The 125,920-nt window shown below is 40.3% G+C and overlaps 2 protein-coding genes across 4 annotated transcripts; both read right to left on the bottom strand.

Moving 5' to 3' along the window:
- Positions 1 to 47,170: 47,170 nt before the first annotated feature.
- Positions 47,171 to 64,085, bottom strand: TMED3 (transmembrane p24 trafficking protein 3). The gene is made up of 3 exons (XM_004480365.5): positions 63,585 to 64,085; positions 60,900 to 61,148; positions 47,171 to 51,471 (listed from the first exon to the last, which is right to left on the bottom strand). Exons 1-3 carry the CDS (start codon positions 63,744 to 63,746, stop codon positions 51,235 to 51,237), a joined length of 648 nt encoding a protein of 215 aa, XP_004480422.1. The 5' UTR covers positions 63,747 to 64,085; the 3' UTR covers positions 47,171 to 51,234.
- Positions 64,086 to 83,513: 19,428 nt separating this feature from the next.
- ANKRD34C (ankyrin repeat domain 34C) lies at positions 83,514 to 99,266 on the bottom strand. Of its 3 annotated transcripts, none has more exons than XM_058294612.1 (3): positions 98,630 to 99,266; positions 96,397 to 96,533; positions 83,514 to 88,996 (listed from the first exon to the last, which is right to left on the bottom strand). In XM_058294612.1, exon 3 carries the CDS (start codon positions 88,951 to 88,953, stop codon positions 87,355 to 87,357), a length of 1,599 nt encoding a protein of 532 aa, XP_058150595.1. In that variant the 5' UTR covers positions 88,954 to 88,996; positions 96,397 to 96,533; positions 98,630 to 99,266; the 3' UTR covers positions 83,514 to 87,354. The 3 variants fall into 3 exon arrangements, with proteins under 3 accessions (XP_058150595.1, XP_058150594.1, XP_058150593.1); XM_058294611.1 differs by having other exon boundaries at positions 97,729 to 99,059; XM_058294610.1 differs by lacking the exon at positions 96,397 to 96,533 and having other exon boundaries at positions 98,630 to 99,217.
- Positions 99,267 to 125,920: the final 26,654 nt, after the last annotated feature.

Raw genomic sequence — 125,920 nt, 5'->3', positions numbered from 1 at the left:
AATCAAACTGCTACACCATGCAAGCTCAATTTAACATAAGCCTAAGGTTTTAAGGTACCAACAGATCTTAGACTCTATCTTAAAGTTGACAATTTATACAAAACTCAAGTACTGTTGAAATCAAAATTTGATTCCCTTTTGTTAGGTTAAAATTTATTTTTTTCTATCATAAACATCTAAGAGCACGTTATAAGGAATCTTTTAAAGATGCTATTTTTGAATCACTAGGCCTTTTAGAACTTCTGACTATCAATCAAATATGCACTCCCTAATTTGTTAAAGACCAGGAGTTTCTTTTTCAAGTGCACATCTCAAATGGTTGTCCTTGGTTAATTAAAACATTCCCCAAGTAGCCACTGCAAACTCAAATCATCCTTGGTGAGATTCACCCATGTATTCAGAAAAAAATATGAACTGGTACCACAGTGAGAAAAGAGATATTAGAGAATTTTTCAGGAAAGAAGAAAAGAGATTTAGATTATGAAGTCCCCATGCTTAAGTAAAGGTTCCAAAAATGAAAATTGTATAGGCCTGTATTAGTCAGGGAAACGAAACCGACAGATGATATCTGTAAATAGTTTGAGGTTTATAAAATTGCCTCATGCAACCATGGCAAAGCATAAGTCCAAATTCTTCAGGGCAGGCAGCAAACCAGGGGTTCCAGTGAAGGTCTTTGATGAGTTCCCAGGAGATGTTAAAATAGAGATAGGACATGCCTTAAACCAGTAACACTTCCTTATTATATTTTCTAAAGATTTTTTTTCAACATTATAGTTTCAACCACATACCCGACAATCTCCTGTGTTCACCTGCTACCCCTTAATCCTTCCCCCAATTCCATGGACCATCTGACCCATCCTCCCAACCCTAGCCCCCCTTAAGCCTGCAAAGCCCAACCCAATAGTATCCCTATGCCCCTGTCTTATTCCTTCATTGCACAACTACTTACCTCCACTTTATCATAGATGTTGCCTGTGTGGACATTGGCTCACAACCTTTCTCTCTCCCCATATTTTCTGTAAGCCTATCTTCCAGTCTCTAGCTATCTGAGACAGCTTGGTTTGCTTAATTCTTATCAGGGAGGTCATGTAGTATTTGTCCTTCAGTGCCTGGCTTGCTTCACTTAACATAAGGTCCTCAGGATTCATCCATGTTATCCCATGTGTTAGTACTGTATTCCTCCTTACAGCTGAGTAGTATTCCATTGTATGTATATGCCACATTTTGTTTATCCATTCATCTGTTGATGGGCATTTGGGTTGATTCCTACTTTTGGCAGTAGTGAATAATGCCACTATGAACACTGGTGTGCATGCATCAGTTCGTGTCTTTGTTTTCAGTTCTAGGTATATACTCAGCAGTGGAATTACTGGGTCATATGGCAAATCTGTAGCTAGTTTTTTGAGTAACTACCAAACTGTCCTCCAAAATGACTGGCTTCTTCTACATTCCCACCAGTAGTGGATGAGGGTTTCCATTCCTCCACATTCTCTCCAGCACTTATAGTCTTCTGTTTTTTTAATAGCTGCCAGTCTAATGAGTGCAAGATGGTATCTCATTGTACTTTTGATTTGCATTTCCCTAACAGCTAGTGATGGTGAGCATCTTTTCATGTGCTTTTTAGCCATTTGTATTTCTTCTTTGTTGAAATGTCTGTTCAAATCTCTTGCCCATTTTTAAAATGGGTTGTCTTTTAACTTTCAAGAGACAGGATTTCTTTATATATGCTTGATAGGGGCAACCGGCACAGGGTTCACCTGGGGCAGGTTTCTAGGGAGTATGCGAGTGCTTATTTTGCCATACTGTTATATCAGTGGGTGGAGACCAGTAGAATGAATGGAAAGGTGTTATACCCCCATCCTGTTGTAGGCCTGATATTCTCAAAGAGAGGGGAGGTTGTCTCTTGAGAGCATGGGTGGCTCCCAATGGGGGAGGACAGACTAGTGTGTCAAGCCCTCAGCATTGGTGCAAGTATCTATGAATCTTGTCTTTCAAGCAGTGAAGATTGGTTGTCACTGTGGGCCCCAATGGAAAGGGAGAGAGGAAGAGAATGGATGGAAGAGGGGGTAACTGGTGGCAATGGAAGTATTCTGCATGACCCTGCAATAATGGCTACAGGCCATGTTAAATTTCACCAAAAATTTATAAAAGTGTATAGTCTAAAACGTAAACCATAATGAAACCATGGTTAGTAGCTATGTATCAATATTTGTACATCAGTTGCAGCAAATGTGACATCCAAGTGTAAAAAGGTCATTGCTAGGGAAGGGGTGAAAGGGTTTGATCTTGTGTATATGGGAGTCCTATATATTCTAAATGTGACTTTACTGTGATCTAAAACTTTTTTGAAAACATAATTTTAAAAAAGAATGCAGACACAGGAATAAATGGAAAAGATTGCCTTGCCACTGTACATACAGGGCAACACCTAAAACAGTGATGAAAGGCAAAAAGTAAAAAAAAAGTTTTGAATCACAGAGGGGTTCAACTATGGCAGAGGAGGAGCACTGATGTAGGATGTCATTTAAGGAGGATGCATGGGTGGGAGGGAGTTTTCCAGGGCATGCATATAAGTTATAAACATATGTTTGGATGTTTATTGGGTATTGACATAGTGAGTAGAGTTTCACGTGATAACAGAGGGAGTGCTGCCCATTTTAATTGTTCTAAAGTGACCCTGCTGCTACATACTACTGGTATACAAGATATCAAGAAGTACAAGAATGAAATGAAACCACTGTTTATGATGTGAGCTTCCTGACACTCTGAAGTAGGTCCATATAATTTTCTTGTTTATTTCCGTTGGTTAAAATAATATATTTTGCATGATTTCAATCACTTATAATTTTTGAAATTTGTCTTATGACTCAGAATATACTCTCTTTTCAAATGTTTCATACACACATGCAGACATTTTATTCTGCAGTTCTTTGGTAGAGTGTTTTATAAGTATCTTTTGGTTATGCTGTTGATTAGATAGGTCAAGTCTTCTCTATATTTTTAATGACTTTCTGCTTACATTCTATTATTTTTTAGGGTGGGTTTTGAAATAGCCAAATAAAATTGTTGATTTTTCTGTTTTTCCATTCAATAGTAGCAACATTTTTTCATGTAGTTTGAATTAAACAATATATAGTCTTGGTGAATTGAGCTCTTTATTATATTGAAATGTTGCTCTTTATCCCTTGTAATTTTCTTTGCTCCAAAATATGATTTTTCTAATGTTAACACAGTCGTTCCAAATTTCTGTTTGTAGATTTTTACATGATAACCTGTGTTTATAAATATAAAGTGGGTTTCTTATGGAAATAATATAATTGGTTCTGCTCTTTAAAATAAAATCAACCTCTTCCTTTACCTGAATTGTTTAGACAATTTTTGTTTAATACAAAAATTGGTATGGTAGGGTTTAAATCTATCTTCTGGTGTTCTAGTTTTCCTACCTCTTCTTTGTTCTTTTTTCCTATCATTTTATTTGTAGAATAACCATTTTTTTCTTTATTAGAGAAGTTATGGGTACAGAGAACAATCCTGCATAAAATGCAGGATTATCATATACACCCCACCAACCACCTTGAAATGGCATGCAACATCAGTTACAATTCATGATAGCATACTTTTACAATTGTACTATTAATTAAAGACCATGTTTTAACTTAGGGTCCACTGTACAGTGTAGTTCCTTAGATTTTTTTTTAAGATTTAAAAAAAGATTTATTTCTCTCCCTTTCCCCCTCCCCCCCACCCTGGTTGTCTGTTCTCTGTGTGTATTTGCTGCATCTTCTTCTTTGTCTGCTTCTGTTGTTGTCAGTGGCATGGGAATCTGTGTTTCTTTTTGTTGCATCATCTTGTGTGTCAGCTCTCCCTGTGTGCAACACCATTCCTGGGCAGGCTGAACTTTCTTTCACACTGGGTGGCTCTCCTTACAGGGCACACTCCTTGTGTGTGGGGTTCCCCTATGTGGGGGACACCCCTGCATGGCAGGGCACTCCTTGTGTGCATCAGCACTGAGTGTGGACCAGCTCCACATGGGTCAAGGAAGCCTGGGGTTTGATCCTTGGACCTCCCGTGTGGTAGACGGATGTCCTATCTACTGGGCCAAGTCTGCTTCCCTCCTTAGATTTTTAAAATAAATTTTCTTCTGTTACCATAGATACAATCTAACAGTTCCCCTTTTAATCATATTCATATACATGTATGAGTGCTGTTAATTGCATTCACATCATTGTGCTACCATCTCCACTATGCATTACCAAAACATTTCCATCATTCCAAATAGGAACCCTGTACAGTTTAAGCCTTAACCTCCCATTCCCTATTACATTCCATCCCCTGGTAAACTATATTCTAGATTCTGACTCTAGGAGCTTTCTTATTCTAGTGATTTCAAATCAGATAGCTCATATAATATTTTGGCCTTTAAGTCTGACTTACTTCATTCAATGTGAGGTCTTCAAGGCTAACCCATGTCGACACATGTATCAAGACTTCATTCTTCTTAGCAGCTGAATTATATTCCATTGTATGTATATACCACATTTTATTTATCCATTCATCAGTTAATGGTAACTTGGGTAGCTTCAGTCTTTTGGCAATTGTGAATAATACCTCTAAGAACATATGTTTGCAAATATCTGTCCAAGTCCCAGTTTTCAATTCTTTCAAAAATATATCTAGTAGTGGGATTGCCAGTTCCTGTGGTAGTTCTATATTTAGTTTTATGAGGAACTGCCAAATTGTGTTCCACAGCGGCTGCACCATTTTACATTGCTACCAATCATGAATGCCTGTTCCTGTTCCTCTGCATCCTCTTCAATACTTATTCCCATTTTTAAAAAATGTAGTCATTTTTTTAAAAAGTAGTCATTCCAATGTTGCTGAAATAGTATCTTATGGGTTTGATTTGCATTTCTCTGAGGGTTAATGATGTTGAGCATCTTGTCATATGCTTTCTGATCATTTTTATATCTTCTTTAGAGAGTATTTAGCTCATTTTTAAATTGGGTTGTTAATCTTTTTGTTGTTAAGTTGAAGGATTTCTTTATACATACTATATATGAATCCTTTATATATGTGGTTTCAAATATTTTCTACCATTGTGTAGCTTGTCTTCTTTTATGATAAAATTCTTTGAGGACAAAAGGTTTTCATTTTAATGAGTCCCATATATCAATATTTTTTCTTTTTGTTGCTTGTGTATGCTTTGGGTACAAAGTCTAAGAAAACATTGCCTAACACAAGATCCTAAAGATGCTACCTTACCTTTTCTTCTAGGAGTTTCATAGCTGTAGCTTTTATATTTAGGTCTTTAATCTATTTTAATTTGATTTTTGTATATGGTGTGAGGTAGGGGTTCTCCTCCTCCTTTTTAATTTTTTTTCATTTTTGAAGAGAGTGTTCTTTCCCAATTGAGTGGTTTTACCCCTATCTCAAAAATAAGTTAGCCATAAATATGAGAGTTGATTTCTGAACTCTCAATTCTATTCCATTGGTTTATATGCCTATCCTTATGCCAGTACCAGGATATTTTGATTACTGTGGTTTTGTGATATATTTTAGGTCAGGAAATGGGACTCCTCCAAGATCATTCTTCTTTTTCAAGATGGCATTATCTATTTAGGACACTTATCCTTCCATATAAATTTGATGATTGGCTTTTCCATCTCTGCAAATAAAGTTATAGGAAGTTTATTGGGATTTCATGGAATCCACAAGTTGCTATGGGTAGTCTTGGCAACATAACTTATTCAGTCTTCAAATCCATGAACAGGAAATACACTTCCATTTATTTAGGTTTTCTTTCATTTCTTTTAGCCTTTATAGTTTTCTGCATGCAAGTCCTTTACATGTTTAAGATTAATTCCTAGATATTTAATTCCTTTAATTGCTATTAGGAATGGGGTTTTCTCTTTATTTCTTCTGAATTTTCATTGCTAGTGTATAGAAACACTACTGATTTTGAGTGTTGTACCCCACCACTTTGTTGAATTCATTTATTTGCACTAGGAGCTTTACTGTGGATGTTTTCAGGAATTTCTGCATATAAGATCACAGCGTTTGCATATAGGGAGAGTTTACTCCTTCCTTTCCAGTCTGGATGATTTTTGTTGCTTTTTCTTGCCTAATTGCTCTGACAAGAACTTCCAGTACAATATTAAGTAACAACGGTAACAGTGATCATCCTTGTTTTGTTCCTCATCTTAGAGGGAAAGCTATCAGTCTTTTAAACCATTAAGCAGGATGTCGGTTGTCAGCTTTTCATATATGCCCTATATCATGCTGGGGAAGTTTCCTTCTATTCTTATTGTCTTAAATAGTTTTATCAAGAAAAGGTACTGGATTTTGGTCAAATGCCTTTTCTGCATCAACTGAGATAATCATGTGTTTTCCCCTTCATTTTTTAATGTGGTATATTACATTATTTGAATTTCTTATGTTAAACCAACCTTGCATATCAGGCATAAATCCTACTTGATCGTGGTGTATAATTCTTTGTAATATGCGGTTGGACTCAGTTTGCTAGTATATTCTTGAGGATTTTTGCATCTATATTCATAAGACATATTCTTTAGTTTCCTTTTCTTGTGGTATCTTTATCTGGCTTCAGTATGAGGGTGAGGTTTGCCTTGTAGAATGAGTTAAGAACTGTTCTCTCTTCAATTTCTTGAAAGAACTTGTGCATAATGGGTATTAAATCTTCTTGGAATCTTTGGTAGAATTCCCCTGTGAAGCCATCTGGTCCTGGGCTTCTCTTTGTTGAGAGGTTTACTGTTTCAGTCACTTTACTAATTACTGATTTGTTGAGATCTTCTATTTCTTCTTAAGTCAATGTAGGTAATTTACGTGTTTCTAAGAATTTTCCATTTCATCTATTGTATTTAATTTACTGGCATAAAGTTATTTATAGTATCCACTTACAGTCCTTTTTTTATTTCAATGGGGTCGGAAGTGCTGTTCCCCTTTTCATTTCTGACTTCCATTATTTGTATCCTCTTCCTTTTTTTCTTTTATTGATATTTTCAAATAACCAACTTTTTTTTGTTGTTAGTAAAAAGAATTCATTGAGAAATGGGAGAAAAGAACAGAGCTTCCTGAGAAATGGAAAAGAAGGATGAAATACCCATCAAGATTTGATGCAGGGCCTTCTAGGCAGGGAGTGAGTTTTGACATGTGTAGTCACCTTTTAAGCTATTAATTATTCCTCCCTTGCTAATGCTAAGGGGAGGGGCCTCTGATGTTTTTTGACTACCTCACCAATGGTGGGGGTCAATGGTGTGGCCTGTTTGGAATATCCAGGACCCCTCTCAATTTTCAGACCATAAGGTCAAGGTCAAGGTCTTGGCAGGTTCTCACTGCCATGTTGTCTGTCAGCCAGGTTGTCTGCTTGGCCTGCTGCCTTTGCCCTTTCATTATACTAACTTGCCTCAACTCCTTCCTCAGAGAGTTCATGCCCTATTCCTAAGGGAACTCTGAGGAGCATTGGTTATTCTTCTGTAGCTACTTCCTGTTGAAGAACCAACTTTTGATTTTGTTGATTCTATCTCTTACTGTTTTCTGTTTCCTTTATCTCTGTTCTCATATTTAGTTCCTTTCTTCTGCTTACTTTGGGTTTAGTTTGCTTTTTTCCCCCTACTTCTTCTAGTTTTGAGGTTAGATCATGGATTTGAAGTATTTTTTTCTTTTTCAATGTAAGCATTTAGATTTAGAGTGTGAGGTTTATGTCACTAAAATTTCTTGAGTCTGATAACTGCACTTAAGGTGATTAAATAAGTGAATATCCTTCCTAAGAGATAGAAAAGGAAGCATTGTGTTTGAGGATTACATGTACAACCTGCTTTCAAATGTTCAGATGGTAGATAGATAGATAGATAGATAGATAGATAGATAGATAGATGAATAGACAGATAATATAAGGATATGACCAAAATTGAAAAAATGTTAAAATTTTTGGATCTGGGTATCTGGGTACTTTGAGTGTGGGATTATGTTGGATTTCTCTGTATGAGGTTTATATTATTTCTGCAACCATCCTGTAGATTTGAAATTATTTCAAAATAAAAAGTTAAAGAAAATAGTATGTTGCTAAAGAGTCAGATGCCAGCTAGCAATCTTTGTGATCAATGCAGCCCTTGTGTGAACAGTCAAGAGAAAGATGAGAATGAATCCAAAGATCACACAGACAGAATGTACATCTTGAAATCTAAAGACTTTAATATTCCAATATTTCTAAGTTAGTTTTTAAAGATGAAATTAGTAAAGTGAGTTGAATCTCTGTGCAGGGCCTGTCATAACCCCTCTCATACTCATAACACACATTCAAGTCCAGGAAGACACAAATTAAGGAGGCCACAGACAGCTGGAGTCTGATCTGATCACCATGGGCTGGCTTAGGCATCACGCAAAATGAAAAGTTTAATGTGGCCAGCATTGGGGGTCTGCAAGTCCTCTACCATGAAACTTCCCAACAAATAATACAAGTATGGGAAGACCCTTACCTCTTTCATTCCTAAGGCAGTCGGGAAAAATCTAGGGTTGCCATCCCTGCCAGCCTCCAGAGCTTAGTCCATATCCCCTGGGTCATGAGATATGATTACTGATTTGTGGGTCAAGGTGTGGGAAAGATGGAGACATTGTTTTTCTATACCCCATCCCCTACCTCCACTAAGGTCTGCCTTGGTTTCCAGGCAGTTGGAGGTTCTGGGCAGGATGCTTACCATGGGGTTCTATCTTTTGTTGTGGGAACAGGTTCCTGGCAACCTAAGGTGACTCAGCAGAGGCCTTGGGAGCATTGTATGGTCTGCTGATAGTCATGATGCTCTGTGCAATCCTGATCTTGGTGACCTTGTGCCTGGTGTTGGCAGCTCTGCCAGAGGACTTTATACAAAGCCTAGATGTCCAGGGAATGCTGGGGAAATTGGTGGCTTGGATAGTTATAGTGGGGATTTTTATTATTAAATCTTATTATGATGGGAGTAGAGACAAAAAACTGGCCACTGACATTTCTGCTCTTCTAGAGGGAACACAACAAATTGTTGATAGGTTTCACCACATTGAAAAATAATTTGGAGACCTTAACTCAGCTATAACAGAAGACAAACTCAAGAATGAAGTATCAGAAATTGTATATGTGAAACCCATGAATAAAGAACTGGAAATCTACAACTCTTTACTTGGACTTAAAGTAGACGAGTCTAGAAAATCATGGAAAGGAGAGACATCTAAATGTTTATAAGAAGTTTACCTGATGGTTGACACTACAAGCAAAACTCTGACCTTAGAAGACTCAACAAGGCAAATCCAACATCAAGTAGTTCCAACCAAATCATCCTTCAAAATCTCTCAGGCAAATATAGAACAGCTTCCCACATCCATGACAGGAGCTTTGGAGGAAAATTCCAGGTTTGAAAGAAGCATAAAATTCTCTTCACAGGAATCTCAAAAACCGAAGTGAAAGCTGGGCACATTTACTAAAGAGAGAAAAACCTCAGGAAACTCTAAACTACCTATGGAACCAGTTCTCAGTAATAAAGTGGGTGAAATCAAACCTCCAGATGAGCATTTGCTTGAAATTTGTGATTCAGCTGCTGTTCTTGGGAACATGGAATTGGATATACTGAAGACATCAGAAAATGGAGACCTCATAGTGGGAGAATCCAAGGAATGTTGATTGATGCTGTGGAATTAAATACTTACTTACGAAGTCTTAAGGAAAAAGAAAAGAAATGCATGCAAAATTAGAAGAAGAAATTAAAATAATCAGCGAACTTGAAAATCATGTTGGAAGATTCCAAACTGAAAAAGCTTTGTTCCAGTTAGAACTCTCCTAACTGGAAAGGGAGAGGCAAAAGCTCCAGCAGAAACTTCAAGTCCATCCGCATCAAGAAAAGGAGACAAGTTTTAATGGAATTGTCAAGTTAAAGAGAATTTACCCCATAAAGATGGAGGAATATTTTTCCAAAGTGAATAAAGACATCAGCAACGGATGTGAAAAGCTGAAAGCTTATAAAATTCAAGCAGAAATCATTACAGAAAAAGTTGATAGAATCACTGAGTATTATGAAAGCCTTATTTCCCAGAGGCATAAAGCTCATGATATGGAAATAAGAGCTGTGATACCTGGGAGAAACCTATTTCAACTGAGAAAAGAAAACACATCCATGGCACAAAAACTAATCAAGGAAGAACATAAAGTTTCTGAAAATTATCATTCCACCCCTCATGTTTCAAATGGGGCATTTGGCAGAGTCCTGGAACCACAACCAGGAACCCTCTGGATCAACAGCTTCCCAAGGAAGGAGGAACATCAGGCTGAAATGGTAAAGCCATGCCCTGTGTCAACCAGTTACCACACCCTGGGGTCCCTGAAGTTGGGTCAACCCCATCCAGTCAGCAGGTGCCACAGGAGGTCAAGACAGATCTTGTCTTGTAGCTCCTCTCACAAGCAGAAGCAGCTCAATAGAATCTTCTTCAACCCTCTCACATGATAGGGGAGCAGCCCACCCAGGCTCTGTTCTTCCACATTGCCCTCCTGTCAAATGTCAGAGGTTAAGAAGGAGTCCCAGGAGGAATGTTCTGAGAAGATGATATGCTGTGCTTCCCCCTATTCTGGAAAGTGAGGAGAAAACTCCCCAAGAGTCCATTTACTAAGAGAATTCCTTGGCTCAACACTAATCTCCACTGGTAACAACAATGTATCAACACCAACCTCTTGAATCCAGCTTCTGTTTATATAACCTGGAAACAAATGTAGCACCTGTTCTGTGGATCCTGATTCCAATGAGTCTACTTTGAAGACCCACAACAGCAAGAACTTTTTGTCTCAACTGATACATTTTATTTTTTCTCATTTAGTCTTATTCTGATAAGAGAGTATAAAAATGGCATAATTGGATATTTGATATGTTATAGCTGTTAGTATATTTCATAACTGTATTATATAATATGAATCTATAAATTTATCCTATTCTATTTAAATATTGTTTATACTTTTTATTCTATCTAATTTTATTTCTAGGTAAGTTTAGCTTGTCATTTGTAACATCAGCTGTAGTAGAGTTTTGTAAGAGAATGTTTATTTCTGTATATCATGGAGTCAATACCCTCTGGTTATAACATTAATGAAATTTACCATTATGAAATTTGTATAATTGATAAAACAAAGTTTATATAGCTTCTGTGTGCTGTTTTGATTAAACATCAGAACATGGGATGTGTTTATCAATAATATACAACTTAAACCATTTTATTTACTAGAAAGGCCTACGTTTCCTGAACAGTAATTCATCATGTGGTGACCTTTATTTATTTGTCATATTTCTGTATCTTTGCATTTCTTAAAAGGTATTCTGGAAGAAGTCTATCAGGCACATGAAATATGCTTCCACATGGACCAAATATTTGTCCTGTATATAGGTCCCATGATTCAGGGAAGCACCAGCCTTATTTATCCATTTACCACACGGGATTTTTGGCCTGCTCCCTGTGTGCTCTTATCTACAGTCAAACTGATCTCACTCTTCCTGCTAGGTGCCCAAGGCTCACGCAAGTCCTGGGACAATATTAGCTTGCTCTTTATTCCTAGGTGTATGATGGTGACACATATACTTTACTTCTGCAAAGTAAGCAAGTTGTGCAGAGATTTCCCTGCTATCTGTTTCATTCACTTTCAGTGCCGGCTTGGCCTATCCCTAAAACTAAGCCTATCTCTATTCCCCAGTTTGACCTGGACAGTAGCAGCTTTCTCTTTAAACCTAGTTGAATGACCATGGCACATGTGCTTTATTTCCGTGAACTAAGCAAGGTGTGCAGAGATTTTCTTGCTATATGCTTTCATTCACTTTTAGTGCTGACTTGGCCTATCCCTGAAACTAACCCTTTCTCTATACCCAAGTATGACCGTGGCTGTAGCAGCTTATTCTTTAAACCTAGTTGAATGACCATGGCACCTGTGCTTTACTTCCGTGAACTAAGCAGGGTGTGCAGAGATTTTCGTGCTATCTGCTTTCCTTCCATTTTAGGGCCAACTTTGCCTATCCCTTAAACTAACCCTGTCTCTATATGCAAGAATGACCTGGGGCTGTAGCAGCTTACTCTGTAAACCTACTTGAATGACCATGGCACATGTGTTTTACTTCTGTGAACTAAGCAGGGTGTGCAGAGATTTTCCTGCTATCTGCTTTCCTTCCATTTTTGTGCCAGCTTTGCCTATCCTTAAAATTAATCCTGTCTCTAACCCCAAGTATAGCCTTATCCAAGTCCCTGCTGCTCTACCCTATCTACACCTAGCATAACACGAACCTCCAATTCAATTTTAGCCCACTGTTTAAACTTAGTTCTATGCTCGAGTGCCTTGTGGTTTACTTTTAAGAACTATTGATGAAACACACCTCTTTGCTGTCTATAGGCTTTTCCTCTCTGTCACAATGTCTGCATATATGGCTGAGATACCTGAATGAGATGTAAGAATTAAACTTATTTTCCATAGGAAATGCAGTCCTCCTTGACAGCAATGCGTTTTCTCCTCCAAGCAATCCAGCACTCTGCTGGATCCTCCTTGCCATTGCAATTTAATGTGTTTTACCATTCTCCTTTTGTACCACATGGGATTTTTGGCCTGCTCCCTCTGGGCTCTTATCTGCAGTCACATTCATCTCACTCTTCCCACTTAGTGCTAGGGCTGAATCGCTAGTGCATTAGGTACACATTTGGGAACCAGCTAAGGCTTTTCCACCACTTACACTGCTCCTTAAACAGAATGCTGTTTTCACCCAGAGGCAAAACCATTTCTAGAGCCAAAGGCTCACGCAAGTCCTGGGACAATATTAGCTTGTTCTTTATTCCTAGGTGTATGATGGTGGCACATATGGTTTACTTCTGCAAAGTAAGCAAGGTGTGAAGAGATTTCCCTGCTATCTGCTTTCATTCACTTTCAGTGCCACATTGGCCAATCCCTAAAACTAAGCCTATCTCTATTCCCCAGTACGACCTGGACAGTAGCAGCTTACTCTTTAAACCTAGTTGAATGACCATGGCACGTGTGCTTTATTTCTGTGAAATAAGCAAGGCGTGCAGAGATTTTCTTGCTATCTGCTTTCATTCACTTTTAGTCCTGGCTTGGCCTATCCCTGAAACTAACACTTTCTCTGTACCCAAGTATGACCTGGGGCTGTAGCAGCTTACTCTATAAACCTAGTTGAATGACTATGGCACATGTGCTTTACTTCTGTGAACTAAGCAAGGTGTGCAAAGGTTTTCCTGCTATCTGCTTTCCTTCCATTTTAGTGCCAACTTTGCCTATGTGTAAAACTAACCCTTTCTCTATATGCAAGAATGACCTGGGGCTGTAGCAGCTTACTCTTCAAACCTACTTGAATGATCATGGCACATGTGGTCTACTTGTGTGAACTATGCAGGGTGTGCAGAGATTTACCTGCTATGTGCTTTCCTTCACTTTTAGTGACAGCTATGCCTATCCCTAAAATTAACCCTCTCTCTATCCCCGAGTATTGCCTTACCCATATCCTTGCCTCTGTAGCGTACCTAACTCCTAGCATTACACAAACTGCAAAGTCAACCTTCCTGACCCAGGGAGACAATAGTAAGCACACCCCAACACCACCCAGGACAAGGGGCAGTATTAGCTAACTTTAAACTTAGGTGAGTGACCGTGACACATGTGCTTTGCTCCTGTGAACTAAGCAGCATAGGCAGAGATTTCCCTGCTGTGTACTTTCATGCACTTTTATTGCCAGCTAGGGCTATCCCTGAAACTAAGCCTCTCTTTTACCAGTTTATCCACACCCACATTCCTGCCGGTAACCCATATCCAATGCATTACTTTCGGGAACTAAGCAAGTTACACATTTGGTGAACTGCTAAGGGTTTTCCCTCACTTACACTGATACCTAAACAGAAGCCTATTCTACACACAGAGATGTAACCGTATTGGAGCTGAAGCCTCACCGTAGCCCTGGGCCTATATTATCTTGGTCTTTAATGTTAATTGTAAGAATGTAGCACATAAGCTTTACTTGTGTGAACTGAGCAGCATGTGCAGAGAATTCCCTGCTGTGTGCTTTCATTCACTTTTCCTGCCAGCTAGGGCTAGGCCTGAAATTAAGCCTCTCATTCCCCAATGTATCCTCATCCATATCCCTGCCAGGAAGCCATGTCTATGGCATTGCTTTCAGGAACTATGCAAAGGCACAGATTGGGTAAATCTCTACGGGTTCTCCGTTACTTACATTGACACCTAAACTGAAGTGTATTCTTCAATCAGTGAGACAGACCTATCTGCACCCTGGGCCTCACCATAGTCCTGGGGCTATAGTAGCTTGGTGTGTAATGGTAGTTGGACGAATGTTGCACATCGGCTTTACTTCTGTGAACTGAGCAGCTGTGCAGAGATTTCCCAGCTATGTGCTTTCATTCACTTTTAGTGCCAGCTATGCCTATCCATATCACTAACCCTATCTGTATCCCCAAGTATAGCCTTATCCATATCCCTGCCACTATACCCTGTCTAAACCTAGCATAACACTCACTAGAAAGTCAAGCTTCCTCACCCAGGGAGACAGTTAACTGCAGCCCAACCCCCCCAGGACCTGGGGCACTTTTAACTTACTCTTGAAACTTAGTTGAATGACCATTGCACCTGTGCTTTACTTCTGTGAACTAAGCGGCCTAGGCAGAACTGTCCCTGCGGTGTGCTTTCTTTCACTCTTAGTGACATCTAAGCCTATCTTTAAAAGGAACCCAGTCTCTATCACCAAGCATATCCATATCCATTTCCCACCTCCCAGCCTCTATCTAAGCCTAGCATAACCCGCGCTCCAAAGTCCACCTTAGCCCACTCTTGAAACTTAGTTCTGTGCAAGGGTTACTTGTGTTTTACTGTTAATAACTATGAAGAAAACACCCTTCTTTGCTGTCTATGGGCTTTTCCTCACTGTCACAAGCTCTGTCTATATACCTGAGATAGCAGAATGAGATGGAAGAAGTTAACTGACGTTCCATAGGAAGGCAGTCCTCCTTGACAGCAATGCGTTTTCCCCTCAAAGCCATCCAGCAGTCTACTGGATCCTTATCCCCTTTGAAATACAATGTGTTTTAACCCTGTCATTTCGTAACACACAGGATTTTTTGACTGCTCCCTTGGGCTCTTTACTGCAGGCACAATCATCTCACTCTTCCCACTTAGGGCTAGAACTGAATCACTAGTGCACTAGTTTTGGGACCTAAGCAAGGTACACTTTTTGTAAACTGCTAAGGTTTTTCCACTGTTTCCACTGACACCTAAACAGAAGCTTATTCTTCCCTGAGAGAGACAAACATTTCTAGACCTAGCTTCACCCAAGACCTGGGACAATATTAGCTTGCTCTTTAATGCTAATTGTATGACCATGGCACATCTGCTTTATTTCTGCAAACTAAGCAAGGTGTGCCAAGATTTCCCTGCTATGTGCTTTCCTTCACTTTTAGTGACAGCTATGCCTATCCCTAAAAGTAACCCTCTCTCTATCCCTAAGTATAGCCTTACCATATCCCTGCCTCTGTAACGTACCTAACTGCTAGCATTACATGAACTGCAAAGTCAATCTTCCTGACCCAGGGAGACAATAGTAAGTGCACCCCAACCCCACCCAGGACCTGGGGCAGTATTAGCTTACTCTTTAAATTTAGTTGAATGACTGTAACACGTGTGCTTTTCTTCTGTGAACTAAGCAACATAGGCAGAGTTTTCCCTGCTATGTGCTTTCATTCACTTTTACTGCCAGCTAGGGCTATCCCTGAAACTAAGCCTCTCTTTCACCAGGTCATCCACATCCACATTCCTGCCAGTAACCCATATCCAATGCATTACTTTTGGGAACTAAGCAAGATACACAGTTGGTAAACTGCTAAGGGTTTTCCCTCACTTACACTGACACCTAAACAGAAGCCTATTCTACACACAGCAATGCAAGGGTATCTGGATCCTAAGCCTCACCATAGTCCTGGGGCTATATTATCTTGGTCTTTAATATTAGTTGTAAGAACATAGCACATATGCTTTACTTCTGTGAACTGAGCAGCATGTGCAGAGAATTCCCTGCTGTGTGCTTTCATGCACTTTTACTGCCAGCTGGGGCTATCCCTGAAAATAAGCCTCTCTTTCCTCAATGAATCCTCATCCATATCCCTGCCAGTAAGCCATTTCCATTGCATTACTTTTAGGAACTAAGCAAGGTGTACATTTGGTAAACCACTATGGGTTTTCCATCACTGACATTGACACTTAAACTGAAGTGTATTCTTCAAGTGGGTAGACAACCCTTTCTGGACCCTAAGCCTCACCATAGGCCTGGGTCTATTGTAGCTTGGTCTTTTATCTTAATTGTATGAACGATGCACATCTTCTTTAGTTCTGTGAACTGTGCAGCATGTGCAGAGATTTCCCTGCTGTGTGCTTTCATTCACTTTTACTGCCAACTAGAGCTATCCCTATAAGTAACCCTATCTCTATCCACATCCTTATCCCTGCCACTCTACCATATCTAAGCCTATCATAACATGAACTAGAAAGTCAATCTTCCTCACCCAGGGAGACAATATTAAGTGCACCCAAACCCCACCCAGGACCTGGGTCTGTATTAACATACTCTTGTACCTTAGTTGAATGACCGTTGCTTTACTTCCGTGCTTTACTTCCGTGAGCTAAGCATCATTGGCAGAGATTTCCCTCCTATGTGCTTTCATTCACTTTTCCTGCCATCTTGGCCTATCCCTGAATCTAATCCTCTCTGTCCCAGTTGTTTGCTTATTAATATGCCTGCCCATAACCCATATCTAAGCATAGCATAATACAAACTCCAAAGTCAGTCTTTGCTCACAATTTAAACTTTGTTCTATGCTCAAGTAACTTGTCTTTCTTTTTTATAACTATGAAGCACCCACACTTCTTTGTTGTCTATTGGATTTTACTCACTTTCACAACTTCAGTGTATGTGGCTGAGATACCAGAATCAGATGTGTGTAATTAACTTACTTTCGATAGCAATGCACTGATCCTGTCTCTTTGACAGCAATGCATTTTCTCTATAAACCAATCATTCACAATACAGGACTCTGGTCCACTTTGAAACGTAATGTGCTTTAACATTGTCCTTTCGAAGCAAACGGGATTTTTTAGCCTGCAATGTATACCTCTTTACTATAATCATATCAAGCTCACTCTTCAAACTTACTGCAAGTAGTGAATCCCTGTGGCACTAGTTTCAGGAACTAAGCAAGGTACACATTTTGTAAGCTGCTAAGGGTTTTCCATCACTTATACTGACACAGAAACAGAAGGTTGTTATTGATTTCTTTAGCAATTTCCTACTTGACCCCCTGATTGTCTAACAGTGTGTTGTTTATCGTCCATATTTGTGCCTAATCTGGTTTTCTACCTCTTACTGATTTCCAGTTTCATTTCACTGTGGTCAGAGAAATTACTTTGTACAATTTCAATCTTTCTGAATTTACTGAAAGTTGTTCTGATGCCTCACATGTGGTCTATCCTGGAGAATGATCTAAATGTTCTTGAGAATATTCCCTTGTATTTGTGTCTAATATTCTGTATATGTCTATTAGATCTATATACTCTAATATATTACTCAAGTTCTCGGTTTCTCTATCGACTCAAGGTCAAGATGTTCTGTCTAGTGGTGATAGTATCCCAGTATAACAGTAGAGACATCCATTTCTCCACTTAGTTTTTCCAAAAGTTTGCCTCATGTATTTTGAGGTGTCCTGGGTAGGTGCATAAATGTTTATGATTGCTCTTTCTTGATGATAGATTATTCCTTTTATTAATACATAGTGTCCTAGGGCACCCAGGGATGAGCCTCCCTGGCACTGAGGGATTATTACCTAGCAACAGCTGATGATGTAATTATAAAAAGACCATGAACAAAGAGGTCAATTCAGACCAGCAGAATATCTCAGCCTACATGTAATATCAGGTGTTAAAAACTGCATCTTGACTTTGGATAAAAAGGGGGAAATGGAAAGGACAAGTGAGTTTATATGGCTAAGAGTCTCCAAAAAAGAGTCGGAACATCATCAGGGGGTGATGCTTATGCATGCCTCAGCAGAGTACCAGAGACAGACAAGGTAGATGCAAACCCAGGTGCTGGTTCTCCTGAGGGCTGCAGCGACCCACAGGTTCTATGGTCAAGGCAGATGGCTCTGGAGTTCAGGGCCATGTCAGTTGGCCCTACTTTGGAGTTTGTGTTCCTGAGTGTGATGGAGTTGGACTCGGATATAACCTTTCTACACACACCTCTTCTGTCACTTTTACCAGACCTTTGGTTGGCGTTTGGGTTGGTGTATACTCAGAAGACCTGAATCTCTGACCCGACCATGTGACAGCCATGCCCTAGGCCTCAGCAGACTTGTATCTCCTATCCTCTGATTTCTAGAACTTACCCTGGCCAGCTGACAGGGAGGTGAAGAGGGTCAACCGCCACACCAGGGAGCCAAGAGTGCCTACAGCTGCAAGCAGAATTGCATCCATCATCCATGTGCAATCTAAACCCCCTCTTGATGAAGAGGGGAACTGGACAGAGCCATCCCAGGTCCACAAGATGGAGGAATAGAGTATGGATTAGAGTGGACTTACTGGTGTTCTGCTGGGGAACTATTGTGATTAGTAAGGGAAGAAATTGTAGTAGTGATGTGGAAAGGGTGGCTGTGGTGGCTGATAATGATTGGGAGAAGGAACAAGAGATATGGTGTGGGGGCATTTTCAGGATTTGGAGTTGTCCTAGGTGGTGCTACAGGAATGGATGCTGGACATCGTGGCCCACTGGGTGGACTGGGGGAGAGTGTGGACTACAATGTGGACCACTGTCCATGTGTTGCAGTGGTTCTCCAGAATGTATTCGCCGGGTGCAATGTATGTGCCACAATGATGGAAGAGTTTGTTGATGTGGGAGGGGTGGCAGGGATGGGGTGGAGGGTATATGGGTACCTCATTTTTTTTATTGTAACATTTAAAATAAAATAAAGAAGAAAAAATAATAAATCAATTTGGGAGCTGGGAGAAAAAAATATATATAGTGTCCTTTTTGGCTGTAAATAGTTTTGTATTTAAAGTCTATTGTCCAATATTAGTGTAGCTACTCCCACCTTTTTGGTTATTGTTTGCATGTAAAGTCATTTTCTTAGCATTCTCTTGCAAACTACTGGCACCCCTGGGTCTAATGTGAGGTTCCTGTAGACAGTATATAGATGGATCATATTTCCTTATCCATTCTGCCAGTCTGTGCATCTTGATTGGAGAGATTAACACATTAACATTCAATGTTTTACTGTCAAGACCTTACTTACCTTAGCTATGTTTTTCTTTAGGTTTACATATGTCACCTGTTTTCATTTCTCTTTTTATCTTTTCAGTTATTCTTACCAACAATTTCTTTCCTACACTCTCTTCCCTCTCTCACCTGTTTTTTTCTTTCAATCTGCAGAACTACCTTTAGTATTTTTTGAAGGGCATGTTTCTTATTGACAAATTCTCTTAATTTCTGTTTATCTGTGAATATTTTTAACTCTCCCTCATTTTTGAATGCCAGCTTTGCTGGATAGAGAATTCTTGGCTCACAGTTTTTTTCTTCTTTTAGCACCTTAACTATGTCATATCACTGCCTTCTTGCCTCCATGGTTTCAAATGAGAAATCAGCACTTAATCTTATTGAGCTTCCCTTGTATGTGATGAATCTCTTTTCTCTTCCTGCTTCAGTATTCTCTCTTTGTCTTAAGCACTTCACAATTTGTTAAGTATAGGTCTTGTGATGAGCCTGTTAGGGTTTATACTTTTGGGAGCCTGCTGCACTGCCTGGACATGTATATCCATGCCCCCAAGAGTTGGGAGAGTGCAAATGTGGCTCAAGTAGTTGAGCCCCAGCCTCCCACATGGAAGGCCCCAGGTTTAGTTCCCAGTGACTACTGAAAAAAACAAATAAACAACAAGCAAAACAAATGAAAAAACCATCTCAGGGAAGCCGTTGTGGCTCAGTGATTGAGTGCCAGCTTCCCACATATGAGGTCCTGGGTTCATTTTTCAGTCCCCAGTACCTAAAAAAAGAAAAAGAAAGATTTGGGAAATTTTCAGCTGTTATTTCCTTCAACACTCCTTCTGTCCCATTTCCCTCCTCTCCCTCTGGGATGCCTATAATGCATATATATGTGCATTTAGTGTAGTCATTCAGATCATTGAGTCCCTGCTGGATTTTTTTCTTTTTATCTCTCTGTTCTATGATCTATCTGATTGCAGCTCTACTGTCTTCTTGTCTTCTGCATCACTGATTCTTTCCTCTGCCTCTTCAAATCTGTTGTTATGTGCTTCCAGCATATTTTTTAGTTCTTGCATTGTGTCATTCATCACCATCAGGTCTATTATCTTTTTATGTATGTTTACAGTTTCTTCAGTATGTTCCCACAGTGTCTTCTTAATATCCTATATCTCTTCCCTCAACTTCATTAAATTGATTCATGATATTTGTTTGGAAATCCTCTGATTAGTTTTTCCATGTTACGCATAACCTCCTGTTTTTTAGTTGGTTCACTAGACTGGGCTATAACTTCCTGTTTCTTTGTATGGCAGTAATTTTTTGTTGGTCTCTAGGCATCTATTTACTTTGATGGACCAATTCAGTTGGTTAGCTTTTCTTTCTACTTTAGGGTTTTATTTTGTTGTGTTTTTTTTCTGGTAAGTTTCCTTTTTGACATTTGGTTTCCCTTATTCTATATCCTTGAAAAAATATTAGGACCAGAGAAGAGGAAAGAACTAAGAAGATAAAATAAATAATAGTAATAGTAATAAAAAAGGTAGAAGATCCACACAAGAGCTAGGAAAATAAATGTGTAATATGATTAAAAACTCAAAAAATACAAAGGAATAAGAATTTTTTAAAGGTAGAATAGAAAAAAAATGAATCAAAAAACAAAATAGGGGAAAAAAGTAGAATTAATTAAAAGGCCAGAAGATGAAAAGAGAAGAAAAAAAGAGAGAAAGAAAAAATGAAGACCAGTTTTAAAAACAGATATTGGATTGTGTTTGTAAACTGGTTTGCTCTTCTGGGCATATTAGATTGTATTAGATTCAGAGGTTTCACTTTCACCTTATTAAATCAAGATTAAGGCTTTTATATAACCACATCATTAGGGCATGCAGAGTCTCGACCCCCTTGGTGAGATAAAACAGACTCTCACATGGAATAAAACACATGGAGAAGGAGAACACAGAGATTTGAGATTTGTTTTTAAAAAATTTTATCTCTTTTTTAAAGATTCATAGTTCACACAAAATGTTACATTAAAAAATATAAGGGGTTCCCATAGACCCCACTCCCCACACCCCCCACTCCTCCCACATCAACAACTTCTTTCATTAGTGTGGTAATGCATGTGCATGTGTTTAATGAATACATTTTGGAACACTGCTACACAGCATGGATTATAGTTTACATGCTCATTCCATTCAGTAGGTTATGACAGCATATATAATGTCCTGCATCTATCTGTCCCTGCAATATCATTCAGGACAACCCCAAGTCCCCAAATACCCCTATATCACACCTCTTTTTCACTCTCCCTACCTTCATACTGGTATTCTATTATAGAATTATTGCAACTCTAGCAATGGAATAAGTTACGTCCTTGATGTGGAGACAGTGGCCATCATGGGAGTTGCTGAAGAAGATTTGAGTTTTTGACTTTGTATTCAAACTTTTTGCCTGATAGTTCACAGCTGGCCTCATGGAGAGAGTACAGCAACTGAGCCTGGAAAGAGATGAACCCTGGAAAGAGAGAAAGCCTTATGCTTTACAGGTGACATAAGCTGGGACCATGGAGCCTTAAGAGGAAGAGGAAGGCTAAATTCTCACAGAGACCAGCAGCCATCTTGTCCCAGTACCTGGCAACAGACTTTGGTGAGGGAAGTAACTTACACTTTAAGACTGTAAGCTTCTACCCCAAATAAATACCCTTTCTAATGCCAGCAGACTTCTTGTACTTTACATTGGCACTCCTTTGTCTGACTAATACAAGGTGGAATGAAAGAAAAGCAACAGAAGACAGAAGATGTAAAAATGAAGGAAAGAAAAGAAATAAAGTAGGTAGAAAAAATAAGTTAAAGAAAAAACAGAACAAAGATAGGGAAAAGATAACCAACAAGAAACAAAACAATAACAACAACAATAAAGAAAAAAAAACAAAACAGGAAAATCAGCCTTCCCTCTTAGGCTTCTAGAGCTTCTCAGGCTGCCAGTGCTTATCACTCACACTGCAGTCTGACCTCTGCAGGTCAGGTGTCCAGTTTTAGCAAATTAAAATAAAGAAAAAAATAACCAATAAAAAAAAAAAAGATAAAAAAGCTAAAACAAACAAAAAATCTCAGTCTATATGTTCCCTGTCATAAGGGGCCAGCTGAGTATCTGATAACTGTCTGGATCCTTTTTCTTAGGAGGTACTGGGAATCAAAGCAGGGGCCTCTTATATGCAAGGCAGGAATTTCTCCACTTAACTACACCCACTGCACAGATTAAATAGGCTTCTGAAAGCTTATCTGGCTCTTCTCACCATTTTCCTTCAGGTGAGTTGGGCTTCTAACAGTTCACCAAAGCCAGGCTGGTTAGGTACCTCTCTCCACACCCTCACTGACCTAGTTCCTCTCTCTCCAAGGGCTGATGGATGTGACAGCCTGCCTGATCAGATCCCCCTTCCCTCCTCCTGGGGCTCCTTCAGTACTGGTTGGGGTCTTTTTTGATATTCAGAGGGCACTGACCTGACCAAACTCACTGAAAAAGAACCACTCTCCATCCTCTTCCAGACTCCTCTTCCTCCCAGGGATTATTCTTCCCATTCAATTGGCTGCAGTGAGCCAGGTGTTTTACTGAGGTTATTCAGCTAGAGGGTGGGGTATATTGTGCTGTTCAGGCCACAGGGGTAAGTCATTATTTTCCTTTGGCTTCTTTGTCTCTCTGTCCCACTCCCTCCTGGCTGATGTGCAGCACTTTCCTGTTCTGGAGATCCCATAAGCAGCTCAGGTAGGTTTTTGCAGTTTCTCCATTGTTTTTTGTGAGAGAGTTGAGTTTTCTGCCTACCTACTTTGACATTTTCCCAGAAGTTCTCTTGCAGTGGTTTTAAAGAAAGGGAGAACATGTGCCTCAGCAATCAATCTGGAGTCTTCTTGAGCAAAAGCAGTTGAGCCAGAACATTTCCCCTCCACTACTGAAAGCTGAAAACAGCCAGCAAATGATGTAAACAGTCTTACAGTGCTTTTGGAAGACTTCTCCACAAGGAGTTACAAAATGTACTAGTCTAGTATTTAATGGTGAAGAAGCCACATATGAAGCCCATTTGCTCCTATGGTCAAACATCGGTCTGAGAAACAAAACCTGAAGAAGGAAATCAGCATACAACCATCTTGGAATCTCCAGGTTTATAATGGGTCAGTAGCTTTGAGGGTAGAAAAAGGCTTCAGGCTGCTTATATCTAGCATTACATTAATGAAAGAGTGATTGCTTCCCACATAATCCAAAAGGTCCAATTTGCAGGTCTGTGATTAGCAAGGAGTAACTCTGTATGGCCTTGTCTGTTACTGATGCCCAAGCTGGAAAAACAGGTTCTCCCCAAATGTCCTCCATAAATCAGTTAGATTTTGCTCACACAAGAGTTTGGCTAAGGAGGTTTTACCTATGTTCTTAAATTTTCCCCTTAAAAAAATGTCACAGGGATCATCTTTCTAGTAGATCTTCTCTAGGTAAAGTCTTAGCATCTATGCCCCCTGGCTTTTGACTTTCCAGAGATGATGCTCATAGAATATATAGAATTTAAGACTGTCCAATTGCTAACCATGAAGTTGGAAAAGAGAGTGCAAACACTCACAGAAGTTACACAAATATTAAAGGACAGCAGGAACAAATCATGACAAGATAGAACCCTGGTAGCCAGTTAGAGTGCCAGTACTGACTGGAAATAAAGAGGTCTGTGAACTTTAGATCTTCCATGTTTTTCCCTATGGCCAAAAGCTGAAGCTGAAGTTTTAGAAACGAGGCAACTAAATTTCTAGAATCCATGCCCCACATGCTACAGTATTAAAAAGCCCAGAATAAAACATCATAAAATCTAGATAGGACTGCTTTTGTTCAGAACCTCACCTAACTATTTCAAGAGAGGGATTTTAACCTTTGGGAGAGTGCAGCCTGGTCCTTGGGCCTGAAAGAAGGCAACCATTAGGCACTTGTAGCTCAGTGCTGAGAAAGGCACTTGCTGGTTTTGACTAATCCAGAAAATTGCCTGTCTCACCTCAGCATACCAGTCAAGTCTCAGATAATGCAATGTGTTCCTGACCATAATAAATGATGGCTGCCCATATCTGGCCATAATAATAGAGGGTTGTCCTTAAGAGAAAAATCAACTTTTTAAATAAAGTCTTAGAGGAAGGGTAATTCTGGGGACATAACAGCTTGAATGTGCCCTACCTCCCCTCCACTCCCAATTCTAATGCAGCACCTTGCTTAAGCTGAAAAACTTTTGCATTGGCCAGTCTGGAGTGTGAGTGAGGTCTCACACTGTCTTGAAGACTCTGATGGGAATGATGGCAAGATTTTCTTCCCCCATGGCCTGAGGAGTCCTCACAATTTTGCCCATTTCTTTAAGCATTTTGAGGTTGTAGCCTTTTTTTAACAGCAACAATTGATGGTGATTCTATCTTCCTGCTCTACTATTCCTTTCATTAATCCCTTTAGCATTAGTAGGGAATGTTAGTCTTTATTAAGCTGATTTGCCTTGAATTCTATTTTTCCAAAAGCTATAATTATTACCTCATTTTTCATTTGGTTGATATTTGCCTGGCAAGTCTTTTGCCTTTTGCTTTCAGCATTTATGTGTCTTCTGAAGCATGTCTCTTAAAGAAAGCATATTGGTGGTGGACTTGGCCCAGTGGTTAGGGCATCCACCTACCACATAGGAGTTCCATAGTTCAAACCCTGGGCCTCCTTGACACATGTGGAGCTGGCCCATGTGCAGTGCTGATGCACGCAAGGAGTGCCATGCCATGCAGGGGTGTCCCCCGTGTAGGGGAGCCCCATGCACAAGGAGTGCACCCCATAAGGAAAGCTGCCCAGTGTGAAAGAAAGTGCAGCCTGCCCAGGAATGGTGCTGCACACACGGAGAACTGACACAAAAAGATGACGCAACAAAAAGAAACACAGATTCCCGTGCCACTGACAACAACAGAAGCAGACAAAGAAGACACAGCAAACAGACACAGAACAGACAACGGGGGGGGGGGGGGGGGGGAGAGAAATAAATAAATAAAAACTTTTAAAAAAAGAAAGTATATTATTTGATCTTCTATTTTATCTAATTTGAGCCTTTGCCTTTTAATTGGTTACATTTATTGTAATTGTTCTTTTATTAGAAAGACATAGACTATATATATATATTTCACCATTTTATTTCCTAAGTTCATTTAATATATTCTTTTTTGCTTCTTTATCTTCTTTTCAGTTTTTCATTGGCTAGATCAAGTTGTTTTCATTGGTTTGAAAATTATTTGTTCTAATCTTGTTCTTATGGCAGTTGCTCTTACCTGAAGGCTCAAACTCATTTATTTACCCCTGTTGATTTTGTATTGTCTTTTTTAAAGATACATAGATCACAAATAATGTTACATTAAAAAATATAAGAGGTTCCCACATACCCCACTCCCCATCCTCCCACACTCCTCCCACATCAACAACCTCTTTCGCCATTGTGGCATATTCATTGCATTTGGTGAATACATTTTGGAGCAATGCTGCACTGCAGGGATTATAGTCTACATTGTAGTTTACACTTTTCCCCAGTACATTCAGTGGGTTATGGCAGGATACATAATGATCTCTTAAGCTTATCAATATAATTGTCTTTCCCAAAAGAGGCAAGAACTTTAGCACAACCTCATGCCGTTTGCTTTCCCACTCCTACCAGTTCACTTTGCTGACCATGTTAAAATGTTAGCTCATGGTGGCCATATTATTTTTTCTTCCTTTCTTTGGTCCTAGATTTTTTAGACAACAGTAAATATACTAAGCTATTATATCTGCTGTTATATCTGTTAGTTCTCCTAGGTATATTTCTTTTCTCACCTATGTTGACCCTGTGTACCTTAGAATTATAGTTATTTTTACATTTACCCCTTGGCTGTACATAAATTTCTAAATTCATAGTTTATTGTCTTTTCTAATTTAAATATATAACTCCATTTTCATCTTGTATGCAATGTTGCTATTGAGAAATCTGGTGTCGGTCTGATTTGCAGGGAATTTGTTCTCTCTCTGAAAGCATCTGAAAACTTCTTTTTGCCTTTGGTATTCTTACATGCCATTGTGAGTCCATGTGGGGCTTTTACCTTGTCAGTTCTTTATCCTGTTTTTCACTCTGTGAGGTCTTTAAATCTAAGATCTTTCATCTTTAATCCTAAGGAATTTGTTTTCATTGTCTCTTTAAATGTGATAGTTTCTTTAAATGTTTCCCTCCTCTTCCTCCTCCTAATTCTCCTATTATCCATATCCTCTCACTTCTACTTCCATCTTCCATATTCTTAGCTTTTCTTTTTTATATTTTCTCCTTCCATTCTTGCTGCCTTTGGGGGAGGGGGGAGTTCTACAAACAGATTTTTTAACAGATCAATTTTGTTAATACATATTATTAATAAAGCATAAATACATCCAAAGCATACAATCAATGATATGTGGTATAATCACATACTTTTGCATTCATCACTCCAATCATTATTATAGCATCTTCATTATTCCAATAATAATGATAAACAAAAAACAAACAGCAGAAATCTCATCACCACTCAATCTCTCCATGCTTCCCCTGGCATATATAACTGCTGTTCTGTTTCTCTCTCTCTAGTTTATTTGTATTTATGTTTTGTAATAACATTTTGATATATGCAATATTATCTGTATTTGTATTTCACATGAGGTTTCACTATGTTATACAGTCCCATGTTAAATTATTTAGCTTTCCAACTAGTAATATATATGTCCTTAGACTTTCCCTTTTTATTTTTCTCTCCCCTTCCCTTGACCCCCCCACCCTGGTTGTCTGTTCTCTGTGTCTATTTGCTGCATCTTCTTTGTCTGCTTCTGTTGTCAGTGGCACAGGAATCTGTGTTTCTTTTTGTTGTGTCATCTTGTTGTGTCAGTTCTCCGTGTGGGCGGCACCATTCTTAGGCAGGCTGTACTTTCTTTCGCACTGGGCAGCTCTCCTTACAGGGCACACTCCTTGCACATGGCGCTCCTCTACACAGGGGACACCCCTGTGTGGTATGGCACTCCTTGCACGCATCAGCACTGCGCATGGGCCAGCTCCGCATGGGTCAAGGAGGCCTGGGGTTTGAACCGTGGACCTCCCATGTGGTAGATGGATGCCCTAACCACTGGGCCAAGTCTGCTTCCCATAGACTTTCCCTTTCAACCACTGGCATAGCAATGCTGTAGCTCTGCTAGTTACAAACACTATGACATGCTTTCACCATTTCTAAAGGTTTACAAACAAGTTCTTACAATTCTGCACAGATTAAACCTCAGCTTTCCATTCTCTACCATCATTCTATTTTCTCATGTCCTATATTCTGATTATTAACTCCATAAGTTTACCCAATATATTTAGTTCATAATAGTGCAATCATACAGTATTTGTCCTTCTGTGTTTGGGTTGCTTCATTCACCATAATGTCCTCCAGGTTCATCCATGTTGTCATATGCTTCACAGCTTCATTTCTTCTTACAGCTGCATAATATCCCATCACGTGTATACTCCACAATTTGGTTCATGGACACCTAGGTTGTTTCCATCTTTTGGCAATTGTGAATAACACTGCTATGAGCATCAGCGTGCAGATGTCTGTTCATTTTATTGCTTTTCAGTTCTTCTGGGTATATACATAGTAGTGGTATTCCAGGCCTCATGGAAAGTCTATTTTCAACTTCCTTAGGAACTGCCAAACAGTTTCCCACAGTGGTTATACCATTCTACAGTCCCACCAACAGTGAATAAGCATTCCTATCTCTCCACATCCCCTCATTGTAGTTTTCTGACTTTTTAATAGTGACCATTCTAAGAGGTGTGAAATGATATCTCATCATAGTTTTGATTTGCATTTCTCTAATTGTTAATGTTGGTGGGCATTTTTCCTGTGGTTGTTTTTTTCACCATTTGTATTTCTTCTTTAGACAAATGTCTATTCAACTCTTTTGCCCATTTTTTAAATTGGGTAGTTTGTCTTTATTTTTGAGTTTCAGTATCTCTTATTGGATATTAAACCCTTATTGGATATATGATTTCCAAATATTTTCTTCAAACAGATCTTAAGCTATATTTCATCCTGCCTTTTATTTCCTCTGGGATATTTTTCCTTTCTACAATACATTTTTCACACATAACATTCTCCTTTTTATGACTTCATGTTATAGTAAATTTTATTAAAATCTTCCCCTCTCTTTCAGAGCATATTTATCATGCTTATTTAAAAATTTTATTCCACATGTTCCAGTTCTGTTTCAAATGATATTTGGTATTCAGTTTGTTATATCTCCTTTATGATAACCTCTGGGTCTAGTTATTTTGCCTCATGAGTACTTGCTTGCAGGGAATCTGGTAACGTGCATTGAGAAGAACTAGAGGACAGACCCTCCTTGACATTTTTTTCTGGGATGGATGTTTAGGGATGGGGGATGGGGGATGAGTCCCAGGACAGAAAATCACAATGGATAATCCCCATTTGCTAATACTTGACAAATTTGTCCAAACTTCATTTTAAACTCTTAGAAAGAAGCCACATTTGAATGAGTGGGTGGCCTCAGTTTTAAATCAACTATCCCTGGTGTTTTAGTTGCTAAAAAACTGCCAAAAGCAATATACCAGAAATGGGTTGATTTTACAAAGGGATTTATTGGCTTGCAAGCTTACAGTTCTGAGGCTGAGAAAAAAATCCAACTCAAAGCACCAGGATATGTTCTCTCCCCAGAAGACCAGCTGCCGGCTATCTGTCAAGTGGGAAGGCATATGGCAGCATCTGCCTTCTCCTCTGTGTCTCATTGCTTTCAACTTCCTGGTTTCCATGGCTTTCTCTCCTAGCTTCCTCCCTCAACTTCCATGGGTTTCTCTCTGACCTTCTGTGTCTTTCTCCATATTCAAACCATTTATAAAGGATTCCAGTAGGAGAATTAATACCACCCTAAGCAATGCCTTACTGAAGTAATCTAATCAAAATACTTTAAAAAGGTCCTACCCACAAAAGGTTCTACCTACAATAGGTTCACACCCACAGGAATGGATTAGCTCTAAGGGTATGAGTTTTTGGGGCCCATCCAGAATCAAACCATCACTTCACAGTGCTATCTGGGGCCACTGCATCAGGCCCCAGGACCCTCCCTCTCCTCCCCACACATCCTGCTTCTCACAGATGTGTCTATGCAAGAGTTCTTTAGATGCAGAGTTTCCCCTTGGTTCATATGAAGGATGTTACCCAGCCTCCCTTCCAGGTCACCACATTGAAGGTCCCCCATTTCCTATATTTCACTCCTACCCCAGTCAATCTTTCTGCAAACTTTAGCTACTAGGCTTTACTGTCTGTCCACATGGTGCAATAAAAATTCAGTTCATCCTTGAGTGCTTGCTGTGAGGATGGATAAACTACAGGCCATTTCTTGGCTGGAGACCACCCAAGCCTCAGGACTGAGGACCAGTCCTTTTAAGATGGGTTTCTTTGCATGGGGTGAGGGAATGGATGGATTTTGGTTAATATTTTAGTTGCCTGAAATATGACTTTACAAATTAAAATGAGAAAGCTGTTTTTCATTTCGCCATTAAAAATATAACTTGAGTCTATTTTCCTTTTGTAGGCAAACTCTGTGAGAAGCTAGATTACAATCAGTTTGCTTGATGATCCCAGAAACAAAGCCATGACTTTTTCTTCCTCCTGTATCACACATACCACCCAGCCCACTTGTAACTCTTTCCATTTGTAATAAATGCTATTGCCAGGAAAAGTGACTTTTGAAAACTAAATTTGAATCAAATTCCACAAGAAAGTAACATATTTTGATTGGCATTCACTGGGGAGTTTGAGCAATATCAGCTTTATTTTCTATGAGGAGTAGAACTCCCCATTTGAGAGTTCATGACTTTTTTTCTATAGCACTAAGAATTCTTACAAAGCCCCCAAATACACAGAATCTTCTTAGAAAATATATGGTCCTTGCTGCCACCCTAACTAACCCCAAGGAAACAATGATTTTCTATTTTTATTTTGAAAGACTTGTGATAAGGTAAAATGAACCACCCTTCAGATAAGTCATAATGCATGAGCTCTAAAACTCTGGTTGGAGTCAAATAAAAGCTGTTGACTGCCAGCCCTACAAGGAATAGCACAAACGCCTGACTGTAAATTATCATGGATGGATTTAGAGGCTCAAAACTTCTCCAGTCCCATTATCTCTGGTTTATTGATTCATGTCATATTTAGTAACTGTGTAGAGAGCAGGAAGTCAACATTTGTTTCCAAACAGTATTGTGCTAGGTATGTTCACATATGAAATCAAACAACATGGGTGGAAGAAATATAATGACTGCACATTCCTAGACTCTCCAAGGCCCCACTTATACAAGAAGAATGAAGTCCAATACAATTGTAGGAATGATCTTTTGGCAAATTTGGCAGGGGAGAGTCACTGATGTGCTGTGTCAGTGGTGGGGAGATGTGTGGGAAAGGGTGCACCTGGGGCACACTTCCATGGAATATGAATGTGTTCATCTTGTCATAGCATGTTATCTCAGTGGTTGGAGATCCACACAACAAAAAAAATTAAACTCCTATCCTGGAGAGTCCAGCTATGTTCTCAAATAAAGGGACAAGAATCTCTCAAGTACATAGGCAGTACCTAATAAAAGAAAACAGACCAATATGTCAAACCCTCAATATTAATGCAAGTATCTATAAACTTTATTCTTGAAAAACTGAAGTTTAGTGGGTACTATAGGTTCCAAAGGGGGTGGGAGGGAAGAACAGGTGGAACATAGGGCTTTTTTAGGGCATTGGAATGACAGATTTTGCAATGACAGATACAGGTCATTATACATTTTGTCAAAGTACAGTGCAAAGCGTAAACCATAATGGAAACTGTTGACCATGGTTAGTAGCCATGCTTCAGTATCAATTGTTAACAAATACACCATATTCATGTAAGATGTTATTAATGGGAAAATGTGAGAGGGGAAAGGGGTGGGGTATATGGGAATCCCCTATAATTTGAATGTGACTTTTCTATAACGTAAATCTTCTTTGAAAATAAAGGGGAAAAAAGAGGACACCCGGGAAACATACAAAGAAATTATAAGCTTACACAAAAGATAACAACTTACAGTGATGAAAGGCACAATACAAGAAAAAATTTTTAGCTTTGTTTTAGGGGAGGTTTTGGATTACAGAAAATTTATAACTATGGCAAGGGAGGATCACTGGTGCAGGGTGTTGGTAGTGGTGGGATATGTGGGAAAAGATGCACCCAAGACATGTGTCTATGGAATATGAATGTGTTGATGTGGTCATGGGATGTTTATCTCAGTGGGTGGAGACCCAGCAATAACCAACAAATATTAAATCCCCATCCTGGGGAGTCCTGCTACATTCTTTAATAGAGTGGCAATAATCACTACATAGGCAGTCCCTAGGGAAAGAAGAGAGACCACTATGCCAGGCCCATGATATTATTGCTTGTATTTATGAACCTTATTCTTGTAAAATTGAAACTTAGCCTAGTAATACACAGTGCCTGTGAGTTACTTCCTGGAAACCTCCTTGTTATTCAAATATGGCCTCTCCCTAAGCCAAACTCAGTATATAAGCTCACTGCCTTCCCCCCAGTCTGGGACATGACTCCCAGGTATGAGCCTCCCTGGCACTGAGGGAATAATACCAAGTGCCAACTAGCAATGCATTTGGAAAAAGACCTTGACCAAAAGGGGGAAATATTAAATAGAAATGAGTTTTTATGGCTAAGAGATTTCAAAGTGAGTTGGGAGGTCATTTCAGAGGTTAAACTTACATCTCAGGCAGATTTCACTAACTGCCAGAGTAAACAGTGCCTCAAGTAGGGGTGCTCCTGAGGGTTCTGGAGACATCTAGACACTATAGGCAGACCACAAAACTCCAGGAAATCAGCACCTTATTGGTGGACCTTACTTTGGAATATGTTAACCTATTTCCCCAATGTAACAAAGTTAGACTCATTTATAATTTCCCTATACATGGTTCTTCTGCTCCTTTTATCTGAACCTATACTTAGCCCTATACTCATTAAATATATGTCCCAGAGACTTAAATCTTCAGTCTGTTCATATAACAGTTGAGCCCTGAATCTCAGCTGAGTTGCAGCCAACACCTACTCTCCATTAGATTTGCCCAGTAATAACTAACAAAACGATGATGGACAATGCCCATCCCCCCAAAACAGAGAGTATCTACAACTGCAAGCAAGATAGTTCCATCCATCTGCTCCATGGGATCTAAGCCCCTTCTCAGTCAGAAGCAGAGTGAAAACACCACCCCCAAATTCTTAAGATTGAGGAATGAAAAAATATAATGGGGAATGCTACTATGGACCAAAGTAGACTTATTCTAGCAATGGCAGAACATTCAACATTCATATAAAGATAGTGGTCACAAGAGGTTCTGAGAGGAGGGAAAGGGAAGAAGAGGTGTAACATGGAACATTTTGGGGACATTGGATATTGCAATGATGGATACAGGCCATTATACGTTTTGTCAAAACCTGTAAAATTGTACGGTGCAAAGTGTAAACTATAATGTAAACTATGGTTCACAATTAGTAGCAATGCTTCAATATTTCTCCATCAATTCAAAAAAATGTACCACACTAATGAAAGATGATAATAGGGAAAAATGTGAGGATGGGGTAGGGTATATGGGAATCCTCTATATTTTCAATGTAACTTTTCTGTAATCTAAAATTCCTTTAAAACTAAGGTAAAAAAATAAAGGAAGTCCAGCCTTTGCCCAGACTACTCCTCACCCCGGTGGGATAATTCATATTTTCTTTACAGTTTTTTCCTAATCAATCTCATTTCTTGGAACCATTGTTCCTTTCTTTCTCTTTCCCTTTCTCACTCCTTCCCTCCTCCTTTGTTCCTATTTTTAGGTTGCGGAGAGTTTACTCAAGCCACTGTTTACAGAAGTTGAGCAGGGCTAAGGGAAAGAAAAAGGGATGTGAAGCCCCAAGACTAGCAATAGCTGAAAGCTATTCCTGCTCCAGGTGTGAAAGGGCCGGGGATGAACATTTATGGAAACAGAGCTAGGATGCAACAGCTGGTCTTTATTTTTATTTTTTAAAGATTTTACTTTATCCCCTCTCTCCCCTCCTCCCCCCCTCCCCCCGTTGTCTGCTTTCTGTGTCCATTCACTGTGTGTTCTTCTGTGTCTGCTTGTATTCTCATTAAGCAGCTCCAGGAACCAATCTTGGCAACTTCTGAAGTGGGAGAGAGATCATTTTCTTATGCCACCTCAGCTTCCTGATCTGCTGTGTAAGAGTCTCTTATTGTCTCTCCCCTGTGTCTCTTTTTGTTGTATCATCTTGCTGTGCCAGCTGTCTGTGTGGACCAGCTCACCGCATGGCCCAACTTGCCTTCACCAGGAAGCCCTGGGCATTGAACCCTGGACCTCCTATATGGTAGATGGGAGCCCAATTACTTGAACCACATCTGCCTCCCCGGCTGGTCTTAATTAAACTGGAATTCACTGCCACTCCCCAGGCAGTGTGACAGTTCAGTAACCCCTTTTGAAGTTTTAGGGGGGAAAATGCGTTTTAAGAGAACACCATCATGGTCTACTGGGCATTTCTCCAGGCCATCTGATTCTAGCCTTTCACTGTCTCTGAGTCACTTTATAACTGTGCATTTTCTCCTTATAGCACCCTTCTGGGTTATCTGATTCTAACCCTGTTTACTGTCTGTGAGCTGTTTTACAAGTCTTTGTAAACAGTTGTTTACATTGTTCTTTAGATTGTTTTAAACTGTTATAACATTTGCCTAGTTCCTGCATTGATTAATGACAAAAAAAAAATCAGCATGAAACTTATTTTACCTATTTTGGAAAAATATTTTTTGATAAAATAAATGCCATCCTTAACCCCCTATGTTGGAGTTATCCCCTTTTAAGGGATGTTCTGCAGGAAAGTTGCCTGGTCCCCCAAGTATTAAAACTCTTTTATACCATACACAGCTATTTTAATGCCAGAACGGCTGGTTTAGAATGAGCTCAGAATCAGCTCTTTGCTGTGTCCAAAATCAGCACATTTACCAACTCCTGGCTTTGGAGCCAAGCCCAGCTTACCTGTCCAGATTCATTACTTTATGGAGAATTTCCTCCCAGAAGCCCCACTTTCTTGAAATCTGGTCCTAGTCTAACAAATAATACTCTATCAGACTGATTGATTTCTCTGGAGGATTCCCAAAATCCTATGCAAATTAGTTGATGTGCCTCCAAACTCCACCTACCAGTGCTCAAAGTCAAATGGATTTTCCTGGGGACAGGATGAATTTTAATTCTGCTCATCAGCAATGCATGAGACCCAAGTCCCTATCCAGGAAAAATATTCCCTTACACCCATTTTACAGATGAAGGAAAGTTCAGGGAAGTTCAGTATCTTGCCCAAAATAACACAATTAGCACATGGCAGATCCAGATTCAAAACCAGAAGGGTCAGACCCAACCCAGGTCTCTTCCCACTCAAGCACCAATTATGAAGACCATGTTCCACAAAGGTGTCCCAGATGTCAAGAGGAGAGTCTCCCAATGGAATCAGGCTGCAAAGTAGAGCAGCACCTTTGATTTCTTTTTATCATCTCTAAGAGAACTTGAGAAACAATGAGCATTTTCATACAATTAAATTTTGTATGACATTTAAAATTTTCCATCATGAATTTAAAGAGCTACAAAGGAGATGGCTTCTTGCTTATTTTAAAGATTGTTGTGGTTTTTTTAGAAAAGTTAAATCACTATTTTAAATGTATCTCATGGATTCATGTCCTATAGTTGTAAAGCTGTTAAAAGTATTTCTTCTGAGTTGGGGAATCATCACAATTGTCATTATTAGTACATAACTGATTGTATTAGTCTGCCAAAGGGGTGCTGATGCAAAGTACCAGAAATCTGTTGGTAATATAAATTCTCATCTTCTGTGTTCTTTTCAATATTTTTAGATATTTGTATTAGTCTACCAAAAGGGTGCCAAAGCAAAGTACCAGAAATCTGTTGGCTTTTATGAAGGATATTTGTTTGAGGTAAAACCTTAGTTATAATGTCCTAAAGAGTCCAACTCAATGTTGCTTTCTCAACAGTTACCATGTGTTGAGCCAAAATGGTTGCTGATCTCTCCAAGGGAGAGATCTTCCCCACTGGGCTTTTTCTCTCAGCTGGAAGTTGGCATAGGGCTGTCTCTCAGGGCTCTCTCTCTTCTGGCATAGGGATCATTTCTTTCCAGGACTTCTCTATCAGTCTCAGCTGTTTTGTTATCTTCCCAAGGTCAGCTGCAAACTATCATGCAAATTGCTCATCTCTCCCTGGGGCCCCAGGATCAAAAATGACAGAGCTCTCTCTTTTCCTGTGTCTATCTCAGTTGAGTTTCTGTTTTATATCAGACCCCCCAAAGGGGTGGGGACTCAACCTAAACCCCACCCTACTGACATAAGAAAGTCCTTTTAACAGGAAATCAATCAAGGGCTACTCAACTGAATCCACTATAATCAAAGGGTACCACATCTAGAGGAATAGATTAGTTTACAAACATAATCTTTCTCTTTTTGGGAATCATACATAATTTCAAACTGTCACATTAATCAAGACATAAATATAAATCTTTGATAAATATTCAACATAAAAAGTAAATTTTATTGCTAACCTCATCTCCTAATACAGTGAATGGGGCAGGGCTTTTTCCCTAATCAGTCCATATATTTATGGATGATTTCAAGGTTCTATAAATAGAACAGGGGTCACCAGCAACTCTAATTCTTACTTTTTGGCTTTTAAGGTTGTAAACTCTGAAGAGCCTTGTACCCATTAAAAAGGGTGGAAGGTGATGGGAGATTTAGTAGAGCAACATTCCTCAATCCTTGGTGCTCCTCAGTGCTTAAATCCAGGTTGCTAGTTGCCTCAGAGGCTGAGAAGGGGTGGGACTGGAGAAGGGCAGTCAGGGAGCTTCCAAGAAGCAATTCCACTGCTTAATCTAGACAGTGGGAATATAGGGTTTGTTGTACTTTCACCATATCCTAGACATATTTCACAAATATTTCACAAATTTTCTATGTCAGTACTTAATTTTACATGAGTGGAAAGAAATACCATGAAAATACATATAAGTAGATAAGCAGTATCAATCTTTTAATCAAGCTAAGTAAAAAAAGCTTATGGAGTTTCTTTATAAAGGCAGTGAATTATTTACAGATGCCAGATGGGCTCAGATTTCATATTTCTTCTTTCTTTTCTGGTAGAGTTCATTTAGGATAGACATCATATGTTCCCTCAATACCTATTAAAAACATTTTTTAAAAATTTACAAATCTGTTTTTTTAACTTTTATTCTGCAACATATATGCAAACTTAAAATTTCAATAGTACCGCTTGAAATATACAATTAAGTGTTGATAATATTAACAATACTGTGCTACCATCACCACCATCCATCCCCCAAATTTTTCCATCACCCCAGAAATTCTGTACCAATTAAGCATCAACTCCCTATTCCCAACACCAACCCAGTATCATGTCTACCTGTAGTCTAGTTTCTGACTCTATAGATTTACATAGTCTAATTATTTCATGACAGTAAGACCATACAATATTTGTCCTGTTAGGTCTAATTTATTTCACTCAATATGATGTATTCAAGTACATGCATGCTGTAGCAAGTGTTAGAACTTCATCTTTTATGGCTGAATAATATTCCATTGCACAAATATACATTTATCCATTCATCTGAAGATGGACTTTTTGGGTTGCTTCCATCTTCTGATAATTGTATATAATACCACCATAAATACTGGAGTGAAAGTATCTGTATTAGCTCAAAATTTAATTTGATAGGGTAAATGTGTCAAAATGGTAATGTTGGGTAATATGGTAATTTTATTTTTAAAAAACATTTTAATTTTTTAAAAGATAGAGTACATAAACGTTACATAAAAAATATAGGGGATCCCCATATGCCCTGTTCCACATTTTCCCACATTAACAACATCCATCATCAGTGTGACACATTTGCCATAATTGATGAACACATCTTGGAGCACTGCCACTTTGCATGGATTTTAAGTTTACATTGTATTTTACACTCTCTCCCACCCAATTCTGTAGGTCATGGCAAGATATAGAATGTCCTGTATCTGTCATTACAATGTCATTCAGGACAATTCCCAAGTCCCAAAAATGTCCCTGTATTACACCTGTTTTTCCTTCTCCCTGTCCTCAGAAGTTCCAGTGGCCACTGCCTCCACCTCAGTGAGAAAACTTCCTCCACTGCTAAAATCATGATAAATCTATAATAGAACACAATAAATCTACTCTAGTCCATTGTTCAATCCCCAGTCCTGAGGCCCCTGGGATGGTGAGGCCAGCTTCATCTCTAATTGAGAGGGGACTTAGCTCCCATGGGGCAGATGGATGGGACCATCCTGCTCATAGCTGCACTCTCTGTTCCTTGATTGGCCAGTCAATCATCATCTCCTTGTTAGTTCTCCTGCATGAGTCCAACAAACTAGAAAGTAGGTGCTGCAACTCTGTTGACACCCAGGGTCTACTTGGCACAAGGAGAGCCCAAAGATTCAAGTCTCTTGGACATACACCTATCAACTCTAGCACTAACTATTGGGTCAAATAGAAGGGGCAGAAGAGCCTGTGTAGAGAAACCACAACTGAGTCCAACTCTGTCACACTAGGTAACATAAATTCCAAAGTAGGGTCCACTGGCAGGGCACCAAACTCTTGAACTGTCTGCCCTGCATTTAGTGTCTTGATGTCCCCAGAGCCCTCAGGAGCTCCATTACATGAAGCAATATTTACTTAGGCAGTCAATGAGATCCTGCTGAGATGCATAAATGTAACCTCTGAAATGATATTCCAACTCACTTTGAAGTCTCTTAGCCATATAAATTTATTTTTCTTCATCTTTTCCCCCTTCTGTTGAATGTCTTTTTCCAGTTGCATTTGCTAGTTGGTGCTTGGTAGTAATCCATCAGTCCCAGGGAGGGTCATTCCTGCGAGTCATGTCCCATGTTGGGCATTTATGCTGATTATGGCTGAGAGGTCACTTTTGAGTAACAAGGAGGCTCCAAGGATACCTCCTAGGCACTCTATATAATACTCAGCTCTTTCAATTTCAAAAGTAAAGGTTTGTAAGTACAGTCATCAATATCAAGGGTCTGGAAATGGTTCATCCTCCTTCACTAGTCACTGTCCCTGTACTAGGGGGATTCTTGCTGTTCCATTACAGAATGTGGCAGAGCTCCCCAGGATGTGAACCTGACATTCTTTTGGTTATCATGTGACTCTCCACCCACTTGACAATGCCTCATGAACAGAAACACATTTACAAGCCTTAAAGATATGCCCCAGGTGAACCTCCTTACATGCATTCCCATCAATGACATCCCACACCAATGATGCTTCCCTGTCACAGCTGTAACCCTTCTGTCATCCAAAACTTCTTCAAAAATGAAGCCAACAAAATAATGAAATAAAATAAGAAAACACTACAAACACAGGTGATAACATGGGTGAATCTTGAGAACCTTATGTTGAGTGAAGCAACCCAGGTATTGAAGGACAAATACTACATGACCTCAATGATATGAAATAAGCAACCTGCCTCAGAGAGCTAGAGACTGGAAAATAGGCTTACAGGAAATCGGGGGGTGGAGGAAGGATGTGAGCCGACGTCTGCAGGGGTGGAATCTATGATGAGCTAGCGGTAAGTATGAGCACAAAGAAGAGATAAAATGGAGGGAAGGGGTTGCCTTTGGGTGGGGCTTTGTGGGTTTGAGGGGGGCTGGGGATGGGTAATATTGTCCACAACATTGGGGGGAGGAAGGGGCAACATACGAACATAGGAGAGTGTCAGGTGTTGGTTGAGAGTAAAATGCTGAGAAAATCGTATCAAAATATAATTAGGAGGGTTACCTGTTTAGGCTGCTCGGAGGGGATGGTCTGATGTGAGACGGACTCCTGGGGAATGTCTGAAGGCTCATTTTGCCAGGGTGGGTTGTACCATTGGGTAGAGACCCAAGAAGTGAGAGTTGGGGTGGACCCACATCCTGGGGAGGACTAATGCCATCAAATAGAGAGAACTGTATCTCTCGAAAGAAAGGGTGGCTCCCAGGGCATTAGGGCAGTTGAGCAAGTCAGGCCCTGAACACTGTTGCAAGTATCTCTGGATGTGGCTCCTCGGGAAATGGAGATTGGCTGTCACTGTGGGCCCCAAGGGGAGGGGAAAATGGATGTTGAATGGATGGAACCAAGGTAAATGTGGGGGCAAGAGAGGAGTTTCACGAGAGTACATGAGGATGAATATAAAACATGTAATATTACACCAAAAACATATAGGGGATGACAGACTAATAATGTAAACCATAATATAAAACATAGGATAACTAAAAAATTTAGAAAACTGTATATCCTAAAGTATGGACCACATTGTAAGCACAGACGTCACCTTGTTTGAAAGCTATTGTCTTGGAGTCTGTACATCAGTCTCAGTAAATATGATATGAATAAGTTAAAAGATTATCGCTGTGGAAGGGAAAAGGTTTTATGGTGGATGTGTGGGAGTACTGTATATTGTATATATGAATTACTGTGATCTAAGACTCTTGTGAAGAGAAGCTCAATAATTAGGAAAAAAGAAAAGAAAAAGATAGGATGTAGAAATTTTTCCAAATCAATATGTACTCTAGATCTAACCTTTAAACTCATCGCTATATTCCATTTTACTAGTAAGGGAACCTGACATTATATTGGGATTCACTTTACAGGAAGTTTTGGATCACAGAGTGGTTCAACAATGGTGGCAGAGGAATACTGGTATGGGATGCTATTGACAGGCTATATATGGTTGACAGGGAGTTATACAGGGCATATGTCCAGGGTGCATGGTAATGTTTAGATATACTCATAGTGGAAACAATTAAAAACAACAGCTGGGGGGGGTACTGGGTTCCTGGCTGGGGGGGCTCTGTTGTGGTCCCTAGGGGAGCAGCAGCAGTCCCCCAGGTGTAACGGTAAGAACCAGGAAGGAATGAGGATCCAACAGTGGGCTCCTGATACTAATGACTATGCTTGTGAGCCTATACGCCTGCAATAAGAACAAGGCCTAGAGCAGCATTGTGCCTGGGAGTTTCCTCCTGACAGCCTTCATGTTACTCAAATGTGGCCAGTCTCGAAGCCAAACTCAGCATGTAGATGCAGAGCAATCCCCCCAGTGTGGGACATGACACCCAGGGATGAGCCTCCCTGGCACTGAGGGATCACTACCAAATACCAGCTGAAGATGCAACTAGAAAATGACCTTGAATTAAGGTTCAATGTGGATCAGCAGAATATCCCTGTCTACATATAATAACATGACTTTAAAATGCTGTTTGACCTAATGTAAGGGGGAAATGGAAAGGAGAAATGAGTTTATATGGCTACAAGTCTCTAAAAAAGAGTCTGGAGATTGTCAGAAGGATTGCCCTTATGCACAACTGAGCAGAGTCTAAGAAACAGATAAAGTAGATACAACCCCAGGTATTGGTTCTTTTGAGGGATAAAGAGACCCACAGGTCCTATGGTCATGGCAGATGGTGTTCACTGCCATGTCAGATGGCCCTTCTTTGGAGCTGGTGTTTCTGCATGATGGAACTGGACTCAGATGGGATCTCTTTTCACAAGACTTTCATGCTACTTTACTGGAACTGTAGTTGGTGTTGGTGTTTAAGATATATTTAGGGGATTTGAATCTCTGGACTGACAATATGATAGCCAGGCCCTGAGCCTCAACAGACTTCAGCTCCTACACTCTGATTTATTGGACTTACCCCACTCAGCTAACATGGAGTTGAAGGTCAACCACCACACCATGGGGCCTAGAGTGCCTACAACTGAAAGCAGGAGGATTGCATCCAGTATCCATGTGGAATCTAAGCCCCCACTTGACATAGATGTGCAATGGACACAACCAATCCAATGTCCACAGAGAAAACGTGGCATTGGTGTGGGAAGGGTGGCCATGGTGGCTGCTGGGTATGGGGAATGGGAGGAAGAGATGAGATGGGGAAGCATTTTCGGGACTTGGAGTTGTCCTGGGTGGTGCTTCACGGACAACTACGGGACACTGTAGATCCCCCCAGGGCCCACTGGATGGAACGTGGGAGAGTGTGGGCTATGATGTGGACCATTGACTATGGGGTGCAGTGATGCCCAGAGATGTACTTACCAGGTGCAATGGATGTGTCATGATGATGGGAGAGAGTGTTGCTGTGGGGGGAGTGGGGGTTGGGGGTGGTGGGGTTGAATGGGACCTCATATTTTTTTAATGTAATATTTTTTTAAAAAATGAATTTAAAAAAAAAAAGAAACCAAAAGAAAAAAAATAAGAAAACAAAATGATAGTATTGAAAATAAATATAAATTTTTCAAAATTTACAATAAAAATACATAAAATTTTAAAAAGTTTTTCACATTGTCTTTAATCACAGTAAGATCTGTCATCTTGTATGTACAGTGACATATTCCTCTATTTCCCCAGTGTCTCATTTTTTCCATTTTGTCTTCAAAGCTTTAGGGTACAGAAAAGTGACATACAGAATATGAGGGTTTCCCATATACCCCAAATCCTCCCCCCTTTTCCCTTTCACCAATAACATTTTACATGTGGATGGTACATTTGTTACAATTGATGTACAAATATTGAAACACTGATACTAACCAAGGTCAATGATTTACATTATGGTTTATGTTTTAAATTTAACATGACCTGTATCCATCATTGCAAGATCATGTAGTACAATTCTATCACTCCCAAAATGTTCCACGTCCCATCTATTCTATTCCTCCCTTCAGCTTCCCCTCAGGACCCATGGCAACCAGCAAGCTTCACTCCTTGAAGAACAAGATTCATAGTTACTTGCAACAACATTGAGAGCTTGCCATACTAGCCTGTCCTTCCTTATTAAGTACTGCTTATGTTCTCAAGAGACTCATGTCCCTCTATCTGAGAACACAGCAGGTCTCTCCAGGATGTCAGTCCAACACCATCCCACTCATTATGTGGATCTCCACCCACCAATACAACCCACTATGACTAGATGAACACTCACACTCTCTACAGGACTGTCCCAGGTGCACCATCATGCATGTCACTCACACCCAATATCCTAAACCAGTAACCCTCCCCTGGCATATTTGCAAAAAGAACATTCCCGATGTTGTATTTCAACCACATACCCACAAATCCAGAGTTCACCTGCTTCCTCCTCCAACCCTCTCCCCAGGCCCATGGACAGCCCAACTCATCCTACCCTCCTCACAAACCAGCACCACCCAAGCCAATAGCACAGCACCACTGTAATGTCCATCCACTGCACAACTACACCCTTCCATTGTATCATAGATTTTGCCCACATGGGCATTAGCTCAAAACCTTCTCCCTGTCTCCTGCAAACCTATCTTTCAGACTCTAGCTCTGAGTCTGCTCAATTTGCTTAATTCATTTCATGAGGTCATATAGTATTTGTTCTTCAGTGTCTGGCTTGCTTCACTCCACATAAGGTCTTCAAGATTCATCCACGTAATCCCATGTGCTAATACTGCATTCCTTCTTACAGCTGAGTAATAGTCCATCATATGTATATACCACATTTTGCTTATCCATTCATCTGTTGAGGGACATTTGGTTTGTTTCCAACTTTTGGCAAAAGTGAATAATGCCACTATGAATACTGGTGTGCATATATCTGTTCATGTCCCTGCTTTCAATTCTTCTGGGTATATACCCAGCTGTGGGTTTGCTGGATCATATGGCAGTTCTACAGTTAGCTTTCCGAGGAACCACCAAACTGTCCTCCACATGCCTGCAACATTCTACATTCCCACCAGCCGTGGATAAGAGTTCCCATGCCTCCAGATCCTCTCAACACTTGTAGTCCTCATTTTTGTAATAGCTCCCAGTCTAATTGGTGTAAGATGATATCTCATTGTAGTTTTGATTTACATTTCCCTATTAGCAAGTGATGTTGAGCATCTTTTCATGTGTTTTTTAGCCATTTGTATTTCTTCTTTGGAGAACTGCCTATCCCAGTCACTTGCCTATTTCTTAACTAGGTTGTCTTTTCATTTTTGAGGTGTAGTGTTTCTTTATACATGATGGATATTAAGCCACTATCAGATCTGGTAACCAAATATTTTCTCCCATAGAGTATGATACCTTTTCACTTTCTTGACAAACTCCTTTGAAGTGAAAAGTTTTTAATTTTGAGGTCCCATTTATTTTTTCTTTCATTGCTCATGCTTTGGGTGTGAAGTTCATTAAGCCATTGCTTAATGCAAGATCCTGTAGATGCTTCCCTACACTATCTTCTAAGATCCTTATGGTCTTATCTCTTAAATTTAGATCTTTGATCCATCTTGAGTTAATTTTTGTGTAAGGTATGAGACAGTGTTCTTCTCTCATTCTTTTGCATATGGATATCCATTTCTCAAAGCACCATTTGCTGAGGAGGCCATTTTCTCCCAGTTGAATGGGCTCAGTGGCTTTGTTGAATATTGTTGAATGTTGACTGTATATGTATCTATATCAGAAACTCTCATTTCCAATGGTATGTCTTTGTGCCAATACATGCAGTTTTGACCACTGTAGCTTTGTAGTACATTTTAAAGTCAGGTAGTGTGATACCTTCAGTTTCACTTTTCAATATGTCTTTTGCTATTTAGGGCATCTTGACATTCCAAATAAATTTCATAGTTAGCTTTTCCAACTCAGTAAGAAATGCTATGGTGATTTTTATTGGGATTGTGTTAAATCTGTACATCAGTTTGGGTTGGATTGACATTAATGTTTAGTGTTCCTATCCAAGAACAGGGAATATTCTTCCATTTACTTAAGTCTTTGTTGGTTTCCTTTAACAGTGTTGTGTTTTCTGCATGCAAGTCATTTACATCTTTAAACTATTCCTAAATATCTGATTCTTTTAGATGCCATTGTAAATGGGACTGGGATTGTTTTTCTTGATTTCCTCCTCAGATTACTTATTATTGGTGTACAGAAATGCTACTGATTTTTGCACATTGATCTTATAAACTGCCACTTAACTCATTTATAAGCTCTAGAAGCTTTGGTGTACATTTCTCAGGGCTTTCTATGTATAGGATCATGTCATCTGCAAATAATAAAATGTTTACTTCTTCCTTTCAAATTAGATTATCTTTTATATCTTTTTCTTGCCTAAGTGCACGAGCAAGAACTTCTAACACCATGTTAAACAGAAGCAGTGAAAGTGGGCATCATTGTCTTGTTCCAGATCTTAGAGGGAAAGCATTTAGGATTTCACCATTGAACATGAAGTTAGATATGGGTTTTTCATATATACCCTTTATCATGTTCAGGAAGTTTCCTTCTATTCCTATCTTTTGAAGTGTTTTTTTATCAGGAAAGGGTGCTGTATTTTGTTAAATGCTTTTTCTGCATCTATAGAAATGATCATGTGATTTTTTTTCATCTGATTTGTTTATGTGGTTTATTACACTGACTGATTTTCTTATGTTGAGCCGTCCTTGCATACCAGGGATGAAACTCATGTGGTCATGGTGTATAATTCATTTGATGTGTTTTTTAATATAAATGGCAAGTATTCTGTTCAGGATTTTAGCATCTAGGTTCATTAGAGAGATTGGTCTATAGTTTCCCTTTCTTGTAGTGTCTTTAGGTGGCTTTGGTATTAGGGTGATATTGGCCTCACAGAATGAGTTAGGAAATGTTCCCTCCACTTGTTTCTTGGAAGAGTTCAAGCAGGATTGGTGTTAGTTCTTTCCAGAATATTTCATAGAATTCACCTGTGAAGACATCTGGTCCTGGGCTCTTCTTTGTTGGGAGGTTTGATGACTAATTCTATCTCTTTCCTTGTGATTGACCTGCTGAGTAAATCAGTTCCTTTTTTTGTCAATGTAGGCTGCTTGTTTCTAGAAATCTGTCCATTTCATCTAAATTATCCACTTGTTGGCACACAATTTTTCAAAGTATCCTCTTATGTTAGTCTTTATTTCTGGGGGTCAATGGTGATATCCCCTTCCTTTTTATGAATCTGCATCTTCTTTTTGTTAGTCTAGCTAAGGGTTTATCAATTTTATTACTCTTCTCAAAGAACCAGCCTTTGGTTTTATTTTTTCTAGGTCTTTCCTATTTTAATTTTCATTTAGCTCTGCTCTAATCTTTATAAGTTACTTCTTTCAACTTGCTTTGGGGTTAGTTTGTTGTTCATTTTCTAATTCCTCCAGCTGTGCAGTTAGGTCTTTGATTTTAGCTTTCTTCTTAAGGTAGGCTTTCATGCTATGAATTTCCCCCTTAGCACTGCTATTGCTGCATCCCATAGGTTTTGATATGTTTTGTTGTCATTTTCTTTTGTTTCAAAATAGTTATTGATTTCTTTTGCAATTTCCTCCTTGACCAACTGATTGTCTTAGGATTAGGTGGTTTAACTTCCATATCATTGTGCCCAATCTGCTTCTCTGTCCCTTTCCAGTTTCATTCCATTAGGGTCAGAGAAAATACTGTGTATGATATCCATTTCTGAATTTACTGAAAGTTGTTCTGATGCCTAGCATGTGGCCTATCCTGGAGAATGATCCACATGCACTCAAGAAGACTGTATTATATGTCTATTAGGCCCAGATCTCCTAATGTATTATTCCAGGTCTCTGTTTCTTGATTGAGCCTCTGTTGAGATGTTCTAATGGTGCTAATGGTGAATTAAAGTCCCCCACTATAATTGTAGAGGCATCTATTTCTCTGCTTGGTTTTTCCAGTGTTTGCATCATGTATTTTGAGTCGCCCTGGTTAGATGCATAAATGTTTATGGTTGTTCTTCCTTCTTGCTAGATTACCCCTTTTATTAATATATATTAGCCTTGTCTCTTAAAATGGTTTTTGCATTTAAAGTCTATTTTGTCTGATATTAGTATAGCTACTCCTGTCCTTTTCTGATTGTTTGCATGAAAAATTGTTTTTCAACCACTCACTTTCCATCTCCTTGCATCCCTGGGTCTCAGGTGAGTTTCTTAAAGACAGTATATAGATGGGTTATATTTCCTTAACCACTCTGGCAATCCGTGCTCATTTGGAGCATTTGGAGCATTTAATCCATTGATATTCAATGTTATTACTGTCAAAGAATTTCTTACATTAGTCACATTTTATGTTTGTGTATGCCATATATTTTTTTTTCTTTTTATTCTTACACGCTCCTCCTGTTTTTTCCTTTCAACCTGCAGAACTTCCTCTAGTATGTCTTGAAGGGCATGTTTCTTATTGACAAACTCTCTTAATTTCTGTTTATCTGTGAATATTTTGAACTCTCCCTCATTTTTGAATGCCAGCTTTGCTGGATAGAGAATTCTTGGCTGCATGTTTTTTTTTTTCTTTCTTTTAGCACCTTGATTATGTCATACCACTGCCTTCTTGCCTCCATGGTTTCAGATAAGAAACCAGCACTTAATCTTAACAAGCTTCCCTCATATGCGATGGATCTTTCTCTTGCTGTTTTCAGTATTCTCTGTCTTGAGCAAAGGATAATATGACAAGTATATGTCTTGGTGTAGGCCTGTTAGGATTTATACTGTTTGGAGTGCACTGTGCTTCCATGTATGTCCATGTCCCTCAACAGTTGGGAAAATTTCAGCCATTATTTCCTCCAATACCCCTTCTTTTCCCCTGTTCCTTCTCGTCTCCCTCTAGATGCCTATAACACACATGTTTGTTCATTTCTTTTTGTCATTCAAGTCCTTAATTCGCTGCTGGATTTTTCTATCTTTTTTCTATCTGATGCACTATCTGATTTCAGCTGTACTGTCTTCTGCATCACTGATTCTTTCCTCTGCCTGTTCAAATCTTTTATGAGCTACCAGCATATTTCTGATTTCTTGCATTGTGCCATTCATCACCATCAGGTTTGTTATCTTCTTAGGTATATTTACAATTTCTTCAGTATGTTCCCACAGGGTCTTAATATCCTTTATCTCTTCCTTCACTTAATTGATTCATGATATCCTTGATTGGTTGTCCACATTCTGCACTTCATTTTTTTTTTTTTTTTTTTTTTTTGTCCGTTAGCTGGGCCATGGCTTCCTGTTTCTTACTAAGGCTTGTAATTTTTTGTTGCTGTCTAGGCATCTGTTTATATTGATGGGCTTATTTGGTTTGTTAGATTCTCTCTCTACTCTAAGGTTTTATTTTGCTTTCTCTTTATGTGTGGTAAGGTTAATTTTTGATATTTGGTTCCTCTTATTCTATATCCTTGCAGTTATCTGTGTTCTCTTGAAAAAATACATGAGAAACAGAGAAAAGGAAAGAGATAAGAAGAGAAAAAGAATAGTAGTAATGATACAAAAAGGTAGAAGAACAACCATGCAAGAGCTAGGAAACTAAATAGTACAAGTAAAAAATCATACAAAGTACAAAGGAATAAGAATAAAATTTTGGAATAGAAAAAAATAAAATAAGAAACAAAATAGGAAAAATTTAGAATAAATAAAAGGCTGGACACATGAGTAGCAAAAAATAAAACAAGAAACAAAATAGAAAAATAGAATAAATTAAAAGGCTAGACAGGTGAGAATAGAAGGAAAGAGAAAAAAGGAGGAAAAGAAAAAATGAAAACAAAACAAGAAGTGGTGGAATGGAAGAAAAACAATAAAAGTCAGAAGAAAGAAAAATGAAGGAAAGAAGAGAAATAAGGTAGGTGAAAAAATAAGTAAAAGAAAGAAAAGAAACAAAAAAGGGGAAAACCAGAAACAAGAAACAAAACAGCGACCAGGAACTGAGGTGGTGCAATTGACAGGGAAACTGTCTCCCCATCAGAGGTCTCCAGGATCAAATCCCAGTGAATCCTAGAGGAGAGAAAATGAGAAGAGAAAACAACATAGACTACAAAAACAGCAGGGCAGGAGGAGAGGGGGGAAGGGAAAAGTAAATAAATAAATCTTTAAAAAAAAAAAAAAGAAACAAAACAGCAAAAAAGAAGCAACCTGGGAAAAACAGTCTTTCCTCTTAGGCTGACAGGGACCTTTTCAGGCTGTTGGTGCTCATCAACCCTGCAGGCTGCTCTCTGCAGATGATGTTTCCAGTTTTAGCAAATAAAGGAAAAAGAGGAAAAAATACAAAAAAAAAAAAAAAGCCACATAAAACAGTAGAAACTTAATCTGTAAGTTTGCTCTCATAGGTGCTGGCTACATGCCTTATCTCTCCCTGGATCCCTTCTCTTAGGAGGTACTGGGATTTGAACCATTGACCTTCTACATGCAAAAAGGCAGAAATTCCCCCCTCACACACACTGCACTACAGCAGGGCTATAGACTAAATAGGCTTTTCAAGGCTTATTGGGCTCTTCCTGCCCCGCTTCCCTTGGGAAAATTGGACTTCTAGTTTTCAGTGGTCAGGCTAGTGAGGTGCCTGTCTGTGCCCCCTCCCTGACCAAGTTCCTCTCTCCCAGGGTGGCTGAGTTTGACAGCCTGCCTAAGAAGACTTCCCCCTCCCCTTTCCCCAGTGCCACCCCATATTGGCTGTATTCTTCCTGAATTTCAAAGGGGGCTCAGGTGTCCAAACCCATGGAAAGGAAACCACTCTCCACCCTTCACCAGATCCCTCTTCCTCCCAGGGAATGCTCCCTCCCATTCAGCTGGCTGGTGAGAGCCAGGGGGGTCCAAGCAGGCTATTTGCCTTGAGGGTGGGGTTTAGCTGCCCACCATTTCCAGTCACAGGGGTGAACAACTCATGGTTTTTCCTTGGGCTCTTTATTTCTTTGTCCAGTTCCCTCCAGCAGATGCCCTGAAGCTTGCTGCTCTGTAGATTCCCAAAGCAGCTCACGTAGGATTTTGCCCCTTCTCTGTTTTTTGTGAAAGAGTTTAGCAGTGCCTACCTACATCAACATCATTTCCTCCTACAAACTCTTGATCAGTATGAATTTTTTTCTAATGGAAAGAATATATTTTATTTTTATTTATTTCTCTCTCCTTCCCCCTGGGCCCCTTTCCGCCAGTTGTCTGCTCTCTTTGTCCATTTGCTGTGTGTTCCTCTGTGACCGCGTCTATCCTTATCAGTGGCACTGGGAATCTGTGTTTCTTTTTGTTGCATCATTCTGTTGTGTCAGCTCTCCGTGTGTGTGGCACCATTCCTGGGCAGGCTACACTTTCTTTTGCGCTGGGCGGTTCTCCTTATTGGGTGCACTCCTTGTGCGTGGGGCTCCCCTACGCGGGGGACATCCCTGTGTGGCAGGGCACTCCTTGCATGCATCAGCACTGCACATGGGCCAGCTCCATATGGGTCAAGGAGGCCCAGGGTTTGAACCACAGACCTCCCATGTGGTAGGCGGATGCCCCATTCATTGGGCCAAGTCTGCTTCCCGTAATGGAAAAGAATATTGATTTAACACTAATAATGATGAAACATTTAGTATGTATCAGATATTGTTCTGACATTAGAGATTCAGCAGTAAACAAAGTCCCTGCCCTTCAAGGAGTTAACTGTGGGAAGACAATAAACATGCAAGTAAATATATATGTCAACAGTTAGTGCCCTGGAGAGCATTAAGGTAGGGAAATAAGGCCAGGGAGGATGCCATCCTGAATAGAATGGTTAGGGGCAGTCTCACCAACCACATGACATTTGGTGGAAGTAATTGGGAAGGCCATGCAACTACCAGGGGGAGGATTTCTAGTAGAAGAAACAGCAATTGCAAAGGTCCTGGGGCAGGAGCACAGCCTGATATGTGATGGGAACAGTGAGAAGAGTAGGACCTGGCAGAGTGAGTGAGGGGAAGTGGGGAAGGAGATGATTCACAAGGGCAAGAGGTTGGTACATCTGATTATGTAGGACTTTACAGTCTATAGTGAGTTCATGTGAACTCTGAATGACATGTGGGGTCATGGGCAGATTATAACCAGAAGTGATATGGTCTGACTTAAGCTGCTTAGGAGAGTCACTCATTACTTCTTAGCCCTCATATTTGGATTGAATGATAACTCAGTTGTTCAGAGTGATTTCTGATGCCAGAGATTACAAAAAAACACAACTATTTCACTCTTTCTATTCAACTGGGAGAATAATTTACCCCCTTCTATACTTCTCAGCATCCTATACACATCTCTAAGGCATCATTTGTTCTATTTACTCTCAATATCTAAACACACATCCATGCTCCCCATTAAGCTATAAGCTCCTTTAGAGGCAAAGAAATAATGTCACCAATCTTCATCTCACACTTACTTTTTATTAACCAGAGTTCCACCTCCTAGGAGAAACACAGCTAGCCAAGGGCAACCCATTACCATTTTTTTCTGCTTGCATGGCTGGCACCATTGCTCACCTGGGGTAGGAGGCTCTGCAAAGCTGCTTCAGGGCTTGGTTTATTTAGGTACAAAGAGCTCCATGGGAGGAAAGGCTAGAAGTGAGGGACCTCTTCTTTTTTACATTGTGTAGAACATATAAGCCAAATGACCCAGTGAGCTGCAACAGCCCATGGCATCATGGAGAAAACAGAGAATCCTAAGCTGACCTGGAGACCTAGGAAGCACATGGGGTTCCTCCTATCTACCAGATCACTGCATTGCTCCCTGCCTGCCTGCCCACAGCAGCCAATACCAAGTCTAATTATAAACTTTTATTCAAACACTTTTATATAACAAATTGTAATCTGGTGTTTCCAATTACTGAGCTCCAGGGTGGGAGGGACTTGCTACTGCAGACAGTAGACTAAGCATCTGAACAGAAGCCAAGGGGCTGCCTCCACCTGTGTCAGACCTTCAGTTCACCTAGGCACCTGGGAACCCTCAAGTTTGTGGCCTTGGAGAGCTGCCCCACCCTGGGGTGTGAAGGGCCTGGGAGCAGGAAGCCTCAGTTAGGAGAGGGCACCCCTGCTGACAGGTCGTTTTTCTGTAAAGAAGCTCTTCAGCAGCAGCACCTGGCTGAAACTGACCACGAACAGGGCGATCGTCTCACCAACAGACCAATAGGAGACTCGGTTATTCAGGTCATCAGCCCGGGCCCGGTCCTGGGCCTCTCGAAGCCGGTAATGTGTCTGGGAGTCAATCACAGTCTTCAGAGCTTCATGAATTGTCACACAGGCAGACTCCATCTGCACAAGAAGAGAAAAGCAGTCACACCCTTAATCCTGTCCAAAGAAAAGTAGACCAAGCATATGGAAAATGTCATCCTCTTCCAAGGTAGCACTTACTGAATGCAAATCATGTACTTGTACTAAAGTTTTACATAGTTTTCTTTAATCCTCACAATTCTGGGTAGAATTACCCTTTTAACAGATGAAGAAACAGGCTCAGAGAGGTGATGTAACTTTCCCAGAGTCACAAACTTTTATGTGGCAGTCAGGATTTTACCTCAACCTGCCTGAGTTCTGAGCTTATGCTTTCAAACACTGCCCTATGTTCCCCTATTTAATCCTCATAATACCCTTCCAGGCAGGGATCATTGACATCTGTGGTAAGGAGGGCTGACTGACTGCTTACTCCATATACTGAAGCAGATGTTGAAGATCAAAGAGGCTAAGTGAGTTGCCCAAGGTGACACAGCTAATAAATAACAGAGTGTGAATGAGATCATAATTGTGTAGGACTCTGTATCGTACAGTCTTCTATATAATTGCTGTCTATGGTTTTATGTATACACAGACACAAAAACACAAATTTCTCATATATGTAAGTACACACAAACACATGCAAAAACAGATAAATATACAAACATGCACACATACACATATATACTCTTACTCAGTACATCCTACTTCACAACTTCCTTTACCTGCTAAAATATTTTGTGTTGCAGATAGAATTTTTAAAATAACCACTCCATCCCCCCACCCAAGATTCCATACCTTAGTCCCTGGAACCTGTGATTATGATGAGATATCACTGCCATGATTATGTTATGTTAATGGTACAGTTGACCTTACGATAGGGGGATCATCCCAGATGGGATCAAATCACATGGGTACTTAAAAGCAGAGAATTCTCTCCAGGTGGTGGGAGAAGGGGAAGTCAGAGAGATTCAAAGCACAAGAATAATTTGATGTGCCAATGTTGGCTTTAAACATAGAAGGGGCCATGTGCAAAGATCAGAAAAGGCCTCTAGAAGCTGAGTGCAGTCTGCAGCTGACAGCCAGCAAGGAAACAGGGACTTTAGTCTATGACCACAAGCAATTGAATTCTACCACAACTTGAATGAGTGTGAAAGCAGATTCTTTCCCAGAGCCTCCAAACAGGATCCCAGCTCAGGCAACACCTTGTTTTCAGCCTTGTATTATACCTTAAGTGTAAAACCCAGCCAAGTCTAACCAGACTTCTAACCCACAGACCTGTGAAATAATACATGGGCAATGTTTTAAGTCACTTGGATTGTGGTACTTTGTTACTCACCAACATAACACTAATACATTATGCCTGTGGAAGAAAATGAGTTCTTACTCACAGGCAACCTCTAAAATACCAGTTCATCCAAAACCTAAAAGTCTACCCCAACTGCGAGTTCTCAGGCTAGAAAAGTTCATAAAATATCCAAGAGACACTGGTTTCCATTTCCAAACTCCCCAGAGGACAGTGTAAGAAGTTAGAGGAGACTAACCCCCAAGAACACTGGGTTCTCTCACAAGTTAAAAGTTTTCAGAAGGCAAATGTGAAACTATGACCCAAAAAATGGTGCTGCCCTTACTGGCCAGTTGGATTTTCTTTACTCTAGTTGCTAAACTAGACTTATGAGGAAAGACAGAGCTCCCCTGTAGCATCTGGATTTACTAGACGACGACTTCCGTCCGTCTGGAAACTGGTCTAACACCTTAGGTTTCAGGTTTCCCCTGCACTTGTTGGCTCACCCTCTCATTCTGATCCATGGGCGAGAAGTGAGAATGGAAAGGTGACAAGACCATTGTGTATCAGATAGCACTGGTGGAACTTGACTATGAACCTCCAGCTCAAAGGACTGAATCTACTGTGAAGAAAAAGTCTGCTTGTACTTCAATTTGTCTCCCAACAGTACCTTTATTATTTATCTCCAACATCCTGCTTTTCTCAGTGATGTCCTGCATGTCCTGTTGTCTTCGGATATTTTACAATCTTCTCTTGGACTGGAGTGTAGTTAGCACTGGGATGCTTCACTTCCCCCATATTTGCCAGGTAGACTGCACCCACAGATGTTGAAAAAGGGACATATAGACCTGAGAAGGCTCCTAGTATCAGGAAGTTGATTACAAAGGGGACTTCCCAAAGTGCCAACTGGATTCAAATGCAAATCATCAGATGAGATGTCTGAGGGTACAGACCCCTGTGCTGGAGGCATATGTTGGCATTTTCAAGTCTATTCTCCAGGTAATGCTCCTAAATCTCTTTAGGCATGTCAATGAAGATACAGTTGGAGACTAAACTGGGAAGGAAGTAGGAAAGAGGTCATAAATGTGTATCAGAGTTGACTTAAGATATGGCATTTCTGAAAACCTTTTTAGTTTTCATTCCAGGCACTACCTACGGTATGATATTAGTAAACTTAGTAAGTCAAGTTATTTCTGTATTTGTATTACTTTGGTGGTCCCTAGAAGGCCACAACTACTGGAGGTGGGGTTGGAGGACTCAGGAAAGATAACTATGAGACTGAAAGAATTTCAAATCATGCTGGCTTTTCTTTCATAGCTGAAAATTCCACTAATTCATTCATTCAACTATTTATTAAATGCCTACTTGTCTTCCAGGCACTGTGCTAGTCCTAGGGAATCAAGAGATGAATCAGTCAGACCTAGGTCTGGATCTCAAAAAGTTCACAATTTAAGGAGAAAATAATCTGCTGTATGCAATGTGAAAAGAGCTAACAACAGAGGGGTATGCAGAGTTACAGGAAAGCCCAGGAGAAAGCTGTCAATCTTTGCCAGAGATGGAGGACTTGACACAGGAAGTGACAAACTGAGACTTGGCAGATGGGCAGGATACATGGCTGAGGACAAAAGAAAGACATTCCAGAAAGGCAAAGTAGCATATTTATGGGCAGAGTCCATGCAGAATCTGGAATGGGGTCTGGGACTAACGCCGAGGACTGGATGTGTGGGGAAGAAGTTGTAGGTAGGTGGAAGCTCACAGTAAAGGACCTCAAAGTCAAGTAAAGACAGTTAAGACTTTATCATGGAGCTGCGGGAGCAGATGGATAACAAGATCAGAATCCCACTGTTAGAAGATCCTTTTGGTGACCAAGGTGTAGAGAGGAATTGGTGGTAACCAGTCTGGAGGCAGGGAAACCACTTAGGTTCCTGCAATTCTGCTGGCAAGAGAAGAGGAGAGCTTCGATTAAGACAGTTGCCATGTAGGGAAAGAAGAGTGTGTTTAGGGGAGATTTAGTGCACAAAAATAAGAGGTCTTAGTAACAAAGTAGATCATATTTGAAATCAATAGGAGAGATGGAGAAACACAGATACATATATATGTAAATATAGCTTATACAAACTTTATACATATAAATACAAAGACTGTTCTTAAATACTTGGAAGAGGATTATTTGGTTTTCGAGACTAAAACATCATTCTCCAAGCTCATTCAGAAACTCAAAACTTATATTGGGCTCACTTGAACTGGGAGCTCCTTGGATACTGGACCCTGGCCCAGAAATACAGCACTAAGTATTGATCAGCATCTCTAGCCTTCTCTTAGGATCCAGAATCACTGGAGAGAGGAAGGAAGGAAGGAAGACAGAGGAAGAGAAACGGAGGGAGGACAGAAAAGTCACAGGTGCAAGAACCCCAGGCAGAAGATACATCAGATATGCCATGTGAGACAATTGCTTTAAAGACCTGACTAGTATGCCACAGGCAGAGATCAGCACAGGGATTCCATGAAGAAGGCCTAGAGGCCTTTAAAAGACCAATCTCAGATCAATGTTAGGGAAGGAACCCAATTCCCAGAGGGTGACAGAGGAATAGGTCATGGCCTACAGCTTTCCTGGGGTCTAAAACCGAGGACTGTGGGAACATAGCCAAAGGGTTAGGCAGATAGGGCTTAGCTCTCACTAAGACAACAGAGAGGGAGCCAGAGGCTGTCTTGGGACTTTCTTTGGGGTACAGTGGACTGGGACACTGCTTCATGGCTGCCCGGAGAGTGAGGTATGGAGAGACGAAGAAGCCGAAACAATAGGCTGTGAGTTATTAGACCTCCCAATCACCAGAAAGGGCTTCCCTCCCCGTCCCTAGAGATCTAAGCAAGGGTAAAACTCCTGGTGAATTTTATCTGAGAGAAGAATGGGTGCCTTCTTTGCTGCCAACTCCTCTGGATATATATTGAACAAGAAAGTGTTCTGTGTCATCTAGGAGAGTACTGTACAGATGGGGAAGCCAGGGGAAAATCATGGGTCATGAGCCCCTGTGGCTGGAAGTGGCACATATACCCCATCCTCAGGGCAGATAGCCTAGGTAGAGCTGCTGGCTCCCTTCTCTGAACTGAAAGTGACAGCAGATTCTCTGGAAGGAAGAGGAGTCTCAGAGGGTAGAGAATGGTTTATTTGTGGTGAGCTTAGCCAGCTGGGCCCCCGAGAATATTGGAAGGGACCCTGACTTGACAGGGAGAGCAATTACATCAGAGAGGAGGCAGAGACAATTGACTGACCAGCAGGAAACCAGCAGACTGCAGGGAATCTAACCTGCATGCGGAAAAAGGGGCAGAGAGCTTTCTGAAAGGTTAATCAACCTAAGGAGACAGATTAGCTCAGTGGAAAAATTCCAGCCTAGCATATACAAGGTCCCTGGGTTGATTCCTGGATCTTCTTAGAAAAGTGAGCCACAGGGTTTTCAGGCATCCATTGAAACTTTATGACAGGAAGCATACAGACATTCTCTTTGTATTACCTTTTCTTGGATTTCTAATTTAAAAAAAAAAAAGGTTCCTTTTTTATTTTCCTTATGCACTAAAACCTCGTTCAAAACCTGCAGAGGCCAGGCTTCAGGGAGAACGACTGATGACTACAAGCCTGAGAAAATCTTTAGGAGTCTAAGAGAGAAGGCTATTTTTCCATGTTTTTGTTTTTTCATCTTTTTTTTAAACAAGGCACTGCTGTCTACTTTATTGTTTGTTGGGTTTCTACTTCCTTCATTTCTCTGTTTGATTGTTTTTTTTTTCCCTTTCACTTACCATTTTCTCTACCTACACTATTTCTTTTCTCTCCAGAAATTCTGTTTTCTGTTGTTGTTCTTTCATTCTACCTTTTTTGTTTGGTCTTCAAGTTTTCTTGTTTTTATTTTACTCTCCTTTTTCTGTTTCTTTTTTCACTTTTTTTTCTTTCTCTTTTTTCTTTTCTCCCCATCTCATCAGTCTGGCCTTGTAATTCATTCTAAACATTTTTCTCTATTCTGTTTCTTGTTTCATTATTTCTACTTCAATTTTCTAATCTTATTCCTCTGTACTTCTTGTGTTAATTTTTCAATTTCCTAGATCATGTACAGTTCCTCTCTTATCTTTTCCTAATAGTATTACTATTATTCTTTTTATCCTTCCTTATCTTCCCTATTCTCTGGTCCTAACTTTTTTCTCTGGGATCATAGACAACAACAAGGAAATGGAATAAGAGGAATGAAGTGTCAAAGTGAAACCTTACCAAACACACAAAACCAAAATAAAATCATAGAATAGAGAGAGAAGCTAATCAAGTGAAAAAACCCATTAAGGTAAACAGATGTCTATACACCAACAAAAAGTTACAAGCCATACTAAGAAACAGGAAGACATGGCCCAGGCCAATGAACAAACTAAAAAAGAGGAGGAGATGCAAAACATGAAACTAATCAGAGATGTCCAAACAAATATCATAAATCAACTTAATGAAGTGAAGGAAGAGCTAAAGGATATTAGGATGACCCTGGGAGAACATACTGAAGAAATTGTAAATACTCCTAAAAAGATAACAGATACGATAGTGACGAATGGCTCAACACAAGAAATAAAAAATACACTGGAAGCACATAACAGCAGATTTGAACAGGCAGAGGAAAGAATCAGCAATGTGGGAGACAGTATATCTGAACTCAAACAGATAGTAGAACAGATAGATAAAATGATAGGAAAAAACCAGCAGGGATTTAGGGATTTGAATGATAACACAAAACTCACATACATACTCATTGTAGGCATCCAGAGGGAGAAGAGAAGGGAAAGGGGACAAGGGGAGGAAAAAAGACTGAAAACTTCCCAACCCTGACGGAGATGGACGTACACGTCCAGGAAGTGCAATGCACCCCAAACAGACCTACTTCAAAACATATATTTTTCAAATTATCCAATGCTCAAATAAACCACAGTAGAATGAAGCTGGAAATCACTAAGGAGCAGAATACCAGATTAGGAACAAAGATATGGAAGTTAAACACATTCTTAGACAAACAGTAGGTCAAGGAGGAAATCACAAAAGAAATCAGTAAATACCTTGAAATGAATGAAAATAACAATACAATGTATAAAAACCTATGGGATGCAGCAAAGGCTGTACTGAGAGGGAAATTCGTAGCCATAAATGCCTATATTCAAAAAGGAAGAGCTAAAGTCAAAGACCTAATAAAACACCTGGAAGAATTAGAAAAAGAACAACAAACTAGCCCCAAAAGCAAGTAGAAAGAAGGAACTAACAAAGATTAGAGCAGAACTAAATGAAATTGAAAATAAGAAAGCACTAAATAAAATAAAACAAAAAGCTGGTTCTTCAAAAAGATTAATAAAATTGAGAAACCCTTAGCTAGACTAACAAAAAAAAAAAAAATAGGGAGAAGATGCAAATACATAAAATAAGAAATGAGGAAGGGGATTTCACCACTGACCCTACAGAAATAAAGATTATTATAAGAGGATACTTTCAAAAATTAAATGCCAACAAGATGGATAATTTAGAGGAAATAGACAAATTCCTAGAAACAAACAAGCAACCTGCATTGTCAAAAGAAGAAACTGATGAATTCAAAAGACCAGTCACAAATAACAAGACAGAATTAGTCATCAAAACACTCCCAACTAAGAAGAGTCCAGGACCAGATGGCTTCACAAATGAATTCTATCAAACATTCTGGAAAGAACTAACACCAATCCCGCTTAAACTCTTCCAAAACATGAAGGTGGATGGAACATTGCTTAACTCATCCGCTGGGATGTGCATAAGTGTAACCTCTGGAATAACCTCCCAACTCACTTTGAAGTCTCTTAGCCATTTGTCTTTATCTTTTCCCCCTTTCTGTCAATGTCTTTTTCAGTGGCATTGCTGGTTGGTGCTTCTCTCCTAGGAGCTTTGTTATTCTGGAACTCAGGCCTGAGAGAAATCCCTTTGGCCTGAATCTCTACCTGGGCCTTGGTCACTCTGGATTCTGTTCTTTCACTCCAGCATTTATTTCAGTGTCAGATAACGTGGCCTCTGGCCCACAGATGTGCTGTAAGAAGTCTGTGGCAAACAGAAAATGTGATGGCTAAAGGAGTGGCCATGCCAAACAAAATAAAGGGCTGGTGTAGAAAGTAATATATTTGCACCTGCTGTTCCCTCCATCTGGAAACCCCTCTTTCTCCAATGACAGGCAAACTCCTAGGCAACTTCCACATTTTCACTTTAAGCTAAAATTCTCTGAGAACTAATGGGTTCTTCCTTGAGAACCCTCACCCTTCAATCATAGCCTTGACCACAGACCACGTGGCCAACTGGTTTACTGGGTTATAGTCCTTGCCAGACAGTCACTACCTGATCCTTGTTCAGCAGTGAAAGCCTGCCAGAGGCAGAATGAGAGCTCTCAGAATCAGACAGACTGATGCTGGCTCAAGGCAGAGGGTTCAGAGGTACAGAAGTGAGAGGAAATGCCCCTTCTAAGGCTTGACAGAAGGAAGTAAGTTAAGGTTCAGAAATACAGGAAAATAGGGGACTAAATCACTCTTTCTTGCAACAAAATAAAATTCTAATGCTAAGGCTCTAGGAAAGAACTTCTTTATGGCACTAACTAGCTAAGCCTTTTCTTTACCAATTTGTTTTCTATGGTTATTAAAGAGGGAAGTCTTTCAGTTAGAATTTAGAGTTATACAAAATCTTCAAAAGCAAGGCAGTTTCATCACTGACCAGTAGAATTCTCAAAAGTATTGGTTGTGACAGATCTTACACACAAATATATACTGTAGGTTGGATCTTCTAATGGCAGTCATGCTACCAAGCTCAAACCCAGTGTTGTCTAATGGAACTTTCTAAATGACGATGGAAATGTTCTGTCTGTGACCACAAGCCAAGTGTGGCTATTGAACACTTGAAATGTTGCTAGTGCAAATGAGGAAGTGAGTTTTCTATTTCATTTTAATTTAAATATGTAGATAATGACTATGGTATTGGATGCCATGGCTCTAATCTCTAATTGCATCACAGAGAGCCACTCAGGGAAGGTGGAAGATGGGGCAAAAGAGGACTTAGGATTTCATGAATGTGCCCAAAGCCACAGAGGAGTGGAAACTTGTGGCCATGCTGAAAGGTAACCAGGGCTTTGGGTCTGAAACATTGCTCACTAGCAGGTTACCCGGACCCTGTCGCTCAGTTATTTGGCAAATATTTAGTGAGCTCCTATTCTGTGCCATACCTCACGCACTGAGGCACTGATAATACAAAGTAAATAATAGTTGCATCTCTCAGGAAGGTCAGGAGCCTGAATGTGGGGAGGGAGGGCAGATCTTAAATAGCAGGAGGGAAGACTGATGAAGAATGGGATCAGATTATAATTAACCTTGACAGTCATACATGGCAGAGATGACTAACTGTCCTCCAAAAATTCCAAGGTTTCTCTTCCACAGGGTAGAATTGTTGCTAGGAGGTGACTGTCAAACCAGGGCTACATTTTCCAGCCTTCCTTTAATCCAGATTGGCCACAGGACTAGGTCTCGGCAATAAGATATGCGCGGAAGTGGTGTGTGTCACTTCTGGGCTAGAGCTTTTAAGAAGCATGTGGGGCTTTCCCACTCTCTCATTTTTTTAGTGTCTTGAGGCAGAGGACTCTAAAGCCCTCGTGACTGGCAGAACCATAAGAGGAAAAGAGTCTGGACTCCTGAATCACCCCAAGAGGAAAGCTACCTGCCAACCTTGTCTAGACTGTTATTTGAGTGAGAAAAAAATGTTTATTATGTTAAGCCACTGATGTTTGGGGTGTATTTATTACAGCAACTTGTGTTACCTTAAGTAATAAGCCATATAGAGTATAACTTTGATCTCTATGATAAAGGCACAGCATATAAACATAGCAGTATTATAAGTACTTAGAAAGTAAAAGATTCAGTGGGGACAAAAGAGTAGAGGCAAGAAAACCAGAGGAATGTATTGCAGGGAACTGGTAAAAGAATGCACAGGGAAGAGGAGAATATAGTGTCCTTTAGGACTGGAAGGGAGAGGCAAAGCCAATACTGAGACTTCAGCTTGGGATCTGGGTAATGATGGCTCTGCTCATTAACCCCAAATCAGATACAAAAGAGGAGGAACAGGCTAGGGGATTTAGCCAGGAATTCAGAGCTGTCACAGTTAGTGTCCACTTACCTGGGTGAGAGCTGTTACCCTGTTACCCATGTCTGGGAGAATGGGGGGCTCGTCACCCACTTGAAAGTCAAAGTAGACGGTCTTGTGAGAGAAGGTGGAAAACTCGTTACTGAAGCAAAACTGATAAACGCCCTTGACTTCAGCATGGTGCATGAAGCTGTCATACTGCTTCTTGGTTTCCCTGTAGATGGTATTCCCCAGGGGGTCCTCCACATAGCAGTCAACATCATAGTGACCTCCAGTGATGACCTGACAACCAGGGAAGACACCAGAGTCCACTGTTAGCAGAGGCAGCTACCACTCACTAAATGCCCACCAGAAACTCTGATTAAACTTTACAAACATTTTTTTTCATTTAATCTTCTAAGGCAAATCTGAGTACAGTCCTTATTTTATTGAAAAAGAAACTGAGGCTGGGAGAACTAAATTGGCCATGGTCAAACTGCTAGAAAGTGGGAGGGCTAAGACTTGGATCCATGTCTGCCTGACTGCAAAGTATGCACTTAGCCTAATCTTTTCCAATTCACAGAAGTGGAAAGTGAGGCTCTGAGGTTAAATCAATTGCCTACAGTCATACAAGCAGAAGTGGTAAAGCTGGGATCTGGCCAGAGAGCTGTTGGCTCCAATGCCCAATCCCTTATAACAGATGTGCTATTCTGCAGCATAAATGAACAGACCCCAGGTAATCTGCTCAGATAAGAGATTTGGAAATTGGGAGGAAGATGAAGGGGAAGGGATACCCAAGAATTGCCCCAAGGCAGCTAGATGCCTTTGCTTTTGTACCTTTGTTTACTACTTAACACAAGACATGGAGCTAGTCACTTCTTTAGGGCACTACCACTCATCAACTGTGTCGACCCTGGACACATTACTTTACTCTCTGCAACTATTTGTCTTCATCTATAAAATGAAGATAATAGGACTTACCTCCTAGGGTTGTGGAACTGAGAATTAAATAAGATATCACATGTAAAGGACTTAACACAGTACCTGAAAAATAGCAAGTGCCCAATAAACGCCAATCAATTACTGGACAATTTAGGATGATGGTAGAATGGGATCTCGTTTGGACCATGCAGGAGCAAGAAATGGTGGAGGGAGTATTGCATCTACTGCAGCTCCCTTCTCAGGAGAAACAGGACCCATGAACAAGTGTCATTCTTGACTTACTGCACAGTCTAGTAAATTTTATTACAAACAGGATTTTAATTTATTGCAAGGGGGAAGGCAAATATATATATATATATATATGTTTATAGAATTAAGAGGCTGTCCAGAAGCGCCAGAATCCTTGAGAATCATTTAGTCCAAATTCTCACTGTAAACTATAAACATATGAAAAGTAGGACCTGCAAAAGGCAAAATCATGCAGCTAGTAAATGACTGTAGCCAAGTTCCCTCAGCTTCCAAACTTTAGAATTTCCTTTGCCCAAATGGAAGTTGCTCTGTGAAGTAGTGAGCTATCTACTGCTAGAGGTTTCTAAACCTACACTGGCCATGCCTTGTCAGGGGATTCCTGCCCTGCCAATGACTAGATGCCTCTCTCAGGCCCATACACTTCTCACTTTTTCATACAGATGTGAATGTGGTCAAATTAGGGACTCAGAGATGATCACAAATGAAGCTGCCCCCCAAGCACAAGTCTCCTTCAACGGCTCTGGTGACAGAGGGTTTCTCATATGGCATGCCCTCACTTCTGTTGCTCATGCCACTTCATCTCTGGAATGCTTGCCAGCATGTTCCCTCAGCAGACAGCAGTCTGGGTATGATGCCCACTCAGCCTCCCAATCCTAAAACAGCTCTTTAAACCTTAGTAGCAGTCCTCTCGCCCAAGGCCTGCTCCCAGCAACTGTAAGCCATGAGATCTCTGCAGAGACTGGAGTGCAGGAGTTGGGAGCATTTCTGAGCCACATGGCAACAGCCAAGCCTTTGTAGCCACATCACCTCTCCCTGTAACCACCACCAGAGTGCAAATACGTGATGGGATCTCCCCAAAGAGAGCCCATTCTCACCACTGCTGTGCTCATTCTGACTCTGACTTTAAATGTTTGAAAGTCGGGGCAAAAAGAATAAACTATGAAACCACTTCCTGTCGCTGCCATTTCTCAGTACCCGCTGAGACAAGTGGGTACGAGAGACTTGGGACACACTGGGAGGCTGTATCCAGCTGATCATTACTTGGCATGCCTTACAGTCCAAGGAGCCTGAGGAGGTCTTTCTGGTCAATTCCCCAGATGCAAGACTAGCAGGATGTATCTCGGACTCAGTCCCACAAGGTGACACACCTCCCCAACCAGCCAAGCCTGTCTGGGGGAGTCACTGACTGATCAAAACGTTCTTCCTCATGGGGAAGTCATGGGTGAATCCCAACTGCTGCAGCCGCCTTGCCTAGTTCTAGTCACTCTAAACAGGGGTTCTTAACCTTTTTTGTTCCAAGGATCCCTCTGCCAGTCAGGTGAAAACCACGGACCCCTTTCTAAGTCCGCACTATACTGTGTATTATTTAATAAATATATCACACCCGCACCAATATGTCCCCACAAGAATGTTTTTTTTCATTTTATTTAAACTCAAGCTCACGGACCCCTTGTTAGGATCCCTTGCTCTAATCAGAGGCGCGCCAGTGCCCAGGTAAAAAATCCTGGAAAGGAGAGAAATGAGGTAATAAAGAAGCCCGAGTCTCACCTGGTAATCCAGAGAGAACTTTACACCCTGCTCCACCTCCTCGTGGAAGCACTGCTTGGCGTTGTCCGGCAGCTCGAAAGTCAGCTCGGCGCCCCGCGGCCGCTGGGCCTGGAGCAACAGCAGCAGTGAAAGGAGCAGCGCGGAGACAGATGTGTGCCCCATGCCGTCCTGTGGCCCACGGCTCCAACGCTGCGCCAGTTGAGGGCCACGGAAGCGGCTGCAGGGCCGCGGAGGGCGTGCTGGGATTGACGTGGCGAGAACCAGACCCTGCGTTTCCGGGAGGGCAAGCAACTGACTGCGCAGCCGCGGACTCTGTAGGGAACCTGGGATCCAGCTTGAACGAGCACAGCGGCCTCCTCGCCCTCCTCCCTTCCGCTGCGCATGCGCGTGGGCTTGGCAGGGGGAGGGGACAGTCTCCACGGTACTCCAAGAGTGGTTGTCTGTAGAGGATGTGTAGGGATTCCTCAGCGCGCTGCTTCCCAGGAAGTTGCTCCTGCCACCCCCTACCTGCAACAGACATTCTTACAGTCTCTGGGACCATCATATTGAGCATACTTCAGGGGCTGGCCCAGGTCCTTTTATCCCACCCTGCCCAACTGTAGCAGCACGAAGCACACACATGAGCTTTGAACAAGTGCAAATCTGGCTCTACTTATGACTGACTTTTTAAGTCTCACGCTTCTCTCAGTATTATCTAGAAAATGGGTATGCCCAAACCTACCATACACATAGAGGGTTAGATGAAAGCGGATATGGAACACTGGGAACCCTATTATCCCTCCTTCCTTCATGCTTATCCCCTTCCCAAAGTTAAAAAAATGTGCGAGCTGGGGGGCAGGGAGTGTAAGTGGTGAAGGTACTTAAAAAACAATTACCTCAGTTCTGGGGAAAACACGTGTGTGTTAATACATAAATGCTCTCCTGAAAATGCAAATAAAAGTCTCCCAGCGATTTCAGATCGCTGAAATTTCTTCTCAGGAAAAAAAAAAAGCTATCATTTTGTTCTTTGACTTCTCAAAAGCACTGAAAGTAGATGAAGTGATTACTGTCCTATCTATTGTCATTGACCTAGGATTTTTTGGTATAATCATACCCATAGGATTTTATATTCACTGTGGTCAAATAAACAGGAAAAAGACAGATTGTGGTGTCACCATTCAGTAAAGGTTTTTTTTCAGATGAGCATAATTACGTATGGTTTACCTTGATTTCAGCAAAGAATTTTACTGCCCATTTGGATATCCACATGAATAAGACTGAGGTACACTGCCACTGGATTCGTTTGCCTGTGGTTTATTGTGTTATGTGAAAGCAATCTGCAGGTGATGAAATAATGTGCACTTGTAATACAGTTATTGATAACATTCACTGGCTCTGTGTCAGATTGGTCAAGTATATCTAACGGTGTTCTTCAAGGCTCTTTTCCCTGGATCAGTCCTGTTTAGTTTTTAAAAAATGATTTGCTCGGAGATGTATTCACTAAATGCAACGAATGTCTCATGATGATGGAGGTTGTTGTTATGGTCGGAGGAGTGGGGTGAAGGGGGTGGGGGGTATATGGGGACCTCATATTTTTTTTAATGTAACATAAAAAAAAGACAAAAAAATAACTGATAGTAAACATCAAATCTAGAAACAAATGACATGTAAGACAACATTACCTTGGTCAGACTAAAATTAAGAAAAAGAAAATTTACCAGATTAAATGTTGAGTCCAACCTTTATGTTAAAAACTAATGAAAAAAAAGCCTGCATAAACTCTGGAGTGAGGACCCCAAGTCAAAACAAGCAAAGGGCTTTAATCAACAGCATAACAACTACTATTTATTTTTAAAATTTAATTTTATTTCATTTTTTATAAAATTCTTTTTTTTAAAGATATATAGATCACAAATAATGTTACATTAAAAAATATAAGAGGTTTTCACATATTCCAACCCCCCACCCACCCACTCCTCCCACATCAACAAGCTTCCTCATCATTGTGACACATTCATTGCATTTGGTGAATATATTTTGGAGCACTGCTGAACTGCGTGGATTAGTTTACATTGCAGTTTACACTCTTCCCCAGTACATTCAGTGGGTTATGGGAGGACATATAAAGTCCAGCATCTGTCCCTGCAATATCATTTAGGACAACTCCAAGTCCCAAAAATGCCCCATCTCATCTCTTCTTCCCTATCCCTGCCCTCAGCAACTACTGTGGCCACTTTCTCCAGATCAATGCTACAGTTTCTTCCATTACTAGTTACAATAGTTCTATAGTAGAATACTAGTAAGTTCACTCTAATTCATATTTTATTCCTCCATCCTGTGGACCCTGGGTTGGTGATGTCCTCTCCACCTCTATATCAATAAGGGTCTTAGATCCCACATGGTTGATGGATGTGAATCTCCTGCTTGGAGTTGTAGGCACTCTCAGTTCCCTGGTGTGGTGGTTAACTATCATCACCTCCCTGTTAGCTGACCTGGGTAAGTCCAACGAACTGGAAAGTAGGAGTTGCAACTCTACTGAGGCTCAGGGCCCAGCTGGCACATGGCTAGTCCAGAGATTTAAGCCTCCTTAACCCCAGTGCCAACCACAGATTCAGTAAAAGTGACAGAAGAGGCATGTGTAGAAACATCACATCTGAGTCCAACTCCATCATGCTCAAGGGACACAAATCCAAAGCAGGGTCCACTGACAAGGCACTGAATTCCAGAGCCAATTGCCATGACCATAGAAGTTGTGTTTCTCTGTAGCCCTCAGGAGCACCAGTACCTGGGGTTGTATCTACTTTAGCTGTCTCTGGGATCCTGCTGATGACCTCCTGACTGTTTTGATGACACTTAGCTATATAAACTCATTTGTCTCTACCATTTCCCCTTTTATCCAAAGTCTTTTTCTAGTTGCATCACCAGTTAGTGATTGGTAGTAATCCCTTGGTGCCAGGGAGGCTCATCCCTGGGAATCATGTCCCATGGTGGGAGGAAGGTAATGCCTTTACATATTGAGTTTGGCTTAGAGAGTGGCCATCTTTAAGCAACATGGAGGCTCTCAGGAGGTAACTCTTAGGCATCCTGCAGCTCTGTATACTTCACAGTGCTAGATATTTATATGCTTTACATAGTTTATATTAATTAATCCTCACCAAAACACTTGCAAAGAAGATATTTACCCAGTCAGATGATGAAGAAACTGAAACAAAGGAAGTTTAATTAAATAATATTTCTGGTTTTGTTAGCCTTTGCTGTGTAAAGGACCAATAGTTTATTGCTTCTCATGATTCTGTGAGTTGGCTGGGCTGCTCTTCAACTACTTTTCTCTGGGCTTACTCTCAGCTGGAGAGTTCTCTGGGCTTGGAGGCCCAAGATGGCCTTATTACTATGTCTGAAGGCTGATGCTAGCTCTCAGGAGGGGTGCCTTAGTTCTCCTCCATTCATGTTCTCATGTCCAGTAGGCTATATGACTTCCTTATGTGGGCATTCTCAAGGCAGGATTCCAAGGGGGTCAAAGCAGAAGCAGTAAGGCCTCTCTCCAGAACTTGCCCAATATTACTTCTACCACATTCTTTTGGCAGAATCAAGTCACAAAACCAGCCCAGAATCAAGAAAGTGGAAACACGACTCCACCTCTGGATGGGAGGAGCAGCAAGTCACTTTGCAAGGGGGGAGCATGCTGAGATGGGACAAATTTGTAATTGTTAAACAATCTGCAACAGTGCCCAAAGTCACCCAGCTAGGAACTGAACCCAGATCTGCCGAATTACCTACTTCTTACCAAATATATCAAATCTACCTTTTCCTCAGGGGACACCTCTCCTGCATGGTTCCATGTGGCAAAACTTGGATCAAAGCATGACACTGAAGTCTTTTTAGCTCAATATAAGAAATGACTTTCTGGTAACCAGAGCTTTCCTTTAAAAGGAGTGCACAGGGATGGTAAAATTGCTATTCCTGAACATATTCACGTAGATAACGCATGAATTACCAACCATTCAAGATGTTATAACGATGATTTGTGAACTGAGTGAGAGATTGTAATGTTTGATAATCTCTCAAGTTCCTTTCAACCTCAAGATTCCATGTTTTATATGTGACAGTTTGAAGCTTTTTGTGGAACCCAGAAAAGTTCATGTTCTTGGAGCTACTCCATTCCTATGGGTGTGGGGCCATTTGATTGGATTGGATTCAGTTGGGGGGCTGTGATGGTTAGGCTATTGTGTCAACTCAGCCAGGTAATTGTACCCAGTTGTTTGGTTAAGCAAGCACTGGGTTAACTGTAAGATAAGGGCATTTATGAGCTTTACTCACCATTGACTTTACTGCAGTGGTAAATCATAGATAACTGGTTATAATTACATCAGTCAGGGAGATTGCCATCAGTAGTGAGTGGGGCTTAACCCAATCAGTTGAATGCCTTAAAAGGGGAAGTCGTTCTAGCATTGAGAGAGAATTTCCCAGCTCGTCTTTGGACAGCCAACATCTCCCAAAACTCATCAAGAACCTTCACTGGATTTTCATTGCCTGCCTGTGGAATCTGGACTTCTGCATCCCCATGCCTGCGTGAGAGACTCTTATATAATTGCATACTATTGACAGATGTCTCTTGTTGATTCTGTTTCCCTAGAGAACCCTGACTAATACAGGGTACATTGTTTGGATTGCTTCAGTGAGGCATGGATCTTGGTCCTCTTCCTGGAGTCCTTTATAAACAGAGGACTAAAAGCAGAGACACAGAGAAAAAGCCACAGAGATGGAGAGAAGGAAGAGAGGAAACCACAGACAAAGCACCCAGAAGCTGAAGCAACAAAACCCAGAAGAGAAGCAGATGCCACCATTTTGCCTTACCACATGGAAGGAATCCAGAAATACTAGCAGCTGACCTTCAGTGAAACAACAACTCTGATTATGCCTTGATTTGGACAGCTTCAGAACTGTAAGCTTTTAACCTAATAAATTCCCATTATAAAGCCAACCCATTTCTGGTATACCACTCCTAGCAGCTTTAGCAAACTAAAACAATATGGTAAAAGGTATTAAAAATAGGTACCTTAGAAGAAAAACCAAATAGTTACCCATCCACATTGGTCTCTGGATGACTTCTCTGAAGACCTTTTAAAAAGGTGAATAAAAGTGATTATCTTAATGGATGCAGAGAAATGTGATAAAATTCAATACCCATTCATGATAAAAAAAAAAGTCTTAGCAACTAGGAATAACAGAGAACTTCCTAATGTCATAAAAATATCTATTAAAAAGAGTTTACAGCAAACCTCATAATTAATAATAAAACATTAAAATCTTTCCCTCTGAAATTAGAAATAAGACATGGATACCTGCTATCACAGCTACTATTCAATATTGTTCCAGAAGTCCTAACTAGTTAGGTAAGGTAAGAAAAAGAAATAAAAGGAGGAGAATTGGAAATGATTGCAAGTCAGAAGAATGCTTATCTCTAAGGGGAAGAAGGAGGTAGCAATTCAGAAGGGGCACACATGGGAACCCATGAATGTTCATGTTATGGCTCTTTGCTGCACTCACATTTATGTTCTATGACTTCTGTGTGTGTATATTTTATTTCACCATTTTAAGAAGCAAAAATGTGAATTATAATGACATGGGCAGTATAAAATGTACCCATCCATGCTTTGAAGCTGGACTTTACCACTGTTCCGTACAAAGGGAGCATTTACCCACATGCTATTAGGATTTTGAAACAAAATCAATATTTAGCCATGCTTCATAACTATAATTGATGGTGAGGAAAGAAAACAATGTCATCACTGTCAGTGACTTGACTAAGAGAAATAGAAAGTTTGAAAACCACTTACTGTTGCTGCAGAGCTATAAACAATAACAGCTTTTTCCTCAACAAACAAACCAAAGAAAGGTAACAAACACTGCCCTCCTGGGACCCGCTGATGTCTCTGGGACAATTGTGTGTCTGTCCAATGTTTACCCATCCTTCCCACTGGGGGATACCAAACTCGGTGGGAGACCAGCCTGACTCTCAATTCAGAATCAAAGAATGACAGATATTCATCCTCTCTTTCTGCTTCCTGACACCAAAACATGTGACCCAGGTTCTGCCAACTACATACTCTTACTTTGGAATTTTGAGGGGCTATCCAAGGACACAGGGGAGTCAGAGGTTACTGATGGCATTGGTAACACTGAAAGACTGATGGGGTGACAGCAAGTGCCCAGGGGTAGAAGCGCTGGCCCCTGCATCCTAAGCAAATGGTTGCTATGGCATGAATTTGGCAGCACGCTTGGTTATATAGCTTTATAAAATTTGTACCCTTTCCTTGAGCCTATCTCCATTCTTCTCATTTGTTCCAAGGAATTTGAGAGTTTTAAACTGAAATGTTATTTGACTAGATTTTTAATTGCCTAAAAATAGCCAGAGAGGCTTGCCCCAGTCAAGATGGCAGAATGAGATGCTTTGAAGGTCCTGCCCCCAACAGAAGCTTGTGAACAACCAGCAATAATTGGCAGAAACATCTTTTTCAAAGTTCTAGAAAACAGTTAAAGGGTTGCAATAACACAACAAGTGCTGAATCAAGAAAAGATTGGGGAGTGGATGTAGCTCTAGTTGTTGAGTGCCTGTTTCTCATGTATGAGGTCCTCAGTTCAGTCCCTGGTACCTCCTAAAAAAGGCAACTTAAAATTATAGAATCCTGTGATGCCCTTGATGACCCCTCCCTTATCCCCTCACTGGCTTCTTGCAGAGTCCCTGGTCCCAGTTCTGGAGCAAGCAGAAAAACCCTCATGCACATACTGGGTGTGTGTATGTCTGTTCCAATCTAACGGCAGCCTGAAGGACTATACCAGGATACACATTGAAGGCTCACCATCCCAGAATGTGCCCTGAATCTAGAGGAAACTCACAGACCTCTCGTACAGAACACTATAGAAAACAAATTGCAGTTGCCTGGTAAAATGGAGTGCCAGCTGTGGGACATATGGTGTAGTACCTGGGACAATAAGGAAACACTATTTCCTAAGACAATGCAGACTGATATCCATGTAAATAGGGAAATTCCTAGGGCCACACATACATGCCCAGGACAAGACACATGCTCAGTAAAGATTGGGGAGGATACTATGCATTTGCCTTGGACTGCCCTCTAAATTCACTATTGGGAAGGCTAAACTTGAAGAAAAGCAGTTGCACAGGCCAATCTGCAAGGCTATGAAAGTTGTTTTCTTTTTTTCCATTTTTGTTATTTTTGTTTTTGGCTCCTGACATTCCAGGAACTCTCTGTTATCGCACTAGCTAAATACAAACATAAGGAACAAGCACTTCAGAGTCTAAACTCCAGTGATAACATATTAAAATATAAAACTATCCAAGTTCCAAAAAAGCTTACAAAACATACAAAGAAACAAAAAGTGATAGTCCATGCAAAGTACAAGATTAAAGCATCAGAAGCCATTAGTGAGGAGGACCAGACATGGGACATAACAGACAAGACTTTCAAATTATGGGCCTAATATGGTCAAAGAACTGAAGGTAAACACAGGCCAAAAAAAAAAAAAAAAAAACCTAAAGGAAATAAGGAAAATAATAGATGACCGCAAAAGAGAATGTTGATAGAAAGATGGAAATTATGAAAGGGAAACAGACAAGACTTTCAAATTATAGGCCTAATATATTCAAAGAACTGAAGGTAAACACAGGCAAAACAAAAAACAAAAAAAAAACTAAAGGAAATAAGAAAAATAATAGATGACCGCAAAGAGAATATTGATAGAAAGATGGAAATTATGAAAGGGAATCAAAAAGAGCTGAAGATGACAATAACAGGAAAAAAAAATTCCATACAGCGTTTCAACAGCTGATTGGAGATGGCAGAAGAAAGAATCCATGAACTAGATTATAAGACCATTAAAGGGAAACGGACTTGGCCCAGTGGTTAGGGCATCCGTCTATCACATGGGAGGTCCACGGTTCATACCCCGGGCCTCCTTGACCCGTGTGGAACTGGCCCATGAGCAGTGCGCAAGGAGTGCCCTGCCACTCAGGGGTGTCCCCCGCGTAGGGGAGCCCCACGCACAAGGAGTGCACCCGTAAGGAGAGTCGCCCAGCGTGAAAGAAAGTGCAGCCTGCCCAGGAATGGCGCCGCCCACACTTCCTGTGCGGCTGACGACAACAGAAGAGGACAAAGAAACAAGACGCAGCAAATAGACACAGAGAACAGACAACCGGGGGAGGAGGGGGAATTAAATAAATAAATAAATAAATCTTAAAAAAAAAAAAATAAGACCATTAAAATCATTCAGTCTGAGAAGTAGAAAAAAGAAAGAATGAAGAACAGTGAACAGAGCCTGAGGAATCTTTGAGACACCATCAAGCATACCATCATGGGAGCTTCAGAAGGAGAAGAAAGAGACAAAGGGACAGAAAGAAAATTCAAAGAAATAATGGCTGAAAACTTCCCAAATTTAAAGAAAGATAGGAATATTCACATCCCAGATACTCAAGGAATGCCAAACAAGATAAACCCAAATAGACAAACACTGAGTCATATTATAATCAAACTATCAAATGTCAAAGACAGAGAACTCTGAAAGCCACAAGAGAAAAGTAATATGGCATGTATAAGGGTGTCTCAATAAGGTGAAATGCCAATTTCTCATCAGATATCATGGAGCCAAGAAGACAATGCTATGACATATTCAAAGTCCTGAAGGGAATAAACTGCCAATCAAGAAATCTGTATCTAGCAAAACTATCTTTCAAAAAATGGGGGAGAAATGAAGACATTCCCAGATAAGCAAAAGCTGAGGGCAGCCTTTTAAGAAATATTAAGGGGTTATTCCAGTTGAAAGGAAAGAACATTAGTCCTAGACACAAGAGACTAAATATGGTGTGATTCTATTTATATAAGAATCTAGAAAATGCAAATGAATACATAGTCATGGTGATTTGGAGGTGTATGTATCCCAGAAAAGTATATTCTTAAGCTTAATCTATTCCTGTAGAAGTGAAGCCATTGTAATCAGGACTTTTTTTTTAAGATTTACTTTTTATTTATTTCTCTGTCCCCCCTCCACCCCCCGACTCCCCCCCCCCCAGTTATCTACTCTTTGTGTCCATTCACTGAGTGTTCTTCTGTGATCACTGCTATCCTTATCAGTGACACCAGGAATCTTTCTGGTGTTTTTTTTGGTGCATCATCTTGCTGTGTCAGCTATCCATCTATGCAGCGCCATTCTTGGGCAAGCTGCACTTCCTTTCACGCTAGGCGGCTCTCCTTACGGGGTGCACTCCTTGCGTGTGGGGCTCCCCTACGCGGGGGACACCCCTGCGTGGCAGGGCACTCCTTGCGCGCATCAGCACTGCTCATGGGCCAGCTCCACACAGGTCAAGGAGGCCTGGGGTTTGAACCGTGGACCTCCCATATGGTAGGTGGACACCCTATCCATTGGGCCAAGTCCACTTCTGTAATCAGGACTTTTGATGAGGTTACTTCAGTTAAGGTGTGGCTCGCCTCAATCAGGATGGATCTTTTTTTTTAACCTGGGGGTAGGCAAAGTGTTTTTATTTTTTTAATTAATTAACTTTTAAACAAAACTTTAGATTACATAAATGTTATATAAAAATATAGGGGATTCCCATATGCTCCACTCCTGCCCTCTCCCATACTTTTCCACATTAAAAACATCCTTCATTATATGGCACATTTGTTACAATTGATGAACACATATTGAAGCATTGCCACTAATCATATATTATAGTTTACATCATAGTTTACACTCTGTCCCATTCAATTTTGTAAGTTATGACAAAATATATAATGGCCTGTATCTGTCATTGCACCATCATGAGGACAATTCCAATGTACCAAAAATGCCCCCATAATACACCTATTTTTCCCTGTCCCTCCCTTCAGAACCTCCAGTGGCCACTGCCTCCACAGCTGTATTAGACAGAGTTCTCTAGGGAAACAGAATCAACAAGGGATATCTGTCAATAGTAAGTGATTTATCAGAGTCTCTCATGCAGCCGTGGGGATGCGCAAGTCCAGGTTCTGCAGGCAGGCTGCAACCAGGAGCTCTGATGAAAGTCCAGTGAAGGTTCTTGATGAGTTCTGGGAGATGTTGGCTGTCCAAAGATGAGCTGGGAAATTCTCTCTCAATGCTGGAATCACTTCCCCTTTTAAGGCATTCAACTGATTGGGTTAAGAGTCACTCTTTGTTGATGGCAATCTCCCTGACTGATGTAATTATAACCAGCTATCTATGATTTACCACTGCAGTAAAACCAATGGTGACTAAAGCCCATAAATGCCCTTATCTTACAGTTAGTCCAGTGCTTTCTTGACCAAACAACAGGGCACAATTACCTGGCCGAGTTGACACAATAGCGTAACCATCACAACATCAATGATAAGAGTTCTTCCATTGCTAAGTCTATAGTAGAATAATAGTAAGTCTACTTTAGTCCATCATTCTTTCACCCATCTTGAGGATTTGGGGATGGTGATGCCCACTTTTCCTATAATTGAGGAGGAGCTTAGATCCCATGGGGCAGATGAATGGAACTATCTTGCTTGCAGTTACAGATGCTCTCTGTTTCTTGGGATGGGTGTTGTCCATCATCATCATCTTGTTAGTTGTCCTGGGTGAGTCCAATGAACTGGTGAGTGGGTGTTGCAACTCTACTGAGATTCAGGGCCCATGTGGCATGTGGACGGACCAAAAATTTAACTCTCTTAGACATACACCTGCCAAGTATAGTCTATAAGTTCAATTAGAAGGGATGGAAGAGTCATGTGTAGGGAAACCACAATGAGTCACACTGGGGTGCATAAATTCCAAATAAAGGCCCACTGGCAGGGTGCCAGACTTCTGAGCTGTCTGCCCGGCTTATAGTGTCCAGATGTCTCAGGGGGTCCACTCTTTGAGGGACTGTTTACTGTGGCAGTCAATGAGATCCTGCTGAGACATGCCTAAATGTAACCTCTGGAATGAACTCCTGACTCACAGCTACTGTTACTAGAACTGGAGTCCTTTAAAAGCAGAATGAAATTCAGGCAGATAAAAAGAGAAAGCCACAGATGGAGGAGCCAGAAGCTGAAACTAACAGAACTTGAAAGAGAATGGAAAAGCTGGAAGAGACAACCACGTGCTTTGCCATGTAACAAACTAAGGACCAAGGATTGCTGGCAGCCAGCCACATAATACCAGTGTTGGGGAAGAACGCATTGCCTTGATGACCTCTTGTTCTGTACTTCCTTTTAGCGTCAAAACCATGAACTAATGCATTCACATGGCTTAAGCTGCCCCATTGCGTGGTATTTGCTTGAGCAGCCAAAGAAACTAAAACAGTGACAGCTCAGAGGTTGCTGGGAACTGAGGGGAGAAATTATAAAGGGCACAAGGAAACTTTTGGGGGGTAATGACATGTTACTATTTTTATTGTGGTGATGGTTTCACAGATGTTTACATATGTCAAAAACTCTCAAATTGTATACTTTAAGTATGAGCAGTTTATTGTATGTCAATTATACCTTAGGAAAAACTTTTTAAAAAACAATAATAAATAAAAAATAATACTATGAATAATATAGGCCCAAAATTGTACACTTTGAAAAAATAGACAATTCTTAGAAAAATGTAACTTTCCAAATATGAAACAATAAGAAACAACAAAAAAAAACAAACCCTGAAGAACTTCATGTGATAGATGCTGTTTGGGGACCCTGCACAGATTCCCTTTATCAGATCAGTGCCACCTTTCCCCAACTGCTGTGTGAACTGCTAAGTTTTTACAGTTTTTCTCCTTCTCCTAAGAATTACACTGAAATGAAAGTCAGAAAATATAACCCTTTCTTCTCAGTCCACAGTCTATGACTGACTGAAGCAAGGGTAGAAAAGACAAGCATTCCTTGCCTCAAGGAGGGACAATTCTTTGGGAAGTTTTATTCTCTCTAGAGCCCTCTTGTGGATCAGGCAAAGGTGAGACTTTACCTGAGATCACATCCTTCCTGGGTTCTTTTCCTTTATCACTCCTGCTTCCCTTAGAGCTTTTTCCTGAAAAACATTTCATCAATAAGTCACACGTTAATCTGCTTTTAGTGAATCCAACATAAGAAACACCATAATCATTAAATTAATAGTTTTAAAATTCTGAACTCCAAGTACTTGGCAAAAGAGAGGGCTCTGAATTCAAATTGCCTGAGTTCCAATCTCCATCAACTACCTTCTTGCTGGGTGACCTTGGGCAAGTTACCTAATCTCTATATGCCTCAGTTTCCTCCTTTATAAATGGAGATAATACTAGTGTCTGGATGCCCATGTACACACACACATGTGCACACACATACAAAACCACACTTGGCCAAAATGACTTTACTAACAAGTTCTACTGGCTCTACCAGCAAGATCTACTTACTTACTACCTATAAGTAAGTGAACACATAATCAAGGAACATTGCAATACAAACTTAAACTTTTCCAGAGAATATAAAAGGAAGAACCATGCCCCAACTCATTTTATGAGCCTAGAGTAAACTTGATATCAAAGCTAGACAAAGATTATGAGAAGGGGGAAGCGGACTTGACCCAATGGATACGGCGTCCTTCTACTACATGGGAGGTCTGCGGTTTAAACCCTGGGCCTCCTTGACCTGTGTGGAGTTGGCCCACGCACAGTGCTGATGCACGCAAGGAGTACCATGCCATGCAGGGGTGTCCCCCACGTAGGGGAGCCCCACGTGCAAGGAGTACGCCCCATAAGGAGAGCCACCCAGTGCAAAAGAAAGTTCAGCCGGCCCAGGAATGGCACTGCACACATGAAGAGCTGATGCAGCAAGATAACACAACAAAAAGAGACACAGATTCCCGTGCTGCTGACAACAACAGAAGTGGACAAAGAAGAACATGCAGCAAATGGACACAGAGAACAGTCAACTGGGGGTGGGGGTGAGGAAGGGGATAGAAATAAATAAATCTTTTTAAAAAATTATGAGAAGGAAAAACTGTAGGCCACTATCATTCTTGGACTCTAGTCCATTTTTGTAGGTCAGTTTATTTATTCCTGCTTTTTATCACATTGTTTAATTATAACTTTTTAAAATCTTGCTGTCTGCTTCCATTATCTTCCCAATCTTGTTATTCTTCTTCAAAATAGTTTTAGCTATTTTTGGATCTTTGCTCTTCCACATGAATTATAAAATCATTTTATCATTTTACTAAAAATTCTTTGCACATTTTCATTGGAATCACGAGGAAAATCTAATATTATTCATACCAAGAATATCATTGGATGGTCAAGGTTTAGGTCCTTTTATCTGCTCATCTCTGGACTCTGCTTCCTCTGCAAGCTTGCTTTATTCTTAGACCCTATTCTCTCAGTATCACAAGAAGATTACCAAACAAAACAAATAAACAAGATTGAGACAACATGCCTATTTGGTCATGTCCAGAGGGAGAACGAGAAAAGCCTGTCCTTCAGCTAGGGTGAATGTCCTTTCCTTCAATCCAATTGGTCCGACTTAGGGCATGCACCCATCTCTGGATCTAAGACACTGACATGGGGAAAGCCGATTAGCATAGACTAGATACTTTCAAGATCACAGGTAAGGAGAATGGGATTGCCATGATGGGCTCAGACCAATCAGGACTGCCCTTGGACCCAGGGGTGGTGTTGCTTACCCTTGACTCAGTTAGGATATGTTTGTTCTTAACATCTTCCGCAGGGAAATTCAAAGTGTGCTATAGGTCTTTTTCTTCCTACCGTATCCATGCCATTTTGTACCTTGGACATGGAGTGCTACGAATTTCACTACTTTACCTCTGGATCTAAGAAATGCCACATTTCTTTACTTCTCCAAATCAAATTAAAATTGATTCTAGTTGGGAAGCAGCTGTGGCTCAATCAGTTGGGCTCCCATCTACCATATGGGAGGCCCTGGGTTCATGTCCTGGGGCCTCCTGGTGAAGGGAGTCTCACCCACATGCTGCGGAGAGCCACCAGCCTGGCACCATAGAGTGCCACCTGGCTTGCAAGCCCTGTGGAGAGCCGAGTCAGCAAGGTGATGCAACAAAAAGGGAGACAAGCAAAAACGCAGAAGAGTGCACAGCAAACAGAGGGCAGACAGCAAGCAAGCCACAAGGGGGGGTGGAATAAATAAAAATAAACACAGATAGAGAAGAGTGCACAGCAAATGGACACAGGGAGCAGACCGCTTGCAAAAAGCTGCAGGGGTGAGGGGATAAAAAAAATTTTTGATTCTAGTTCCCTTCCCCACTTCAACCATGATGACAAGAAAATCCATTTAGGTTGTTGTAGCTCTCAACCCCCACACCCTCCATTCTGTGGAGGTCTTATAACAGTTGGCAGCATTCTGTTTCAGGAAGCCCAATAATCTCCGCACTCCTCATTCACCAGGCTGATGTGTCCATTGTCCAAGCCATAGGAGTTTGTCAAGACAGATAACTCAGGTGCCTTCCTGACAAGCCCACCCAGGCCCAGACCCCCAAAGTGCACCATGCAGCCACTTCCCTCTTAGGTTTTGCTTCTCTCCTAGAGCTCTGGAAAGGAGTGGGTTCTATCCAAGGGATCCCAAACTTCTAGCTTTTTATCAGTCTTGGAAAGATATACCTCCCCCATGGTCAGCCACTTTGATCTTGTCCTTCACTGCTTCCCTTCCTTTCCTGCCATTTTCTCCTCCTCTGAGAGGGTCCTTAATTATCTCAAAGGATTTGGAAACACAATATTGGCTTCCCTTTCCTGAAAATAGAGGGGGAGAAAAGAGATGCTATGCTGAAAGTAGTCAAATTTTTTTTTCCTTTTTACTAACTTACTTTGTTTCATCAATCTAGGAGAGAATCTAGGGGTAAAGTTTGGAACTTTCCAAGAAGTCAGAGTCTGGACGAAATTTGAATCACAGAATTCTAGAGTTTAAGATTCAGTGGAGACCTTCCATCTAGTTCATTTTATAATTACTGCCAGCCCTTAAGTAAGAGCTAAGGACACTTGCTCATCAAAATTAGAAAGAGGGGGGAAACCAGCAAGATGGCGACGGAGTAAGGCGTTCCTAGAGTCAGCTCCTGCTATAGGGCAGTTAGTAAACACCCAGAGCTCTCTGGAGCTCGCTGAAGCACCTGTTTGGGGGCTCCAGGAGGCCAGAAGAGCATCCTGCAACATCCTTGGGGGAGTGGAAGGAGGAGACTGCCGGTCTGCAGAGAAGACTAATAAGTAGAGTGCTCCACGCCCCGGAGGCCAGTGCCCATCCTCCACTGGAGGCACAAGCCACCTTAGGAGCTGTTCTGTGGCTGGAATTGAAACGCCACTTTCCCAAAACGGGGAAGGAAGAGACAGTTGGGCACCATTTTCAGCTATGATGAGGAAATTCAGCGGGCTGCAGTATGATCCTAAGAACAGCTGAGATTTGAGCCTGTCCAGGTCAGAAAGAGGCTGGGAGCTGCCATCTTAACTCTGCCCCTGGCACAAGGGGAAGGGTGACAGACTGAAAATCCCAGTGCTGGTAGGGACTGGCTTCTTTCCATTCAGGTTGGATTGAGCTCTAGCCTAGGCCCCAGTGCCACCTCTAGCAGGGAGGAAGCTGCGGGGACCTGCGCCAGCCTCTCTGGGAAATTACTGGCCAAGCCATGGAGGCCGGTGATTGTCCTACTCTGGCGGCACAAGCTGCCCCAGGAGCTATTCTGTGACAGGAATTGGAAGCTCCGTTTCCCAGAAACAGGGGAGGAGGAGACGGTTGGCTGCCGTTTTCAGTTACTGATTGAGAGACTTGGCAGGCTAAGAGATAACCCTGGGAACAGCTGGGGTGAGTACCAGCCCAAGTCAGAAAGAGACCAGTAGCTACCATTCTGACTCTGCCTCCAGCTTGAGGGAAAGCCGGGCTGACAGTTTCTTTCACACAGATCAGCCTGCAGCCTGCCTGGGCTTCAGCCCTGCCTCTGGCAGGGAGGAGGCTAAGGAGCCCTGCAGGGAACTTTGGCTGGCATAGACTGAAAATCAGAAGTCTACCAGGGCAACTGCTGTCATCTTAGGACCCGCACTGCATAGATTGCTGCCCACACCTGCAGCTCCATCAATGTCCGAGGTAGGGGAGAAAGGGATGTGAAGCCCATCAGTCTCTCTGGGAAACTACGGTCTAGGCCTGCACTTGGATTATGCCACATAGCTGTGACTCTGTCTCTACCCCTGGCAAAGGAGAAAGTTGGAAGAAGCTTCATTGGTCCCTGGTGCAATGAGGGCAGCTTGAGCCACCACAGCTTATAGTACCAACTACATGCTTGGCTCCTACTGCATAACCAGCAAGGGAGAAATGATAGGAACCCCTAAACTAGAGAGAAAAACTGCACCCAGAAAAAATACTCTAGTAAGCCAGATGTGAAGACACCAACAAAAGATTATAATCCACACCAAGAAACAGGAAGTTATGGCCCAGTTAAAGAAACAAGATAAGCCTCCAGATGACATAAAGGAATTGAGACAACTAATTATAGATGTTCAAACAAATCTCCTTAACAAATTCAATGAGACGGCTAAAGAGATTAAGGACATTAAGAAGATATTGGATGAGCACAAAGAAGAATTTGAAAGCGTACATAGAAAAATAGCAGATCTTATGGGATTGAAAGGTGCAATCAATGAAATTTTAAAAACATTGGAATTCTATAACAGCAGATTTGAGGAGGCAGAAGAAAGGATTGATGAGCTTGAAGAAATGGCCTCTGAAAGTGAACATACAAAAGAAGAGATGAAGGAAAGAATGGAAAAAATTGAACAAGGTCTCAGGGAACTAAATGACTGCAAAAGGCATACAAACATATGTATCATGGGTGTCCCAGAAGGAGAAGAGAAAGGAAAAGGGGCACAAGGAATATTTGAGGAAAGAATGATAGAGAATTTCCCAACCCTATTGAAGGATATAGATATCCCTGTCCACGAAGCACAATGAACTCCCATTCAAAAAAATCCAAATAGACCAACTCCAAGATGCATATTCATCAGAATGTCAAAGGCTAAAGACAAAGAGAGAATTCTGAGAGCAGCAAGAGAAAGGCAATGCATAACATTCAAGGGATATCAATAAGATTAAGTGCTGATTTCTCACCAGAAACGTGGAGGTAAGAAGACAGTAGTCTGATATATTTAAGACAGTACAAGAGAAAATCTTCCAGCCAAGAATCTTATATCCAGCAAGACTATCTTTCAAAAATGAGGGCAAAATTAGAATATTCACAGATAAATAAGAACTGAGAGAATTTCTAAGCAAGAGGCCAGATTTTCAGGAAATACTAAAGGGTGTGCTAGAGCCTGAAAAGAAAAGACAGGAGACAGGGGCCTGAAAGAGAGTCTAGAAATGAAGATTATACCAATAAAAGTAACTAAAAGTATCAAAAAAGTGGTGAAAATAAAATATAGCAGTTAAAACTCAAACAGGAATAAACTTAACCTATGATGTAAAGCACTTGTATTCAGAAAACTGCATCTCAATGTTAAAACAAATCAAAAAAGCCCTAGATAACTGGAATAACATTCCATGTTCATGGATTGGAAGACCGAATATCATCAAGATGTCAATTCTACTCAAGTTGATATATAGATTTAATGCAACACCAATAAAAATTCCACCAGCGTTAAAGAAAAATTTGAAAACACGATCATTAAATTTATTTGGAAGGGTAAGGAGTCCTGAATAGCCAGAAACATCATAAGAAGGAAAAGTGAACACTCATCTCCAGACTTTAAATCATAATACCTACCTATAGTGGTAAAAACAGCATGTTACTATCCTAAAGACAGACACAATAGACCAATGGAACCAAATTTATGGTTCAGAAACAGACCCTCACAGGTATGGTCAAGTGATTTTTGAAGCCTATCAAACTCCCGAGCTGTGGCTCGGGCAGACCAATCCATTCAACAAATGGTGCTGAAAGAATTGGACATCCATAGCTGAAAGAAGGAAAGAGGACTGCTATCTCACACCTTATCCAAAAATTAACTCAAAATGGATAAAAAAAAAAACTAAACTAAAAATAAAAGCAAGAACCATAAAGCTTCTAGAAGAAATTATTGGAAAGTATCTTCAAGACCTGGTGGTGGATTCTTTTTTTTTTCCCCAATTTGAGCTCATTTTATTTGCCAGGCATGTTATTAAAGAGATTTAGATGATTCTATGATGACCTTCATAAAGAAAACACAATGTTTAACATGTTTCCAAATCACAGTAAATCAAACTCAATAGCCCCTCTTCCAAAGTTGGCTAGAAATTCAATACCATGGAAAATCCTTCTTTTTCTTTGTGCTGTGCATGATAATTGGAAGGACATTGACTTTTACTCCCCATTGGTCACTTTGGCAACTGCTTTTTGCCCATGCCCAATTGGTCATTTAAGGCTAGGCTACCCCACTGGTGCTACATTTGCCAAAGGACAAACCAGCCAGATGGGCTTGCACTGAGATGCCAAAACTACAGAGTCTAGTCTTCATTGTCATGGTGGTGGATTCTTAAAGAAGATAAGAGAAGGACTGAGTGGACTACTAATGTTTAATGTATGTAGAAGTTTTAATTAGCTTTACTGTAAAAGTTTGGAAATGTAGAGTGGATGGTAACACACAGTGAGTAACAGCTAGTTTATAAATGGGCATGTGACTGAAAATGGTAGTCTAGTTATGTAAATGCCAATTGACAGAATGCTTGAGAATATTCTAGGAACTGGATAGCACAGTAAACCAAGAGGTGGATGAGAATTGTTGTTGATGGTATAGATGCAAGAGTGTCCTTTGTTCGCTAGAACAAAAATATACCACTACTGCAGGGTGTTGGGAATGTAGAGAAGCATGGGAAAAATACAGCTGGAGTGCCCTTTGGACTGTGGTTAGTAGTAATAATATAATATTCTTGCATCTATGCAAAAATATACTGTGTTGTTACTGAAGCAGTATGGAAAATGTGAACCAAATGTACACTATGGACATGGCAATAATCAGATGATATTATTTTGTCTGTATCAAATGACACACCACTTTGTTGTGTGTTGATGGAGGGGTGTAGTTTGGGAATTCTGCTCATGTGCATGATTGCTTTATAAGTTTACAATTTCTGCCATAAAAAATATATATTAAAAATAATAATAATAGGGTGGGTTGGGGAGAAAACACACCAAATGTAAGAAAAGAACTATGATTAGTAGTAAGATTTTGACACAGTTCTTTCATAGTTTGTAACAAACGTCTCATGACAATGCAAGGTATTGGTGGAGGGTTGATGTATGGGACACCTGGATGATGTTACTCATGCTTACTTTGTAAGTTCACAACTTTTACTATACACTTAATTGTTTACATATGTTCGTATGTAAATGATAATAATAATCAGATTGGTTAGGGGGAAAATGCTTTGTTTAATAGTAATATTTTGACAATGCTCTTTAATCATTAGTTAAAAAGGTTTAAAAACAATGCACATATTGGTGGTAGGGTGAGATGTTATATATGTTTGTTTTGTATGTTCACAACTATTATACATTTATTGTTTATGTATGTTTATGTTTGAGTGATATATTTCAATAAATTTTTTTTTAAAAATTAGAAAGAGGAACAACAATGGAGGGGCATCCAGTAACACTAAGTTCTTGTCGTTAACTGGCAGATAGCAGATGCAGCCCTGAGAGAACTTGAGAAGGAAGAGCAGAGTAAAGAAATTCAACACCCCCCCCCATTCCCCTCTCACTGCAATGCACCTTCTCATTCACTGTCAGTTTCTGGTTGTTGTTTTTCTAACCATGAAAGAGCCTATAATACTTGTGTAATTAAAATGAATTTTTAAAATTTTATGTACATAAAATACTGGGTATTTGATAAAGTCGATGTGACTGGGCAGTCATGCTAATCCCATCTTAAAGAAAAGATAATATTTAAAATTTAGCTTTTTCTAAGAAAAATGGAAAATAGTATTAAAGGATTGCATTATATCATTTATTGATGCATTAGAAACATTTAAATAGTTACATGGGCTTTGAAAAATCTTTGAGTGCATCACCAACTTGACCTTATGATATAACACTGTAGAGAATGAGCAGCATATAGTACCTCTGAACTACCAGCACAGAAAAGAGGAAGGTTGGACACAACCTGCATTTTGCAGGGTACCATTTTCTTAATGACATTCTAAAAGAGTTGAGAGTTGGCTGAAAAATAAAAATATAAAAGGCGTTGGAATGCCTGGACATTAAACCAACGTTGTGAACTTTAAACTAATTTAATATAGCAATTATATTACTTAAACTTGTAATATAGCTTCTAAACATTTCAGAGAGCCTTAAGTGGACAGGTTATTGAAACTAGAGTTTACAGTTAACTTCTAAAGTAACTCCAGGGTTCCAAAAAGAAAAGCTAAGCTCTGGTCTAGAAAGCATATCTACATCTAAAATATACTTTTAAAAAATTCTTGTAAGGTTTATTAACATGAACAACATTGCCTATTTATACTTTAACAATAATAGAGTATTTTTATTGTTGTACTGGCTTTGAACAGTCTAATTCAGCTAGTGTATTGTCAAGTAGTGATGAGATTACTGTCTAGAGAAAGGCTAATGGAAAGTTCACAACGGACTGATGCAGGCAATGATGGCATGTGAGTACCTGATATCATGTGTTTGTGTAATGGACTGGCTATCCAGAATGAGCAACTCATCATGTATTAACCTAAGTTAATTGCTATGCATATGACTACTTAGTATAAATTAGGCTTTCAAACTTAGCTAAAGGTTTAGAAAAATGATCCTACTACTAGCAGAGATTGGTGTTTAGCACTAAAAACAGTTGTAAAAGTAATTAGAATGTAAAAAGAGAGAGAAAAATGTGATATGTATGTGTGTAATGAGGTGCTGAGAGCAATGTTTGTCCAAATCATTCCCTCTTAAGTACTTTGAAGAGTTGTTTTTGTGCCTGCAGTCGTGTCTTATTGGTAAAAACTGGTAATGACTAAGTGGTTCTGAAAAGCATATGGGTTGTCCACTTTTAGCCAAGTTCATGAACCATAGACATCTTTTTAGCTTTGGAGCTTCTCTTCTCATTTTCTTCCCTTTGCAAAGTGCAGGCATTGGCGATCATGTTTGTGTGTGTTTGCCAAGAACTCTAATATATACTGCTCCATCATTCTACTAAAGCACAATTTATACTGTCTTTAAGCTAATGGGAGAGCATAACTCAGCAGCCAGCAGGCATCCACACCTCCATGTGGCTTCTTTGTTCTCCACATATTTCTACCATGCGTACAGTATTCTCCTAGAGTAGTGGTGATCATCCATGGCGATTTTGCTTCCCTGGGGAAATTTGACAATCCCTGGAGATATTTTTGGTTGCCCCAACTTGGGGGAAATGTTACCGACCTCTAGTGGGTAGAGGCCAGGGATGCCGCTAAATCTCTCAAAATGCACAGGACAGTCCCACAACAAAGAATTATCCCCAAATGTCAGTAGAGCCAAAGTTTAGAAATCCTGTCCTAAAATGATTATATAAAAGTAACACTTTCTTTATAACCATTACTAACACTTTGATTTGGGTTATTCAGATGAATTTCTAGCTAATTTCAGTTGTCAGAATTAATTTTAATAACTTTACAAATGAGTTTAGTGTTCAATAGTCATAGAATGACTGAGAATCTCAAAGAGATGCTTGAACTTTTCAGCTTGACTTTATTTTGTCTACAATGATATGTACTATTTGAGATTTTGAAGATCCAGAAAATTTAACCAAAAAACTCAAGAAAAAAATGAAAATTAACTATCCTTTATCCAATCCTTCTACCTGTGCCAGATACAATAGCAGGCATTTGCAGGCATTATTTCATTTAATTATTGCAAGGTGAAGCATTACTGATCCTATTTTTAAAAAGAGGAAATATTGGTGTTGTAGTTTCATCTATTGCTAGAATGGTAGTGGGTCTACTTTAGTCCATAGTTGCATTCCCTCCTTATGTTTGTTCATTTCTTAATCCTGGGGATTTGGGGATGTTGGTGCCCACTCTGTTTCTGATTGAGGGGGGGGCTTAGATTCCATAGGACAGATAGATGAACTATATTTTTTATGTAACTTTTCTGGAATCTAAAATTTCTCTAAAAATTAACTTTATTATTATAAAAATTTTAAAAAAGCAAATCAATAATAATATGATGAAGAAGAAGAAGAGGAAGGAGAAGAAAGAGAGGAAGGAGAGGAAGGAGAAGCAGGAGAAGAAGGAGAAGAAGAAGAAAGAAATCAAGATCTGGATGCTAGAGACTTCATTGCTATTGGATTGTCACTGCTTACAGTTCTCAGGGGACAGAGCTAAGGAATATATGAATATTTACACTGCATATGTATCTATCTATACATATATAAATATGCACTTAAAGAAAATAAAAGAGGAAATGGAGGCTCAGAGAAGTTAAGCAACATACTCAAGATCACAGAGCTAATAAATGATGAATCTGAGAAGAAATCCCAGCCTGTTGACTCAGTGTTTACTCTTATTTTCTCCATGATGTCTATTCCAGGGGCTAATGATTTTTTTAAACTAGAAAGCATCTTGAGAGGAAAAATAAATGGGAAAATAACCAGGAATGTCTTCATCTGAAATATGGCTACATAACACCAAATGTGCTACATGTCTGCTTCCTGGGTTTGTTCAAAGTGACTTAAAAGGCTATTTTACAGATTAATTCTGTCTCCTGGATTATTCAGGCAAAGGGGAAACCACCTTTTTCTTGAATTGTCTAGTAAGTGAGTGGGAAATAATTGTTTGCATCCTCTAAATTTTTCAGGCTACAGAATTAAATAGTCCCCACTGCTTCTGGCCTGAGAACTATCCATTTTACATTTTGATCTGTGCATATCACATCATCCTTTTTCATTCCGGTTTTAGGTAAATCTCATCAGGTTTTCTTAGAAATAATTGGGAAACCCCTGTTATAGATCTGTTTTAAAACTTATATCACTTTCAAATCCAAGTTAGTTAACAGACCTCATGTTTTTCATGAGATTCATATACAAAGTCTCTGTCAGGTAGGGGCTGGGACAAGTTTCATTTTTGGGGAAAGGTTCATCTCTGAAACATCAGCTACTGTGACACATCAGTGTCGGGGAGAGGGGGGATATAGATATAGATGATATTTGGGGACCCAGAGCATATCCAAATTAGTATGTGAACAAATTTTTTTACTGGGGATCTGAAAGATCTCTACCATACATGCTTGACAGCAACCCATGACAGTAAGAGACAGTGTCCATTTTGATTGGGGAATTCTGCTTCTACTCCTTCAAATAGGATACAAATAGCCAGATTTAGTGGCTTTTAGGGATTTGTTTTGAGCTTTCGCATGTGCTAATAAATGTTAAAGCCTTATTTTCTTCGTAGGCACTTCATATATTTATTACAAATTACATACTTAGGCCACCATATTGTGGTTTAAATTCTTGTTTTCTGTTTTGCAGAAAATAACTGGTATCAACAGCTTAGATTATTGTATTTGCTGTATTATTTTCAAACTCCAATGATTTTCTTCCTTTGGAGAATTATTTTTTAATTTCATCTCTAAAAGCCAATTATCCTGAGCTCATTTCAAGAATTATCCTAGGGATTATTTCAGAAGTGAATCAGCATGCTCTTTCTCTATTCTCTGAAGCAACCACACACCAAAATTAAGAATGATGAGGATGTAGAGAATCTGCCTGGCTGAGATGACCTAAGTTATGATCCCTTTCATAAACTACATGAATTTAAAAAAAAAAAAAAAGCTTTCTAAAGCAAAACTTCTAGGTCATAATTTCTTCAAAGTCAGACAGCTGCTTCATCTGTTCCACTTGCATAGAATGCCTTCTGAGGAGTTTCTTTTTACTTCTCAAGTCAACTCTTTTTGGTGAACTTGGAGCAACAGGAACCATGGATTTTAAGCCACTAGCCAGTAGGGAAGGTTTGTTGCTAGATCTAATATCCGGGAGAGGTGTGTTCAGATTCACATTTAAAGGTGGAAGGAAGCCAGGCCTAGTATGGGAAATGCGGTCTAGTAGCAATGTTCCAGAACCTCGTCTTTCTAGAAGATGTAATGGTCTGCAGCACACTGAACTGGGGGATGTGCTGGGCATAGCATCCAGGGACTCCCGAGAGCCATGGAAAAGAGACAAGTGGGAGCTGTTGAGTTTCTTTCTATCTGAGTGTCCTTTTCCGGATTCAAGGGAGGAGTTGGGTGGGTCAGACCCTGCCTGTAAATCTAAACCATAAAAATCATTTTCCAGCAATTTGAGGGGTGCTGCATCTTTGAGAGTAGAGGGTCCTGATGGACTCATCCCACCCTTCTCTTGGTCAACAGGGATAGTGCCTCTTCTGGCTAGATGTGGGTGAGTAGCCTGACCTTTCTCATAGGCTGCTTTCCAGGATGCTAGTGCCGAGGAGGCTGAAATCTTTAGAACTTGCTCTGTGACTGTGGGGAAGAAGGTGAGGTCTTTGCCATCGATACTGTTGGTTCTGGAAAGGGGCCCCCTTTTGGGGAAGGACATGTCAGTAATGCTCTTGATGACATCATTGTCTGTGTTGGCACCATGGGTCTCCTCCTGCCGCGTCGAAGCTGCCAGCACAGAGGGCGCAATCAAGCCCCAGGGTTCAGACTGGAGCCTCTTCAGTTGGGGCAAATGGGCCCTTTTGAGGTTACTGACTTTCCTGGTGGGTGACCCAGGCTCATTTAGAGCCTTGGAAGGGTTACAGCCGCTTGGATGCCCTGTTTGGAGGCTGAAAAAATCATCTTTCTTCTCACTGGGTGGAGAGTCCAGACCTTGAGCTTTCAGTTCGATGTCAGAGGGAGACACACACAATGGAGACTGTCTGTCTTCCACTTTGGGAGAAGGGGGGACATTAAGATACTGTTTGGTAGTTTTGCTGCCTGAAGATGATTTATCAGTGGTTATAATAATCACCTCCTTCCCTTTGGCTTTGCAGGCATCAAGGAGATATTTCAATGCATCCTTGTCATCTGCGTTTATTGCATAAACCAGAGCTGAAGCACCAGTGCGATCCTCAAGGCTGGGGTCTGCACCACTCTTCAGTAATAAGGAGACCACTTCTCCCCCAGCTCTTCTAATGCAAGCATGGATGAGAGCAGTTTTGCCAGACTTATCCTGAATATTGGGGTCTGCCCTGTTGTCCAGCAGGTACTTCACCATCTTGGATTTGCTGATGCTTTGCTGATCCACATGTTTGGTAATGCATGCCACCATGAGAGCCGTTTCGCCTTTGTCATTGCTTTCATTGATGTACGCCCCTCCTTCCAGGAGGAGTCTGGTCAGTCTGAGCCTCCCTAGCCACACGGCCTTTAAAAGTGAGTTTCTATCAGTCCTCAATTCTGTGTCATCATCCATCATTCTGGCTAGAGCTTAGAGTCTCTGAGCTACAGTGGCATCAGACCTAGCAAAGGAAGAACAAAGAAAAAGTGTCATGTATTCTATAGCTTATCCATGCCACATGCTTATTACAGGGTCTGGATCCAGTCACCTCCCAGCCTGATCCCAAGTTATATGACATTGAACAAGTGACAATTCTGAGTTAGTTTCTTTATCTGTGAAGTGAGGAGTCCAATGAGTATCTACCTCATAGAGTCATATGAAGATTAAAGAGATAGTGTATATAAAACAGTTAACATATAATGCATGTAAAGCAATTAATATAATGCTTAGTATATGGTAAGCAATAAAAGAATCTCTAGCTATTACTGTGTTGACTACAGAATACTTATCACAAATGTAATTTAAGAAGCTCTTTGTTTTATGTCTGTTTGCACCACTAAACCCTAAGTTCCTTAAGGGAAATTTATGCCTCTATCTTGCTCACTGCTGTATACCTAGCATATAGCAATGACGGATGCATTGTATGTTACTTAATAAATAATTTTTAATACATTACTGTTATTGGTTTATATTAAAAAGACTGGCAAAAATATACCAAAATAATAATCCATATTTTGGTTAATGGGATTATGAAATAATTTCCATTTTCTTCTTTTTGCCGTATTTCTTGAAATAAATATGTGTTAATATTATAATAGGAGAAAAAGCAGTAAAGTTTTTTGCAAAGCAAAATCAATCTAGCTATCCCTTTCCAGATTGCAGTCCCCACTTTACCAGCAGATGTCAGAATTCTCATCCTCCTTGTTCAGATTTTAGAATAGCTCTAATAATGTAATGCATGTAATACCACCCTTCCCTCTGATTGAACAGACTTGAGAAAAAGAAAGCAGAATGGGACTGCATTTTTGTTCACAAATATTAAAAAGAACGTTCAAATCAAAGCTTACTCAGTTGAGATTTGTCAACTTTGAATTTTCTCTTTTGATTCTCCCCCATGCTGATTACCTTGTTCCTGAACTCAATTCTTCAAGGCAAACAGTGTGAGAATCCTTTTCACAGATAAGGAGAGATGGATGTCCCAGCACAGATGCAGCCAGTTCATTGGTACCTCAGGGGTCCATGTCTTTGGTGGCACAGCCTCCACATGGAAGGTTTGTGTCTCCAGCCTCCCACAGAGCACATGGCCTGCATGGTCTATTTACCACAATTCCTAAGCATTCCCCCTCATCCATTTCATAGCGTTCCTTATCTTACTCCATTACCCTGAGCAGTTATTTAACAATTTGTATTCCTCTAATAATTGGAAGTCAAAATCTGTTTTTGGTTGAACTTGTGGGACAGCATATATTTTTCTTATATTTTTTTATCTCACAAATAATACATGAATAGATAATTGTTATTTTTTTAAAAAACACTGCACTTAAGTATATAAAAAGGAAGCAATGTCCTTTTCCTGCCCCTCCTCTCCTGAAATCCACTCTCTATTCAGAGGTAACTATGGTTTAACAGTCAAGTGTGTATCTTTCAAGATCATTTTCAGCTTCTTCCAATGTATTGTTCTGATAATATGTCTGAGTCTGGTCTTGTTGCAATTGTGTCTGAGTATCTCTACTAGATTTTCTGCCAAAAAAAAAAAAAATGACCCCCTGAGGATACTGTGGCTAGAAAATACATTGCTGACAATGTATTGTCTGTTTCTACCTCTCCATCGCTATCTTCCTTTCCCCCTCAAACTCCAACTGATCTTCTCCCTCTACGTATGTATGTGTGTGTTGGCTTTTCTCTCTCTGTCACATTAACACCTCTGTGATCCCTACATATGATTTTTTTTTAACGTATGCATGATAAACTTGTCAGTCTCTAAGCTCTTTGAAAAAAAATATGTTCAAGGGTTAAATAAAGGAAAGGGAACATCCAATGAGAACATGCTGCTCTCCATTCTATCAAAGGGGGCCTTCATCTCCTGGCCCAACCTGCCTCTCCTACATCATCCCCTATTCCTCCAGTTACTGTCACACTCCACCCACCTTGGTGTCTCTCTGTCTTTCAAATGCACCCCTTTCCTTCTTCCTCCTTTTGACTCTGTTCATGTTTCTTACTATAAGGCCTCCCTGCTCTCATCCTTCAAGTCTCAGTTCAAATGTTACTATCTTTGTAATCAAGAGGAAAATTACTCATGATCAAAGTGGAAGAGTTGAGAAAAATTATAACTGACTCATATCCATAATATATAAAGAACTCCTACAAATCACTTCCCCTAAAAGAGGATACACAAATAACCAATAAGCACATAAATACGTGTTCAGCCTCGTTAGTACTCAAGGGAAATCAAATTAAAGCACAATGAGATGCCACTACACCCTCACCATAATGGCTAAAATTTGAAAGAGTGACAATTTCAAGGATAAGTGAAGATGGGAAGCAACAGGAACTCTCATACCATGCTGGTAGGAGTATAAATTGGTACTGAGCTAAAAACTACATTGCAACCAGCAATTCCATGCCTAGTTTTATGCCTGTGGTAGATTGCAAACATGATCACAAAGTCCTGCTTTGCCAGTAGTTATGTCCCCTACATGGCAATATTGCCTTTCCTCCCATAGTAGGAGGAGTCTGCCTTGTGATGGGGCTTGACCCATAGAATGCAGCAACAGTAACTGCAATTTTTGAGGCAAATCCTCACTAGATTTTGCAACTTCCAAGTTTACCCTTTCAAAAGCCAGCTGGATCGGGAAGCGGACTTGGCCTAATGGGTAGGGTGACCGCCTACCATATGGGAGGTCCGAGGTTCAAACCCCAGGCTTCCTTGACCTATGTGGAGCTGGCCCATGCGCAGTGCTGATGCATGAAAGGAGTGTGGTGCCACACAGGGGTGCTTCCCCCACCCCCCCGCGTAGGGAAGCCCCAAGTGCAAGGAGTGCACCCCATAAGGAGAGCCACCCAGTGCGAAAGAAAGTGCAGCCTGCCCAAGAATGGCGCCGCACACACGGAGACCTGACGCAACAAAAGGAAACACAGATTCCCAGTGCTGCTGATAAGGATAGAAGCAGTCACAGAAGAACACACTGCAAATGGACGCAGAGAGCAGACAACGGGGTGGGGAAGGGGAGAGAAAAAAATAAAAAATAAATCTCTAATAAAAAAAAAAAGCCAGCTGGATATAAAGAAAGCTGGCTATCCTATAAGAAAGGAGCTCCAGCTGACAGCTCCCAGCTCACTGCCACCCACCCCCCAATCAACCTCCAAATGAATGCACCTGTATGAATGAACCCAGGTGAAACCAGCAGAAGAATCACCCAGAGTGTGACCCAATTTGAAGAACAGAGGCATGAGCAAATAAATGATTGTCATTTTAAGCCACTATGTTTGGGATGATTTGTTCACAGACAGAGATTACTGTGTAGCAAAAGAGACATGTGCAAGAATGTTCCCTGCAGCACTAACCATAAAAGAAAAAAACTTGGAAACAACCCTTCAAGAGGAAAATAAGGAAATTATAGCATATTCATACACTGGAATATTATACAGCCATCTTTGTGTGCTCTCTCTCTCTCTTTCTCTCTCTCTCTCTCTCTCTCTCTCTCACACACACACACACACACACACACACACCAAAAGCAATAATGGATGCTGCCCCTACTGTGTTCCTTAATACTTTGCAACTTTCTCTACTGGAGTATAGATCTTGTTAATCAATCTGTGTCAGCCTCCTACTTAGAACTTTGGACTCCTCAAGGTAGTAATACTCTCTTTTCTCCATTGTCCACTATCTTACAACTGGCAGGTAGGATAAAGAAAACCATGGTGAAAAGGTGGAAGGAGGAAGGGAAGGAAAAAGAAGAGAAGGAAAGGAAGGTAGGAAGGCAAGATGGGTGGATATTTGGGTTATATTTCTATGTTGTGTGTGATCATATACCTCTTGTCTACCTCAGAGTCAAGGGAGGTAGGTAGAGAGCGATACAGGAAGGGAGAGAAGAAAATGGTATCTCTAAGACTGCTTCTCTCCTTTCACTTGGAATTAGCACTCATCTCTTCCCCTATGTTCAAGTCTTATCCCTAATCAACTCTACCCCCACACCTAAGGAAGGAACAGGAGAGAGGCAAGGCAATCAAGTTCTTTTCTGTGGTCTGGAATGTATACCCCACTTACGGATAAAACATCCTTTGTGCTCAGGGAGCTATTCTTCAGGTTGTCTATAACCATATTTTTCACTGTTTAAGCTTACAAACTGAAATTCTTTAAATGATGAAAATGTAAGATCTTTGAGGATGAACTCAGATCCTTACCTCATTCTTGTAGCCCAGATAAAATGTGCTGTGCCAACATTAACTGTTAGTATGCTGCATTTATCTCCTACTTTTCATTTCAAGAATATTGGGTTAAAAAGACTGCAATTTATGTTAGGTTGACAATAGCCTTGCAAATTATGCCAGATTCAATTTATGCACCATCCCAGATTTGTACAGTCCTGTCTATTTACCCCCTGTTGGGGGACGGTGTTAGCCACATGACCTGTTTTCTTACCTGAGTGGCCTTAACAAGGGCCATACCTCTCCCCGTGTCTTAGAGTCAGGTCACTGCTGCTGCTGCCACAGCTACAGATGGCAAAGCCTCACACCTGGTACCAAATGCCCAGGAAAAACTCACACTGGCTTGACTTTTCCAGCAGCCTTCTCCTTCCTTGCCTCACTTTTCTTTTCCTCCATTCCTACCTCTCAGGGATGGAGAAATGTCAGTTAGCCTCAGCTATTTGCAGGAACTGAAGTGTTGGGGACTCTGGTGTAAAACACACATTTGTTGGGTAGCTGCATGCACAGAGAAACAGAAAAAGCTAATGTGCAGAGGAAAAATAATGACGCAAACACACTGAGAAGCTGACATAAGAGGTGGGGAGAGAGTCACCTCTCTCTACAGAGATCCAGCTGTCCTTAGGGTCCATGAACACCCTAAAATCCTCCCAATAAATGAACTTGATTTTGCTAATCATAGCTTGAATTACTTTGTTATTTATAGTCAACTAAACCTTTATTAAAACAGTGGCATTCCTTGTTTCTTCATTCATTCATCCATTATCAAGCATATATCTAGTGCCTATTCTCTGTTCAGTACTGAAGGTAAAGAGATACTTAAAATTCATGAACAGTTGCCAAGTCATTTACAATTTAGGGAGTTTACAATTTAGTTAGTTTAATAACAGTAACAATAATAAACCTTTATTGGATGCTTACCATGTGCTAAGCAGTGTGCTGATCATTTTATATGCATTATCTATTTAATTCTCACAACAATGCTATGAAGTGGGTACTATTATTATCCTCATTTTATCAGAGATGAAACTGAGTCTCAAAGACGTAAATTCACTTACCGAAGATCACCAAGCCAGATTACCACAGAGCTGGAATTCAAATCCAGGCTGTTTAATTTCAAAGTCCATGTTTTTAACCTTGACATGAAATAATTATAGTGTAGTATGTGTGTAAGTCCCATAATGGAAGACAAACACGTTGGGGGGGGGGGTTGTCAGTGACACAGGGGACAGGGATACAGATTAGGAAAGGATTCACAAAAAGAAGACAATTGAAATGGCTCTTGAAAATGAGTGAAAGTTCATTGAATAAAAAGGGAAAGGCACTGCACTTAGGGGTGTCTGCATGTTCAAAGGCAAGAGGTAATGTAGCAAAGGCATTTAAGGAACTGTGTGACTAAAGCATGACCAGGGTAGGGGTACGCTGGTGCAATTTACAAACATGGCGATGTCTACAGAGACCAGACCTAAAGTTTCTCAGACTCTAGTTCTGCAGGTTGAAGAAATGGGGAGTCAGCAAAGAGTTACAAGGAGGAAAGTGCCATGATCACTCTAGTCAAAGTGAGGGAGATTGGAAGAGTGAGACAGGGAATTTGGAGGCCACTTAAGAGCCGCTGAGAAATGAAAAGGATCAGAACTACTATCAAGGGGGAGCAGGAGGAAGAATCAAGCTAGAGAGATGGTTAAAAGCTAGAACTGCTCAGGGGACCTGAATCTCTGGACTGTCCATGTGATAGCCAGGCTCTGAGCCTCAACAGACTTGCAACTCCTACCCTCTGGTGTATTGGGCTTACCCCAGCCAGGTAACAGGGAGGTGAGGAAGGTCACCCACCACACCAGGGAGCCAAGAATGTCTACAACTGCAAGCAAGAGAATTGCATCTATCATCCAAGTGGAATCTAAGCACCCTCTTGATATAGAGATGGAGTGGACATAACCATCCCAGGATCCACAGAATGGAGGAATAGCGTATGGATTAGAGTGGATTTACTGATATTCTATTCTGGAACTATTGTGATTAGTAATGGAAATAAATGTAGCACTGGTGTGGAGAAAGTGGCCACAATAGCTGCTAAGGGTAGGGAGATGGAAGAAGAGATGTAATGTGGGGGCACTTTCAGGACTTGGAGTTGTCCTGGGTGGTACTGCAGAGACAGTTACTGGGCATTGTATGTCCTCCCATGGCCCACTGGGTGGATTGGGGGAGAGTGTAAATTGTAATGTGGACCACTGACCATGTGGTGCAGCAGTGCTGAGAGATGTATTCACCAAGATGATGGAGGACATTGTTGTTATGGTAAGAGTGGGGTGAAGGGAGTGGGAGGTATATGGGGACCTCATATTTTTTCAATGTAATATTAAATAAATAAATAAATAATAAATAACTAAAAAAAACCTCATGTGAAATACGAATGGGATAATATTGCATATATAAGACTTTTTACAAACTACAAATATAAATAAACTAGAGGGACAAACAGAATAACAGTTTGTTAGGTGATGAATTTTTTCTTTGTTTTTGTTTGTTAATATTATCATTGTAATGAAAATAATAATGATTGAAGTGATGGATATACAACTATTTGATTTATAACAGATATATTTGATTGTACACTTTGAATACATTTGTGCTTTATTAATATGTATTAATAAATTTGATTTGTTTAAAAAAGACAAAAGAAAACAGATCAAGTAAAATCATAGCATATTATTTTTTTAAAAAAGAAAGTTACCTGGTACTTGTTTTGCTAATGTTAAATAAATAAGGACAAATGAAAAAAAATTTTTTTAATTTTAAAAAATTAAAAAAATAAAAGCTAGAACTGTGGGGTTCAACCAAAATCTGATTTACTTTAATTTAGGTATGTGCCTCCTATTGTGCATCACAGAGAATAAATGTTAATAAAAACTAATGCTGGAAAGATTGGATGCTTCTCAGTGTCTCTAAGCTTATTGGAGTGAAAGCAAGCAATCCCAATTGAAAAGACCTGGCACAACCCAAGAATTTTCAAATCCCATCCACTTCTGCTGCTCTAGGCACCATGAGCTAATGGCTGTGGATGCTCTTTTTATAAACTTCAATGCATGGTATGCTCATGTGAGCCACTATAAATTATGTAACTAACATTTAATTATTTCAAGGGAGATACAACACCTTTCACTTTATCCCTCATTTCTTGAGTCACATCAACATTGGATTTCCAGTTAAACTTCCTTTGTTTGGCACAGTAGCAGATCTTCCAGAGGATTCAGGCTGTGCATTTGGTTCCTAAGACCACCCCCACATTTGATCTAATAGAAAAATTACATAAAAGAGAAGGGATTTCAGACTACTGCAAACATCTGCAACATTCCTCCAACCCCCAAGAAAGGAACTGGATATATGCTTTATTGTACTTAGTTAACCAGAGAAGTATCTAGGACTTTATATTATACATATTTTGTATTTGCCTTATTTCTGGCTATGTCCTTAATCCTATTTCTCCTCTATTTTCTCAATTACTTCTAATATATGCAAACCTGAGGTTTTGTGGATCTTCATAAGTTGCTTTAAATTCTTTGAGGAACATCAATAATATTTAATTAGGTCAAAACATATAAAACTGCAGTTTCTGTTGGTCAAAAATAGTGTAAATCATTAAAAATAATCAATTTCATATGGTTCAACCTAATATTTACAGTACTTGTCCAGACATAATTAAGTTCTGTAATTTTTCCACAAGTAAGTTCATAAAGGTTTGCCAGTCCATGGTGGAAAGATTTACAAGATACAGAGGCAGGAGACTTAGATTCTAATTACAGCTCTGTTACTTGGCACCTGACTATCTTTGGGCAAGTTATTCTTCTTTGAGCATTGTTTTGCCAAACGAGTAAAATAACCCCTACTCTGCTAATCCTATAGGGTTGTTATAAGGACCAAATGAGAGGTAATGTGTGAACATTTTCTATGAAGCCTTGAAAAACCCTAAGGGATAATTATGTTGAATTCATCCAGAATTCCTGCCATTGAGACCTGCTGTGTGTCCAGCCCCCTTGCAGCATGCCACTAGTGTTCAATTGCCAATGCTCTTTCTTTTCCAATTACCTCCTCCCTCCTTTCTAGTCTCCCCAACCACAATTCAGTTTGCTGAGTCTTTCCACTACTCCTCTTCCCAACACACTTCTAGAAAAGAAGTATTATCATCCTAATTGTACTGATAAGAAGCCTGAAATTGACAAACACTAAGTATTTGGCCCTAGGACACAAGGTTGTAAGTGACTCAGCTTTGGATTCAAACCCTGTTCCTCTGATCCCCAGTTCATAGCTATTTCATGGAGGGAATACCCCTGGGGCACTTATTCCCATCACTGCAACCTGGCATGGGGTTTAAGAATGCACCTATACCATTTGCTGTATGTATAAACTCTCTTGCTTCCCTTTTCTTATCCGTAAAACGGGGATGATAATACTACACGAGTTTGCGATTTACTATAATAATAAAATAACCTATGTAGAGAGCTTAAGCACAGGGCTTTGGCACGTGGTAAACTCTGGATAAATGTTAGGTTTCGAAGGAATGTGGGTAGAACTTCCAAATCTCAGGAAGCTTCAGTTGTAGTATGCGTGGAAGCTTGGGAGCGTCCTTATACCCGCCTCTTCCTTTCGAAGTCACGGGAAGCAGTTTAAAGCGGATCAGAAATTGAGCTCCCCTTTAGCTTTTGCGATTCGAGAACCTTTTCCTGCCGAGCTGGGGGTGTTACCGAGCCACGTCCGCAGAGAACTGCAGCGGCCTGGGGCAGAGAAACCAGAATGCCTGGCGTTCAACGCGCGCAGCTTGCAGCCGGGACGAGATCTGTCCGAGGTGCTAAACGCCGCGGACTCCCGGTGAGCTTGATTGAGTGCGGGCGTCCATTGTTGCCAGAGACTGTAGGCATCTTCAACAAGGGCGAGAGTGGCAGTCAGGTGAAACCAGAGCGGTAAGTGTTTCTCTCACAATTTCTCGGAAATCTCAGGTTCACATTCTTTACAGTTTCTTGCACGTTTTCAGGATAATAACCGTCCCTTCCTTACATGTTTCGGCAAAAATTCAGACTTCGCTCACCTCCCCCCCCCGCCCCTCCACCCCGGTCAGTTCCTTCAAAAATTCAGACACCTATCCCCCAGCCCCACTCCCAAACCATTTCCTACAAAAAATGCAGTCCCCTCTGCATTTCATCCTTACGCGTCAATGCAAACATAAAAAATTAAAAATTCGTCTCTCATTCCGCCTCCCACTATTTCTTGTCATAAATGCGGGCTCTCTTCGACCGATTCCCCATTCCATCTTGTGACTAAACAACGTAGACTTACTTCATGGGAGCTGCGGTCCCACCCAGGTGACTAGTGGAGACGTCTGGGGTGCACTTACCTGGTGCGGACGCACACTGAGCCAGGGCACCCAGGTCCAAGCTACAGCTGGTGTCATTACGCCCAAAGAAGAGTCTGGGGCATGGGCAGCTGCGGGTTAGCATTCTACCAGAAGGCACTGCCAGGAGGAGTCGGCGCCAGGAGCTGAGGCTACCGGGTCCTGTTGAGTGACTTGCCCACATCTTCTTCAAGGTTCATAAATAAAACCTCTGCGTCAGTTCCTTTGAATCACTCCTTGGTCCTTCAAGTTGAGGTAGGAAGAGGGCAATTTGTAAAAAGAGAAAGAAGCATGAAAGGAAAATAAGAGCTGTCCCTAGTTCCTAGCTGCTGGTTTGCAGTCTCCTGCGCAGCAGCCCGCCAGCTCCCTTTTGATTCTGCTGGCTAGCGAGGCATAGCTGCCCGCTGGCGCCTGAAAGCGGCTCTGAAGCCGCGACGGGAGAGGACGATGTGGGTGTGTATGCCGGGGAGGAAAGAGGTAGGAGGGGGCAGAGGGGGTGGGGAAGTACTACCTGCAGCCGCAGGAAAATGTTACCGCCACTCCGCCCCCTCATCTCTTGCTCTTTGCTCAATAACTCAGCCTCAGCGTCCCAGAGCCCCAGAGGGTTCGCGCAGATCTGGTGCGGCGACCTGTGGGGTCTGGGGTAGGGACGGAGCCCTCCCAAAGTCTGATACTGCGGGTCCGAAACTATGGCAGGGACTCGAGTTTGTGTCTACTTTGCTCTTTTTGCGGGGCTGCCTTCCTCGGGTTTCCATCATTAAACGTCCTCGTATCTCAGGATTTCTGTCGACGGTATAGGAAGGACAGGGAGAGAAGAGGGGGCGAGTGTGAGCGTAAGACATGAGCAAATCTGATTATGAGTGCTGATTCAGTTAGATTTCATTCCAGCTCCATCCTTTCGATCACCTCTTACCTGTTCTCAGGATTTCCCTCAGGGCCATTCGCCCACAAAGTTTGCTTCCTTGTTACAAAAGTAATTCATGCTTGTTGAATAGGATGCAAGAAATTGTTATTTAAGAACTAATCCTAACCCAACCGCCACCCCTCGCTCCCGGCCAGCATGGTCTTTCTGCCTCCCAGAGTTAACCTGCATTTGCAAACCACAAACTTACAGATATGTATTATCAATATATACTTGTGCACATGGATTCTATTTTTTGGACAAAACAAACCCTACTTATTCTCTAGTCAATTTTAGTAATTTATATTTGCCCAGGAAAATTGTCCAGCTCGTTTGCATTTTAAAATTTATTGACAGAAAGTTATCGATTTATATTTTTCATCTTCTCTGGGACTGTTTTTATACCCGTTCTTCATTCCAAATATTATTTATAGATGCTTTCTCCCTCTCCCTTCCCCATTTCTTAAAAACCAGGCTTGCTGGACGATTATCAATTTTATTGGTCTTTTAAAAGTGTAAATATTGTTCTGCAATTTGCTTTTATCACTTAGTAGTATGTTATGGGAATGTTTCCACCCAGTGCCTATTATTTGTAAGGACTAAATGCTTTTTTTCCCTAGTAGGTTTGACCTATTAAGTTAACTTGGCTACTTTGGTATACATTTAAGTTGCTTTCAATTGTTTACTATTATCAACAGGTTGTAATTAACATCAAGCATATATCTTTGCAGTTCTGCTCAAGTATTCTCCATGAAACATTTCTAGAAGTGAAATATAGGTGCATCTTAAGTATTGGTGCTTTCCAACTGGCTTCACAGAGTTACACTTCTTCTCTTCTCCTGCATCTTCATCAACACTGGGGAGTCACAATCTCATAAAATGCTGCCAATTATATTGGTGGAGAATGTACATGATTTTTATTTGCATTTTCCTGATTACTAGTTCTATTATAATATTTATTGATCATTTTTGTTTTTTCCTCTTTGAATTGTTTGTTCAATTTTTTTGTCCTTATCTATTTATTTAGATTTTCCCTCTTTTTCTCATTAATTTATAGGCTTCTCATTGTATATGAGACATATTAGGTTTTTTGCTGCTTATGTTTCCATTTTTTTTTAATCAGTTAGAAAAAGTTTCAGCTGCCCTCCACCATAACTTTTTTCCCCTGGAGAGAAAAAAAGGGGCTTATACAGAATAGACATTAATTCTTTCTCATGTGTGTTGTTGTTGTTTTTTTAAGTCAGTATATAGATAGCCCAGATTGGCAAGGCAGCACCTTAAATTTTTTTGATCATTCAGCCTCCTTGCTGCTTATGCATCCCTGTGCTTTGGGTATCATCCTCATGGTCCAAAGTGGAGGCTGGAGCTCCAACAACTATATCAAAATTCCAGACTAGAGGTTGGAGGATGGGATGAAAAGGAGGCAAAAAGCAGATGGAACTATCTTTTAAGGAGGTTTCCGAGAAACAACCAGGCAGCACAACATTGACCAGACCTAATGATGTGACCCATACTGAGATATGGGAGACTGGGGAAAAAACTTAATTCCCTGAAGACTTTAGTCCAGATAAATAACAAAGATTTTATTACTAAGCAAGAAGTCTTAACATTGTTTCTGTTGTCTTTTCCTATAGAGTAGTTTCAAGGTTTTATGTAATCTGTAAAGCTTATCTTCCATGGCTTCTGGATCTCCTATCTTGCTTAGCTCCCTCAGAATCACAAGAATAGCTTCCTAAATGTTCTCCTAGTAATTTATGCCTTTTTTTTTTTCTGAGTTACTAGGGAATGAACCCAAGATCTCATACATGGGAAGCAGGTGCTCAACCACTGAGCTACATCTTCTCCCCAGTTTTGTATTTTTATGTTTAGATTATAAACTCATCTGGAAAGTATTTGTGTATAGGGTGAGGTAAGGATCTGATGAAGGTGAAGAGCCTGTTACCTCACCACCAATTCTGAATAGTTTATTTGTTTTCCCAAACAAATTCTATTTGACCAATGTCTGTTATTTTTTAGAAATACACTGCTAAAGATGGAGTTCAGTGCCATGTCAGTTGACCCTACTTTGGAGTTAGTGTTTCTATGTGATGGAGCTGGACTCAGATGTGATCTTTGTCCACAAGCCTCTCCTGTTACTTTTACCAGAACTGTAGTTGGTACTGGGGTTTAATGTATACCCAGGGGACCTGAATCTCTGGACTGACCATGTGATAGCCAGGCCCTGGGCCTCAACAGACTTGCAGCTCCTACATGCTGGTTTATTGGACTTACCCCACTCAGCTAACGTGGAGGTGAAGAAGGTCAACCACCACACCAGGAGCCAAGAGTGCCTACAACTGAAAGCAGGAGAATTGCATCCAGCATCCATGTGGAATCTAAGCCCCCTCTTGATATAGATGTGAGTGGACACGGCCATTCTAGGGTCCACAGGATGGAAGAATAGAGAATGGATTAGAGTGGACTTACTGATATTCTATTCATGAACTATTGTGATTAGTAATCGAAGAAAATGTGGCATTGGTGTGGAGAAAGTGGCCATGGTGGCTGCTGGGGGTAGGGAGTGGGAGGAAGAGATGTGATGTGGGGGCATTTTTGGGGATTGGAGTTGTCCTGGGCGGTGCTGCAGGGACAGATACCGGACATTGTATGTCCCCCCATGGCCCACTGGGTGGACTGTGGGAGAGGGTGGGCTATGGTGTGGACCATTGACCATGAGGTGCAGTGGTGCTCAGAGATGTATTCACCAAATGCAATGAATGTCTCATGATGATGGAGGAGGTTGTTGTTATGAGGGGAGGTGTGGGGTGAGGAGGGTGGGGGGTATGTGGGGACCTCATATTTTCTTAATGTAACATTAAAAAAATAAATAAAGAGAAAAAAACTTAAAAAAAAAACAAATACACTGCTGGATTGGAATGTTTTGTTTTAGTTTTTGCATCTATGTTAATAAATAAAATTATTTTCTTTCTAGGAGAATGTGGAGTTCTTATTCAGTTTTCATACAAGTTTATGCTAAATTTATGGAATGATTCATAAAACATTCTGGCTTTTCCTACACTCTGGAATATTTAAGCTATCAAGAGAACTATCTGTTCATTGACATTTTAACAGAATGAGCCCATAATACCATCGTGGCCTGATAGCTTCTAAAAGGCTAGATCCTTGATTATCTTTTCAGATTTACTGATGACTATCGGAGTAATTGTTTGACTTTTCATGAGTTTTCAGTAATTTATATTTGCCTAAGGAAAAAGAAGTTCATCTTATTTACATTTTCAAATTTCTTGGTATATAAAGTTACAAATTGTGCGCCCTTATTTTTCATCTCCTCTGAGTCTCTTCTTATACACCCTATTCATTCCTAATGTTGTGTTTTGTCCCCTCCCCCAACTTTTACCAGACTTATTGAAGATTTATCCATTTAATTGGCTCATTCAGAAAACCAGTCCTTGGCTTTGTCTCCCAATCCCCACTTGGCTTAAGTAGTAGGGAGAGACAGGTTGGATCTTATATTTCATCAATATCTGTTTATAACTTATTTCCCTCTTTCCACATAGAAAATCATTTGTAATTTTATCTTTGCTCTCTCTTTTTCTCCCAAGTTATTTAAAAGATAGCTTTTTAATTTCAAAAATAATTTTACTACTATTTTGTTTTTTTAATATCTAATGTTATTGAGCTGTGGTCAAATTATATGCTCTACATAATTTTCATTTTTGTGGCCTACTTATATGGCCAATTAAAAATACTCAGTGAGCAATTTTCCTCATAGTCAATGTTCATTCTATGTTTTTAGATACAAACAAACACAAAGTTAGTTGAACAATACTACCCTTGATACCTTTTTGTCCAGTAAGGAAGCAGAGTATATTGGTTAAAAGCACAGACTTTGGAGTCTGGTTGCCTGGATTTCAATCTCAGCACCACCACTTACCAGCCATAGGACTTCTGGTGAATCATGAAATCTTTCTGTGTCTCCGTTGGAATGTCTTAGTAAAAGGATATTGGAAAGGAATTATAGAATTTAGGCTTTATTTGGGAGATTTAGGGGAAGGTTTAAGGAAATAGGAGGTCACTCTGGATGGGATGCTGTCAGAAAGTACAAATAATTCTATGACTGGGTAGCTTAATAAATCTTATCTGTAGGGACGACAGACTAGGGTAAGGCTAAAGCTATAATTGATGAAGAAATAACAGTTACTCATACTAGCCACAAGAGGAGGTTGTTTGTTACTACTTGATTTAGACAATATTCGTGTATGTTTAGACATAACTATGGCACGATCTTTTTTTTTTTATAAGGGTATTTATTTGGGGCAGGAGCTTTCAGATACCAGGCAATAAAGCATAAGTTACTTCCCTCACCAAAATCTATTTTCAAGTGTTGGAGCAAGATGGCTCCTGACGTCTGTGCAGGTTCAGGCTTCCTGGGGTTTGCTTCTCATTCTTCTGTGAGCATACTTCCCGGGGCTCCAGGTTAAGGCATCAAATTCCAACTTTAAAACTCCAACTTCAAAAACCCTCAACTCAGGTGGCGGACTTGGTCCAGTGGTTAGGGTGTCCGTCTACCACATGGGAGGTTCGCGGTTCAAACCCCGGGCCTCCTTGACCCGTGTGGAGCTGGCTTATGTGCAGTGCTGATGCACGCAAGGAGTGTCCCCCACATAGGGGAGCCCCACGCACAAGGAGTGCGCCCTGTAAGGAGAGCTGCCCAGTGCGAAAGAAAGTGCAGCCTACCCAGGAATGGTGCCGCACACACAGAGAGCTGACACAACAAGATGACGCAGCAAAAAGAAACACAAATTCCCATGCCGCTGACAACAACAGAGGCAGACAAAGAAGACGCAGCAAATAGACACAGAGAACAGACAACCCGGGTGGGGGGGAGGAGAAGAGGACAGAAATAAATAAATCTTTAAAAACAACAAAAACCCTCAACTCTGTCCATTGCCATCCCTTGAGTCCCCTTGGTGGGTGGGACTCAGTGCCCTAATCAAACCTTATCAAAACCCTAATCATAATTTAATCATGCCCAGGTACAGACCAGATTACAAACATAAGCCAATATCTATTTTTGGAATTCATAACCATATCAAACTGCTACACTCTACCCTTTGAATTCCAAAAAGACATTACAGTATTCAAAAAAAACTTAAATCAGTAACAATGCAAGTATTAAATCATATCACAGTTAATTTAAAGAAATAAAGTTTGTCTTGGGGCAAAGTCCTGTCTGCTATAGACCTCTGAAACTTACAAAACAATTAATCTGTTTCCAATGCACAAATGGACAGATAAAGGATAAACATTTTCATCACAATAAGGAGGGGAAATATGAGTCAGGAGTCCTCTACAGTTCAGTACACCTGCAGGGCATCCTCCATTTGATTTGTCTGAGAGTCATTCTTTTTTGTCCAGGTCTGAAATTGCTTTTATTTTATTTATTTTTTATTAAATTGTCTTTTTTTAAAAAAGATAGATCACAAAAAATGTTACATTAAAAAATATAAGAGCTTCCCACCTATCCCACATCCCATGGAGTGGTCTTGTTTCAGTCTTGATCCATCATGGTAACAGAGGAGACTCGTCTGATACTGATGTTCTGGAAAACACCAGGCCAGCTCATAGGAACACCAAGGCATAGCTGCTGTCCCAAGTTAGCTCCCAGATGTCAGAGATGCTTTCTTTAATTCCCTTCTGCTATTACATGCCTGGCACTGTTTGAAGCCTTTTGCATGCATTCAAAGCTTACGAGTACGTACCATCATTATTCCCATGTTATGGATAAAAAAGCTTAGGCTCATTGTAAGAGGGGAAGTTTGGCCTCAAGCCTGTCTTCTCACCTACTACATTGCTTTGCCAGACCCACCAGAAATTCATGCTGGCTTTGCTTTTACCTTTTCTTCTCCCTGAATTTCTTTGTCCTCCCAACCATCCCCTGTCTTCCTGCCAAATTCATCTGTCCTCTAAAGCCATCCCCATTCTCCCCTGAAGATGTGGTTGCTTGTACTTTCTAGGCTTTGTGGTACTTTGTACACCTCTCTGGGACAGCACTTAGCACCTGAACAACAGTTACTCCCTCCATTTTAGACTATAAGCTCCTCTAAGGCAAGGAGCCTGTAGCCTTGTCTTGCCATGCCTCCCACCCTCTTTCCTTCTTTCTTCATGACCACCAACTAGAATAGAGCTTGGCAGGGTAAGTACTTGATGTTAAATAAATTCAACTGGACTTGAAGTTTCATAACAAAAGCAAATCAGAAAACAGAATTTGATCCCATAAGAAAATGACCTAGAAAACCCCTGATTCCTCTAATTTTCCAATATGCAAAATGTGAATTTGATCCCAAGCTCTCTTCCTGTCCCCACTCCTAACACATGTGGTTGGATCAGAAGAGAGTCACATCAAATGGAATTCTGATACCGCAAAGAAAATTGGAAAGGGATCCTTGATTGCCACGTTCCCTATGTACTATGTACTCTGTCTTAAGTTATTGAAAGTAAAGTATTTGTTTCCCACTCCTGAGCAGTTTCTCTGCACAGAGTATATTTTCAGTCAGTCATTGTCCTTAGAAAAGGGAAAGTCAGGTTCAGAGGTAAACACTACAGAAAGCCAGAGCTATGAACTAGGGACCTTAGCAGTCATCAGATTCATTTTTTCCTTATACACATTGAGAGACTACACTCCAGGCAGAATAGATGTTTTCCCAAGATGGCATAGCACACCAATATCAGAGTTACCTGGTCTCCTGAGATCAATGTTGTATTCCAGACTCATATGTTTTAAATAAGTTTTGTTAAGTCTCTATTACAAAAGCATTAGGTTTATCCTTTTAAAATACAGATAGGAGATATACTTACTACTAGTCCTTTTATTTCTGCCTTACACTTTTAAAAATGTTTTTTAAAAACTTTCTTTCAAATGTTTTTAATGCATATTTAAATCACTTGGGCTGCTTTTTTGCTGCAAGTAGTATAAACTCATGTTAAACAAAGAGAGACTTCTTTTCTTACATAACAAAAATCTGAAAGTAGGTGGTTGCTCAGAGGCTCAGAGCTTTCAAGCCAGAAGTGATATGCTTGGACTTTTCCCTAAATTTGCTATAAGACTTCTGACAGCTCCAAGTATAGTATCCACATTCCAGACAGGAGAGGGAAGGGATGGAGACAGTCACAGCTGTCCATTTCATCACAAAAGCAAAGCTTTCCCAGACATACATGCCTCAGAAGACTTCTCCTTTAATTTTCTGATTAGAAATGGGTCATATGCAAGAGGTGTTGGGAAAATGGAAAGCAAAATTGTTATGTCTGGCGTAAACCAACACATGGTTCCTTTCCTGGGCCTAGTCTAAGCCAATTAGACCCAAACACAATCAAGTTCTGTTCCCAAGAAAGTAAGTAGGGAAAAGATAATGTGACCTTTGCAGTGCTTGGTTACTAAAATCTTAGAAAATTAAGATAAGAAAAAGAGACTATATATACTATTCATAATACATACTATATAATCACACAAATAAAATTTTAAGAGTATTGCATTAACCATATATCACCCCTTTCCTCCCTTAAAAAGAAGTCAGCTAACAGGGGTGAGGATGGTCAACCACCACACCAGGGAACTGAGAGAGTCTACAGCTGCAAGTAGAAGAATCCCATCCATCAGCCATGGGACGATGGGCTCTAAGCCCCCTCTCAATGTATTTATTCATTTATTTGTTTATTTGTGTTCCATTTATTTTATTTTTATTATTGTCTTTTTTAAAAAGATAACTAGATCACACAAAATGTTACAATAAAAACATAAGAAGTTACCATATACCCCACTTCCCACCCCACCCCTGTACCTCCCACATCTACATCCCCTTTCATCAGTGAGGCACATTCATTGCATTTGGTGAACACACCCTGGAGCACTGCCATACTGCATGGACCATAGCTTACATTGTAGTTCACATTTTCCCCCAGTCCTGCACCTGTCACTACAATATCATTCAGGACAACTCCAAATCCCAAAAATGCCCCATATCACACCTCTTCCTCCCTCTCCCTTCCCTCAGCAATTCCCGCGGTCACCATCTCCACATCAATGATACAATTACTTTCATTGCTAGAGTCACATCAGTTTTATAGTAGAATACCAGCAAGTCCACTCCAATCCATATTATATTCCTCCATCTGGTGGGACCTGGGATGGCAATGTCCACTCCACCTCTATTGAGAGGGGGCTTAAATCCCACATGGCTTATGGATGTGATTCTCCTCCTTGCAGTTGTAGGCACTCTTGGCTCCCAGGTGTGGTGGTTGACCATTCTCACCCTGTTAGCTGACCTGGGCAAGTCCAATGAACTGGAGAGTAGGTTCTGCAACTCAGCTGAGGCTCAGGGCCCAGCTGGCACATGGCCAGTCCAGAGATTCAAGTTTCCTGAGCATACACACACCCCAGCACCAATCACAGTTTCAGTAAAAGTGATAGAAGAGGCATGTGTAGAGAAGTCACATCTGAGTCCAACTCCATCACATCCAGGAGCATAAATTCCAAAGTAGGACCCACTGGCAAAGCACTGAACTCCAGAGCCATCTGTCATGGCCGTAGAACCTGTGTGTCTCCATAGCCCTCAAGAGCACCAATACCTGGGATTGTATCTACTTTGGCTGTCTCTGGGATTATCTTTTTGTATATGTTTACAGTTTCTTCAGTATGCTCTCCAAGTGTTTTCTGAATATCCTTAATCTCTTCCTTTACTTCATTGAGTTGGTCCATGATATTTGATTGGAGAGCTTTGATTAATTGTTCAATGTTTCACTCCTCTTCCTGGTTTTTAATTTGTTCATTAGACTGTGCCATGTCTTCCTGATTATTGGTTTGGTTTGTACTTTTTGTTGCTGTCTAGTCATCATTTTACCTTGGTGGGTTCATTCAGTTGATTAGCTTCCCCCTCTAGTCTTGGGGGTTTTTTGGCGCTGTTTTTTTTGTGTTTGTTAATTTTTCTCTTCGACACTTCGTTCTTCTAATTCTGTTGCCTTGTTGTTGTCTAAGTTCCCTTGAAGGAAAAATATTAGGGCCAGGGAAACCAAAAGAGGTAAGAAAAGAAAAAGTATAATAGTAGTAGTGGAAGTAAATGTTATCAGAAGAACCATATAGGACCTAGGAGAATAAATATTAAACTCATGTAAGTAGTATATAGTTATAGGAATGAGAAAATGAAATATCTACAATGAAATGGGAAACTGAATATGGAGAAGAATATAGTAGAATTAAAAGGCTAGCATGATCAGAAGAGAGGGAAAGAGAAAAGAAAGGACAATAAGATAAAGAGTTAATAAAAGATAGAAAACAGAATAGAAGTATTGGAAAGAAAAAGCCAGAAAATTGGGGGCTAAACAAAGAAAGGGAATGTAAGAGCAACAACTGAAGGTGGAATGTAGAAAGATGTACGGAAGGAAAAAAGATAGCTTTGGTAGCCAAAATAGTTCACACAGAAAAGAGGAGTTTGAGGATAAGGAAAAATAGCAAACAGTAAACAAGCTGGTAGCACCTAATTGAAAAAAAAGGAAAAGAAAGAAAGAAAAATAAAGCATGGGGGGGGGGATAAATAGGTAGGAAAGACAAGATAACAAGAAAAATAAAATACAAGCCCTCAAGCAAAGAGTCAACCAAACAATTAAAAAACCAGTCTTCCCTATCTTAAGCTCTTATTTAGGGGAAAATAAGAGACCCAAGGGAAGGTGATTCAAGGATATTATCCACGTTTTCCCTGTCTCAAAGTATCAGCTAATATACCAGTGGGTCAGATTAGGAATCTGCCTTTTCCCCTTTCTCCCTTTCTCACTTCCCTCTCTCCCAGGGCAGAAGGAAGCCCATATGAGAACTTCCCTCCAAAATTCAAATGGGGCCCTGGTGAACCAAATCACCATGGAAAATAATGACTCTCAGTCTCTTTGAGAGAGAGCACATAGGCCTTGTCGGGAACCCTAAATATGCTCTTGGAAGCCTACCAAGCACTTTCTACTGCCTCTGCCCTTAGGTGTGTTGCACAGGATTAGTTAATTGCCCGGCTCCACCTTCTCAGACATAACCCACAGAGGTCAGGTAAATCAGGCTGTCTCCAAGATTCACCTCTCCCCTCTTCCTGGTTTCTTCTCAAGCCAACTGGTATGCTCCTCAAAGCTCAAAAAGGGGGGTTCAGACAATTGAACCTGCACTCGTAGGACCCCTCTCCACCCTTCACCAGAACCCTCCCACTCTCAGTTTTTGACCATGGAGGTTCTGGGAAAGCCACAGCTTCTTGCCCTGGGGAATGGGCAGAAACTGGTGGTTTTACCTTGAGCTATCACTCTTGTCTTGCTCTCTCCAGGTCCGTGTCCTGCAGCCTCCGGCTTTGTGGATTCCCAAAAGAGCTCACTCAAGGAGAATTTTGTTCCCACTCAGCCGTTTTCTTGTAGGAGCAATGATATAGGTGCTCTTACTCTGACGCCATCTTCAGTGTTCCATTATCCCCCTCTCGAATTAGAGGTAGAGTGGACATCACCAACCCAGGGTCCTCGGGATGGAGGAATAAGATATGGGTTAGAGTGGACTTACTGGTATTCTACTATAGAATCATTGTGACTCTAGCAATGGAAGAAATGACATCACTGATGTGGAGACAATGACCATGGGAGTTGCTGAATGCAGGCAGGTGGAAAATGGGTATGATATTGGGGCTTTTTCGGGAGTTGGCGTTGTCCTCAATGATAATGCAGGGTCAGATGTAGGACATTATATATCCTGCTATATCCTACTGAATGGAATGTGAGAATGTGTAAACTACAACGTAAAATATAATCCTTGCTGTGTAGCAATGCTCCAAAATGTACTCATCAGATGCAATGACAGTACCACATTAATAAAAGAAGATGTCAGTGTGGGAAGAGATACCCAGGATTGAACCCAGGACCTCATACATGGCAGGCACTCAACTTCTGAGTTACATCTGCTCCCCAAGAGGTCTTTTTTCTTAATAAGAAAAGACTAAGGGCCTATCTATATTATTACATTATTGTATATTTTATTGTTTTTCTTTCAAAGATAGATTAGTTATATTTACAATTTCAAAGTCCATTATAGCATTTTTCTGTTTTAAATCACTACTTCTTTTTGTTTTTAGGAGGTACAGGAGATTGAACCAGGAACCTCAAACATGGGAAACAGGCACTCAACCACTGAGCTATACCCACTCCCTAATTGACTAGTTTTATCTTTATTTCTATGGATACCTTCCTCCTGTTTTATAAACATATAAAAATTGTTTATAAATAATGTAACATAATACTTACTGTACTTTTAACAATAGGTAATGAGTATCTTTTCCTGTAAATGAATACAGTATACACAATAGCTCCCAATGGCTGAGGAATAGTCCATTGCATAAGTATATTACAATTTAGCAATCAGCAAGAGATGTACATTTAGGATAGGATGTTTTGAATTCTTCAATTATAAACACTAACTATATATTAGTATATTTTCCCACCTATTCTCAGAGAAAATAACTACTAAAGAAATTGCTGAGTATTCCAGGCTTCTTTTGCCATTCTTATGCTTTGATGTTTTATAATTAGATTTTTATTCCTTCTTGTATTTATTTTGTGCAATCACCTAGATGTGGACTGAAATTGTGTTCCAAATGACAAACTAATTACCTGCTAAAAATTTTTGAAAGTGTCCATATTTTCCCCAATGTTTTTGTATATTAACTTTATCATATACTATATTGCCACATAAATTTGAATTTATTTGTGAACTTCCCATTCTATTCCATTGATTTTTCTTTTTCTCTACTTGTGTCACATGATTTTGAATATTATGAATTTTTAAGACAGTTTCATATCTAGTAGGACAGCTTTCTCTTTAAACTATACTTCCTAGATTTTACCATGTATTTGGCTCTTTCAGAATTATATTGTAAGTCTGTAAAAAAACACATCACATTAGGATTTTGATTAGGAGTATGTTGAAATTTTGGTTGGATATAATCTCAACTCACCTTTAATAAAACCATCTTGCTTACTATCATGTTATCTTTTTTCGTACTGGACCTGCATATTTCTTTTCTATTTATTTGTTTATTTTTTTATTAAATTGTCTTTTTTTTAAAAAAAAGATACATAGATTGTAAAAAATGTTACATTAAAAAACATAAGAGGCTCCCACATACTCCACACCCCACACCTCCACTCCTTCCATATCAACAACCTCCCTCATCATTGTGGCACATTCATTGCATTTGGTGAATACATTTTGGAGCACTGCTGAACTGTATGGATTATAGTTTACATTGTAGTTTACACTCTCCCCCAGTACATTCAGTGGGTTATGGTAGGTAGGATATATAGAGTCCAGCATTTGTCCCTGCAATATCATTTAGGACAACTCCAAGTCTCAAAAATACCCATACATCTCATCTCTACTTCCTTCTCCATGCCCTCAGCAACTACCTTGGCCTCTTTCTCCAGATCAATGCTACAGTTTCTTCCATTATTAGTCACAATAGTCCTATAGTAGAATACCAGTAAGTTCACTCTAATCCATATTTTATTCCTCCAACCAGTGGACCCTGGGTTGGTGATGTCCTCTCCACTTCTATATTGAGAGGGGGTTTAGATCCATGGTTGATGAATGTGATTCTCCTGCTTGGAGTTGGAGTCACTCTTGGTTCCCTGGTGTGGTGGTTGACCATCTTCGCCTCCCTGTTAGCCAACTTTTGCATGTCCAACAAACTGGAGAGTAGGAGCTGCAACTCTGCTGAGGCTCAGGGTCCAGCTGGCACATGACCAGTCCAGAGATTGAAGTCTCCTGGGTATACACCAACCCCAGCACCAACCACAGTAGTTAAAGTGATAAAAGGGGCATGTGTAGAAATTTCACACCTGAGTTCAACTCCATCACACTCAGGAACACAAACTCCCAGGTAGGGCCCACTGACAAGGCACTGAACTCCAGAGCCAACTGCCATGACTGTAGAACCTGTGTGTCTCTGTAGCTCCCAGGAGAACCAGCACCTGGGATTGTATCCACTCTGGCTGTCTCTGGGATCCTGCTGAGGCCTGCGTAAGCTTAACCCCTTTGATAACCTCTGGACTCTGTTTTGAAGACTCTTAGTCATATAAACTCATTTATCTTCACCATTTCCCTCAAGAAACAAAACACCATTTACAATAGTAAATTTAAAAACCAAATACCTAGGAATAAATTTAACTAAAGATGTAAAAGACTTATACCAGAAAACTACACAACGCTCTTCAAGGAAATCAAAGAAGCCCACCTCTTGTTAAATTTATTCTTTGATATTTAAGTTTTCTCTCTATTACATTTTCTAACTTGACAAAATCCAGATACAAGAAATAGATTTACTTTTGATTTGCCAACTTACCTTATGTTTCCTTACTGTTTCAATAGACTCCATTAGTAATTTAGGTATACATGCTCATAACATGCAAATAATTATATTTTTTCCTTTCTTTACAATATGTATATATCCATGAATATGAACATATTTATATTAATATTTTTTATCTAATAGCATTAGCTAACATTTCAGAACCTACATTAAATCTAAAAGGTGAGGAAAGTGGACTTGGCCCAATGGATAGGGGGTCCGCCTACCACATGGGAGGTCTGCAGTTCAAACCCTGGGCCTCCTTGCCCTGTGTGGAACTGGCCCATGCGCAGTGCTGATGCGCGAAAGGAGTGCCGTGCCACGCAAGGGTGTCCCCCGTGTAGGGGAGCCCCACGGGCAAGGAGTATGCCCTGTAAGGAGAGCTGCCCAGTGTGAAAGAAAGTGCAGCCTGCTCAAGAATGGTGCCGCACACATGGAGAACTGACACAAGATGACGCAACAAAAACACAGATTCCAAGTGCCGCTGATAAGGATAGAAGGGGTCACAGAAGAACACGCAATGAATGGACACAGAGAGCTCACCTCTGGGGGGAGGAAGGGGAGAGAAATTTTTGTTTTAACTTATAAAAAATAAAAAATAAAAGGTGATAGTGGCAACCCATTCTCCATTTCTGACTTAATATTGAGAAAATGGTGAGTAAGACAGATGTTTTGATACTTCCACCTTGAACTGGAAGATGCTCCTGGAATTTATTTGTGATGATTATGATCCTTTAAGGATACTCTGTAAGAATAATAAGTTATGTACATGGCTTTACTGATGAAGCCAGATGACCTAAAAACAGGTATGAGTCATATGGGGACCTAGAACCTGATACCACAAATTATCTTTCAATGTCCTAAAGTAAAAAGTTATATTTTATTAAATATTGTCTTCCTTTCTAATGATCACCGCACCTATCAACAACCTTCTAATTTTTGAAAATAAATGTGAGCTTCAGTGAAAAATCTGATGCATTGAAGAATTATTGACTACAGGTTGGTGTAGAACCTGTCTTTGACCTTAAGCTTTCTGAGCTCAACCCTCTATAAACATTAGTTTGTAGATGACTTTTCCCCATGATTCCTACAACCTATTGGGATACAAGAAATATTTTCTGACAACTTCTAAGTTTATTTTGCTTCTTCAATTCTATGCTATAAGCATGGATGCTTTTAGCAAGATTGGTTGGATTCCCCATTCTGGTTCATTCAGTCAGTAATGGGAATAAGTCACCAAAGGAATACTACATCATGGCACATGGCTTTCTAAGAACTGAGCTTTCTGGGAACCCTCAAAACTTTGGACACAAGCCTATATGAAGCAGTAATGGTAAGTAAGATGGTACCCAGTGAGGACTTACAGATGTATATCTCAAGCATTACTAGATGTTGTAAACAGAGAGTATGGATTTGTCAATAGGCAAGCTGCTTTGTCTGTTTTGGACAAGGTAGGTTAGAGTGGCCAGAATCTGGAATTTCTTTTTATCTGTACATCTCCCAAACTAACTTGTTGGGAGCAAGGACTGTGTCTTTTACTTATTCTAAATAATAGATAGAACTCCCCAAAGGCCTGGCACCATGAAGTTACTCAGAGAGTGTTTGTTGATGGACATATGAATGCCTCAGATGCCACTGTTCAGATGAAAGATGAAGGTTATAGCATCAGAGACCTCTAGGCCCAATATGAGACCATCTTCAAGAACAGTGGAAAGGAAGTTTGTAAGATTCCTTACCAGAAGGATAATTATCGAAAGGTGGCTCTCAGTCTTCTTGCCTTTGATTTCTACAACAAATTAGACAATGTTTTGTGACCAAATTCAATAGCAGTTTCCTCTGGAGAGACCCTTTTTATTTGAGCCTCAAAGATACCAGAGTCCAGTACTTTCTCCTCCCTTTGGCTGCTCATCACAAAGGCTCTGGCATCAATCCTTGAGAAACTGGTGTCAAGTTGGGAGCCGACTCCCATGCTCAGAGATTTTTGCCTCTCAAAACTTTGTCTCTAATTGTGAGTTCAAAGTTATTGTCACCTGGGAAGCAATTTTGGAAGACATTCAGAAAACTGGGGTCCTCACATATAGTGCTATGCTGGTAAATGTTTTCTGGCAGGAAAGATGTGTGTGTGTGTGTGTGAGAGTGTATGTATGCATATATATACACATTTTATAAATGTTTATTCTAAACTTTACTGATACGAAGGACATATAGTATACTATTTCCAAATAAGAATAAAATATACAGTACTCTTTTTCAGTTAATTGTTCCTGGTGAGGGGTGGTAGAGCAGTAAGCCAAAGCACCACAAGATCCTACTGCTTTTAAGTAAACTTTTTCTTAATTCAGCTCTCACCCTGTTACTGAAGTTCTTTAACTATTTTCTTGAGCTTTTGAAAATTATTTCCTGTCAATTCTTGCTAGTTTGTCAAAGCTTCTCTGGGGGGATGGAACCCTGAAATGTCTCATACTCTGCCATCCTTATTGGGGTGGGGCCCTGTTACCTTTTTAAAAATATACTTTATTTAATTTTAAGTTTATATAACTTAATTTTTAATAATGGCTGTGTGTTGACAAAAGGCTCACAACATTCCAGAAAATTTAACAACAGGTTCTTGTGAACAGTACTAACTGTCTCCAGCATACTGCGGTGGGACAGTCATGAAATCATAGAAAGGCTGAGCTTGAAGGGCCTTAGGGTTGCCTTGGTCCAATTCACATTTTGTATAAATGCAGAAACTGTAGCCCAGAGAGGTGATGCCAATTACCTAAGATTTCAGTTATTGACAATTTACCCACAGGTTCCCAGCAACTAGCCCAGTATGCTTTACTCTCCATCTAGCTATTCAAAGTATGACACCACCAGCAGCAATAGTACCTGAGAGCCGGTAAGAAATGCAAAAGCTCAGGCCCCACCTATCTGCAGTTTAACAAAAGCTCAGGCCCCACCTATCTGCAGTTTAACAAAAGCTCAGGCCCCACCTATCTGCAGTTTAAAAAAATCTCCCAGGTAATTCATTTATAAGTGAAAGTTTAAGCACACTGAAATACCATAGTGACTTTGAAAGCAGACTGTCCATAAGAATCATCTAGAATATTAAGTAAAAATATCCACACTTGGGTTCCACCCTCAGACTTGTTTAATTGGATGTAGAGCCAAAGCATGGACTTTTTTTTCAAACATCCCCAGGCGATTTTAATATAGAATTAGGGCTGTAGCACATCTCCATGAGACCCCAACCAACAACAGGTAAGTCACTGTGGATGCCAAAAGCTGCTAAGGCTGACACTTTCAAGAAAGCAGGGGTGAAAGTGACGATACCTGGAGACAATGGTCTGGGGTTCCTAGGAAACTGTCTCAGTCAAGCTGACTGAAAACAGAATCCCCAGGTCTGAATGCATCCATGATCTAAACACCCCATTGCTTCCCAAACAGAAGGGGTCATTAACCATGAGAACTTCTTTACATAATCCTGTCCATTTGGGAAAGCGAAAGTTATGGGAAAACCAGCAGAGGCAGGATCTGACAATATTCTTTTCATGCTAAATTTATGCTGCTTTCTCTGCTCTGGATCTTCAACTCTTCACTCTGAAGAGATTGCATTCAAGGTGTCATTGCAACATAAATTCAATAGTGTTGTGATGACTGCCTTCCTTCCCACCCTCTCCTAAAGGCTCCTACAGAAATTATTTTTTCTTTACAAATTTAAAGTAATTTATAAAAATACCCAGCAAATATCTTAGCAAAAATAAATGTCCCTACATAGCCACTCCATCCAGTATAAGTCATGATCGCCAGTGTAGAAATGCCTAAAATAGAGCCCATGCTAGCAGTTCCCTCCAAGGAGTGTCCCTGTTTAGCTAACCTAGTTAGAAGCTGTGAGCTTGTGCTTTGGGGTCCTGTGAGAGCCTTGTGTTTTTAAAATAAATTTATCTAAAAACTCTTCTCATCTCCCAAAGGAGGCTCATGATATGTAAATTTCCAGGACCTGGATGCTTTGAGCTGACACGTTGGTGGAGACTTGTGAAGACGCAGCTGTTGTTTGCAGGCACAGGGGAATACTGTGTCAGCTTATACTAGGGAGAGCGTCTCTTCCAAGTCCCTCTGCATCTTTCCTTTGGGCTGTGATTTTCTGGTTTCTGTGTCATACATGAGAAGGCCTTCCAGTCTTTTGGGTTTTTTTCTTGTTTTTAACTCCTCCATGTTTTTAAGATGCATTCATGTTTTTTGTTTTTAAATACTTGATATGGAGTTAATTTGAGGGAAGATGTAAGGTAGCAATCCAATTATTTTTTCCAAGTGGCTAACTATGTGCCCCAATACTGCTTATTGAATAATAAATACCTCTTTCCCCCTGATCAGAAATGCCACTTTAAAGTATAATAAATTCCCACATGTTTTGGGGTTTTTATTTCTGAACCTTCTGTCAATTTCCATTGCCCTAACCAGTAAAACATTTGTTCCACATCAATTTCATTGCCCTAAGTTTATATTTTGTTTCACTGTTTGTTAGGACTAATCACCCTTATAAGTTTTTTTCAGAAGTTTTCTGGCTATTCTTGCTTAAACATATAATTTTAATGGTATATTTTATTCTATTACATAGATAAGTTTTAATTTAACCCTTCCCCCTATTGTTGACCCTTAGGTTGTTTATAAATTTTCTGCTATAGTAAATAACACAGATGTTGTTCCATGTCTCTGATTATTGCTTAAGGATGGTGGTTTAAGCTGCTGGGAGCAATATATCAGAAATGGGTTTGCTTTTACAATGGGGATTTATTAAATTATAAGCTCACAATTCTAAGGCCATGAAAGTGTTCAAATCAAGGCATCATAGGAGAGGCCTTCTCCCTGAACTGCAGCTATGGGTGATCAGGAATATGGCAGTGTCTGCTTGTCTCCAGCCTCTCCTTTGGGCCTAGTTGCTTTTACCTTCTGGCTAACATGGCTTCCCCTTAGCTTCTCTGATCTGCTGTTTTCAGCTTCTGGATTCCTCTCTGTCTCTGTCGCTTTTTTCTGTATCTGCAACTTTTCATTCATTCCTCCATTTATAATGGACTTAAGTAAGAGGATTAAGACCTATGCTGGGGGAGAGAGGCAAGATGGTGGCTGCGTGAGCTTGCCTGGTAGTGTCTCTGCAGGGGGCGGCTGGGCAGCGTTGAAGGCTCTTTGGGACCGCGCTGTTTCAGGGATTTTTGCTGGTTGGAAGGTGTCTGGACGTCAATTCGGTGGGAAGGTAACAGAGAGGATACTCTATAATATATAAACGGAGGTCCCAGCTGGGCGCGGGAAGTTCCCTCCTTGGGTGGGCGGAGCCGCGGTAGCAGGCGCTCCTGCAGCTCCGGAGCCACGGAGGCCAGGGTTTTTGTTTTTTTTTTCCTTTTTCTGGAGGCTTTGCGGTGCTGAGAAATTCGCGGATACTGGGCTGGCTGGTGAGGGATTGTTGGGACAAGACTCCTTTGCAGATTGATTTGGGGAGACAGACAGTGTTTTCTTGTGAAGCGGGGGACGTTTTCGTCGCCGGACAGGGGGGGGTAGCGCTTCCGCCTGGAGCCCCATCCCCACAGGTCCGGCTGCCGATCTGCAACGGAATTGGATTTTGGGCAATAAGAGGACACAATTGGGAGACTGTTGTAGGGTGCAGTGAGGGAGGAGGACACGTCTGGAAGCTGATTGGGGAATATTTTGCGAAGTTTGGGATTTCAGATCTTAGAGTCTGTTTTCGGCGTTTCCAGGTGAAGCCCACCCCACCCAGCGGGGCTTGGGATCTGGGTCATTGAACTGGCCGTGGTGTAGAGGCGCCCTCAAGTGGCTGTTGCGTGGGAGCACAGGGAGGGAGCTGTCCAAAGGCTGATACCCTGAGGAGTTAGGTGAATTTCAGGGATCAGACATTCAATATAGAATTCGCGGATCTGGCTTCCCCCACCGGGCTGGCACCCAGCTACGGGGATCCCTGAGGGCTGTGTTGCACTGCGGGGCTCCTAAGCTTTCCGTGGACTAGATTTCAGGTTGCCAGGTCTGGGTCCCCTAGACTCTGGCGGTCCACACCCCAGACTCACACCTCTTGAGTCTTCAGTGTCTCAGACTTTCCACCCCTGAATCCATCACGCCCTGGGGTCTACCTGGGGTCCTTGAGTGCCCTGGACCTTAACGTTTGTGTTTTATCTTTATTGGTTCATATTGTTTTGTTTTTATTTTCACTTTATCTTATTTTTTACTCTTTTTGATGCCCTGATTGCTAATATTGCATTATCCCCTAGTCTTTTCTCCTAGCGTGTCCCCCAAAGTCCTTTTTTTTTTTTTTATACAGTTATTTAGGGGTTTTTTTTGGTTGTTGTTTTAGATAGTGTTGCAATTGTGACACGTGTATACCTGTATCTCTCTTCCCCCTATCTGTTCTCCACCGTTTGCCTATCCTCTTTCTCTTTCTTCCTTTCTTCTTGTCTTTCTTTTTTTCTTTATTATAATTAATGTTTTTTTTTCGGTTTTCTCTTTCCCTCTTGTCCCTCATTTTCCACTTATTTTATTTTAATTCAAGTACACAATAGGTGCTACAGGGAACACCTCACATTTGCTGGGTTTTCCCATCCTCCACTGCCTCATTTCTGTGTGAACTGATTTAGGCTACCTACACTATCCCCCTTCCCCTGCATCTTGATATCCACTATCATCTACTGTCTCTCCTATATTCCACCCCCCACCTCCCATTCTTTGATCCACAAAGTGTCTAACTCTTAATTTCTAATACCTTTGTTCTGTTTTCTGTCTGTTATCCACTCTTGAAACTATTACCTTTCTTTTCTTTTTCCCTCTCTCATGAAAACAATAGCTTTGTAGTTCATACCATATTCCGCCCATATTCAGTCATCTACTTCATAAAAGGTACTCTACCTACAGCTATAACTCTATACAATCTACATGAATCTAACCTCCATCCTCCCAGATCTCATATTCTTGCTTTGTTAACATACATTACTAATACTACTTTACACTTTTCCCTTGCTGACACAATTGCCTTTCCCCAATACTAATACTTTCTTCTAAAGTGAACTTAACCAACAACAAGTAACTTGAGTAAGAAGAAAAAAGTGACAAAGAGAAGATATAACACCTATGCAAAAATAACAACTAATTAACCTCCAAAAGCAGACAAAGAAGCTAAGGAACTGATTAAATTCGTCAAAATAAAGAGATGACCAGAAGGCAACAAAAATCTACAAACCAAACCAATAATCAGGAAAACATGACTGAATCCAATCAACAAACCAATAATCACGAAGGGGAGCAAAACTTGGCACAAGCAATGAAAGAACTCAGAACATTTATCACCGACAAATTTGATGCAGTAATGAAAGAGGTTAACAACATGAAGACATCACTTGGAGGGGAAATTGCAGACATACGCAAAAACATAACAGATATGATGGGAATGAACACCACAGTTCAAGAAATCAAAAATACACTTGCAGCAAATATCAGCAGACTAGAAGAGACAGAGCAGAGAATTAGTGATGTGGAAGACAGTACATCAGAAATCAAACAGATAGTAGAAGGGGTCAATAAGAAGATAGAAAAAATCCAATTAGGATTTAGGGACCTGAATGACAATACAAAATGCTCAAACATACGTATTATAGGCATTCCAGAAGGTGAAGAGAAGGGAAAGGGGTCAGAAGGAGTGTTGCAGGAAATAATGGCTGAAAACTTCCCAAATCTACTGAAAGAGACAGATGTACATATCCAAGAAGCACAGCGCACTCCACAAGTCATAAACCCCAACAGGCCCACCCCAAGACATATACTTATCAAATTATCCAAGGCTCAAGACAAAGAGAAAATCCTAAAAGCAGCAAGAGAAAAGAAAACCATCACATACAAGGGAAGCTCAATTAGATTAAGTGCTGATTTCTCTTCTGAAACCATGGAGGCAAGAAGACAGTGGTATGATATAGTCAAGGTACTAAAGGAAAAAAACTTCCAACCAAGAATACTCTATCCAGCTAAACTAGCATTCAAACATGATGGAGAGTTCAAAATATTCACAGACAAACAGAAACTGAAAGAGTATACCAACAAGAAACCTCCCCTTCAAGAAATTCTAAAGGGAGTTCTGCAGGAAGAAAGGAAAAAACAGGAAAGGCAAAGTTGGAGGAGAGTATAAGACCAACAACAACAACAAAAAAGACAAAAAAATATATACAAACAAAATATGACAAACACAAATCCAATCAAAATATGGCTAACACAAATAATTCCTTGATAGTAATAACACTGAATGTCAACGGATTAAACTCACCTATCAAAAGATTCAGACTGGGACAATGGATAAGGAAATATGACCCATCCATATGCTGTCTATAAGAGACACATCTTAGACCCAGAGACGCATGGAGATTGAAAGTGAATGGCTGGAAAACAATCATACAAGCTAACAATAACCAAAAAAAGGCAGGAGTAGCTATATTAATATCAGACAAAATAGACTTTAAATGTGAAACAATTGTGAGAGACAAAGAAGGATACTACATTTTAGTGAAAGGAAAAATCTGTCAAGAAGATTGAACAATCATAAATATCTATGCCCCTAACAAGGGTGCCTCTAAATACGTCAGGCAAACGCTGGAAAAACTAAGTGAAAGAATAGATACATCTACAATTATAGTGGGGGATTTTAATACACCACTATCAACTCTGGACAGAACATCTCAAAAGAGAATCACCAAAGAAACAAAACATCTGAATAGTATATTAGAGGAGCTTGATCTAATAGACATATATAGATCGCTACACCCAAACACAGCAGGATATACATTTTTCTCAAGCGCACATGGATCATTCTCCAAGATAGATCATATGCCAGGCCACAAAGAAAGGCTGAACGAATTCAGAAAGATTGAAATCATACAAAACATTATCTCTGACCACAGTGGAGTCAAGCTGGAGATTTGCAAGGGACAGAAGCCCAGATTTCACACCATGATTTGGAAATTAAACAGCACACTCTTAGAAAAACAGTGGGTCAAAGAGGAAATCTCAAAAGAAATCAATGACTACCTTGAAACAAATGATAATGATAACACAACATACCAAAATTTATGGGATGCAGCAAAAGCAGTACTGAGAGGGAAGTTTATAGCCATTAATTCATATATCAAAAGAGAAGAAAGAGCAAAAATTGAAGAACTAACTGCACATTTGAAGGAATTAGAAAAACAACAACAAAGTAACCCAACAGGAAGAAGAAGGAAGGAAATAACAAAGATAAGAGCAGAACTAAATGAAATAGAAAATAAGAAAGCACTTGAACAGATAAACAAGACCAAGAGCTGGTTTTTTGAGAAGATTAACAAAATTGACAAACCTTTAGCAACACTAACAAAGAAAAAAAGAGAGAAGATGCAAATACACAAAATAAGAAATGAGAAAGGCGATATCACCACTGACCCCACAGAAATAAAGACTATCATAAGAGGATATTTTGAAAAACTATATTCCAACAAAAATGACAATCTAGAGGAAATGGACAAATTCCTAGAAACACATAAGCAGCCCATATTGACGAAAGAAGAAATTGATGATCTTAACAAACCAATCACAAGCAGAGAGATAGAATCAGTTATCAAAAATCTCCCAACTAAGAAGAGCCCAGGGCCAGATGGCTTCACAGGTGAATTCTACAAAACATTCCGGAAAGAACTGACACCAATCCTGCTGAAACTATTCCAAAACATCGAAACGGAAAGAACATTACCCAACTTCTTCTATGATGCCAACATTACCCTAGTACCAAAGCCAAACAAAGACATCACAAGAAAGGAAAATTACAGACCAATTTCTCTAATGAACCTAGATGCAAAAATACTTAACAAAATACTTGCTAATCATATTCAACAACACATTAAACGTATTATACACCACGACCAAGTGGGATTCATCCCAGGTATGCAAGGATGGTTCAACATAAGAAAATCAATCAACGTAATACACCATATAAACAGATTGAAGGAAAAAAATCACATGATTATATCTATTGATGCAGAAAAAGCATTTGACAAAATACAGCACCCTTTCTTGATAAAAACACTCCAAAAGATTGGAATACAAGGGAATTTTTTGAACATGATAAAGAGTATATATGAAAAACCTAAAGCCAATATTGTTTACAATGGAGAAATCCTAGACTCCTTCCCTCTAAACTCAGGAACAAGACAAGGATGCCCACTGTCTCCGCTCCTATTTAACATTGTCTTAGAAGTACTTGCACGAGCACTGAGGCAAGAACCAGAAATAAAAGGCATTCAAATTGGAAAGGAAGAAGTCAAAATTTCATTATTTGCAGATGACATTATCCTATACATAGAAAACCCTGAGAGATCTACAACGAAGATTCTAGAACTCATAAATGAGTTTAGTAAAGTCGCAGGTTATAAGATCAATGCGCAAAAATCAGTAGCATTTCTGTACACCAATAATGAGCAAGATCAGGAGGAAATCAAGAAACAAATACCATTCACAATAGTAAATAAAAAAATCAAATACTTAGGAATAAATTTAACTAAAGAGGTAAAGAACTTATACAACGAGAATTATACAAGATTGTTCAAGGAAATCAAAGAAGACCTAAATAAATGGAAGACTATTCCTTGTTCATGGATAGGAAGACTGAACATTATTAAGATGTCTATCCTACCAAAACTGATCTACACATTCAATGCAATCCCAATAAAAATCAATGCAGCCTTCTTTAAGGAACTGGAAAAACTAACTATGAAATTTATTTGGAAAGGAAAGAGACCCCGAATAGCCAAAGACATACTGAAAAAGAAAAACGAAATTGGAGGAATCACACTACCTGACTTCAAAACATACTATAAAGCTATGGTGGTGAAAACAGCATGGTACTGGCATAAGGAGAGACACATAGACCAATGGAATCGAATTGAAAGCTCTGATATAGAACCTCACATATACAGCCACATAATATTCGATAAAGTCACCAAACCCTCTCAATTGGGAGAGAGTGGCCTATTCAACAAATGGTGTCTGGAGAACTGGATAGCCATATGTAGAAGAATGAAAGAGGATTACCATCTCACACCTTATACAAAGATCAACTCAAGATGGATCAAAGACCTAAATATAAGAGCCAAGACCATAAAAACCTTAGAAAGCAGTGTAGGCAAACATCTACAGGACCTTGTAATAGGAAATGGATTTATGAATATCTCACCAAAAGCACGAGCAGCAAAAGAACTAATAGATAAATGGGACTTCCTCAAAATTAAAGCCTTCTGCACCTCAAAGGAGTTTGTCAAGAAAGTAAAAAGGGAGCCCACACAGTGGGAGAAAATATTTGGCAATCATATATCTGATAAGAAACTTATAACTTGCATATATAAAGAACTCCTACATCTTGAAAATAAAAAGATAAACAACCCATTTAAAAAATGGGAAAAAGACTTAAACAGACACTTCTCCGAAGAAGAAATACAAATGGCAAGAAAGCACATGAAAAAATGTTCCAAATCTCTAGCTATCAGGGAAATGCAAATCAAAACTACAATGAGATACCATCTTACACCCATAAGATTGGCAGCTATGAAAAAAACAGAAGAATACAAGTGCTAGAGAGGATGTGAAGGAAGGGGAACACTCATCCACTGCTGGTGGGAATGCAGAAGGATCCAACCATTCTGGAGGACAGTATGGCGGTTTCTCAAAAAACTAGCCATAGATTTGCCATATGACCCAGCAATACCACTGCTGGGTATATACCCAGCAGAACTGAAAACAAGGACACAAACCGATATATGTACACCAATGTTCATAGCAGCATTGTTCACTATTGCCAAAAGTTGGAATCAACCCAAATGCCCATCAACAGATGAGTGGATCAATAAAATGTGGTATATACACACAATGGAATACTACTCGGCTGTAAGAACAAACACACTACAAACACATGTGATAACATGGATGAATCTTGAGAACCTTATGTTGAGTGAAGCAACCCAGACATTGAAGGACAAATACTACATGACCTCAATGATATGAAATAAACAAGCTGCCCTAGATAGCAAGAGACTGAACGATAGGCTTACAGGAAATCGGAGGGTGGAGGAAGGATATGAGCCGATGTCTGCAGGGGTGGAATTTAAGACGAGATGGTGGTAAGTATGAACACAAAGAAGAGATAAAATGGGGGCAAGGGGTTGCCTTTGGTTGGGGCTTTACGGGTTTGAGGGTGGCTGGGGAGGGACGGTTGGGTAACGTTGCCCAAAAGTGGGGGGAGGGAGGGGTAGCATACGAACACAGGAGAGGGTCAGGAGGTGGTGGAGAGTAAAATGCCGAGAAAATCATATCAAAATATAATAAAGAGGGTTACCTGTTTAGAATGCTCGGAGGGGAGGGTCTGATGCAGGACGGGCTTCTGGGGAATGTCTAAATGCTCATTCTGCCAGAGTGGGTGACACCATGGGGTAGAATCCCAAGTAGCGAGAGTGGGGGTGGACCCACATCCTGGGGAGGACTAATGCCACCAAATAGAGGGAACTGTATCCCTCGAGAGAAAGGGTGGCTCCCAGGGCATTGGGGCAGTTGAGCAAGTTAGGCCCTGAACACTATTCCATCTATCTCTGGAAGTGGTTCCTCAGGAAACGGAGGTTGGCTGTCACGGTGGGCACCAAGGTGGAAGGGAAAATGGACGTTAAATGTGTGGAACCAAAGTAAATGGGGGTCAAGAGAGGAGTTTCTTGAGAGTACACAAGGATGGATATAAAACATGTAATATTATACCATAACATATAGGAGATGACAGACTGATAATGTAAACCATAATGTAAAACATAGGATAACTAAAAATGTAAAGAACTGTGTATCCTAAAGTATGCACCATAATGTAAGCACAGATATTACCTTGTTAGAAAGCTAATATCTCAGACTCTGTACATCACCTTAAGTAAATATGATGTGAATAGGGTGTAA

The sequence above is a fragment of the Dasypus novemcinctus genome, chromosome 3, assembly GCF_030445035.2.
Source record: "Dasypus novemcinctus isolate mDasNov1 chromosome 3, mDasNov1.1.hap2, whole genome shotgun sequence".
NCBI lineage: Eukaryota > Metazoa > Chordata > Mammalia > Cingulata > Dasypodidae > Dasypus > Dasypus novemcinctus.
The sequence above is the reverse complement of the archived record's forward strand: the minus strand, read 5'-3'. Positions and strand labels throughout refer to the sequence as shown.

Coding starts and splice junctions, on each gene's coding strand:
- TMED3 (XM_004480365.5), bottom strand. CDS start 63,746: ATGGGGCACACATCTGTCTCCGCGCTGCTCCTTTCACTGCTGCTGTTG. Junction 61,149..63,584: donor AGTTCTCTCTGGATTACCAG/GTGAGACTCGGG, acceptor CCTGGTTGTCAG/GTCATCACTGGAGGTCACTA. Junction 51,472..60,899: donor GGGTAACAGCTCTCACCCAG/GTAAGTGGACAC, acceptor CTTCTTGTGCAG/ATGGAGTCTGCCTGTGTGAC.
- ANKRD34C (XM_058294612.1), bottom strand. CDS start 88,953: ATGATGGATGATGACACAGAATTGAGGACTGATAGAAACTCACTTTTA.